General features: G+C 40.9%; 3 protein-coding genes and 1 long non-coding RNA gene across 6 annotated transcripts in view; 2 read left to right on the top strand and 2 right to left on the bottom strand.

The window, feature by feature from the left end:
• LOC137595111 (uncharacterized) overlaps positions 1-7,058 on the top strand; it is a 29,968-nt gene extending 22,910 nt beyond the window's left edge. The window contains exons 3-5 of the long non-coding RNA XR_011035385.1: positions 4,631-4,685; positions 5,458-5,534; positions 6,648-7,058. This is a non-coding gene — a long non-coding RNA (uncharacterized lncRNA). The remainder of the gene's footprint in view (positions 1-4,630; positions 4,686-5,457; positions 5,535-6,647) is intronic.
• Positions 7,059-53,192: 46,134 nt separating this feature from the next.
• On the top strand, positions 53,193-101,864 carry col2a1b (collagen, type II, alpha 1b). Of its 3 annotated transcripts, none has more exons than XM_068316448.1 (54): positions 53,193-53,512; positions 56,800-57,009; positions 58,279-58,295; positions 58,615-58,647; positions 59,865-59,897; positions 60,132-60,185; positions 61,475-61,576; positions 62,165-62,242; positions 64,129-64,173; positions 65,092-65,145; positions 66,166-66,219; positions 66,626-66,679; positions 67,375-67,428; positions 67,520-67,573; positions 68,033-68,077; positions 68,196-68,249; positions 68,555-68,599; positions 68,786-68,839; positions 74,934-75,032; positions 75,324-75,368; positions 75,671-75,769; positions 76,008-76,061; positions 76,357-76,464; positions 76,841-76,894; positions 78,683-78,781; positions 80,050-80,103; positions 81,947-82,045; positions 82,341-82,394; positions 82,746-82,799; positions 83,157-83,210; positions 83,391-83,444; positions 84,205-84,249; positions 84,329-84,427; positions 88,884-88,991; positions 89,114-89,167; positions 89,371-89,424; positions 89,845-89,898; positions 90,321-90,374; positions 92,421-92,528; positions 92,900-92,953; positions 93,092-93,145; positions 93,801-93,962; positions 95,485-95,592; positions 96,488-96,595; positions 96,775-96,828; positions 96,948-97,055; positions 97,861-97,914; positions 98,132-98,239; positions 98,468-98,521; positions 98,671-98,778; positions 99,776-100,064; positions 100,201-100,388; positions 100,587-100,829; positions 101,054-101,864. In XM_068316448.1, exons 1-54 carry the CDS (start codon positions 53,422-53,424, stop codon positions 101,198-101,200), a joined length of 4,473 nt encoding a protein of 1,490 aa, XP_068172549.1. In that variant the 5' UTR covers positions 53,193-53,421; the 3' UTR covers positions 101,201-101,864. The 3 variants fall into 3 exon arrangements, with proteins under 3 accessions (XP_068172549.1, XP_068172552.1, XP_068172550.1); XM_068316449.1 differs by lacking the exon at positions 53,193-53,512 and adding an exon at positions 54,163-54,368; XM_068316451.1 differs by lacking the exon at positions 56,800-57,009.
• Positions 101,865-103,431: 1,567 nt separating this feature from the next.
• LOC137596033 (leucine-rich repeat-containing protein 3-like) lies at positions 103,432-108,259 on the bottom strand. Its single transcript, XM_068316452.1, has 2 exons — positions 108,050-108,259; positions 103,432-106,429 (listed from the first exon to the last, which is right to left on the bottom strand). The coding sequence occupies exon 2, from the start codon at positions 106,381-106,383 to the stop codon at positions 105,508-105,510; it is 876 nt and encodes a 291-aa protein (XP_068172553.1). The 5' UTR covers positions 106,384-106,429; positions 108,050-108,259; the 3' UTR covers positions 103,432-105,507.
• A 6,646-nt stretch (positions 108,260-114,905) lies between these two features.
• On the bottom strand, positions 114,906-141,699 carry myg1 (myg1 exonuclease). The gene is made up of 8 exons (XM_068316402.1): positions 141,605-141,699; positions 141,008-141,235; positions 138,995-139,107; positions 130,363-130,522; positions 129,158-129,307; positions 128,020-128,142; positions 127,119-127,300; positions 114,906-115,391 (listed from the first exon to the last, which is right to left on the bottom strand). The coding sequence occupies exons 1-8, from the start codon at positions 141,653-141,655 to the stop codon at positions 115,202-115,204; spliced, it is 1,197 nt and encodes a 398-aa protein (XP_068172503.1). The 5' UTR covers positions 141,656-141,699; the 3' UTR covers positions 114,906-115,201.
• Between the last annotated feature and the right edge of the window lie 2,480 nt (positions 141,700-144,179).

Genomic DNA, 144,179 nt, shown 5'->3' with positions numbered 1-144,179 from the left:
TCCTTTCATTTTAGTTTAGACTTTAATTCTTAACAGCGTATACTTGACACAATCTGAGAAAAGCCTTGGTTTATGTTAAGTTAACTCTTAGACAAAATCTGTTTATCATTTCCAAACCTGCGGCAGCTAAGAGCAGTAGACATGCTAATAAGGCTGTCTGGGAAAGCAGACAGGAGGATGTGGAGGTGGGAGGAGTGGGGGTGACCAAGGAAGGGGTTTGGTAATCGACGGGTCCAAACTTTAGAAAACATCTTGGCTTCCCAAGTAAAACTTTTGAATTCTTACCTTGTTCATGATGACAGAAAGAGGTGCAAGAAGCTATTTGACAATTCCAGAAACTCGTACCAAATGCAGTGAAGCTGCATTTGAGACAGCTGCTGCCACTGGTGTGTTTTGTTAGTAAGAACGGAGATACAGTGTGTAGTGGGCTATGGAGTAAAAATATTTATCAGACCATTGGGTTTTGGGTGATGGCTTATGTATGTTTGTGAACAATTTCGCAGAAAGATTTACACACAGAAGCGATCAACATAACAGCCGTACACAACAGTTGTAAAGATGTCAAGATGTAATCTACAATGGATGCTAGCTGTATAGTCCACCTAAACTTATTAAGTGAACAACTAAACAGGTCTAAAGTAGATAAAACTAGAAAAGTGAACTGATAAGATGGGCAGTAAAGCAAAAGGTGACTTCTTCCAGTCTGTACGTGAAGACTCAGGAGAAGAAAATGATAGAGGATGAGGTTGAGGGTCAGGGGAAATATTCAGATGTAGCAGATTATAGGGTGCTGTAGTAATGAAGTTTACGTATTAATTGAAGTTAGCAATCTGAATTAGATTCTTTATACTTTAGGTTCCCTCGACTTACTCTTTTACCGTTATAAGGATTATAATTTTCACTCTGCTAGTGGCTTCAGAGTGTGTGTTTTAATACCCGTCACATCTCAGTCATTCAGGTCATGGTTATCCAAAAGCTGTTGAGTCGATCCACTGGACGTTAGGAAAGTTCTTGAAGACGTTTCGTCTCTCATGCAAGAGACTTCTTCAGTTCCTGAAGAAGAGAAGAAGTGAAGAAGTGAAGAAGTGAAGAAGTCTCTTGGATGAGAGACGAAACGTCTTCAAGAACTTTAACGTCCAGTGGATCGACTCAACAGCTTTTGGATACCCTTCACATCATTGTTATCCTGTTTTGGTTTACTCTTTGGTTTTACAGTTGTTTTTTTCTAAACAATATAATCATCTGTACGGCATTGGTTACGCACCTAACAACAAATAAGCTAGCCATTGGTGAACATAGATTTGTATTTAGGAACCCAAGTGCTGCATGTATCAGTCAGGAGCTGGTGGAAACCAAACAGAATTTGCATATTATACAGTATTTACCTTCGTACAGAAACCAAACTCCAAATTATGTTTCCCACAATAGCAATCCTAGAATTTGGCAGGGCCCCAGGAAAAAAAAAACATTCCGGCCTTGTTTGTCCTTTTTTTTTTTTTTTTCAGGAAGTGTCAGGAGGCATTCAAATTAACCATATCCAGCTGTCATAGCGAAAAGGGGCCCCACATAAGCCTGTTTTGGGGCACTGAGCAACCACTGCATAACGTCTTCATGGAACATCTAAGGAGCTTAAGTTGTCGTTGCAAACCAATATGAGTACCTTGCCCCCTTTCCCAAGACAATCAAGTCCCCCTCATTTTTGAAAGCATACAAATAAATTTGCCGAGCTAACTGCTTGCCAAATAACACTTAGCTATACTCAAACTGTTGTACAACCATAACATTGACCACAGATTGGTAGTATGAGTAACAGTTTCATTTTGCTGGTTATCAGCAAAATGAAACTAGGGTGCATTTGAGATATGAAAAAAAAAAGTACATCAGATTAATGCTCAATCTAGGGTCCTTAAGAAATCAATAAAAGATTTAGCATGAAATAATTCTTATAAAAGTCACACATCTGACAAAACTATTGTTGCAACAATGTCAGATTGTTTCTTACTGTGTCAACAGGAGCAGGACAGATCCATCATGTGAAAACAAAAGATGTTGATGGACTGCAATGTACTGCCAAAAATACAATCAATGTACACTACAGAATGGTTTACAAGCATGATAGGGGAATAAATATTGCACCAGGGTGTATCACAACTTTCTTAGCCTTTGGTAATATCAAAGGATTTCTCGTCAAGGAAAATTGCAGTAATTTTGCCCCCAGCTACGGGATCCTGCGAAGTGTGTAATTACACATTTAAATTGTAAAACATGTTAGAAGAAACAACATTCTTCCTTGGCACGTTGAAACATGGTTGGAAATACGAAAAACAGGACCCTGAAGATAATAAACAATCCTGATAAGAAGTATTAAATATTGTTGGCAGGCAGCATCAACATACACTGTAAATCTGAAGTTTCCTTTACTGCTGAAAGACATTTTGGGTTGAATGTGATGAGTGAGAAAGGTACACAATCAGATTAACATGACTTATAATTATCTCTACAGAATGAGACTCTTTTTATTTGCTTTGCAGGTAAATCCCAAGAAGAACAAGCATTTTCATTACTATTATTTTGTATATGTCAGAAATCATCTCTGCTAGAACGACGTAAATGGTTTAGTCTGGCATTATGTTAAACACAACAGTAGATTCCATGAACAAACATCTGAATAGGTTTAACATTAACCAATTCATTAATTAATGTAAATTTATCAATTAATATACATTACAAACCCAGTATTCAAAGCAGTATTTAGTTTCTGTAAACCCTTAGCTATGAGGATTTGAAAGTATTAAGTAAAGATGTTAATTGTGAAGAACTGTTCTTTAAAATATAAATGTCCTTTCATGTAATTTTTTAAAGTGTCTAGTTTTGCATTGTCAACGTGACACAGTATTTGCACACTGAGTCTGTAATTTTCTTCCCCAAGGTTTGCAGTTGCTTTATTTCCAGAGAGTGGGATGACAGCAGATTCAAAAAGATTCAAATGGAGAACTGAAAGACTGAAAGATTGTTAGAGAGACAGACAAAGAGAGGGAGAGAGAGAGGAAGAGAGATAACCATATGACCCACATGACCTGACACTACTTTCCTAAAAGCCAGGAGGAGTGTAAGTGCAGGTCACTTATATATGCAATTATCCTACTTTAAGCGATAATTGCATACCTTTGTGCAATGAGGGGGCAAACTAAGTTTTGGCATGAAACTTGGAATATGTGCATACACACATACAAAGATGAACACTACAGTTTGCAAGTGGGCACCTCTAGTAAATACATGGCTGGGTGACATTCATAGACTTGTAAATCCAATAACCTGGAAAGACTTTACACAGACAGAAGAGTGAGAAAAAGAACTGGGCACCCAGACAGAAAAACATTAGTGGCGAAAATGTAGCTGAAGGCACTGAAAAGAAAGGAGGGGTAGGTGAGAAAGCCTTTTGAAGGATAGAGTTAGACAGTAATCCCTTGGTCGGAGGCTCAGCTACCGACTGTTTCAGATTCTGTCTGGGAAGGCAGCCTGTAAAGTCTGCTCGAAACTCAGAGACAAAAAGAAGCCTTAGCAATGCCAGTGGAAAAGATGCTCATTTATGCAGCAAAGGTTTGATTATGAGTATTCTGATGGACGAGATATGAAATTTCATCATAGGGGAGCTTATCATGTGTGCTTGATGAAGCACAATAAAAGAAGACCACATTTAAGCCCTTCACATGTGCACAATTATTAGCTTGTCCGCTATTAAACCCCAAATAAAATAGCCCACACAACACTTGACTGAGCAACACACACTGCATTAAACTACATGAATATCTGCTCTGGGTGAAAAGTTTCCTGAGGTTAGTTTTCCACTCCCTTTTATGAGTGCTTTGTTCTGGCATCTCTGAGAACCTGTCAGGGCTCATTTAGCCAAGAGGTGTCACCTCAGCACACATTGCATTTTTCAAAAACAAATCGGGCTATGTTAATGAAGCAGTTTGTTCGACTTTGGAAAGTCCACACCTCTTTTTTATTTTCACCTTCTTCATTTTTTTTTATTTTTTTACATTTGCACTGTGGCGGAAAATTGTCAGATCTCAATGACAAGAATGCAAATTGCTCACAGATATCCTCCTGCCCCCACATTAGAAACAGGTCAGCTGTCTGAACTGTGCTCAGCTGGTAACACAGATGAAGCAATTCAAAATTTTACCCTGACCTACTTTCATAATGGTCGCAGCAATGAATTTTATATTGTACTATCGAGTATGACATTGACCTAGTTTTCCAAAGGTGAACTTCATCATCACATTTTTGTGCCTCTGGCTTCCTGGAAATGTTGCTCTTTGTCTTGTGATTATATCTCATCAGGTCAGAGATGTGTACCTAAAAAGGTATAAAAGTGAAAATTTTACCTTCATCTGGTTTTTCAAGGTCAAGATTGTGATCTAATCTTCATCCCCTGGCCTCCCTGAGTATATTTGCTTGTTGTTTCATCTTTCTATCTTATCCGGTTCCTGTGATATGTGCAAAAAATTTACAAAAGTTGAAATTTGACCTTGACCTAGTTTTCTCAAGGTCAAGAGCATCATCTCATTTTCATCCCCTTTGCCGCCTGAGTGATGTGCTTTTTCTTTCATCTTTCTATCTGCAGTGAAGATATTTGGTGGACGGACGGACGAACACACAAACACTGATAATGATAACAGGTGGTTTCCTTTGCTCAATTTTCTTATTACTTTTAGACTGACATGTCTTTTGCAGAATTATATTATAAATAAAAGACTATCAACTTCCTCAACTGACAACAATCTTTATCTTTGATAGCATGTAAGTACAATATATTTAACATTTTTGTTTTTACATTTGGTAACAAAGTACCACTAATGAAGCCCTGTCTCCAAGATATGTTTAAATACAACTGTTGATACATAGTGTAGGGTTTGTTTAAACAAAAGTGTGCTATTTCCATATATTTTTCCATTTCCAAAGTTTTGTTGCTTCCTAAAACTAGCCAGAGACTGGAGCCTGAACCATAGACTTTGATGTTTAGAGTCCTTCACCTGATGTAGTGTTAGACTATACAACACTCTAGATTTGTATTATTAACAGATTTTGCATAACTTTCCATTAAAGATGTCATAAATGATAAACTGACTGAAAATTATATGGAGAAGGATTGGACAGCCTAAAAAGTAAATGAAGTGAAGAAAAAGAGAGAAATGAGAAGTTGGGAGGAAATACAAGAAAAGTATATTGAAAATAGTTTGAGGGTGTGAAGAGGAAAATAAAATACTATTTGTAAAGAAGAGAAACTGAAAAGATAAAATAATTCCTGTACCTTCCAGACACTATCCATTAGACATTACATTTTCCAAGTGGCTTGTAATGTATTGTGGATGTGTGCATCTTCTTATATGATTGTTCCAAAAGTTCCATTCTGCCCTTGTTTCAATTGAAACATTCCTTCTTTTCTCCCAGTGCAATTCGTCAGGAGAAGAGACATGTGGAAGCCAAAAGGAAATAGTTCATGCTGTCATGCATCCAAACCTACTGCAGTAAGTCTGTATTCATTCATTCCTTTACTTTCATACCGCCGCTGTATCCGTCGTAGCGGGTCACGGGGAGCTGGAGCCTATCCCAGCAGGCATAGGGCGTGAGGCGGGGGACACTCCGGGCACGACGCCAGTGCACCGCGGAGCCACGTACAAAGACATACAAACACGCACACACACATTCACTCCTACAGGCAATTTGGCACCGGCCAATCAACCTGAAGTGCATGCTTTTGGAGGTGGGAGGAAGCCAGAGAACCCGGAGAGAACCCACGCGGACACGGGGAGAGAATGCAAACTCCGCACAGAGCGGGACCTGAACCCAGACCCGCCGTGTTGTGAGGCAACAGCGCTAACCACTGCACCACAGTGCCGCCCAGTCTCTTTTTATTCTAAGAAAAAATGACATTGACTGCGCAGGGGACATTGCTATGCAGAAAAGCATATAGCACCATGTTTCCCATACATTCTGTCTACTTTCCCATTCATCTTTCTGCTGTGTGTTCTACCTGAGGATCAGAACACGCTTGACTAATCTAATCTGAAACAGACTGGACTGGGTGTCGGCAACCTGCGGCTCTTTAGCACCTCCCTTGCGGCTCCCTGGAGATTAATCACAAAAGAAAAAATAATCCTCAAAAGAAAAAAATAGATATTCTACTCATAGCTAAAAATCTTTGCAAACAAAACTTATTGTTGTAACTTCCCTACCTTCTGTTACATTATCAACGTTATTGTGATGTTTACAAATTTAGTCAGGCACCTTTTAGGACAGCTCAGGTGCACCGTGGGGTCCTAGACAATGTTTTCGTGTATGTGCCGCGAGTTAGCGATAGAGCGAGTTTCCAACATGATTTACGGAGACTGTTTTCCTGTACAAAACCGAGACGTTGACAAAGTTAAGTTCTGTGACGCTGCAAGTCACTGATTAAATGCCAGAAATCTGAACTGTTCCCTGTATGGCGCCTGCTCTCTGACTGGAGTTACCGCTGTGGATAAGGTGGTTAGAACACACAAAGCGCAGTCCCCCCTAGTCATATTCAGTACTTGTAAAAATTAATATAGACTCAAGAAAGAATATGTAGTTTTATTCTTTTTTGAATATGACTACATTAGGCCTACAGATCAACATTCTGTCAATGAAGGATTGCGTCATAGCCTGCGACGCACATTGCAGCGCGACAATTTGCCAGGCGGGTGGCTGTTGTAAACAAACCAGCGGACGTGTGATGGACCATGGATCCCAAAGGAAAAAAGAAAACGATATCTGATGAGAACAGAGGATTCAAGAAAGAATGGACCCGGGAGATAATAAAATGTTGAAAGCCATTAACAGACTGTGTTGTAAATTCCATTTTGTTACGTTACCATGTTTATTTTTAGTCATGCACCTTTTAAGACAGCTCAGATGAGCCGTTGGGTCCAAGACAATGTTTTTGTGGATGTGTAGTGAGTTAGCAATAGGGGGGGTTACCAATATCATTTACGAAGGCTGTTTTCCCATACAAAAACCGAGTTGTTTTGTAATACTGCAAGTTATTAATTAAATACCAGAAATCTGAACTGTTTCCTGTGTGGCACCTGCTCTCTGACTAGAGTTACCGATGTGGCTAAGGTGGTTCCAACAAATACAGTCCCACTGACTATATCAACAATAGATGGTGATTACACTAAGGATTCATTCATTAAAAAAACGAGAAAAAAAACAGTGATAATACAAAAAATTAAAGACATGTTCCTCTCCTCAGACTGTGAAGGCAAGAACACATAACATCACCAATTAGCAAATCAAGGACATTAATTCAACTCTAGCATTATCAATTAAACGTCGTATGATGTGATCGACATACAGCGCTGTTGTGCAGGTGCTTAAACTCTGATGAGCCGCAAGAAGAAACGATCAAATTAATAGCACCGCTTATTTAAAACACATCACCCTGGGCTTGCGCTAGCCGTTCGCCACTTCGCCATAGGCAAAGTAAATTCCAGATTGGCTACAAGGTTTTCAGACTGTGTAGCCACAGTGGCGTTCTTATTTTTACGGAAAAAAGGCTAAAACTTACAACTTTTTCGCTTGCGAACGGCGCTAGCGCCGCTATTTCTGCTAGCGAACGGCGCTAGCGCCTGTACTTCCACTAGCGAGCGGCGCTAGCGAAAATAGCTCCGCTATTTCCGTATGCCGACGGAATTTAGCCGAAACATGCCGACGGAAATAGCCGAAGTGACCCGAACGCTCCCGATCATTAAATATGCACTCGGGTCATGACCTCCTTTCGTCCAATGAAAAACAAAAATATTGTTTTTTTACAAGGTGAACCCGCGAATTGGTGTACGACAAGGCGAGGACGATCGATCAAAAGAATCCGTTGTTTTATAGTAGAGTTTGTGTTAAAGTCCTCATTAATAAACAAATGGTGAATGCTGAGAGGGGGGAGGAGTGGTGACAGACCGATCAGAAGGTAAATGAAAGATATTATCAATACTTGTTTGTAGTCTTAGACTTGTGTTCCCTCTGACCGGCAGGAATAACCAGAGATGCATGTAAATGTGTATTCACCTCGCTTGCTATTTTTGATGCCTTTTTAAATTGAAATGAAAAATCATGTTATTGAATTTAAAAAAATAAAATAAAATAAACTATGGCATACCGATGGTGTTGGTGGTGGTCAAAGTTAAAATGTCATCTAGTCTAAGTAAAACTTACAAGTAAACATTGAGTAATATTTTGTATGACTGTATTGTCACATAGTAAATGGAAGTTTCAATTGTTGAATCTCACATTCACACCTGCATAAAGTAGGTGTGAACACCTACCGCTTCTCCTTGGCTTTTAACATCTAGATAGACACTGGATTTTATTTTGTCTTATCTTATTTTATTCATTTCATTTCATTTTCATATGACCACCGCTATGTCCGCCACAGCGGGTCACGGGGAGCTGGAGCCTATCCCAGTGGCATAGGGCGTGAGGCAGGGGACACTCCGGGCACGACGCCAGTGCACCGCGGAGCCACACACAAAGACATACAACCACTCACACACACACTCACTCCTACGGGCAATTTGGGACCAGCCAATCAACCTGAAGCACATGCTTTTGGAGGTGGGAGGAAGCCGGAGAACCCGGAGAGAACCCACGCAGACACGGGGAGAGCATGCGAACTCCGCACAGAGCGGGACTCAAACCCGGGTCCGCCGTGTTGTGAGGCGGCAGTGCTACCCACTGCGCCACTGTGCCGCCCATCTTATTTTATCTTATTTTTTTATTGTTCTGATTATATGCTTTTGTTTTTATCCATATTTTATGTTTTTAATTTATTAATTTTACTTATAATATTTGAGCCATTTTGTCTTTTATCAGTAATGTTTGTTTATTCGCCTGTGCAGCACTTTGGTCGACTGCGGTTGTGGTAAAGTGCTCAACAAATAAAGATTGGATTGGATTGGAGAGAGTTCAGCTTGAACTGTTGACTTTAGTATATTTTTGTAGGTAAACTGAACAGAAGATTTTGCCCTCAGAATGCAGGAAAAAAAAAACATTTTCGAAATAACTTCCCGGGGGAGGCCCCCCGGACCCCCCGCGATGAGTGTTGGTCGTCCGCCCGTGCGCCACTGTCTTGGACACAGAGTGTGGCTTTTTGTGGCTTGCTCAATTCTTTTACACTGAGCCACAGTGGCTTAGTCATACTAGCTCCTAGTACAAGCCCAGTCACCTAAACATGCTCAATAAAAGTTTCCAAGAGTGGAAACACTGTTTCGTCACTGGAGCTCAAGCTGACTATATTTGTCAGGGATTTACAGTGAGGCTCTCTTACTTCCCCTCCCTGAAAGAGTCCATCACCATCACACACTGAATGGGGATTATTTTGGAGCGATCGTTGATATGCAAGCAGATTTAAGGAGTTCATCAATGCAACAAAACATCATCACACTTATATATTTGAATAAGCTAACTTGAAAGTCTCACGGTGACACACTGTCACCAACTCCACCCACTACCTGTCAATCAAACGCCCAACCAATCATGGCACCTCTGCCAGAAGGAATCACGTGAACGCAGCAACGAATTCTTAGTGAAACTCCGACTGAAAGAGAGGAAAGGGTTGTGTCACAAAAAGAGCCAATGAAAGTAGGGTATACAAAAAGTATGGCCGTATACACAATGAGTGCGTCTTATATTTGTGACGTCCGTCCGTTTGTGAACAGCAGGGGGTGAAAACTTTTCTAAATGTTGTCGTACTATCGTCAAAAAAATGGGCAAAACTCAACTGAAAAGAATGAAATCACAGCTTTACTTTGCACGTTATTAAGTTTCCTTCCAGTCTTACTTATGTACGCAATCAACAACCAATCTATGGCCAAAACAACAAAGAAACATCATCAGACTGTCCAGTTGTGTTTGTGCTGCAGACTCCTCCAATGAAGACGAGCTGCATCCCTACTGTGATCTCAATTAGTAATGATGATTTTGAAAAGTCTCTCCACCAGATTACAGCCTCAACGGAGTTCAGGGTGGCATTGGCACTGTAAAGGATGTAATGCTGGTTTTGGTTCCTGGTGTCCAACACTTGTAACAGGATGTTTCCAACTCTGGAAAGTTACATCATCAAAACCTTCAACTTTTATTCTTCAAATAAAATGTAGAAATCACTGTTCAAGTAGTATAGTAATCTAGAAGGAATATGCGCTAGCATACATGACATCACGTGCCAAAAAAGAGTACTACAGATGCAGTATTTGCATTGAGGATGTTGATAGAGAAGTACAGAAAAGGCCAAACACAAATGTAGCCACAAGAGTACACAAGCCAGTGTCTTATTGTGCCGGTCCCAAGCACAATAAGAGGGTTGCTTCAGGAAGAGGCCCGGGTTAACAATGACCGCCATCGGTGCTTTTGACCTACAGGTGCTGGTGGAAATTGGACTACTGTTCGTCAATGAGAGGAGGAAAGTGTGATCGTAGGAAGAGAGAGAAGAGGAACAGGACCGTGAGTAGGGACGTTGAATGTTGGTAGTATAACAGGAAAAGGTAGAGAGTTGGTTGACATGATGCAGAGAAGGAAGGTAGACATACTGTGTCTCCAGGAGACCAGGTGGAAAGGTAGCAAGGCTAGAAGTTTAGGAACAGGGTTCAAGTTGTTCTATCATGGTGTAGATAGGAAGAAAAATGGAGTTGGAGAAATCTTGAAGGAGGAGTTTGTTAGGATTGTCCTGGAGGTAAAAAGAGTGTCAGATAGAGTGATGAGTCTGAAGCTAGAAATAGAAGGCGTGATGTTCAATGTTGTTAGTGGTATGCTCCACAGGTAGGATGTGAGCTGGAGGAGAAGGAGAAATCCTGGTCGGACTTTGATGAAGTAACGCAGAGCATACCTAGAAGTGAGAGAGCTGTCATTGGAGCAGACTTCAATGGACATGTTGGTACAGGAAACAGAGGTGATGATGAGGTGATGGGCAGGTTTGGAATCCAGGAGAGGAACGCAGAAGGACAGATGACTTTACAAAAAGGATGGAAATGGCTATAGTGAATACTTTCTGTTTGAATGAGAGGGACCCAAGTGGAAGAGTGAGATCAAGAAGGTGGAGGATTTTAACAGTCCAGTGCAATGGAGAGTGTGGAAAAGAGGTGAAGAAGCGTGTACAGGCAGGATGGAATGGGTGGAGAAAAGTGTCAGGTGTGATTTGTGATAGAACAGTTTCAGCTAAAATGACAGGGAAGGTGTACAAATCTGTGGTGAGACCAGTAATGTTGTTTGGTCTAGAGCAGTGGTTTTTAACCTGGGTTTGATCGAACCCTAGGGGTTCCGTGAATCGGTGTCAGGGGTTTGGCAGAGATGGAGGTCAAGAAAAAACATACACCGAACATACACGAGTCACTGTATACGTTTGACACAGCGTGTCAATTCGTGATGACATCACTGGTTGCAGGTAATCACGCTACATTGTTAGCCTACCTGTGCTACATGGGATTTTGCGGACTCAGTAGTCGATTTATGCCTGTCATGATGGTACATCATCTGATTGCTTTCTTAATATTTTAATTCATAGTAACTATGTTGAGTACATCAGAGGGACAGCACATGTTAGAGGTTTTGGAGATAAAGTCAGAGACGCCAGACTGAGATAGTTTGGACATCTCCAGAGGAGAGATAGTGAATATATTGGTAGAAGGATGCTGAGTTATGAACTGCCAGGCAGGAGGCCTCGAGGAAGACCAAAGAGGAGGTTTATGGATGTAATGAAAGAGGACATGAAGATAGTTGGTGTGAGAGAAGAAGATGCAGAAGACAGGGTTAGATGGAGGATCGATGCACTGTGGCGACCCCTGAAGGGAAAAGCCGAAAGGAGAAGAAGAAGACATAGAACAAGAAAATGATGAAAATAAAAAAGAATAAAAACTAATCCCAAAACAAATCAAGTATTATTCAGGAATCAATGAAGTGAAAACATAAACATGAATAAACACACTGATATTTTTCTTTCCATCAAAATAAACAGGACATTTTTCTGATGGAATTACATTCATACTCTTTGTTGTAGAGATGTCTGCAAATTATGATTGTTTTCTGTTGCTGTCATACCTCACAGCCTCAACGGTTGCTATCACGACTTTAAAGTTTCATTAGAATAATCTCTGTCAGTGCAGCAGTGCGCAATGTTCTATGTTCAACTATTCACAGAGAGGTCCATAAACTGAGGCTAAAAGCGCTTTCCCTGTTTATCTCTACCTCCCCGTACTCAAATTACAACATTTCTTTCTTCGTAACTACAAGTGTAATACCGTACAATGATGTCTGTGTGTATTGTGTGCCCAGAAGATACCTACAAAGAGGTTCAAACTTGCACTATGTATAATTATCATGTACATTATATACTGTTCATACGTATCACTGCTTACGTACTTCTGGTTAGATGCAGTTTGCATTTTCTTGCTTTGTATCTGTGATATATGCAATGACAACTAGAACCAGGGCAGTCACAGACTGCAACAGCCCTACTTGCAACAACCTGACAACATAAAAAAACACATAATAAAATACAGGTACAGGTTATTTTGAGTTAAATCATTTTCAATTATTCATTTAAAGAAATTCATGAAAAATGGGAGTTCGCCCAACCAGTCTACATGTGTTTTGTGGACTTGAAGAAGGCGTTCGACCATGTTCCTCGGGGGGTTTTGTGGGGGGTGCTTCGGGATTATGGGGTACCGAACCCCTTGATAAGGGCTGTTCGGTCCCTGTACGACCGATGTAAGAGTTTGGTCCACATTGCCGGCAGTAAGTCAGATTCGTTTCCATGAGGGTTGGACTCCGCCAAGGCTGCCCTTTGTCACTGATTCTGTTCATAACTTTTATGGACAGAATTTCTAGGCGCAGCCAAGGTGTTGAGGGTGTCCGGTTTGGTGGCCTCAGTATTGCGTCTCTGCTTTTTGCAGAGGACGTGGTGCTGTTGGCTTCATCAAGCTGTGATCTCCAACTCTCACTGGAGTGGTTGGGATGAGAATCAGCACCTCCAAATCTGAGACCATGGTCCTCAGTTGGAAAAGGGTTGAGTGCCCTCTCCAGGTTGGAGTTCCAAGTATCTCGGGGTCTCGTTCACGAGTGAGGGTACAATGGAACGGGAGATCGACAGGCAGATTGGTGCAGCGTCTGCAGTGATGCGGACTCTGTATCGGTCCGTCGTGGTGAAGAAGGAGCTGAGCCGAAAGGCAAAGCTCTCAATTTACTGGTCGATCTGCCCTCACCTATGGTCACGAGCTGTGGGTCATGACCGAAAGAACGAGATCCTGGATACAAGCGGCCGAAATGGGTTTCCTCTGCAGGTTGTCCGGGCTCTCCCTTAGAGATAGGGTGAGGAGTTCGGTCATCCGGGAGGGACTCAGAGTCGAGCCGCTGCTCCTCCGCATCGAGAGGAGCCAGATGAGGTGGCTCAGGCATCTGGTCAGGATGCCTCCTGGACGCCTCCCTGGTGAGGTGTTCCGGGCACGTCCTACCGGGAGGAGGCCCCGGGGACGACCCAGGACACGCTGGAGAGACTATGTCCCCCGGCTGGCCTGGGAACGCCTTGGGATTCTCCCGGAGGAGCTGGACGAAGTGGCTAGGGAGAGGGAAGTCTGGGCTTCCCTGCTTAAGCTGCTGCCCCCGCATCCCGACCCCGGATAAGCGGAAGAGAATGGATGGATGGATGGACAATAGAATTAAAAACATATTATCATATTAAAATACCTACGTATCTTTCCAAATGCTCGTGATTTGTGATTTGTTTTGAATTCAGATTAGTTGTCATGAACGTAGCGCAGGGAGGCAGGACTCAAGTGCACGACACTGAGTGGTAAAATCAGAAAACAAGGTTTATTCCAGGCAAGGTTCGGTATACAGGTAAGGCAGTATCCAGGCAGAAGTATCCAAGGCAGGACGTGAAAAGGCAAGGTTAAAAAACAAGCAAGGTTCAAACACGAAAAGTTATGACAAGAACTATGATGAAAGGCTGGGACGTGATCAATGAACTACAACGAACTGGCGACGAGACAAGACACAAAGGGGAAATATATGCAGGACTAATGGGGGGTGTTTGGACACAGGTGCGGGAAACACAATCAGGGATCAGGTGCACACAGGGGGGGCAAGGCAGACAGGAGCCTGGAACAGAGACAGGGGAGAGTGATCACAGAGACAAGACATGAAACATAGAGAAGCTAATAAAACACTTAACGGGATTCTGACATTACTTTATGTTAAACTTTTGCTCCTTATAATTTAATCCTTGAGGAGAAGAATAAGAAAACACTTTAAAGAACTCTTGACCAGTTTTTAAGCCCATCCAACAACATTAAGAGTCAGTGGTTGTTTTTGGTGATTTACTGTATCGTACTGTAGCATGTAGCTGCCCTGTAAAGTGAAGGAAGAGGAGGTGGAGGAGGGAGGAATTATTGTAGGTCAAAGGCAGAGTTGTCATCAGAGATATGGTTGCCACTACTACTATCATCACTAGCCTTTGCTCTATGATCCATGATAAACAGTAAAGTATCTAAGTTACGAAGCCTTACGCTCTGAGTTGCTCACTGAGACAACAACAACGAGAAGAAGATGGGGAGGTGAGTGTTGGAGATGCACGACAGCTGCCCCCACAGGAGTTGTGGCAGATAGCAGCACTGCAGGACCATAGTCAGATATGGAGGCGTACATTTGTTCATATTTCCGCATGTTCATAAGTCGTTTGTTTGTTTGTTTGTTTGTTTGTTTGTTTGTTTGTTTTAATTAATCATCGGTTCTAATATCGTTGATTAATTGGTATGCTTGTCAGTGGTACAATCATTTTCATCAAATCATTCTGCTACAATTTTGTGGCCACTTGGAGGCAGTGCAGCAACCTCTTAACAATGTACAGTACGTAGAGCAATCATTTATACCCATAGGATTCCACAGCAGTTCATTCAGTTATTCATCTCAAAGTTTTTCTTCCCTGTCTTTGAAGATGTCATCATGCTCTCAGTAAGTGCTCCGCTTGTCACCTGACAATGACAAAACCACGATTAAAATTGTAATGAATGAACCTTGAAACAAATAAGGGTATGTCTGGGCACTGTTTAATGCTGTCTGTGTAGTATTGCATTGGTGAAATAAAAGTTTGCATTTGGAAAAATTAATGTTAACTATTTAATGTCGGGCAATGGTACAGTTGCTATCCACTACAGAGTACCTAACACTTCAGCATTTGCTTGAATATTCTAACGCTTTTTGAGGGGTTCCCTCCGAGTTCTCTAATTTCTTTTCACCAACAAAAAAATACAGGTGAATTGTTGACTCTAGACTCATTTTAGGTAGGAATGTTACTGGGATTGGTTGTTTTCTTTCTATGTAGCCCTATGATGAACTGGCAACTATGCAACTCCACAAAGGACAAAGGCTACAGAAAATGAATGAGTGTAATGTATTCAGCACAATTTTGTTATCGTCTTAATAACCCCAGGATTTCACACATTGACTTCATCTCAAACATTTTAACATATTTATACTACAGTAGTATATAAACATAAAAACATACATATACACAAAGACAACACACACATCACTATCAGCGTATCATCAGCCAAGGCCATCAACTTTCTCCAGCAGTGATAGCAACACTAGAACAGACAGTAGCAACTTCCCCCCAGGAAACAGGATGTCCAAACTCTCTGCACACTCAGATCCCTAAGAAAAATAAAGTACAAAATCACAATGGGGCAATCGGAAGCCTAAGGGCCACCCAAATTTCAGTTAGCCTTTTGATCATCCATTCTTTCATGTCTATGTCTTTTCAGAGGCACAAATGGTTCAAAGTTAAATAGAATTTTTACAAAGTTTGTAATAAGAGGAATTGATAAAGAATAATATGCAAAATTATGTTTGTAATTAGTCAAATTTGTTCTGTTTCTCATTCTTAATTATGCCCATCGTTCATTTCATGTATGAAGATGTGTAATTCATTATGATTAATGCCATTAAATCTCAAGCAGTATTGCATGACAATTGTCCATACTTATGTTGGGAACTTTTACTCCAAGTTGTTTGGATTACAAATCATTTTTCGACTGTCTTCTTTACTGTTTTAACTTTACACCAAATGATTGAGGCAGACAGTGATAAACCCCTTGACTGTCATTCAAACAAGAGAGCTTGTTTGAAGTTGAAACTCATATTTCCATATCCATCATATAAAAATATGTGACAATCAATACGCAGTGTTCTTTCACCCACAACTGAAAGCTAAAATGTGACTGTGGTCATGGAATGCATACATAAAGATAGGAAGTAGTTTTTAATTATGTGTATCAATAAATATAATATTTATATGGCTCACCACTACATTATAGTATGATATTAACCTTTTAAGGAATCCTCGTTTCCTTCTTACAGAAACGTTTATGCTACTTGGCAGAAATTGTGGAACTTGATTTAATTAGAAGTGACTTATTTATTATTTTATACTTTATTCAGTGGATGCTTGTCTATATTGTATGACTGTGTTGGCAGGTGTAAGTGAAGTACAGTTATGATAGCAAAACATTGACTGGACCTAAAATCAACAAATGATCCTCCTGCCCTCCAAGGCCATATGATTTCCTCTGCCCATGAACTCCATGAGTACGCCTACCTTTGATAAACAAAACTGTATACACATAAAATTATAATGTATTTCTACCATATGCGCTCTTTCTTTTTTAATTTTTCTCTAAGCATAGCAGGAAATAAAGGGCAGGACTGTTGGAGTGTTCATCCATACAAGGTGCTCCCTGCTACTGGACCAATTCTGTCCAAAGAGGAAAAGTAGAGTTTCTGTTTGTGTCATCCATACGTGAACTTGAATAAACTCTTCACCAAAACATCATATGATTCATGAGGCTCAAGCAGACACTCAAATATTTAGATGAACTAAACTTTAGTGCAGGATTTTTAAACCAGGTTAAAAATCATCCGTAATGTAACTAAAGCTTTTATTCCCAGGGATATTTAAAATTGTTTTATTTATTCATTTATTTAATTTATGTTATTTCTGTCATTACCAAAATTTGGGATCTTATAACATCTTCTTGTTGGATAGTGAAAATCGGACAGACATTCATAACACCCAAAAAGGGAGTCCTGATAATGATGGAGTTTTCTTCAGATATCTGAAACCATGAGTTTTGAGGAGACTGGCAGGTGGCTGTTTGTTGATTTCATACCTGATAAAAATTATGAAGTTCTTACAATCATATTTCAAATAAAAGAATGACAGCCATTTATATCCTTGATGGTTCGGCAAAAAATGGGAATATTTACATGAAATCCCTAACCCTAACACATTTTGCCCAACAGACCAAATTTTTTTCTTTGGGAGACGAGCAACCATACTGTAGCACAAACTATTGTGTTTAGCTCAGAGTGCATGTAAAAGAAATGTTCTGTCTTTACAACACATATGTCAAAGTCAAGACCCGCGGGCAAGTTCTGGCCCGTAGCAAATTATTTATGGCCCGTAATTACTATTAGGACTGGCCCTAAGGCCACTTCAGCCCGCTGGTGTTTTGCACGCACCGAAACTACATTCCCACAATGCAACGGTAGCGGAAGTCACTGCAGCCCAGCCATGTCTGCGTAGGTTCTCTCCGTGTTCTTTGGCTTCCCCCCACCTCAAAAAACACACGCTTCAGGTTAATTGACCGGTCCCAAATTGAATGAGTGTGTGCGTCTGTGTCTCTGTGTAGCTCCACCTTGCACTGGCATCGTGCCCAGAGTTTCCCCTGCCTCACACCCTAAGCCAGCTGGGATAGGCTCCAGCTCCAATGCGACCCGCGACAGTGGATGGGAGCGGTCATTACAATGGTTGGATGGATGTTTATCAGCAGTCAGACCGGAGGTTGCATTTAGCTACCCCCCTCCTCAAAACTGGCTAAAAGGAAGGTGGACACTGACAGCAGGGGGTTTCAAGCCAGATGGGAGTCGGAGTGTAAAAGGTGCACCTGTGTGTCTTCTGCTGAGTTTGCCCGTTTCATCCCCGACACAATGCCCCAGCTGAAAATCTAAGCTGCTCTGACGCTCTGTTGAGCAGCACAGACCTGTGTGAACAACTGTTCTCTCTGATGAAGCCGAACAAAACATCACACAGGAGCCGTCTGAATGATAAACACCTTCACTCAATCCTGAGGATTTCCTCAGCTCAGAGCCTGACCCTGAACATTCATGAACTTATATGACAGATTAGAGACCATCAAATATCAGGGTCAGCCTCAAACAAGTGAGCATCACAGAACAGTAACGTATTTTCAGTTTTAAATTCAGTTAAATGTTTACATTTGTTTCTACAAGACGTGATGTCCTTTTACCGCTACAGTGGAGCACAGAAGAAGGGAGATAGCATAGCTCCAAACGAAGGGAGGTTAACGAGGAAAACCGCTGGTTAACAATGAGTGGAGAGAGGCGCGCGGAACGGAGATGGATGGACCGTCTCTGTCGCTCCGTCACTGCCTTGCTACCAAGAAAAAAAGTTCATTTGGAGCCTTGCCATGAGAAAGAATACAACTGTTTAGATTTTTTTCATCTTACTATTTGAAAGCAGTGATTGGTAGAATCGCAGAGCAGCACAATAATTATTTACAATGTTTTAATTTTTTGCAAATAATGCATTCCTATTGTGCATGCACAATATTATTATTGTGCATACAATAATGCACGCACAATAATGTATGGCGGAATTGATCTTCCTATTCCTCCAACCAGACATGTACAGGTACAATATGTCAAAAAGTTCAATGGTTTTCATCTCCAAATATATGTCAGGCAAAACTGTTTTCAGAAAACATAATAAAGACAGTGCCTTGGCCTACTAGGTTGGCAGTGACTCATGTGAGAGACTTTAAATCAGCTTTTGAGCTGGTCATGCCTAATTCAATATCATGCTAGAAAGGACTAATCTAGACGGTAGGAAGTGGAAGGAGCTGGACAAAACACATTTAGATGCATATTTGGAGCTCCTCGTCCTGGCTGGGGTCCATAAGTAAAAGGACAAATCAACAGCCAGCCTGTTGGATGCAGACAGGCAGGGAGGAGATTGAGCCACAGTGGAGGAGATCCAGGAGATTATTGCAACTAGTGTGTGTGTGTGTGTGTGTGTGTGTGTGTGTGTGTGTGTGTGTGTGTGTGTGTGTGTGTGTGTGTGTGTGTGTGTGTGTGTGTGTGTGTGTGTGTGTGTGTGATCCTGAGAGCAGTGTGTTTGTCTTGTGATCAGCAAAAAGACACCTTAGTTAAGGAATCATGGCCGTCTTGTTTCTCGATTACTTCTGTGGGAAAAGGGAAGAAGAAGAGGTGCCACATCTGCAGGCTATTTGACGTGAAGACAAGCATGACCTGCGTGAAATGTGCCAAATTCATTTACACAAAACACAGTGTGGTGACATGTCACTCATGGGCTTTGTAGATGAACAGACAGCAGACAGACTTACACACATACACACAGATACACACAAACACACCTTTATATCTGCTATTGCTTGTTAGGTTTTTTTTTTCACTCGCGGTTCATAAACAGTGCATATATGCAAAACAAAATCTAACTGTTTTGTTTCAATGGTAGATGTTCAATGTAATCCTGGTGTGTTATATGTTAGTATTTCAAAAGTAAAAATATGGTGAAACAATAAGAAAAGTTGTATTTTTCATGGAAAACGAGTGAATTATCCTAACAGAACCATTACCTGAGACAGGTAAGGAAGAACATGGCACTAAAAGTTGATTGAATAGTTAGTAATCGAGTTAGTAATAACATCTAAACAATACTCGTAGGAGTTTTTTGGTTTAGGAAAACTTTGGGGTAAACATGCACTGGGTCAAACCGACCCGCAACATCAATGTTGTGTGTAACAGATGAACAGAAGGAGGGTTAACTGACTAAAAAGTAAAGTGTTTATCAAAAGACACTTCCTGAATTAACATGATTCAAAAACAGAAGCACTCTGAGGCTGTAATAGAGCCACAATTTGGTGTGTTTCTTTGTTACCCCATGAATGTCTCTGTTGATTTCATTAACTTAAGAGCATTGACAATATTGACAAAAAATGTCAAAAGTTAATGAAAAATAAATGAAAATTTGATGACACCGATAACAGTCATTGATTTTATGCAGTAAGACAAAAAAATTAAAAACTCAGATGTCTCAAATCATTCCACATCAGTTCTACCTAAGAGGCTTTGTAGCAACATTGTTGGTCAGAAGGGTCACTGTGGCTGACCCCTGTTTGTGAGAGGGCCATAGGTATCCAGGGTTATTTCTCAGGGAGGCACGATGGATGTGAAGAGAGGTTTGAGGGAGACAAACAGAAATAATGGTCAGTTTGTTTGGGATTCTTGAGAGAAGATAGCAGTTCACATATCCTTTCTAATGGGAACCAGCTGACTGCTAATAAGGCCACTGCCAGGCTTGGACTATTTGCTTTTGTTGTGGACCTAAAGAGAAGGGGGTTACTGTTTATTGTCCTTCATTCTCTCAAGCCCCTCAAAAGGAGGCTCGAGGAAAATTATACAGGGTTCAGTTTACTTTACTGGACATTATCAGGGTTTTCCCAGAGTGAGAGATTCGCTGATGCACCATAAAGTGAACAAATCCTCCAGATGTGCTGACTAACCAGCAGTGGTCTACTTGACAAACTTGTAACTGGGTTCTGAAACCGGTTTTAGCCAGATCTGACAGTCTCATCAGAAACGCAAAGCGCGGTGGTCTTCATATGTTTATTACTCAAAAAAGAGAACATATAATCAACAGAGCGTAAGTCCAAGTCAGTCAAACACCATATCTGTGTCTCCCGTTAAAGCAGTGCTTCTCATTTATTTTCTGTTATGTCTCCCTAGGAAGAAGAAAACAATATGTGCCCCCCCCCCCACTATCCGCCACAACTATAAATAATATCAATTGTCTAAAAAATTGTTTTATGTACACCGCTGCATAAAATTGTATCCTTATTAACAATAAAAAAAGAAGAAATATAGCTCAACTTATAACAAACAATAATATCATTAACATTATTTTTTAGTCAATAACAGAAAAGATTTTAAGTGCACCAATTTGCCTGAAATAAAAAAAAACCTTGTTAAACTGTAAACATTTTTGACCAACTTATTGTATTATTTGATACTGAAAAATGAAATTAAATAAAATTAATAAATAATAACATTCAAATTCAGTTCAGCAAAATTAACTGAGGAGCACAACATATAAAAAGCCTTAACCTAAAAACAAAAATGATTGAGACAATGTGTGCTGATTTCTCTTTCTTTTTTTATCAAAATTAGGAAGTCAGGATTAACGGCTACAATGAACACGTTTAGGTAGTGCACAGCTGTTCAGAGTGAGGTTTGAAGCATAATACTGAACTCTCAAATTCTGCTCAATGTTTCAGCTCCTCTGCTATGGTAGGGGTTTTTTTGCAATGAGCAATTTGGTACGCCACCCTATATGATGCTAACAAGGTTTGCTGGTTTACTGAAGTAGAATTCACAAATTGTGATGATTTTTGGCAATATTTGGCACATTTTCGCTGGAAAAACCCCAGTGGCTTATCAGCGTGATTGGGGTGTAATGTCTTTAAATGGCGCCTTACTTTATTTGACTTCATGCTGTCCGCTGCCGGCATAAACACACCGGTCTGTAGTCAAAGTGAAGCCCAGCGCTACAGACGCTTCGTCATATTTCCTTGTCTTAGCTTTCGGGTGACCTGCTTTTCTCTCAGTATCTTCATCTCGCCTGCCTTTCTTTTCATCCCTGTTTAAAATAAATTCATGTTGACTCTTGAGGGTTTGGTTATGGCACCTCATATCGCCTAACCCTACGAAGTGGAGCTAATATACTCCCTGTGCACACTATGGCAATGAGAGCCCCACTGCTAGGTACTGTAGTGTATATGCAATTACACTTTATTCTAGAACAGCAAAAATTGTTCCCCAGGGTCACACTCGCCTCCCTGACATCACACTGTGACCCCCTGTAGGGGGGCGCACCTCGATTCTGGAAGCACTGCGTTAAAGGGAGTTATTCTATTTGCTTTAGGAGCTTCTGTTGTTTCTTTCTTTGCTTTTCCTGCTAATATTACATTGACCCTTCAAATGCTTGCAAGATATTGCTGCTGTCTACGTGCCTCTCCTCGATGGGTGGGGAACAAGTATAGAAGACAGGAAATCCAAAGGCCTGGAAATCCCACTCCCACTTCAGCAACTAAACTGCTAATTCTACCTGGCCTATCTGCCATGCCTCTCAGTTAGGAAGCATCGCTGTTCACGAATCATGAATTCACCGACCGTTGTGCAAACTTGACAGACGACAACTAGAAAGAAGACGCAATTAACAAGACAACTCCTATAAAGAAATGGATTTGTAGGTGGTGGTCACAGACAATTCCCTTCTTTGTGTAATTTCTGATTGACCCTCAGCTAGTTTACCTTTTTCCAGTGCCCTGGCCACTAGTGGGATCATGAGGAGGTATCATCAGCCATCAAAATTTGCTCAGGTAATGCAAATACTTCCTGATGGACATTGAAACAACACACCACAGACTGTCCAGGTTAGACTTTTTAACTAATTATGAATAAATCTTTAAAATATCTGTGTTAATGTGAACATTTCTACCTAATTCATGTCACATATATAATTGCTGATGCAGTACCAACTGTTTACGTATGAAGGGGATCATTTAAGTTATTGTAACTTTACTGTACTGGAGGTTGTAAATATGGGTGTGGAGTAGTCATAAATTCTGCTATTTGCATCAGAACAAGTATGAGCTTACAATTAGCAGACTAATATTCTAATTCCGGGGAGGATAGAATACGTTTATATTTGTGCTTTGTAGGCTGTGTCTCCCTGTATGAATTATGAGATACGTCTATGTCTGTGTCTGGTTTCCTCTGCCAGAAAGTTTTTGCTGCTCATCCAAAATCAACAGAGTGAGTACTCATTTTCTGCAGGGAGGAAATAGATAAATAAGAGTTTGTTGTCACTGTCAAGCTCCATGTCTTTTTACACCAAAGAAACTAGCCTGTTTTGTGTTGGCTGGGCTTCTGTTCCGCCATATAGCACGTCAACAGTTCTTTTGTAAACTACTTAATTTTGGGAAAAAATTCAAATTTCTGTGTCTGTTGAACAACAAATATTTATTGAACTTTACTTTAAAGAAACATCTCCTGGATGCACTGGGACGCATCTTCAGTGATGTATCCTGAGGTCATTGGGTGTTTCAGGTCTCGCAACATCAGACACCCTCCCCCAGGTGACCCAGCTGGGGTTGATCATGCCCCGACTTGCGTCCCAGTAGAAACCCACAGATCTGCTCTTTTGAGCCACAGCCACCTCGTGGCTTTCTTTGCAGCTTCGCTAGCGGATTTTAATGGCCCTCTTCTTGGCCGCCCCTGTCACACCCAAACGGCCTAGGACTTTGCAGAGAGAACATCCTGCAAAGCCTCTACAGCCAACTTCTATTGGCTCGTAGAATGTCCTCCAGCCCCTGCCCCTGCACTCCTCCACCAGTTCCTGATATTTGGCACGTTTCCTTTCGTTGGCTTCCTCAATGCGATCTTCCCAGGGCACAGTCAGTTCCAGCATGATCAGGTGTTTTGAAGCCTCAGAGGTGATGAACATTTTCTCTAAATACCATATGTCATTTTCAAATTTTTAACTGGCTTCATCCAATGGCAGCATCACAAAGACTCAAAATGACATTGAACATTCCCATCAATTCCATTTTTTCAGATCAACTAAGTGTATGATAGTAAATGTACAGAAATTAGTCTCAAATTAGTAATATGTAATTCAAAGCAAGCATTTTCCCATTTTTCCGTTTGTCTATCTGATTTTTTTTTTGTTCTAGAAAAGACATTGATGATTCAGTTTTGTTTGTGTATGAAGGGTGAATATTTAACTTCGTTGAACCCTGAAAAAAACAAAGCTACATCACTGCTATGTCAAGCCTTGCCTTTCCATTACATGACAAATGTAACTCTAATGATGTTTATAATGGAAAATTAAATTACACTGCTTTTTATATATGAAAGAATAGTGCAGTTCACAAAATGCACAAGGAAGAAGAAGGACGGCAATAAAAAAAACCCTCATAATTGCCAAGAAAAGTTCTGTGTAGGAAGAGACGGCGTCAGAAGATGGCAAAAATAAATCTGCATAGAAGCACACACAAACAAATCAAAACCAGTGACGACAGAAGAATTTAACTTCAGAGCAATATGTTACTACAAAACACTGACCTCCATTCAGACAGTAGTTTGAGGGGTAACACAGCCAACTGAATTATTATAACTGAATGTCTCTGAGCTTTAAAATACAGTCAGTCTGTTTATTCCTATAAATTAATGAAGTGCAATATAATGGAACATGCTTTTGAAATAAACAACCAAATTGTAAGTGTAGAGAGATTAGTGGATGACTGTCATATCGATATACTGTAGCGGAAGCTACATTGGTTCAGTGCATCAGGTTGATTCATGTTAGTTATCATAAATGAAGTCCCTCATTCAGCATAAAACATCCATAGAAAGTTTGTGCAGTAACCGGCTCTTCTTTAACTTCACTCAAAGTCATTCTTGGAAAAAAAGGCACTTGATACTGATTTAAGAGCATCAACCACTTATATAAATTGGGACCTTGTTTTGCTTGACATTGAGATAGATCTGCTCTCTGTTTCTTGAAAAGCTTTCACTGTCTGTGTGTGGTGAATGCTTAACAATCTGGACTTTCACCTGCCCGGTTCAACCTCAACGACCAAAGAATTCCTCGAGGAGGACACATAGAGGACTCTGTGTAGAGCAGCAGGAAAATGTGCATGAGGTTGACTAGATATTCTCATAATGATTGATTGATTTTAATATTAAAAAACCATTGCATGTTCTCCCCGTGTCTGCATGGGTTCTCTTTGGGTTCTCCGGCTTCCACCCACCTCCAAAAAGATTTGTTTCAGGTTAATTGGCCGGTCCAAAACTGACCATAGGTATGAGTGTGTGCATGCGTGTTTGACTTACTCTGTGTGACTCCGAGGCACACTGGCGTCGAGTTTCCCCCGCCTCACGCCCTAAGCCAGCTGGGATAGGCTCCAGTTCCCCGTGACCGCGACAACGGATACAGCGGTTTGGAAGGTGGATGGGTGGATTAAAATCCTTTGGTACAGCAGCTATCATAGGGTCTTTAACATTTAATTAACAGTACCACAATAGTTTAATGAATTTAGCCTTTTCATGAAGTCTATCTTAAATATACCTGATTGCTGACCTTCAGACATGAACAGAGGCTCTCAGTCAGTGTGAGACTGTTTGGGTTGAAATCCCTGTAATTTTTATGACACCATACAATCTAAGAAGTAAAAATTAATTGTCCAAACTCGGAGAGCACAGTAAGTCATAGGGAGTTACAGTCTAATTGACAAACCTTTGCCACTCTGAGATTTAATAAGATATTAATACTGCTTTCATTCTCAGAAAACCCCCAAACTAATTGATGTATTTTTATATTTGCAGTCACATTACTGCTATTATAATGACTTTCCTCCTCAGGCTGTTTATTGTGAACTTTATAAGTGGTTCTTAAGCTTTGATGGGTATATCTTGCCTCAGAAGACTGAATTGCCAATAGTTTTTATAATAGATAAGGCAATGATATTGACAATGGAAGAAACCAATTAAAAAGAATAGTATCAGTCAAATAAAGGTTTATTTTGTTAACGTAAATTGTTTAATTTAACTTGATTGCACTCCTTATCTCCAGCTTCCACAGATTTCTCCACACGTTGTCAGCATGCAGGTCACATTTTTATACATTTGTCCTAAACCAAACACACAGTACAAAGGAATGATACAAGAAAAATATATTCATACATGATTAAAACAAGTCTGCAACAGCAAATGCCTTTACAAGGGTAACATGATAGCTGTCTGGATTGTAGTCAGAGGCTTTTACTTGACTGAATGATATTCTACATCTATGTGATGCACTGGAATCTAGGTGAAGTGGACAGAGTTGGTGCTGCCAATCCCTATACATTTTCTTCATGCGACATTTTCACCTACTGTCGGCATCTGTCCATGATGAGATTCTGGTCGTCTGTTCTACAAAAAAATGAAAGGACAGATGCAACAACTTCATGAAAAGACTAATGCATTGCAGCTTATGGCCTTCATCAAGATCATCATCAAACTCATTATAAACAACAATTAAATGGGTAAAAACAGGAATGAGTACATCAGAGGGACAGCACATGTTAGAGGTTTTGGAGATAAAGTCAGAGAGGCCAGACTAAGATGGTTTGGACATGTCCAGAGGAGAGATAGTGAATATATTGGTAGAAGGATGCTGAGTTTTGAACTGCCAGGCAGGAGGCCTAGAGGAAGACCAAAGAGGAGGTTTATGGATGTAATGAGGGAAGACATGAAGGTAGTTGGTGTGAGAAAAGAGGATTCAAAGGACAGGGCTAGATGGAGGCAATTGATTCGCTGTGGCGACCCCTGAAGGGAAAAGCCGAAAGGAAAAGAAGAAGAAGAAATGGGTAAAAACACCAAAGGCCAACTGTCATGAACATCTGCACACCCAGGTTTGTTAAGTGGTCTTACGGTTTCAGGACTTTCATTGTTGGAATGCTGACAAAGATGTATTATGGGGACAGTAACGTGCGGTGAGGTTCATGCCTGGTGAGGCACTATTTCATCGTAATCAGATTTACAAACAGTGTAACTTATTCACCATTTAATAAGCAACAGTGAGTGCGCTAACTTGAAAGTTTCAGAACAGAATTATTTACAGATACAAAATGTAAAAGACAAATAAGCACATTTGATTTTAAAAAACGTTATGTTGTACCTACATGTTTGCTTATATGTTACATTTACTTATTAATGAAGTCCGTGCGCAGCTCCTTCTGAACAAAAGCAGCGAATAAATTTTGAGTTGAGATGTGTAATCCTCCATTTTTTTAGTAAGGCAAGGCAAGCGAAAAACAAATGAATGGCTTCATTGACTTGCTGACTATAGATTGTAGTTTGCTGTCACTTCTTCTGCAGCCGAGGAACAAGAATCCTTGGACGAATCCCTGAATCACCAGCGCCACCTACCATGAGGCAGGAGAACTCCGTGCCTTTTCCCAGTTATTTCAGGACCGCTCAACTCAAGAAAGAAGTGACACACATACAGTTGTTGACAAAAAAAACACTGTACATTATATATATTAGCTAAATTGTGGAAATTTAGTTCATAGAGCAACAGTGTTTGAACATTTTAATAGCGACCTACAGAGATATAGCATTACGGGAACATCAGATTTTGTCCGTGAATTTGAGAAGTGCAGCAATGGAGACCTTGAGTTTGTGCAGTTGAGGCCTACCATCTGCATTTTGAAGTGACAAATCTAAAGCATCTATTTCAACAAGAAGATGTGTAAAAAGATACAATTAAAAACTTGATAAATGCTTTTTAAATATATGCATTTACAGACTATGCAACAATGGATGAGAGGGCAGTATAAATGACATGTGTGTGAATGGTGATTGCATCCTGTGTAAAGGTACATTTTAAAATAATTTTGAGATTTCCCAGTAGTTTGTTTTTACAGTCACACATTAGCTAGGTAACAAATGTGTGGTTAGGTTTAATTGACCAGTTACAGTACAAAAGGATGCTGTAACTAGGCAACTGTCTTTGAAAAAAATATCAAATCTTCCACGAAATATATCTATGAGTTAAGTCAAAGCCTCACACAGACAGGAAAGTTGAAACCCAACTTCTTCAGCTACTGGAGCATGTTAACTTTAGCATAGCATTTAACTTTAGCATAGCAGATTTATGATTAAAAAAGATTGTAATTGTCTTAACTTTTTACATCATATTTAGTCTCAAATTTGCCTAATAAGGAATGAACTGGCTACTACAGATGCCAATTTTGGCATTTTATCTGAGAATATGTATCCTTGTCAGTTAGGGTGATGTCAGATGTCAGGTTATTTCTAATAAATACTAACTAATTGATGCAGTTAACAGAATCACAATAGTTTTAGAAGTTGCATTTCAACTCATTAAATGAAGTATTTTGGATTTTGCTTGAGTTTAACATCTAAGAATAGCCCTCATTGTGTTGCAAGTTAATTCAAATGTCAAAAAAAACCAAACAAAGCCAAATTGTCATGGTAATGACGTGAGACCATAAAACTGTTGCACATTTAAGCGAGAGAATGCAGTTTTCTGACTGTAGCCAAGAAGGGTTCATTTCCTCCACTGGAACCAAGACTCTTGTCAAACAAATGCAGCACTACACTTATTTGTTTGGTGGAGCAAACAGGGCATTTAGGGTAAGCCATGTTCATCCAAGTCTTCAGAGTTTATGTAGTGTCAAAAAGTTCCTCTGCTCCAGAGCGGAGTTTACCTGTGGAAACATCATAAATAGAGTGACTTTAAAACCCTGTAATCCTGGCCCTCTCTAAAAAAAACAGAGCAGCTAGAGAGGGATTTTTTTAAACTGCCACAGTAAACCTGTAGTTGGATAGAGTTTCCAGGCTGAGGGAAAGAATCACTGTGGCTGGCACCTTAACTAACTCCATCGATTTCTTAACTTTCCCTCACTGTTCGGAACCAAAACATAGGAAGTGTATGTATGTAATGCCTCCACACACATGTTCCCACCCTTAACCCACTGCTCCCAATGAGGACAAATCAAAATGACCGAACTGAAACCTCATATGGGTTCAGCAGCTCTTCTTTGAGAAGAACATCACTATTAGAAAAGCATGTGGAAAATGTCTGGAAAAGCTTAAATGTCCACATATGAAATCAATGAAATTAACAGATATCACAATAAAAAGTCAAACGATACAAAAAGCTTTTGTCAGTCTGTTAATCATCCAGTACTATGGTAATCCTATATTGGTTACTGCAGAAAAAGTGACTTTTTTTTGCAGTCTTTAGAAAAATCAGACACTTTGCCCAACATCCTGTTCTGAAGTCTAGCAAGCTGAAACATAATCAGCCAAATTAGTAAAAATGTCTGACTGGACTTCACTGACCATTTAGTCAAGCAGGCTGTCTGTGCAGTGGGCGTAAAGAACAACATAACCAGGAAATAGTCTCCAGCTTGGCATTTTCTGCATCTGTGTATGACCAGAGAGCGCTCCACAATTCTACATTAGAAAGAACGGCATCAGAAGAAGTGGCCAACCCGGGTTTCACATTGTTAACAAATATTTAATTAATTAGTTCAAAATCTAAGCATCCTGACAGATTGGTCAATAGATTTTTTATATCTAAACCAGCTTCCAAAGTGTGAGGAACTCTGAATTTAATCCAGGATGGTTGTATGTGTAATATTCTTTTTCTTGTCTTTTACATCTTGAATAATGTTTTTTAAGAGACGTTTATCATAAAAGATAAAAGCTATTTTAAATAATTTGGTTCTTGCCTCTGACTGAACTGCATCATCATGTCAAAAACTCAGCCCCCCACCACCAATGCTCTTGTCTTTCATCTCCCTGGCCTCTTTTCATGTGACTTACAGGAAAGGCCTGAAATGACTGGCCACAGGTGAACACAGAAGCCATTCAACTCATGTCTGGAGTTATTTACTGGACTTCTGCCACTGGCCTATTAGAGCTCACTGGTCTACCATGCTAATCCACTGAGGGGGTCCATGCTGGAGCTTTGAAACATACACAAAAAGTGCTGAATAGATGTGACTGGATGCATAAATATTTAGCCATCCACTGATCTAATGATAGAGGGCAGGTTCAGATTGCCAGTTACAATTAAAGTTCTTTTTTTCTTCTGCTGTTAGGGAGTCTTACAAATGGGTCTGCACAGCTGTATATAATATGCCATAAAAATGAACAAAATTTTTTTGTAGACTTTTTACAGCAAAGTTATAAACTCAATTTACCAAAGGGAAAAGAAGGGGCTAAAAGAGAGAACATCTCTACATCAAGACTTCAATTTGGTGTGTGACTGAGTCCATTGTTGTGGAATAAGCCCATTACAAATATAATGATGCCAGTACTTCCCATTTTACGATTTTAGATACCCCAGAGTTTTTTGGCGAGAGTGTTTATTTCCTGAATCATTTTGTTTAGCTTACACTGTAATCAGCTTAGAGGATTGTTGCTCTTTCACTGAAGAGGTTGACACGCATTTCTGCCACAAGGAGGGCTTTTAATCTGAGACTTGGCCATGTCACACTGTACAGTACACTGAATATTTGTCCTACCTATGAATGCATGTTCCCTAGTTTAGCACACACACACACACACACACACACACACACACACACACACACACACACACACACACACACACACACACACACACACACACACACATACACAGTGTCCCATTTAGTGACTATGAATTGCTCTCTCACACACATATAGCTGTGTATATTTAACTACATAAGAATATGTCTCACTATATCCAGCCAGCCCTCACACACACCTCTTTGTGTAAGAGATTCATATCCACAGACACACATTATGAATAACTCCAACCACAAAAACAATATCACAGAAGTTGTTTTTTTTTTTCTTCTTTTTAACTCTTAATTTAAGAGTCATCACCACCAGGTGTTGAACATTACCTCTGACCTGTCCAGAACACTGGCGTTTTGTCCACTTATGTGGGTAGTCCCTCTCCGCTGGCCCAGTGACCTGTTTCCTGACTCCCCACACCACCTTAATCATGAGCTGAAGTGCTTCTCCCTTTGGCGGGAGGAAGACTGGACTACAGATACATGCAGGGATCAATCAAAGACCCAACCAACTCTTTCTGGTGACAGCAGAAGTGCAAAATTATTCATGTAGAAATAGTGACAAAATTTTCTCATTGAGCTGATTGTCATGCAAAGAATTTAAAAACATTTAATGCAGATGCTATGTATAGAATATCCATACCCCCACCCTATAAACACATCACCATTTCATCAGCGTCATTAGTCTAAGAAGAGTCATCAGCCACCACCACCAGTGCCTGGACTCCGATTTATCTCCTTATTGGGGCGAAAGTCCTTCAACCTCTCTGAAGAGTCTAAGCTACAAAATTCTGACAGACTAATCATCACATATCATCTGCAGTAATTCCTGACATATTATCTGTTGCAATAGACATGATGTGATCAAATTAATGGCTTAAGTAAAAAACAGCCTAAAAATGTATTTGTATGACCCGTATTACAAATGACCACTTGTTTTTCTTCATCCCTATCTAAAATGTAAGTCACATTTTTGGCCACAGTTTATTTTTCAGCAACCACATCTTACCCAATTTGTTCTTGCACCCCAACTGTCCAAAAACACTTAGCTGGTCAATCTAACGGACGTGTCCTCACCTCCTCTTAGACCCATGGAGCCTGCTCAGTGTGGAGGAGTCTGTAAACAAATTTGCCATCACCTCGCTCTCTCTCTCTCTCTCTCTCTCTCTCTCTCTCTCTCTCTCTCTCTCTCTCTCTCTCTCTCTCTCTCTCTCTCTCTCTCTCTCTCTCTCTCATCCTTCCTTAATCATCACTTTCAGCAATTCCATCATTCCTTCCATACTTACTCCTTGAAATCTATTTCCTCCTTCCTCAATCTGCATTTACCTCCTCCTAGACCTTCTTTCTCTCACTAGTTTACCTCTTTCCCTGAAATCAATGCTCTAATTCATGCTGTCAAATGTCTTTCACGGTGTTCATTTCCATCCACATCTTTATCTTCACCATCAGCGCCTACATCTTTTTTTCTGCTCTGGTATGCAGTTCTCTCCCTTTTCAAAGCTATATAACTCCTTATTCACACCTCATATTGTAATCAAACATCAACTACTGAAATAGTTTAATACTCCTAACAAAGTTCAAGCCTGTGTCCAGAAGATAGACACTGGTGGCCGTGATTCTTCAGTCAGTGCAACAAAGCAGAAGACTCTAGGACACAGCAAAACTGAAAAAATACCTCAGTAAATGTATAACTTAAACTTTACCCAAACTTCAACCATTTTAAAACAATCTAAATACATAAATAAAACAAATATTTAATTTCTGATTGTTTCTGTTTCATTTCATGCGAATGTTACAGCGTCTTCATAGTCATATATGAATTGTTCTCCCTTCAGGGGAGACAAGACTTCAGTTGATATTTACATCACATCTTTATCCTTAATGTGACATTATTGTTAGTAACTCTCTCTCCTTTTTCACATTTTTCCAACAATCCCACTTCATCCAAGCATAAAAATACAATATTTTGTAATTTTTGAGATCTTTGAGGATTTCTTTACCTTCTTTTTGCACATCATTCATTCATTCATTTTTCTCTAACCTGCTTCATCCACCATAGCTGGTTGTGGGGAGCTGGAGTCTATCCCAGCTGACTGAGGGCGTGAGGCGCAGCAAACTCCGTGCGTGACGCCAGAGCACCGCGGAGCCACACAGAGACAGACAACCACGCACACACACACTCACACCTACGGGCAATTTGGAACGATCAATTGACGTGAAGCGCATGTTTTTGGAGGTGGGAGGAAGCCAGAGAACCCGGAGAGAACCGACGTGGACACTGGGAGAACATGCAAACTCTGCACAGAGTAATATAAAATATAATATATATATATTTCATTTTATATCTAGTTGAGGACAAGCTAACACTTACCAAAGCACTTTTTATGTATTGCTGGTTCATTCAAACTCTTCTCTGTACTTATTACAGAATTCTGAGTGCTGCATTGAGTTAACTCTCATATAAATGCACTGGATTAAACTATATACTTCCCTTTAAAATACTGATGGTACGTAGCCAAGAAATTACGCTAATTATAAATAAACAGTCTTGTCCTTTACTCATTTTTTCACTCAGGACCTCCTGCCAGACTGCCTTATTTTCTTTTCCTCTCTGGTCAACCCCCTCCTCCCTTCAGCTCCTCCTTCGTCTCCAGTTCTTGTCATCTTATCCTCCCAAGATCTCTCCTACCACACCTTCCTCTACTTTCTGTTTCTCCATCCTATTTCCCTTTACAGACTTCATGTCTGCCTGAATGTGTTTTGAGCCTCAACCTAAACCAACCTCCATCTGTCCCCTGTGTTTATTATTACCAATAGTAATAACAATTCAACTCTAGTTTGAGAGGAGTCCAAGAAATATAACCTATAAGTAGGATTTAAAAGGGAGGCATGTAAGGCATTTGCTTATTCATACAAGATTTCTATCAGCTGCTTTTTTTAATCAGGTGAGGTGGTGACCAAAAAAAATATAATGTGTTCACATCGACCTCTTTCTTTCTCTGTTATTATTTGTGAATTTAATCTGGTCTTTGTTAATCCTGTAACAATCTGAATATCACCAATTTGCAAACTTTAAAATGTTCATTCATTCATTCATTCATTCATTCATTCATTCATTCATTCATTCATTCATTCATTCATTCATTCAAGTATAACAAACTGCCAAAAAAAGGACTAAACACCATCATCATCAGGCACTAAAGTTAATGATAACACATCATGTGTTCCTTCCTCATTATCATGTGTCTATTTTCTTTCTATGCACACCTTCCTTCCCTTTTATATTCCTCCATCTCTCCCCCAAATCCCCATGTCTCCTCCAAAGCCCGCCATATCTCAGCATTCCTCAGGTCCACCACACAGAGTCCCATTGTGTCAGTGGGTTAGGGAGGGAACACTCAGCTCAGCCTCTCACCGTGGGCTGTCTTTGGTCTCACCTTAGGAGACTACAAACGATACTGAGCAGTAATTTTTACTCCATCCCCCCTTCCCACCCACCCACAGACACACACACACACACACACACACACACACACACACACACACACACACACACACACACACACACACACACACACACACACACACACACACACACACACACACACTTGCCTCTCTGTCTTCATTTCCTCCCTCATTCCATCATCCTCCTCCATCTCTAATTCCACCATTCATTCCATGTTGTTCCGCTCACACGTCCTCTGCTTTTGGAAATCAGCCATCATCAACAGGCTTCACCTACTTTTTTGTTTATAACTGAGCTGCCCTTCTCAAAAAGGCTATTGATTAGACTCATTTCAAAGCAAAGAGCAAGCAGGCTCAGAGGAATAGAGGAAGGAAGGAGGGATGAAAGTGAGGCATAATTTTAGGGGAAATGCTCTCCTGTATAGAATACCTGTGGTCCCAGAGTGCAGAACTTCACCCTATCCTTCACACAAGCCAGACTGGTGGTTCTTTAAACAGCACAAAAGTGAAAATATCCAATTGAAAGAGGTTGATCCAGTTTCACCAGCTGGTTGCTAACTTAGTCCCCCTGTTATTCAGTGTTGTGTTTGTCTGTGGATGTCTGAAAGTCATAATTCTTGAAGACTACAGAATTCAATAAGTAATGACAGCTTTACTAAATTTCTTGTTCGATTCAGGCACATGCCTTGTTCAGAATACAGTACGTGTGCACACATGATGACAGTAAGACACTTAAAGATTTAAAACAAGCAGGCACCAGTGCATGAATATCAAAATGAAAAAGAATATTTTTAAAAAGAGAAAGCCTGGAGAGGAAGCCAAAAAATTTGAAAAATAAATAAAGAATACAGGTGAAATATGAAATACAAACCTGAATTTTGTTTGTTGTTGATTTTATCTCCTTTCATCATTTTTTTTCACAGAATATCAGGAACATTCTTTTAAGGCGACTCCAAGAAGAAAGAAAGAAATAAAGTCCACTTTATTAACCCCCAATTTGGGAAATTACTTTTTCATGTATTTTTGGGTTAGACACAGTGTTGTGTACAGGACCCTGAAACACAACCACAACACACTAGGGGCCTGTAAGCATGCAATTAGTCCACACAACAAAGACTACATGGGGAGGCAGAGTGACGGGCAGCGACTTTGGGGTGCGCCCCAATTGAGTTACTTGTATGGGGAACAACGCCTTGCTCTAGGGCGCCTCAGCAATGACCAGGAGGTGAGCTGACACCTCCCATTATCAGCTCACACTCCAGGTGGCTGGACGGGAGCAGAATCGAACCGCCAATCTCTGATCATAGGGTGCCTGCTCTACCACTGAGCCCCTGCTGCCCTTTATTTTTTTAAAGAAAGAAAGTCCACTTTATTAATTCCCAAAGGGGAAATTTCTTTCTCTAGACTGAAGGTCAATGAGTTTAATTGAACCAATTTGAGAGATTATCACGTGTGACCCAGAGACATAATGCTGTAATACTCTAAGAGTCCATAAGGCCAACAGTCTGAACAACATCGTTTTTTGTTGCTTCTAAAAAGCTTTATGCTCGAAGTATAAACCCAGAGCCACTTATACACTGTATCTATGAGTACAGAGTCAGGCCTATGACTGTTTCAGCCTACAAGTCAATTAAAAGGGACTGCAATCTTTAGTATACTGTAACACAACATAACAATTGACTCCCAAGTATCACAAGTGCACAGACAATGAAAAACTCTCACACTTTTCACTCAGTCAGAGTCTGAGGGTTTAGCATTCCTGAGAAGCTTATGCCGAAAAGAACGAGCAGCCAGTCAGAGGGATCTCCTCACGAGACAGAGAGCCATGTGGCCTCTTTTTGCCTGACAAGGTGTCAAAACTTCTGTTAAACTGAGGTGAGATAAACAATTGTAGTCACGACAAATGTCTCTGATTGGCTAATATATTTAAGGAAGGAAGGAAAAACCATAAAAAGCTGCTACTCCCGAATCTCTTTTGCTTTACAAAGTACCACCAAAACATCACAATAAGATGAGATCCAACAGAGAAACATTGTCGAGGGACGTCAGCTTTTTCTCAGAGCCACCATTATACTGACGACAAGAGGAGCCGCAGCTTACTGTAATGTACTGATAGGGGAAAATCCTTTCAGTATTTTGATGGCTATGTCCTCTTCTGCTATTTTACTGACTCGTTTTATTTTTTTCATTGCACCAGAACCTACTGGGAAACGGTGACGTACGATGAGGTACAGTACATGGCTGGTGTGGCACTGACTTCATCATTATTAGATTTACAAAAATATGAACCTGCAGTTTAGCTTATCCACCATTTTATTAGCAAAATCATGGATGATGAGATATAAATGACAGAACAACCTAATTAAACAGATAATATTCAGGGATCCTTCAACTTGAGGTATGGGCATTAAAAAAGTCCAAAACAGAAGAGTAACTCTGACCCCAAATGTGTAGCATTTTCTCCACTGGTTCAGTCTCCTCATCTAAATATTTCAGATATTCAGAAAATCTCAGACACATCTATCAACATCATTTTTTGGCTTGCATGCATTTCTGAGATGTAACATTGGAGAAAGAACTAAAAAACAAAGCTAGAAATCTAGTGGTTGTGTGAACGGTGAATCTTAGGAGGTGCTGCAGCCAAAATTTCTCAGTAGGGCTGACAGCATGATGTCAGCACAACTCTGTCAGAAACACAAAGTGTACAAAAGAACTGTACCACACTAGGCCCATAACAAGAGTCCTTTTCTAAGAGGGCATGAGGCCAAGCAAAGTGCTGAGGATCTCATTGGAGTGTGAGGAATGTACGTGTTTGGGAAAAGTCTGGTGTCTTGTATGTGTGAGTATGTGTCTTTGTGTGTGTCATTGCCTTCCGCTATGACTAAGCATAGATTTGTGTGTATGAGTTTGTACCATCCAAGAGTGTAGGTTAGCATGGGGTTCAATGATGCACCATCATGACAGTCCTGGCCTTTATTGATTCAGCTTGAGTGAGAGAATTGCTGTACAAGGAAAGAGCATCTAAAACTACTTCCTCCACTGATCCTTCAGTCCTTGTTTTGGTTTCAATGCCATCTTTATCAGCTTTGTGACAGCAGAGAAACTTCATGTCTTCACCCTGGACAAATCTTGTCTGGGGGAGGAGTAGAGGGGTAGATTCCAGGTATATGAAGAAGGAGAAGAGGAAGAAGAAGAAGTATACTTTATTGATCCTGCAAGGGGAAATTACATAGTCACTCAGGTTAGTGTTTTTAACAGTATACAGGCCCCTTGAACACAACACACAAGGGGGCCTGTAAGCATGCAGTTAATACATACACATCAAACTACACACATTGGAAGGCAGAGTGACGGGCAGTGGCTTCTGGAACGCGCCCCAATTGAGCAGCTTGTAAGGGGGAGGGCACCTTGCTCAAGAGCGCCTCAGTGGTGGCTGGGAGGTGGCACCGTCAGCTCACATTCCTGGTGACATCATGGCGGGAGCAGGATTCGATCCACTGATGGCTGGGGCAATCTGTCTACGAGGCAGCTGGTCTACCGCTGAGCCACTGCCCTTCAACAATTAGTCCAACAATTAGTCCGTTGTCCAACAATGATCCCACAATTAGTCCGTTGTTAAATCAATGAAACTTTGTGATCATTGCTAGTTGTTTTAACCTCATCAACCTCATCCTTCCCTTCGGGGATCAAATCAGTATACAAAAAAAAATCATTGTGCCACAAAAGGTCACACAAATGTGACAATCTTTCTATAAACACTATGTAATCTGACAAGAGCCTGTGGTACCTAAACAAAAACAGCCTGTTGGAAGATGCGTAAAAGTTACTTTTTATTCTTTGTCATTTCCAACGTGAGGTGTTGATGGCTAAATTGGAATGTTAAAGTCAAAAATGTAATAGCCGATAACGTAATAAAAGCCAGAAATGCAATTGACTTGCACTTTTTATATTTATAGACTGATAGTGTAAACACTGGCCAATACTGTAATAAAAGTCCAGAACTGATAATCTAAGAATTTATTATGTTACTATCTTATTGGCCTGGTAATTTTTTTTAATAAACTAACCTCACATTATTACATTATCAATTCAGGACTTTAATTTGGTTATCGGACTATTATATTTCAAAAAGGGCAAATGTGTTACATTATTGGCTGGCCTTACATTATTTTCTTCAACACGTCATCTTGGTAAGAGATGCAGGTCACATTAGAAAGTACAACATCCCTGTCACAAGTTTATTAAAAAAGATGTGAACGAACAGTATAATGTAAGATTATTACAGAGGGTGACATAAAGTATAATAATATAGAAAGCACTATCGTCAATTTTCTACACATTGACCTTTAAAAGCAAAACTACATTTTCTCGAAATTATGGTCCAACTTTGAATGTTCTCTAATGTTTGGGGGTTTTTTTAGATGTGAGTTTTTGTGTCTTTTTTTTTTTTGTCTTTCATTTTTTTGGTTTCTCTTCAGACCTGCAGGCAACTATGTGTTGGAGGCAGAGGTTTAGTGGTGTGATTCCAGATTAAAAGCAGGATGAGCTGAGGTTGGGAGATTTTATGCAGCTTTTTCAAGGGCATGACAACCCAGATCCACGGACCTGCTGAGCTTTGCTTCCCGGTCAGTGTAGGTTGGTTTATACTGTACATCAAAAGCCCAAGAGACAAAGCAGAGAAATAAATAGAAAAAGACGTAGGTTGAAGTGACACAGCACTCCCCGGGGAAAACATTTTGTTTACCAATTTTGAAAAGCATTCAGCCAATCCAGGGCAGCAATGCCAAAGATGTCTCACAAAGAGACAGAGAGAACCCACAACTCTTCTGTTTTTAATTAACACTCAAGGTTACCTTTTTTTTCTGTCTCTTTAATACAGTCCAGCTTGAGGAACCGGGAATCAGTTCATCTTTCCAGCACGCAGGCACAGCAGTGAATGTGTCTTTGTTTTTCAGAGAACTGTCCCTCTTTTTAAAATGTGGGTCTGTTTCTTTTGGACCAGCTCTCTCTCCTTTTCCCTCTTCCTCTCTCTTTCTCCCGCTCTCTCTTCCTCTCTCTTCCTCTCTCTCTGTCATTTTCTCTCTCTCTTTTAGATCCACCACAGATTGAAAGCTGTCATTCATCTACCAGTTTCATGTATTTTCTACAACAGCTTAAACAGGGAGGGAAAGTATGTTATATTTATCCTCTCTTCGCTTTCTTTTTCTCGCTGCTCCTTTTTCTCTCCCTCTCTTCACCTGATTGTACGTCAGTCCTGTCGGTATTTAGCCATGAGCTGCTATCGTGCATTCAGTGTGGAGTGTTCCATTTGCAAAGCAAAATTTACACCAAATACAAATGTATACAAATATATACACATATATACACAAAAATACACACACACACACACACACACACACACATATAATATATACATACATATATATATATATATATATATATATATATATATATACAGTGTGCCCTCGCATACTGTATGTATATGTGTGTGTGTGTGTGTGTGTGTGTGTGTGTGTGTGTGTGTGTGTGTGTGTGTGTGTGTGTGCGTGCGTGCGTGCGTGCGTGCGTGCGTGTGATGGATGGGTGGATGGATGGATGGATGGATGGATGGACGGACGGACGGACGGACGGACGGACGGACGGACGGACGGACGGACGGACAGACAGACAGACAGACAGACAGACAGACAGATAGATATTTAAGTCTTTCTTTTTAATTGAGGTATGCAAAGTTCCCCCAAGCTTAAAGTCTTTAGGTGAACTGGCCGTTGATGTTTGCTCCACCTTTACTGTAAAACGTGTAAAAGTCATCTATGAGAAATGTAATTACCGTATTTTAACAACATGTCAAAATATTCCATTTACAACCGCATTTTAGGCATTTCTTTGCTGAAATATTTCTGAATGACAGTCTTGCCAAATTAACTTGCACATGGCACATTTAACAGGACACTGAATGACTGGCATCAGCTGAACACACCCTCGTGAAAAGTAACTGCACAGATAAAATACAGACTCTTTGAAAAAACTTAATTGTACGTTTTCAGTCAAATGTCTGTCATCTGAAGGGTTGGCCTGCTTTAACCCCACTATTACCCCACTAGAAAGGAGTCTGTGATTGGTGGATTACCCGACCTACATACACTCTGCTGCATGAGCCTATTATCAAATTATACAAGAATACTTGCCTCTTTCAAAAGCTTGTGTAGTAGTGACTGCAGCTTTTTATAGGTATCCCTTTCAACTGAGGGCTGGTGAACATGCATGTGTGCGTGTGTGTGTGTGTATGTGTGTGTCTGTGTGTGTCCATGTTTTGTATTTCTGTGTCAAATCTGTCGCTTATGCTTGCTCTGGAGGGTTCAGTTGGGTTTCTGTCTGTTAAAGCGCTTTGAAATGTCTGCTGCCATGATTAAGCGCTATATAAATAAAACTTGATTGATTGATTGAAATCTTTCATTCATTTTTCTACTCTGAAGACAAATGATGTAAAAGTCAGAGTAATTAATTGATCTGATTCATCGCCTTATAATTATGACCAAATGTAGGTGTGGTCAGTTTAAGGCTGTATGATGTGATTTCCTGTCATCTGATGGTCACTTTATAGCATAAATTTGATATTTTTTTCTTCTTTTATCACCATGATTTTTGCTTCAGAAAGACACACATCAGTGTAGTGTATCATCTGATTGTGAAATATGATAGAGAAGCTCAATAAATACATGGGGAAAAGAAAAGGGGATGCAGACATCTTCCCTTCTCCTCCTCTACTGTGTTACCTGTGATGTCCTCTGTGCTGGAGCCAAATCCTCCTGTCTTCCACCATCAGGCAGTGGAGTGCAGCATCCTCGGGTCTACTTCCGCAGGTCTTGCTCCAAAGACAAGGGAGGGATTGGGTTTGGGTTTGGTTACACTGGGGGGGTTATTGAGCATAGGAATGTGGACTTGAGAAAGGAAGTGTGATCTGTTGCTGAGTTCAGCACACACTCTCGCTGGTGGAATTTCTGTTTCCACCTGGGGACTGGTGGACAATGAAGGTGCTCAAGAAAGAGAAGATGAAGCAGTAACAAGGGGTCCTGCTAAAAATGCCAATGTTCTGTAGTTACATTCTGATTTTCTGATCTCATTGACCATCAAACCACTTTGCAACACAAGCAGACATTCCCAGAGCACTTACATTAATAAAATCGTATAGGCAAAACGTAAAAAACCTGCCCATCACAGTAACCATTCACACAATAACTCATACACAAATGGAACAACTGTTTGACCATCCAGACTCCCGAGTACAAAGCTTCTTGCACTGTTCAAGTAAGATTTTAAAAAAAGTTACACTGGATTTAGCCACTTATTTTAATTTCATCTGATCATCCCAGATACCTCCAAGCACAAACTTTTAATTAATTTTTAGTGAGATCTTTATAATAGACAAACAAACTGAAAAATGATTTGGAGAGTTTCATTATTTTTCTACCCGTTACTTTAGTAGCCAATTCCACTGGAGTAGAAAGCTATAGGAGCTTTGAATAAAGTTACTGTTTTATCACTCTTATATTGTTCCTAGGATTTAATAGATGAACAAATGATCGAACAACAACAAACAAAGAAACGAATGAATGGATGAAGAGCATGTATGTCATTTATATACTGTATATACCAGTCACGTGCGGTCAGGGGAGGCAGGTGAGGCACGGCCTCATCGGCCATCATAAAAGAAAATAATGGAAAATGGAATAAATAAATTAAATGTTAATATTTATCTAGTGATGTGTATTATACACTTATTTTCCATTTAACATCACAAATTGTAGGTTCTTTTTACTCAAAATCGCTGAATTTTCACATTTACCGCTGCAATACGCAGCAGAGACCTGCGGTGAGGCACCAGCCAGCCGAGCCTCACCATGGATGGTGCAATAGCTCAGATAGCTGCGCTGGTAGCTATACAGTGAGACCGTAAAGCTATCTCTCTATATGTCGCTATTAAAATGTTCAAACACGTTTGCTCTATTGACTAAATTCCCGTAATTTAGCTAATGTATATAATGTACAGTGTTTTTTTGTCAACAGATGCATGTGTGTAACGTCTGTCTGTTAAAAGGCACTAGGTGAGGCACAATAATATGGATAGGGGGCGCTGGTGATCCCAGGGATTCGTCTTGGAACTCCTCAGCCAAAGAATAAGTGAATGCAGGCTACGATCTACATTAAGTCAAGTGCAGCAATTGTTTTTTTTCCGCTTGCCTGTTTAAATGGAGGATTAAATATTACAAACTGAAGGAAGATACGTACAATTTCTACACACAAGTTATTGATGCGTTTGTTCAGAGGGAGCGGCGCATGGACTTCATTTACAAGTAAACCTGACATATTAACAGGTAGGTAAGAACATTACATTTTTTAAATCAAGTATGCTTATTTGTGTGTTACAGCTTGTATGTGTAAATAATTCTGCAATGAGACTTTAACATAACCAACTCACTGTTGCTAATTAAATGTTGAATAAGCTACACTGTAGGTTCATATTTTTGTAAATCTGGTCACGTGATCATGAAGACATCGGTGCCTCACCAGCCATGAACCTCACCGCACGTCACTGATATATACATATTCCTGCTCATGGCCCCTTACTGCATGTCAAACGGCCATTCTTTCTTCTTAATTCCTCTCCTTGTCTAAAACTGTCCCACCTAGGAAGGAAAAAATGCCCCCCTCAGAAAAAGAGAATAAATAACTAGAACCAAGGCAAACAAGGGCTACGACATCCCGCAACACCCCTGAATCCAAAATTTTACCCCTACCTACTTGAATAGGTCAAAGATCAAAGCTAGTGCTCTGACCTACTTTCATAGAATACCTTTGATCTATGGTCTTACTCACACTGGCCTTCTCCCTCGTCTTTCTATCTCATCGGGTTCCTGAGTGTACAGAGGTTGAAATTTGACCTTGACCTAGCTTTCTCAAGGTCAAGGTCATCATTTCATTTTCAACCCCTTTGCTGCCCGAGTAATGTGCTTTTTGTTTCATCTTTCTATCTGTAACAGTTGCAACGGTAATTGGTGGACAAACAAACGGATGGACGGACGGACGGACGGACGGACGGACGGACGGACGAACACACGAACGCTGACAAATACAATACATCACCGCTTTGAAGCAGGATGTAATTAATTAAAATCTTATTTGATCTTCACAGTGCACAACAAAAACCGTCTCTGCTCAAATCTCTACGCCTTCAAGGTTTAAACACCTGATTTCATCTACAGGACCACAGAACTCCCACATAAAGGACTATTCATGTGCCTAACATGGACTGATTCGCTGCAGGAAATTAGCTCCATACGCACAGGGTGCAGAGATCCCACAATACAGTACCCCCTCTCATATATGGCCTGCAATGTTTTGACTCTGTCACAACCATCAATTATGGCACGAATGCCTACCACGATGGATTTTTGATGCACTAAATTGCGTTCCTTGTTTGGCCGTCATGCTGAAATGTCATCTGAACAAAGCACAACAGGGTTGGGAGGCTGGATTCACCTTTTTTAAATTTGTGTCACACTAATATAATTTTACAGTTTGATTTTAGGTACTCGCTTGCGGAATTTGGTTCTCAGAACAATCATGCATGTGTTTGACTCAGTACTCTATGGTAACACTTAAGTTGTTTGAACAGGAATTGAAAAAAAACTTTCCATCTGACTGTGGCAGCCTTTTTTGGGATGATACAGCAACACTCTTTAACGGTGGTGATTAAGGTCCTTCTAAAAAAATGTGTTGGTCGAAAAGCATTAGTGAGCCCAAAACATCCACCAGGGCAATAAATATGTTGCCAGATAACTAAAAAGCAAATCCATCACTCCGAGATGAGTCTGAATAGTTTGCAGGGCTGATTGTCACTTACTCCTCCTTTCTGTCTTGCCCTTAATTGTTTGTTTGGCTTTTATAACAGGAATTACACATCTTACTGCAGCTGTCATTGATTAGCGAGACAAGGAGGATCTGTGTCTTCATGGCACTCAGAAAGTGACACTGAAGAACTCAAGTGAGAAGCAGCATTTCAGGGAGAATTCAACAAAAAGTTGTGTGTACAGCTCTATACGGAATATAGTGGTATACTCCTTTTAGGATGTTTACTGAGGACATTTCTCTGCAGAAGGTAAATACAATAAAGACTTCAAGAAAAAAATTCCCTGCAGACAACACATGGATTATTCCGATATGGGTTATTACAGTTTTATGACTATTTTCTTCTTAATTTCTCTTGTAGGATTTCTTTTGAATACTTTCAATTGAATGTTGAGTATCAGTTTAAAAGTATGTCTCCCTTAAGTCAGGAAGAATAAACTTTTGCACACTTACATTGTGCTTTATTTCTTATATTATGTTATTATCTTATTTTCCTGAATCAAAATCTGGACTGTTAATTGTTGGAATCAGCAGGTCTCATCTATCCAATGGGACAGAGACACCTCATTGTGAGCCAGTCACCCTGCTGCTGTCTTTTCACAAATGATTTTCTCCCTTCCTTTAGTCCTAACAAGATGATATTTTAAAAAGTGTTTGGTTGGTTGGTTGTTTCATCAACAACCCAGCAAATCGTACCAACCTTCTAACCCTGCCACCATGGCATGCTTTATGAAGCCTTGCTCATACATGATTAACGTGCAGCAGGTTAGTTGAACATTAAATATCGAGCTGACATGTTTTCTCAGCATCACTTCAAAATGAAGTTATGATTACACCAACTGAACATTTGTTAACATAATTCAGATCCTTACGTTAGAATTGGAATTTGCATTTCTTTTTGTAATTAATCAGTCACTCAGTATCTATTTTTACTCATTTTTGTGTCTGTTGTAATTTTATTGTGTTGCTCTTATTGTTACCTTATTCTGCTCAGTGTATATAATTATATTTATATTTATATCTGTAACTCTTTGGAGTAACCTGGACAAAGAATTTCCCTCAAGATTATCTTGTCCTATGCTGCAGTTATGTTGTTATGGTGATTTTATAAGGGCACCCATCACCAGTGTACTAGGGTAGCATACAGCCTAAAATAATCCATTAAGAGGACGCTTTGCAGAATAATGTTTGTATGTTTTAAATTGAAATTACTGCTATACTTAATTCATGAACTGGGAAAGCGATAGATCTGACACATTTTTATTTTTATTTTAACAATTCTGAACTTTTACATCATAGTACTTAACCAGTCTGCCTATTTGGTTCTTCCAAGTAGTCAGTGGTCTGATTTGAACTTTTGTTGTTGGTATTTGTGATCACTCCTCCCCCAAAATATACCATGACTGATTATCAAAAGCAGCCACATCCGAACACAATGGATTTGTCGATAGCTCTAGCTTAATTATTCCTTATTAGCTGATGTTAATCGTTCTTCTCAGAAGTGCTTCAGCCCAACAACGATGGGTTTTCCAGCTCTGATTTGACAAAATATATTTGAGCTGCGGGGAAGGGTGAATGCAAAAATTGCTGAGTCGTGATGGTAACATTGTTTGTTTGAAATTGAATATTCAGCTCATAAATCTGTGTTCTGACTGGCTTGCAGTCTTGTCAAATCAGCTTTTTTTGAATACGTAAAATATTTGATGCCTATAAGTTTGTACATAAGAACACATATGAAACATGGCCAAAATGCTGTGTTCATTGATGAAAATTAGAAAATTTCTGATTTTTCAGCATGGTGGTTATTGTTGGCCCAATATTCCAATCCTGTATGTAAAAGAACTGAAAAATATTGAACCTTTTGGATGGAGCTGACTTATGAAAAATGACTAACAGGAAACCTGACAGATCTGCAGGGAGAGAAAAACTCCTAAGACTAAGAGGTGGGAACGCTGATCACACTGATAGACAATCCAGACACACTGAGGGAGAAAGAGCGAGAAAATGAGGAATGGTAGAGAAATTAATTTTATGAATGCTTAAGATAAAATATTCTCAGACATAAAAGTTAAATCCTCATCTTTATTCTTTCTCCTGAAACAGCCACTCATAGCTGAGGCGTGTCTCACGTCTGCCTAAGGTAGACCTAAGTAACAGTATGAGTTCTTTTCCTGTGAGAATGTTTGTCATTATTCTTAAGGTCATATATTACGTGATATCCGGCTTTAATGCTTCAAAAATACACTTTTAGAAATATGTGAAGCAGTTCAATAATGTGTATGCCAGCAGTCATGAATGCGCATGAAGTTTCCACTTCCCCCACCCTTTTCCCTCATCATCATCATGCCTCTCTCTCTCTCTCTCTCTCTCTCTCTCTCTCTCTCTCTCTCTCTCTCTCTCTCTCTCTCTCTCTCTCTCTCTCTCTCTCTCTCTCTCTCTCTCTCTCTCTCTCTCTCTCTCTCTCTTCTCTCTCTCCCCTCTCTCTTTCTGTCTCTCTCTCACTTGCTCAAAAACACATGGACCACTGAAACGAAACCCTTCCAGAGATTTGAACTATTTCAGAGCACCCTCCACCCCAACTCCTTGAAGAGATTTCCACAGATGTTGCCACATTCTAGTGCTTTCTTCTATTTTCCCTTCATTTTCTGACTCTGACTTTCAAACTCGTTCACACTGATCATATAGTCAATATCTTACAAAAAATATGCTGCTTATTTTTAACAGACACTGTTAATTGTCAAACCCCATGACGTAAGAAAAGGTTTAATCATTCCTTGGCCCACACTTTGGTGTCAACTGATGCTAATTCAACTTTGAGAGCTTTGTGCCAGACAGTCATTGACTTATGCAAACATAAATTGGGCTGTATTGTTGACCCAAAGCCAGACAGAGGGGTGTCTCTCAATCTAAATCATCAAGCACACAGTTTTGTCACACACACACTTTTGCATTCATATGCAAACACACTAATAATCGGATGAGAGAGACGCAAAGTGTAGCTTTTATCCCCTCATCTCCTTGGCAGTTAAATAATTCATTGTGCAACTCAGACCATTTCTGGCCATCTGTAGGAATCATGATAATTAGATCTTTAAAGAATTAGAGATAATCTCACATTTTTTGCTTCACACAAAAATCCTTGACAAAGCAGATTTTTGTTTTTTTAATATTGTGTGTACAACATGCAAACCCCAAACAAAGAGCGCAACCATCAGTTTCTACAAACATGATGGATGGATGGATGGATGGATGGATGGATGGATGGATGGATGGATGGATGGATGGATGGATGGATGGATGGATGGATGGACAGACTGTTTGATTTATGCTCATCTCATGACAAACTCAGTTTAGTGGATGAAGTTATTTAACCAAGCCAGAAAAATCAATCCAGCATTTTTAATCCTCCACTATATTGTCCAATACAGTGAAGAAATTAAAAATGAATCAAGAGTCATTCAAAATATGTATGAAAACGATCACACATGATGATCTGAATCCATCCTTAAAACAGGTTGTATCTGTGTAGATGAAACCTTGTTCTTCTGCACCACAGAGCCCCGGAGTTTCCAAAAATGGTTAAAAAGAATCAGCCAAACTGGTCGTGTGGATGTAAACAATTTTATTAATTGTGTACAGATTTTTATTTGTTAAATGTATTTGTTACTAAATTTAAAATAGAGAAAAGTATGTGCATATGTAATTCTGTAAGTGTCCAAAATTGGTTTTTATTTGTACATTAAACGAATTAGTTGACAATAGCAAGTATGTACAATACTCAAAATCTAGATAGCTAGGTAGACACATAGGTAGGTAGATAGGTAGGTAGGTAGGTAGGTAGGTAGGTAGGTAGGTAGGTAGGTAGGTAGGTAGGTAGGTAGGTAGGTATTTTATTGATCGCAAATTCACAGGTTAATGTGGTTTATAAGTGGCTGATATAATTAAATTTGCTGAAACTTAGGCGACCACTTACCCAAGTCAGCTGTTTGGGTAGTGAACCCTGACTTCATGTGGGCCAGCAGCTGAAGCCAGGCTGATGGCAGTGATGTTATTGTGCCTATAGTAGTGCCTTCTTTCATACAGTGATGTCACAGCTTTTGTTATTACAGTGGCCGTCTCACATGGCCTCAGTTAAACCTTTTCATACTGAATGCACCTCCCATCCTCTCCTCCTTCACCCGCCCCCCCCTCGCTCCTGCATTCCATCTCCCCCTCCACCCCACCCTGCCCCATATTACTTCTCTCTCTCTCCCATTTTTCATTTTTCTGCAATCCCCTTCAGTTTGCCCTTACACCCCGCTCTTTCTCTCACTCTTATTTTCTCCTATACTCTCTGATTGTCTTTCCAGACAACCTTCATTCCCAAACAGCTTCAAACCTGTATTAACAGCATTCTCATTTTTTTTCCTCTTTAAAGTGCAGTTCTTCAGTGTGAATTGTATAAGAGGTGGGTCAGATTGAACTTCCTGCAGCTGTAATTTGTCGACACATCTTTTTTTTTCTTCTAAAAGGTACTATAAATACCAACTACAAAGTAGTGGAAGAGAGAGTTGTCTTCATTTTAAAACTTTCAACATGAAAGAAAGTTGTTTAAAAAAATTAAGTACATTTTGGTAGGTTTGACATTTGATACCTCCATTGCCTCCCATGTTTATTTTCTCATCTTTTCTTATGCTTCCTGGGCTCTTTACTCTGAACTTCTCGCCATACCTTTATTATGAAGGTGAAATCAAAATCCAATATACAACAAATGTAATTGAGGCATGCAGGACTGAAACAAAGCAAAGTCTTGTCTTGACTACCCGCCGGCGAGTCTTAGACCATACTGTATCACAGACATGAAGATTACTATCACCAAATATCTAAATTACAGACACACAGGGTGTTGCTTCCTCTTCAAAGAGTTCTCTTCAAAGACGTTAGTGGGCAGCTTACACGTGTCAGCACAAAACCTATGCCAGGACACATATCCCAATCTACCATCAAGCATCATGCACACACTATCAAGAAATGTTCAATTGATTCATAAGTGTTGATGAATGTTTGAGTTCCTACCAGCGATAATAAGGAGCTACGGCTGATGTTAGATCTCCAGCCTGTAAATAGATAATTGGTGGTTGAACATCTTTGATGGGTTGTGCAGGGTTTATGGGCATGCCATGGGATCACAAAGGGAAGACTACATGACATGACTAAGATTATCTAACATGAACACATAAATGAAGAAAATACATTACATTTCAAGTTACACCGTTTTCATACAAGCTTGTAGGGATGGATTACCTGAAAAACAACGTGTTTAACTATTAAACAGTCACATCCATATGGTATCAATGAGAAAATAAAATAAAAAAGTAAGAACAAATATTACTCATTACTTGACTGTCATTCATTCAGTTTCATATCAGCTTATCCTGTTTAAGGTCATGGGTGAGCTGGAGCCTAGAGGGTCAGCAGCGGGATCACATGAAAGAGAAACAACCAGTCACACTCACATTCATGCCTGTGGGCAATTTAGAGTCACCAGTACTGCATGGCTATGAGGAGAATTTGGGGAAAAATGACAACTCTAGGCATAAGTAGAAATTCATAGTGCATTTGAACCCAGGACTTTGTGCTGTGAAGCACCATTGCTAATCACTGACCAAACATTCCACCCCACTGTTGACTCATATAAGTCAAATTACTCTTTGGCCTAAAACATTCTATTCTACCGCTCAAATTACATTGAAACTTGTATACGTCTACTTGCATGTTTTATGCAAGCAAGTGTTTATGACTATTCGGTGGTAAGTCATTACTCTGCGTGAACCTGGACTCAATAAATGTCAATAAATGTCTTATAAACAAGCTTGCAGTAAAGCTTGTCTGAATGGCCATAGCTCCCTCTGGATGACTAAGCGGTAGAAGATAAATGCTGCACAGTCAGGACACAGCAGCTGCTGTTGATTCCAATAAGGCCTGAGGACAAAGGTCAAAGCTCACAGGCCACAACCTGCAAGGGGTGAGGACCCTGGCTAAAGGATACAACCAAACCATCCCCTGCTACTTATATTTAGCTGATGATGTAGCTGCAGAGTGCAGGTGGTTCTTCAGGGCATCTCCATGAGGACTCATTCACTTGTTGTGATATATAACCATGGCCTCATGTGTCGGGGTAACAATGTGGAAATCTGTCATTCCTGCACAAACTGTGGCCTCAGTTCAGAGGTCTGATGGGAAGATCAAGGCTGTTTCTCATGTTCATGTGTTCCCTCCCAGAGAACAGGGGTGAACATAAAAACTGTTTCCATAACATGGTACTGGCTCTTCTCAACTCAACTCACTTTTGTTAGCAGGTGCTCTTCTGGAGGTCATTTTCATTAGCGGATAATACTGCCCTCGGTGTAACTAATGATCATAGCAACGCCACACAACATCTGCAGCACAGGCCTCATGTCTATCTCTGGTGACATGCTGCAATCATGGAGCAACATTATAATTCTGTGGAGTCATTTTTCTGGCCACTTGATGAATGTAAACTTAGAATTTGTTTTGCTTAAACAAAACATTTGGTCTATAATAAATATACTAGCGGGAACCCATGGAAACTCTACGATAAAATAATAATATCAGACTTCATACCAAACATATGGAAACAAATGTATTGGTATTATAAACCAAGCACACCCAATGTAGTCCAAAATCAATGTGGTGACGTAACGACTTTCTGTTGGCAAATCATGGATTGTACATGTATGTTAGCAGGTTAACTGGAGAAAGAACGCTAACTAATTGTGAGATTGGGAAAAGAGTTAACATTAAAGGAAAAGGCACCTGTTAAGAGAGAAATTGGAAAAGAAATTTTAGAGAAGTGATAGCTCTGTTAGCTGACTACATGAACAGAACTGTATGTAGTTACTTAAAGACCGTTATTGTCAGATGCCTGAGGAGCATTTTGTATACTACATAGATTGTCCCATTCCAAACGTAAACCATAGCTGACAGACTGTTGGTGCTAGCCAGCTAGCTTCAATCAGAATTCGTTGTCGTTCTCTGTGTAGTTCCTGCTGTTTGGAGTTTCTGCTCAAAACATGAAAATTTTTGGAACAGTTATGACACTGTAAAATTATGTTAACTGGGAAGTCCATGTATAGTTATTTCTTCTTCTAACATAGCAGCTGCCCTACGCCATATTGTTCATGTGATTCCTTTCTTGCAGATGCGCTGTGATTGGTTGGGCGCTTGATTGACAGGTAGTGGGTGGAGTTGGTGACAATTGTGACTGAGATTTTCAAGTGAGCTTATTCAAATATATCAGTGGGGATGGCTTAGTACATGTGAAATGTGTTGCCCTGCCAAATGCAAACTGTGTGTACTTGCCCTTTGGTGTTGGGCAGAGGATATGTGTGGTGAAAACAACCCTGTGGACTAGACAGTGAGCATAAAACATTAAATTAAGCACAGGGCGAATTCAATGTTGGCTCAAGCCACAGAATTGATGAATTGATGGAATCATTTGAAAGCTAATAAATATAACAATTCTTAAAAATATATTTGAAATTATTAAAATGGTCATTTTGCTCTCGCTCTTAAATCCTCAGTCCTTTAACAGAGTGTTGGGAGCTGAGCGTTTGTATCTTTGCTGCTCCTAGGGCGGCTCTCTTCTCGACGTGAATCCGCTGGAGCCAGTCCTCCAGTCTGGAGGTCACAGCCTCTGATGCTTATGTCACCACTGGAACCACTTGGACCTTCATCTTCCACATTTGCTGCAGCGGTTCTGTCCATCTGTTGGTACTTATCAACTTTGGTATAAACCCAGCAGGGTGGCCACATCCGTGATAACTGCCTTCTTCTGCTCCTTGTCAACCAGCTTATTGCAGCTCAGTTGTGGTCGAATCCCATCTCTGCTGGTGCTTAGGGCCACTTCTTGTGTTGCCATGGTCAGAGCCGTGGGTAGGATGTTTTTACACCAGCCACTTCTTGTGTGTGTGTGTTAATGATGCACCCAGAGGCTTGGTCACCCATGATATTTCCTCTTCATTCTCATCACCCTCAATCTTCTGCTGCCTGAAGAACTCTGTTATTAGTTTATTCATGATCTATTCCCAGGAGTGTGACTCCAACTCTCACTAATTCTCACCATTCTTTTTGTTTCTCATAGAGTCACTGTATGTGACTTTGAGTGAAACTCTCTGTATGTTATTAAAAACGTGCAAATCTTGATATCAGCACCAGCTTATTTTTCCACCTGGACAGCTCATGCCTGATAGGACATAAATATTGATGGCTTTGAGCATTCTACAGTTGTCCTCCCTGTAGTTCACTTCAGGCTTCTGCATATGATTAGTATGGACAGTATCATCTCAGTGTTTTCCACATCTAGGGGTTATTGATAATGATCATCTATGAACCATTAGGCACTCAATTTATTATCTACAAATCATTTAAATTGACATTCTGTTCAAATTTTTCTACTTTTCCAGAGCCAGCAGTGACGTCTTTCCTGTTTAATTAAGCCAACTTTCTTAAACCAAAACGTATCTCATTGACAATCAAACATCCCTAAGCAATAGGCTTACTCTACTTTTATATTAGTCTGTATCAGAAAATTTGCTTAAATATTCAGAAAATAATAGGAAAATAGACGCCAGTTAGGCTGCAAGGTGGTGCAGTGGGTAGCGCTGTCCCCGCACAGCACGGCTGTTGTGGGTTCGAGTCCCGCTCTGTGCGAAGTTTGCATGTTCTCCCCATGTCTGTGTGGGTTCTCTCTGGGTTCTCCGGCTTCCTCCCACCTCCAAAACCAAGCGCTTTAGGTAAATTGGCCGTTCCAAATTGACCGCAGAGCACTGGAGCCACGCCTGGAGTTTCCCCCGCCTCAGTCACGCACTAAACCAGTTGGAATAGGCTCCAGCTCCCCCCGCGACCCGCCACAGCAGACGAAGTGGTTCGGAAGATGGATGGATGGATGGATGGATGGATGGATGGATGGATGGATGCCATTTAATAAACATCAATTGGTCAATTAACTACTGCTGCTTGAACTCGAGTATTCAGAATATGATGAACTCATAAGGCTCAAAATCAATATTACCAAAGGAGAATCAGACGTTTTCTTACTAGTCCACACCTTGTTTATTAGAGTGACCACAGGTGCAGGAAATACCCCCCACCTGTTACTCAGCTTGACTATAACATTTAAGTTGAATTTATGGATCTTTGAGTGTCATCACACGTAATTACCTGTGTATGAATAGTACGTTATTGAGCTAAAAGAAACACTTTCAAGATCAAGATCTAAAAGATGTAAATGACTCTTTCAGTAAACTGGTGGTCTGAGAGGTGATTGCACCGGAATCTTAGCGGGGGGAGTTTTTTCGGGTTCAGGAGCAGCACGTGTAGAAAGGAGTGGTCTGAGACTGGGATAATGGAACCTGGAGACAGAATGGGAGGGAAACGGGGCTCAGATTTCAGGTTTACGGGGGGTAAGGGGCCGGACTGGGAATATACGAAGATTCATTGAAGGCATCGTGGACATAAAACTACAGCGTCTGGCCTGAAGCGGTCGGTGCTGAGTTTCTGCTGCGGGTCCGGGTCCTGGCGCTGGATTGATCGCTCCCATCCGTCTTTTGGGAGGAGTGAATTTCGAATGGTTTGTCTTTTGTAACCGGGGACACACACACTAAATACTGAGAGAAGCCTCCGCTTCCTTCGCACCCTTCGTTCTCCCTTGAGGGCCCTGCTTGTCTAATATTTAGACATGTTCAGCTTTATGGATTCCAGGACTCTATTGCTACTTGTAGCAGCCCAAGTCTGTCTATTAACCGTGGTGAGATGTCAGGAGGACGACCGTAAGTGTCAGCTTCATTTCTCTATAATGACGAGAATTTAAAGTTGTCATTTAGTGCTTACGGGGAGCAGGTGTCCTTAGTCAAATTACGCACAACCATAAACACAAAACCTAATCTGTGAATAGTTTAGTGTTTGTTTAGGGGTCTAAAATGATTGGATCGCTAATTCCTTTTACGCACAAAAAGTTATTGGCTTGTAATACTCTGTGGCATCAAAAAATAATGTTTGTTGATCGCTGTGGACCCTCTACCTTCCAACAGAGGTGACTTTGCTTTATATTAAAAGTGTGATCAAACTGAATAGAAAAGTTGTTGATGTGCGTAAAAGTGACGCAATGGATGGAGATGTAGCAAGTTTATCCAAAAATAATGCGCACAGAGCAGAGTCTCTTTATTTTCTTGCTCCTGTGGATTTATTTATTTTTATGTTAGTGACTTTATAGAGAGCATATTTATTATGTATTATAATTCTGTGACCTTTATGTTCTGCAGAAGTAAAAGATGAGATTCAGATTTTGACCCTTCACAGTGGTGCCTAGCGACCTACAGTCAAACTGCTGGACACCTGTGGGTGCTTTATGGGCCTTGACAGGTTCTTTTTTTTTTTTTTTTACTGCAGATTCACCCAATATAGAGGGGGATGGGATGGCCAGAAAGTGAAAGGTGGTTAAGCTCAAGGGCCTTCGGTGAAAAATGCTGACATTCCGTTGCTGTCAGAGGGCATCCAGACAAATCCTAGCTTGCTGAGGCAGAATGGTTGAATAATAACCAGTTTTGAAGGGATCCTTTCATATATTAATTCCACGAATGAAAACTCAATATTTCTCCATACTTGAAGATATTCTGACACCTATAGGTATGCAGTTTTGACTTTAGATCCACATATAATAGTGGGTTTGTTTATTCATCATCGTAATATCTTCAAGAGACATTTAAGATTGAAGGTGCACCAGCAGATTGAGGCCAGAAATTATGTTCCACATGATATCAGGGTTTCCATCTGCTTAAAGGATTACCAAGTAGCTGTGACAGTCAAAGACAGTCAGAGCCAAGGTGCAAGGGAGAGGTGACTGGAAAAATGAAAGACAGGGCCATTATTATTTTAATTCTAAGTTTACAAAAACAATTATATCTTTTCAAACAAAGAAAATGTGTTTTCAAGACTGAGGAAATGGAGGAATATCCAAAAGCCAAAGCAACAGCAGGTTTCAGGTTACTCTCTCAGAAAATAGACTCCTGGAAATAATGCGAGCCATTGTTTCTCCAGCATTTTTTCAGAGAGACACTGAAGTGGCAAAGAACTATTATGTTGACTTCAGAATAGCAAGATCAGTGGCCTTAAGTAAACTTAAGGTCCTTTCTATGACTCTTACTACTGATTGACTGTTTGTGTAGGTGAGGGGGTGGTCATGTTAATCAAACAGAGGTAGAGAAGGGATCAAGGGCAAGAAGGTACTAAATACATTGGGAGCAGAACTGACTCTACTCCCTTCCACCTGGGATCACTTTATAGTTTTAATTGTTCATTTTAGTCTCCTGGAAAAAAGCATGGCTGCCAATACTTGGGAGAGGAAACTCATAAATTACTCTCAGCGACAAAAAGCCAGCTTTGTATCTACTCTCCAGCACAGAGGAGCCCTTGTCCCAGAAAATAAAATTCCATATCAGGAGAGTTTTTCATATCTTGGCTAGGACAGGTGCAGCCCTCTGACTGTACATCAAGGCCTGTTAACCTAAATGTCAAAAGGTCCTACATGAATGCTAATGATTTTCTTTTCTTTGATGTGTCTAAATTGGCATCTGATAGAGCTATGGGCTCCAGATGGGTTTTAAAATGCCCCATGTTTGTACAAGGCAATAGTTTGTGAATTGCCCACTCTGTCCCCTTCCAGAAAGACCCCATTCATTGCTACTGAGGTCTCTTAGGTTGCCTAAACACAAGCAATGCTCTAAGGTAAATATAGCTACTGTACTTGCTCCCTCTCCTCTCTCACTCTAGCTGCTCTGTACTCTGAGGTCTTTCTTTTACCCCTTGGTTAGGGTTCAGTGGCTCCAATCTGAGCGTGTCTTTGAGTGGCTGTTTGGCCATCTGTTGACTTTTTAGCTGCCAGACTGTAAAATTTACTCATTTTCCAGTCTGGTAGGAATATGGTTGATTACTGAGTTCATTGTTACATTTTCTTCAGTACTACAATTTAGAACATGTACAGTACCTGTATTGACACATGCCCCTCCCTCATCACGTTCAGGTATGCACTCCACGCCAGAGATGCAATTTTTTAAAAAAATAATATTTTTTTATTTGCTGAATGCAAAGTCGGTCTGTTTCCCCTGCAGTAAATTAGGGTGTCTCCCACAATGTAGACTCGCCCTATATTTAACATGTCGAGGAATGTGGGCCTACTGTCTCTAACTGCTTAAGTCTATTGGTAGTTTCCTGCAGGTGTTTCTCAGCTTCACATAGATCCCATGATGCTACACTGACCCCTTGTGGCTATTTGCGAGATTGTATGCCTTTAAATCAATAACTGGATTGAGAGGTGCTTATCGATAAATGGTATCATCTCACAAGTATGTTTGTTTTTATGAGGTCCGTCATGTTGTAGTCCTTTTTTGTAGCTTACTAAGAGGCACACAGACATATTCAGGAGGAGAGGGGAATTTACCTGTAGCAGAGGTGCAGCAGTTTGATTGAAACCCTCCCAGTTAATGTGTTTACTGGAGGAACAACCGTTGCTGCCTCTCAAATGTAAGGATTTGTTGCTTGTTTTTGTCAAATTCAGTATGATGGTAACTTCAGTGTTTTTTACACTGTTCTTAAATAAAACAAGTTACTGAGTACATGATTACTCTGGTTGTGAGATATTAAGACAGACAGACAGACTTATCTATGTTTTGAGGCATTTTATTGACAAAATTCAAAATGAACTAATCAGAAACATAACAAGTAAAATGATCAGTGATGAAAATAGTTACAGTGCAAACAATGAAAGCTGTTGTTGCAGAAAGAGTTCAGATCCCATCTGTGCTGCTTGTTGCCCTTTACAAAGCTTTTAATGCTAAGAGGCTCAGTGAAATATCAGACTGAACCAACAACATCCAACAATTTTTGCATTAACATTTTATGTTGTGCTCTGTGTGTGCTTCCAGCATTAGTGGAAAAAAAGGATTTTGTTTGCATTCTGCATAAGTATATAAATGTTTTTTTTTAAATACCTGATGTATAATTTCCTTTTTTCCTTCTACCATGGTCCTACCTGTTTGTCTCACTATGACCTCACACACAGAGGACGGTGCTTTTAGCTGTATGCAGGATGGACAGCGCTATAGCGACAAGGACGTATGGAAGCCAGAGCCTTGTCGCATCTGTGTGTGTGACACTGGAACCGTCCTGTGTGATGAAATTGTCTGCGAGGAGCTAAGAGACTGTCCCAAACCTGAAATCCCTTTTGGAGAGTGTTGCCCCATCTGCGCCGCTGACCAGTCGCCATCCATTGGTTGTAATTTATTTATTTCACACCTCTCATAAATAAATTACTCTCAAAGATCATGTTGTTTATTTTGGGTAGAAAATAACAGCGTATTATTAATCAAAGGTTTGGCAGGAATGATTTATTGTGGGTAAAATCAGAACATTATTATCGAACAACCTTTGATTTTAATTTTGTTTTCTACCCCAAAATGAGCAAATGATAAGAAAAAAACAACAGTGGCACGTCTGACCAAATTTCAGTGAAATCCTACCTCAACGTCATTTTTCCATAGCTGGCTCACCTTGGCCCCATCCGCACTTGCTCATTCCCAGAGTAACGTGAAAACATGTGGGAGTCATTAAGGAAATACCTCAGTCAAGAAGGCACGTCCTAAATTTCTACTCTGATTTCTGCAGATCTGATGGCAAGAAAAACTGTCAAAATCTGTGAAGCCGTTCTCAGTATTTTAAACTGCCATCAGAGGAGACTCTGATAAACTAAGAGCATATTTGTGATCTTTGGAAACAAGCAAGTGTCACTCGAGGAGCTGAGCTGAAATCCAACGTGTCACTGTTAGCATTGCTTGCTTTTGAAATACAATACTTCATGAAATACTTAATCTTCCTTTCTTTGCTAAATGATGTGCTGAGTAAGCAGAATTTAAGACAGGCAGAATGTGCAAACCAGCTGCCAAATTACAATTGTTTTTTCCTTTTTTAGATTAGTAGATGTGTCCAAACTTAAAGCTATTAAACACTGTCAGCTACGTGAAGTTGGCACTGAAAATTTTTTATCAAATTACTTAAAAATCTGAATTTGCATATTTTAGACTACGTAACGAAGAAGAATGCCTCACATGTCTTTAGATCATAACATATCAGCTGACTTATAACATATAGAAACTCCAGATTTATCAACATATAGCTACTTACCACTGCTAATAATAATGCTATAAAATAGAGGCACAGCCTAGAAAGGAATGCCTAGTTACTGCATTCCAAATCTTTTGCTTCCTGTCACCCCTGTTTTGCCTGCAGCTGCTTTGCTTCTGCTTTGAGCTTTTAAGATGGTGAATCAGCCAACACTTTTTCAAACATGATGGGCTGTTTAGGTGTAAATGTGGTTTGGTGGTGGTCTTCAGTTTAATTCAGGAAAACTCAATCGTCAATCAGCGTACCGACTTTCTGCTTTTCTAGGGAATAGAGTGCAGTACAACCCTGGTGTTTTTTTTATGTGTTGTCCATTCTCTAACTGTTGCTTCTCCTCTCTCACCCCACTTGACCACATTAACAGGAACACCTGGAGCTAAGGTGAGATCCTGCAGGATATTAGCATGCTTTGTGTATTTGTTAAAGGAAGCTCTGCAGAACTTGTGATTAAATCTCCAGCCCAGACTGATAGCAGTGGTGCATGACCTACACTTTATGGATTTAGATGTGTCATGAAAGAGCTTGTCAGATGGATGGAAGCTGTTTCCTCTTTGACACAGTAATGGTTGTTTACTTGTCATCATATTCTCTTGAGGGCTGTAAAATATGATCAATACAAGACAGCTGAAGAAATAACATCAAATCATTTTGTTCTTTGAATCCTAATTGCTGTTTTTATGCATTATCTTTTCATCATCAGGGTCAGAAAGGTGAACCTGGAGACATTACTGATGTAAGTTGACAAACAGCACAAAAAAACCCCCAAATGCTGCTTTGCTGAAGTAAAAATGCAATTCTGTGATATGAAGATATTTCATTACAAGTAGAAGTCCTGAAGAGTAAAAACATGAACAGTGTTTTATCAACATCTTAAAGTACAGCAAGAAAAGTAGTGAGTACTAGAAATACTCTCCAAAATCTGATGTGGTACACTCTATGAGATATTTAACTATTTTATTGTTATTACTGATGCAATAATGTATAAATAGCATTTAACTGAGAATATTTTCTTCATTTACATACTACTGACAGTTTATTTCATGCCAGTGCAAAACTTTATAAAAGTCAACCATATGTACTTCATTTAAAAACTCAAACTAATTAAATAAACTTCAACAAAAGTATATTATATTACATTTGTGAATGTATAAAGTAATTATGATCAACAACCAGAATAACTCTAGAATGAGTACATCAGAGGGACAGCACTTGTGAGAGGATTTGGAGATAAAGCCAGAGAGGCCAGACTGAGATGGTTTGGACATGTCCAGAGGAGAGATAGTGAATATATTGGTAGAAGGATGCAGAGTTTTGAACTGCCAGGCAGGAGGCCTAGAGGAAGACCAAAGAGGAGGTTTATGGATGTAGTGAAAGAGGACATGAAGGTAGTTGGTGTGAGAGAAGAGGATGTAGAAGACAGGGTTAGATGGAGGCAACTGATTCGCTGTGGCGACCCCTGAAGGGAAAAAGCCAAAAGGAAAAAAAGAAGAAAAGAATAACTCTAGTCTAATGATGAATCGTGTCAGTCACAGACGGGTCGGATAAATTATACACTCATCAGGAAGCCAGATTAATGCCTCACCACAACCCTCACCCGGTTCGTTGTATAGGAGAGAAGGACAGACAGTGAAACTGTTGAACTGCACATGGAAATGTTTTATGTCTCTGAGGCTACACAAGTTCTTAGCAGGAAATAAGTTGCTGTTGTTTACAGTAAGTTTCACATGCTTTGCCTGAAGAGAGCAACGAATAAACTTGCTCTATTTGGAGAAAGATGTTTCCACCACCGTGAATGTAGAGCTAATCCCCACATGAACAAATACAAATGAATGTGTTTTAGTAGCCCTGAATTTAAATCGTTTGGTGCCATAGTGCTCTATATGACCTCAAGTATAACACCTTTTTAAGAAATGGCAGACTCAGAAGACGTGTTTTCTCTATTTCCTACAGGTTGTAGGACCAAGAGGACCAGCTGGCCCAATGGTATGCACCAATTTCTACAGTTTCATATTTCCCTTAATTTCTCTGCAGAAGCTTTTGTGTACAGAGAAAGGCAGTATTTAGAGTAAGCAGGTATTACATTTAATTGCCGCAAGCAGTGCCAGGAAATGGAAACTGATCTTGCATAACAGTAACAGCAGAGCTCCCAAACTCCAGCTGTTTCTTCTACAAAATCACCTGAAGGTACTGATTCCTTCACTGTCTGCTGTTCACCAGGGCCCACCAGGAGAGCAAGGACACCGTGGACCGAGAGGAGAGAAAGGGGAGAGGGTCAGTTTGTCATTTTCATTCCAAAATCTAGACAGACTTTCTTTTCTCTTGGGAAGTACAATGCATTAGGGGTAATTTGATAGGTTTAAGTGTTTGGGAAGATGGTGGATGGGATGTCTGCTATCTACATGATAGGGCTTCATCTCTAACTAGTCGTGTGTTGTTCTAATAGCGCTGTGTCGTCCGGGTTGTTTGACAGATGTGATTTATATTGGAATACGCTGCTTCTCAAACAGAAGCCTGTATTTAATGATTGCATGTAAAAACACTTGGATGTGATATTAACTACGGGCTAGGAGTCCAATTTGTGTTGTCATATTGTTCCTGCCGCACCATGTCGATGTTGGCTAGCAGAGGTTAAGCAGCCTTCAAGGTGTTCAGCACATTCTTTGCTCAGGATCTCCTTGAAGGGTAATTTGTCACTACATGCTCGCAGGTATGCCAGGTAGTGTGATTTATGCTGAATGCAGACTTTATGACCTCTTGAGAAAACAATTTGTATTTCTTTGTGATTCTAAAATTTGACTATGGTCTCTTATTGAGGTTTTTACCTCTAAAGTAGTAGTTTAATTGTGTAGGCCCTCAGTGCAGTTCGGAAACTATTCATTTGAGCATGAAACTAGTATGTGACAATTACAATTCAGCACTATGCCATCTGCCAGTGACTGTGTGATGATTTATCCAACGTGCAGCTGAGCTCAGACATTGGCCATAAGCCAGTCACTTGTCACAATTATTATTTAACGCTTCCCCCGAACAGAACATCAAAGTTTTATATGTGATTTTATAGCTAGTTAAAACATTAGGTGGTAGGGTAATTCTTAGTTAAATATCTGTCATCTATGTTTATGTTTCTACAAAAAAATGGGCATATTTGAGTCAAATGAGAAGAAATAATAGGTAAATATGTGTATATACTGTATATAGTAGGATATAAAAATCGTTGATGAATGGAAAGATATAAATACTTTATTCATTTGTAAATTAAATGTCAAAAGTCAGTAGTTTCAGCATCTCAGATCTGTTGGCTTTGGCAGCTTTCTGTGATACCAGCTGATATCCCCGTGTTGTTTTTCATCTGTTTTCTCTCATTGTATGAAGTGAATTATAAACAGATTTTTGCATTAAAGTTGTATCATCTTTCAGGTTACAAATAAGAATCGGATTGACCGATTGTTGTGATTCATGACATCCTCATTCAAACTTCTGGACATAGCGCTGGCTTTCATCCAAGTTAAAAAAAAAAGAAAGAAAAGAAAAAAGAAGTATATTGTATTGATTCATTTCAGGGAAGTGTTGGTCCCCGTGGCAGAGATGGTGAGCCTGGCACACCCGGAAACCCTGGCCCCCCTGGGCCCCCTGGACCTAATGGACCCCCAGGCCTTGGTGGGGTAAGTGCTTCATTACAAGAAGCGCTCACTGCAGACTTAAGAGCAGATAGATTGATCCCTGATGATGGCTGAGAACAGCTTCACTCAGACTACATGGAATAAGCAGAGAGATTCCAGAAGCACAAAAGACGTGGGAAAGGTTTGATGTTTTGGGAGGAGGAGGAGAGAAGACAACAGAGGGTAAATGCAGAGAGAGACAGAATAGATCGAATGCCTCTCATTCTTTGCAGGAGAAAGGGAGGGAGGAGGCCGATGGAGTGGAGGGGAGGAGGGAAGGCAGTATGACAGACGAAGGGAAAGGAAGCTTTTTTAGGGGGAAACAAGGAGACTCTTTGTGAAGGCGAAGGAGATGAAAACTGTTCACATGCCCTCTGTCTGCGTCAGGATTGGCATAATGAGCTCTGCAGCTGACAGCCTACTAAGAGCGCCTCTCCTGCCAAAATGACACAGCATCCTTCAAACTCTGCAGATTAAATTAAACCAAAATAAATGCTCTATTTTTATATCACCAAGAACAGACAGATCTCACTTTTAAAGCTCTCAAGTTTGTATTCATTAACGAAAAATATTTTTATTTTCTTTCACCAGAACTTTGCTGCTCAGATGGCTGGTGGTTTTGATGAGAAGGCTGGAGGTGCACAGATGGGTGTGATGCAAGGACCAATGGTGAGGGAACAATGATGAGACAAGCTTCCACGTCCATGGTTAATTTATTTTTTGCTTGTTTTTTGGTTTCATTTGGCTACTTATGAATCTGCTTGGACACTACACTCTTGGAGGGATCAAGACAGACTGTCTTTCCATCTGGAGGCCTGGGTTTAAAATATGTGCTGGCCCTCCTGAAGTGACTTTGAATGGATTTTGGAATCCTTCTCAATCCCAGTGCAATTTTTTTTTCTTGCATTTTTACTTTTATGGAGGATTACAATCAACCGCCAATACAGAAACCACAAGATGGATACATCTACATTGCCATTCACCCCCAGGAGGAGATACTGATGGAGGATTTAAAATCTTCCAAGATGGGAGGGAACAGATTCCAGCATGTTTTTCACTTTTTTAGTGATGGATTCTGGTGAAACAACAAATTAACAGTCAGCTCTCTGTTTTGGATTGTAATGGAAAATAAACACCTCACATGGAGTACAGACAATTCATTTCATAAATAGAGGAAACAGCCATTTATCTTGAACATACAGCCTTGAATAACCAAAGGTGCAGTTGGTTATCTGGCATCGCAGCTTCCATAAAGAGCGTACTGGGAGTCATTTTGGTTCAGCCTAGCAGTGCCTCAGCCCAGCAGAAGTTTCAGACACCAGGAGTGGGGGTGTGGGGCAAATGGAGCTGATCACTTCTCCACAGCTAGCAGTAGTCAATGTGGCCTCACTCCTACTGAGTGTCCTTCCACATGTCTCTTATAAAACCAGTGCCTTTCTTAAGCCAGCCCATATTCACTCTGGGTTTCACCAGACTGTTGGGGGAGAGAGCAGCGACAGAATCAGACTTGGCTAGTGTTTAATTACAAGCTTATGAGTCTTCATGTACCTTCTCAGTGCACCAAACACTCAACAACACTCCCACTCAGATCTAGGGAAACATTTAGAAAACACGTATACACTTGCCACAAACATATATTCAAACACCCTGAAGTCACAGAGCCCCATTTATGCATCTCTGCCTGTGGCGGTGAAGGCTCCTCACAACCACTGAAAGGAGACTTTCATTCGCCTCTGAGGACCGCTGTGTCCCGCTGCGACATTTTGTTTGGCTGCCATCCTGATTTTATGAACACAATCATCATGTTTATGTGATGGAAACTTCACACAATTGATGCACTTTTTTTACTTCATTGAAGGAGCGTTGATGAAATCAACTGGTAATGCAGTTCTTGCACGACTGATCTTCTTTACATGTGTGTTTATGAGATATAAAGGCCAACAGGGAGAAAAGTGACACAGATTTGGCTCATCACCCCTGTAGAATGTGATTTTCACTTCCTGAGCAGTGATGCATGAAGTTCAAGCAGAAATGCCTTTCTTGTGTGATGTTAGGTGCTCTCGCAGAGCAGATTAGGGTCCAGCCAAGGAGGATTTTGGTCTAAGGAATCTCACCTTCAGTGAGGAAACATTTTTCTACAACAGTTTAGTATTGATATTTCTCATCCAGTTTCAAGTTATTAAAAAAAAAAAAAAAAACTTACATAGAGTTTACCTTAGTGTGAACTCCTGAAACAAGTTGCAGTTGGTAAACTGAGCTAGGAAAAGAAGGGAGTTGAAGATGAAAAGAGAGGGACAGAGAACGTTGACTGTGGAATTTCAGAGGATTTATGGATTTTACAAGAAGCATTTTTTACCTTTAGGGGGAAGCAGGTCATTTTTAATTTCATAGCCGAATTCAAGTGCTCACAAAAATATTCCCTTCCCCTTAACACCCACACTCAGCACTGCATATATAGACCGTCTGTTTGCACCAGACTGTTACTTGTGTTGGTGACGTTTATACGGATGTGGCTGTTGTTTATAAGCCTGTTGTTGTGTTTTTTCTTCCCATAGGGCCCCATGGGTCCCCGAGGACCACCTGGCCCCACTGGGTCACCTGTAAGTACCAGCTCTATGCCCTAGACAGCAGCACAAGCTGTGTGAAATGTAACAAATGTAATGTGCTCAGTGCTGTGTGTTTGTAAGCCACATAGTCTACTTCCCCAAAAGGTATATAATGACAAATAATGACCCCTGCATGACCGGTGACTTTGATAACAGGGCCAGAATACCACAGCCTGTCAGGGATCAGCGTTTGTACAGGCCTGGCGGCCATGGTGACTGTTTCCGGGATACGCCTGTCACCCAGCTGCAGGCTCAGGGGCTTTTTCTACACCTGTCAGTTTACCGCTCACAGAGCCTGTGGGTTTACACCTCCACAAACACACCCTGCCTCTCATCAGAGGCAGAGCTCCACCTGTAACCCATTTCCTCCTCCCGGATTCCGATTGAAGCTGTTAGGTTGGAGGAGAAACCGGTTGACTTGCTTCAACTTGATGGTTTAAAGCAATCCTCATCTAGTGGAACATATTTTATCCTCTGACACTTTTTACTGCTTTTAGACAGGATTCAAACAGGCTTAGAGTCATAACATATTTCACAGAGGTAGTTTTGCAATAACTGTGTTGGTAAAATTGTATTTAATACAGATGCTGGTTTATATGTTATTGATTCTGTTCATAGAATATATTTTAATTATGTATTTATTTAGATCATTAACCACCGAAACATGACACATATTTATTATATAAAAATCAATATGTGTAGAATTGTGGCCACAATGTAAATCACAGCAGATGATGAAAACATGAAAAAGCAAAGATCTGATTTTCCGATTTTGCTTCATTTAAATTGTCTGTCATTGTTTTGTTTTGTTTTAAATCCGTAGCAGTTTTTAACTTAACGTCCTCTCAGAGGCTGCATATAAAGCAAAAGTTTCTCTCTTGTTTAACAACCTCTCCTCTTTCTCCATCCCAGGGCCCACAAGGTTTCCAAGGCAACCCAGGAGAGGCTGGAGAGCCTGGACAGTCTGTAAGTATCCCACAGAGTCCTCCACGAGTCTTTTCTCCTCACCTACTTGCTTCAAAGTCTGTAGACCTCATCATCTTAATCTTTTTCAACTGGATGCCCTCCCTTTTTTTTGTTCTACTCAACATGTACAACCAGACTGGATAACAGTTACTGGAGACACAATATATTTGCTTCTTTCAACTTCATGAGGAAACCTAAGCCCCTGCGAGCCTCGCTGGGTCCGCTATAGTCCCATAAAGTTCTTCAACACTTTCTTAGCTATCGTTGCTCTCCATTAACTTCTATGTCCAGTTCTATTTGAGCAGCCACCCTGTCAGTTTTAACATTTTCAACCCTATTTGGTTTATGTTGTGTTAAAGCCTAGTGTCAACGATACTGAACTAACTGGGACTCTGTAGGCACCACTTTTGTTCTTCTCTCAGAATTATTTTGTCTTTATTTAACCACCTCGACATTCCATGCTGTTCCTGTTTGGGTGTTTATAGTTGTCCATTATAAATTTCTGACCAGACTCCATTTTAATTTCTTGCTGCCCCCTCTCAGCCTGTTCTTCACCCTTACTTCCCCCTCCTGTGGTTTCCAACCTGACTCTGGAGGCTTCCAGAAATTGTCCATCATGCCCTGTCATTTCCCAGCCGATAGAAAATGCAGGGTCTCACCTCTGCTGTGTTAATCTGTTCCTGTGGAGGGTCTGAGGTGCCCCCACTTGTCAAAATGTTCCAGTGCATCGTTATGTCAGATTAAAATCACGCCTCCTTCCAGAAAATAACTTGACAGTTGTAGAGGGGTCACGATGGTGGCCAAGAATTTGTCAAGACTGAAGATAATTTTAGCCTTTTAAATCCCAATCAGTCAAAGACAGCGTTCTCCATCAGGGCATGAAATGATCAGCAGGATATCAGTAATGAGCTAATGAAACAAGATGTTCTGTCTTTATTGTGTCTGGTTTGGAAACTGTCTGTGGTACCATCCTGAATAGAAACTGTGTTTGACCTTTGCTTGTTTCCTCTTTATTAACAGGGCCCCATGGGCCCCCGTGGCCCTCTTGGAGCACCTGGAAAACCTGGAGATGATGTAAGTGTCTGTAATAACATAATAATGTTCTGAACACAATTCCAGTAAGCAAAGTACGACATAAAATGAGGCTTAGGCAACTTTCCTTACATTAATTACATACTCTGTTTGTATTCTGCAAACTCACCGTCCCTGCTGCCTTTGACCTGAAAAATACAGAAGGGCATTTAAGTATGTGTTCAACTTTCTGTACTGCGAGAATTATAATAGCTCATGTGTAATTCTGATGTTTGGCCACACGATGGCAGCCGACATGATATACAGTAGTGCAATATGTCCACTACTACTGCTTGCGTTCACATCAACTACATTGAGTACAGAGTACAGTAGATCACATTCAATGTAGTGTTAAATAAAAGCACGAGTTTAGCTTTAACTTCAGTCTGCTGCTCTCTGCTTGCTCTAGGGAGAGGCTGGCAAACCAGGCAAGTCGGGTGAGCGTGGACCGTCTGGGCCTCAGGTGAGATTCTTCTGAATGGGCTTTAGACTGAAAGTTTTTCTATTGTTAGTCTCTGCTGCTTCCAGCAGCCGCCCTGGTAATAGACTGTTAGAAAAGGACTTCTAACAAACTTCTAAAACAATTTGTTTCGTATCATACTCATCAGATAGCATTTGAATGCCCTTGCATGTATAGTGAATATTAGTGATGAATTGAATTGAATTGAATTGAATAGAATTGAATTGAATTGAACTGTGACGCTGTCACTTCAGAGTAACTATTTCTGCATTTACTTAAACTCCTCTCTCCCCTTCTCCGCTTAAACTAATTAAACACTTAAACTGATCAAGCACTAAGTCATCATAGATTACAGTGTAGACTGTCTCTAGATTTTAACTTTTTATATACTTAACATCTGTAAATTACCTTTGTTTTGTTGTGTTGCTGTCATTCTGTGTTATTCTACATGTACTGTGCTCTGGAAGAGAATTTTCCGTTTGGTAAAATACAGTCTAAGCCTTTAAATATGTTGGATAAAGTTGTTGATAATCAAGAACCCTAGCTTTTTCTGAAGATCCCGTTAGAGCCAAAAACAAGTGCACAACCTTTTTTTCAATGTTGGAGCAAAACTCTGTAAGCTCTGTCCCACTGATTCCAGCCAAGTGCCACAGAGTATTATATAAACCCTCTGCATCGTCTGTCCTTTTGCATCATAGGGAGCGCGTGGATTCCCTGGAACTCCAGGCCTGCCTGGCATCAAGGGACACAGAGTGAGTTTTGTCTGTTTCTATGAATTTCAGACTGTTGTTTTTCTTTATTTATGATCACATTTGTGACTGTCTCTCTGCTCTTTCTTGACAGGGTTATCCAGGCTTGGATGGTCTAAAGGGAGAGACTGGAGCCCTGGGTGCTAAGGTAGGATTGGAATTCCCATTAATCTGTGAACTATACCTTAAATATGAGGATAACTCGCTCCCACCAGCCATCCTTGGAGTGTGAGCTGACAGTGGGAGGTGTCAGCACTACCTCCCTGTCACTGCCAAGGCGCCCTTGAGCAAGGCGCTATCCCCCCTACAGGCTGCTCATTTGGGGTACATCCTGAAGTCGCGACCCTTCACTTCACCCTTCACTGCTTGTTTGTACTAATCGCATGCCTAGTGTATTGTGCTTAGTTCAGCGGCCTGTACACAACATTGTATTGTATACATTGTCAGACACATATATTCATATAGAGTATAAAGATAATTTCCCCGTTGGGGATAATAAAGCTGACTTTCTTTCTTCTTCTATCTTCTGAATTCATTACTTTCACTTAACAAAAGTGAGTAAAAAGACTGTTGTGCTGCATCAACAAAGCAAATGTTTCCTCTATAGGGTGAAGCTGGTTCCCCTGGAGAAAATGGCACTCCTGGACCGATGGTGTGTAATGCATGACATCACAGCAACAACATGTGAAAACAAAAATATTTGCACAAATATTAAGACACTACCGATTGCTGATTATAAGGGTTGCTTCTCCTCTCCTACATGCACACAGGGACCTCGTGGTTTGCCTGGTGAGAGAGGCCGCCCTGGATCCAGTGGCGCTGCTGTGAGTGTCATCGTTCTATCTGTAATCTATAATAATTTGACATCAGATTTTCAACAGGTGGATTGGATGCTTTAAAAGAGGAAGGAGCATAACCATAACAGTGATCTATATTTATTGACAGGTGTTTCTTTTAATGCACAAACCAGAAGTGCTACCTGTTAATTATACTTCTGTTATTCAGAGACATGAACCTCAATATGTTTTTTTTATCCAATATCAAGTGTAAATCTCGTTACATCTTATTTGTAGACAATACAATTAAGTCAAATTGCCCATGTGGTGATATTGTGTTATTGATTATTCAGGGAGCACGTGGAAATGATGGTTTGCCTGGTCCCGCTGGTCCTCCTGTGAGTATTGCTTCTCTGTCGCTTTAGATTCATTGCCATCGTTAGCTGCAACTAAGGAATCCAGTCGATGAAAGCCATCATCACTCTTCCACACAAAACCCCATCTACAGTATGATGGTAGCATCTCCAGCTGGATGTGTCAGTGATTAACAGCAGAGCTGACAGCCTGATCTTTCCTCTCTACAGGGCCCAGTTGGTCCCTCTGGAGCTCCAGGCTTCCCTGGCTCTCCTGGTTCAAAGGTAAGTCACGAATTGCATAAATTCTCTAGAACTGGTGCTCCTCTGCATCTCCTCCTTCTTTGTTTTTGTTTTGTCGATGAGAATCATACAATAAAATATCCAGGACAACTGAGGATCCGCCTCACATCATTTGAACATTTTTGTTATCTAACAAGTAAAACAAATTAGATGTATTACAGGTGCAAAAATGTGTTTTTTTTAATATATTCTTTGTACTTAGAATATTACTTTTTAAAAAATTAAATCAAGAAAATGGAAGCACAGAGCTAAGGGAGGATTTAGTTGAGGCAAGTTGAAATGCTTGAGTGAAATACGAGAAGGCTGCACTACACTGAGAAATACTTTAAGCCTCCATCTGTGTGGAAAATTATGGAGAAGGGAGGTTTTAAAAGTGTCGCTCTCTCTCTCTCTCACTTTGTCTTTCTTTCTGTTTTCTTCTTGTCGCTCTCTGCCTTGCATCTGATTTATCCTCCCTTCATGGCAGACAAGCCCGGCTCTGTGCCGGCCAATGAGGTCCTGGATAGTTTTGGAAATCCTTTAAGAGATTAAACTGTAGTACTTCACAAAATCCAGGAGTTTTCTGTGAAATAGCGAAAGCAGATGACTTAAGTTTGTCTGTTTTTATGCATTGTATCATGTATCAGCTTACTTACATTAATACTTTTGTGTTTGTGTTTGACTGTACAGTCAGTATTTTTGGAAGTGCCCCATGGTGATGAATATTAAGCATATTACTATTACAATAGTAATATTACTACTATATTATTACTATTACTATTACATATTACTACATATTTGTGCTATAGTAGCGCCATTAGCGCTTTGGAGATGCTCTTTACCTGTATGTACGTGACTCAAAGAGAATAACACAATTAGAAAAAACAACGATTATAACCTCAGCTATCCTCAGCAAAATAAACTGTGTTCCCATGGTGAAAATATCTAAAGAGACAGCTTCTACCCAGTTCCTGTTGAGTCTCAGCGTTGAATTATTTAGCAGCAGCCAAGATATTGCCTCTAAAATGCTGGGAATATTTTCCATAACTTTAAAATAATAGCAGATGTTGCGCACTTTGTCCCATTTTTCATCTGAGTTTCAGGGCCAGAAAACTATCAGCTTCAACAGCAAGCATGACCAAAAGAAAACCTCAAGGCACACACTATTATGTCATGTGATTGAGTCTGAAGAGTTTACAAAGCTGCAGAAAGAAAAGGAATTTCATTCAGCAAATTGTCAAAGATCATTTCAAACCACCGGTGTGTTAAAAGTGTCTGGCTAGCGTCCACAGTTTTTCTGAATGGCGGTCCAAGCTCTATTTTATTACCAAACCAGATTGTCTGTAAATTATAATGCTTGGGATAAACATAATACTTTGGATTAGACACTTTATAACAGCAGTGAAGCTTATTATGATCATTCCTTGCCACAAAGGAAGTAAGGAGAGGGATAAAGGAGTGTAGTCTGTCCATCTGTCCATTTTTTTTTCCAAAGCATAACTCAAAAAATCTTCAATATTCTTCAGCAAAACTTTCTATGCACAGTAACCAAGTACTCAAGTGGTGCCTTTTGATGTTTGGGATCTTTGTTTTACTTCCATAAAGGCTCATTGGAGGTATTTGTCTCAGATGAGGATTTCAGGGGCAGAACACATCTCTTATGTACCAGACATGAGCCTTGTGATATTTTTTAGCTTGCCTGTATTTAAATTACTATTAACTTCAGTTTTGAAAGATCAGAACTTCATGCTTGTTTAATATTTAATACAGAGAAACACAGCCCCAGTGGCTAGCATTTACAGTAAGAAGGTTCTGGATGTGTTTCCTTTCTGTGCACCTGGAAGTGAGCATGTTCCCCCTGTGTTTACGTGGGTTCTCTCTGGGTTCTCTGGCTTCCTCCCACCTCCAAAAACATGCACCATAGGTGAATTGGTCTTTGCAAAGTTGTCCGTAGATGTGAGAGTGAATGGTTTTCTGAATTGTGTGTTGGCTTCTCATCCGGGGTGTACCCCACCTGCTGGGATAGGAACATTCATGACCAACTTGTCAGATAAGTGCCTGAAGACAAGATGATTACATCTCATCTTCAATAAGATGAATTAATGAACGAACAAACAAACCTGTGAAAAAAATCACAAAGTTTTTTTTTCTGATCGTATAAAAACTAGTAATCAGTATAATGTGAACAGCTCTAATGTAAAAATTGGTGTTTACCCCTGGAGACCCACCACCCGCAGGGCAGATTGATAGGTTGGGTTCGCTGCCATATGGGTGGCAGTGACGATAGGGGTCACGACGGACCAGACCCAGGTGGCAGAAGCTGGCTTTGGGGACGTGGAATGTCTCCTCATTGATGGGGAAGGAGCCGAAGCATATGTTGGAGGTGGAGCAATACCAGTTGGATGTGGTGGGGCTTACTTCCATGCACAGCCTTGGTTCTTGAACCAAACTCTTGGATGTGAGTTGGACCTTTTTTTACTGTGGAGTTGCATCAAGATGAGGCCCAGGGTGGGTGTTGGTATACTCACAAGCCCCCAGCTGAGCGCCGCTGTGTTGTAGTTTACCCCAGTGGACGAGAGGGTTGCCTCCCTACGCCTCAAAGCTGCAGGAGGGAAAACTCTGACATTTGTTTGTTCGTATGTGCCGAATAACAGCTCGGAGTATTTGGCCTTCTTGGGGTCCCTAAATGAGGTCTTTCACGGGATCCCACGGGAACTCTATTGTTCTTTTGGGGGACTTCAATGCACACGTCGGCAATGATGGAGACACCTGTTGTTGGACTGAGCAGTGTTATGTTGTTGGACTTCTGTTCCATGTTCGAACACAAGGATGCTCATAAGTGTACCTGGTACCCGAGCACCCTAGGTCTGAGGTCAATGATCAATCTCGTGATCATATCATCTAACCTTCGACCGTATGTTTGGACACTCGGGTGAAGTGAGGGGCAGAGCTGTCAACTGATCACCACCTGGTGGTGTGTTGGATCCGTTGGCAGGGGAAACCTTTGGATAGACCTGGTAAGCCCAAACAAATAGTGCGGCTGAACTGGGAATGTCGGGAGGAGGACTGTCCGCGAGGCCTTCAATTCACATTTTCGAAGGAGCTTCTCGTGCATCCCTGTGAAGGCTGGGGACATCGAACCTGAATGGTCGATGTTCAAAGCTTCAGTTGCCGAAGCTGCAGCTGAGAACTGTAGTCTCAAGGTCTTGGGTGCCTCAAGGGGTGGTAACCCTCGAACACCATGGTGGACCCCGGTGGTCAGGGAAGCCGTCCGACTGAAGAAGGAGGCTTTCAGGGGCATGTTGTCCCTGGGGACTCCTGAAGCAGTTGCAGGGTTCTAACAGGCCAGAAGGACTGCAGCCTCGGTTGTGATGGAGGCAAAACAGAGGGTATGGGAGGAGTTCTGAGAGGCCATCTAGAAGGACTTTCGGACGGCACAAAAGTTGTTCTGGAGGACTGTCCGACATCTCAGAAGGGGAAAGCGGGGGACAATCCAAGCTGTATATGGCAAGGATGGGACACTGTTGACATCAGGGGCGGCAGCGGCTCAGCGGGTGGTAGAGCGGGTCGTCCTATGATTTAAGATCGGTGGTTCGATTCCTGCTACCGCCCCCCCAAAAATAGGTGTCAGCTCATCTCCGGAGCACTGCCAAGGCACCCTTGAGCAAGGTGCTGTCCCCTTTACAAATTGCTCATTTGAGGCGCACCAAGAAGGAGCTGCCTGCCACTCTACCTCCCCTGCATGCCTACAGGCCCCCTTGTGTGTGTGTGTGATACAGGGGCCTGTACTCACAAATATATATGTATGCATGCGTTTGAATCAGTAGCTAGAGTGTGCGTTCTTAATTTCCCTTCGGGGATCAAACCAGTATATAAAAAAAACAAAAACAAAAAATCAACTGAGGAGGTTGTCGGTCGGTGGAAGGAACACTTTGAGGAACTCCTGAATCCAATTACCCCAACTGACACGTCCTCTGTTGCAGAGGCAGAGCTGGAGGATGTTGGGATATTCGAATCAATCTCTCTGGGTGAAGGTTTCGAGGTAGTTAACCACCTTACGGTGGCAAAGCCCCGGGTGTTGATGAGATTCGCCTGGAAATGCTGAAAGCTCTGGGTGTTGACGGTCTGTCATGGCTGACACGCACTGTCCCACACAAAAGTGTCCCACACATAGTCTGGGACAGTGCCAAAGTGGCAGACTAGGTTGGAGGTTTCTATTTTCAAAAAGGGGGACCAGAGGGTGTGTGCCAACTATAGGGCATCACACTTCTCAGCCTCCCTGGGAAGGTTTACTCCTAGGCGCTGGAAAGGAGGGTCCGGCCGATTGTCGAACCTCGGATTGAGGAGGAACAATGTGGGTTCCGTCCTGGTCGTGGAACAACGAACCAGCTCTATACTCTCAAAGGGATCTGAGAGGGGCCTTGGGACTATGTCCATCCTGTTTACTTGTGTTTTGTGGACTTGGAGAAGGAGTATGATCGGGTCCCTGGGTACTTACTGTGGGAGGTACTCCGGAAGTATTGGGTGAGGGGGCCTCTCCTTAGGGCCATCCAGTCTCGGTATTCCCATAGTAAGAGCTGCGTTCGGGTTCTTGGCAGTAAGTCGGACTTGTTCCGAGTGGCTGTTCACCAGGGATGCACTTTATCACCAATTTTGTTTGTGATTTTCATGGATAGGATATTGAGGCGTAGTCGTGGTGAGGAGGGTTTTCAGTTTGTTGGGCAGGATTGCATCGCTGCTTTTTGCAGATGATGTGGTTCTATTTGTGTCATCGGCCTGTGACCTACAGCGCTCACTGGCCCGGTTTGCAGCCAAGTGTGAAGCGGCAGGGATGAGAATCAGCACCTTTAAATCTGAGGACATGGTCCTTAGCAGGAAGCCTTCTCCGAGTGGGGGATAAGGTCCTTCCTCAAGTGAATGAGTTTAAATATCTCGGGGTCCTGTTCACGAGTGAGGGAACAATGGAGCGGGAGATTGGACAGAGAATTGGGTCAGTTGGAGCAGTAATGCAGTCGCTTTATGCTCCCTCTTTGTGGCAACAAAGCTCCCTCTTTGTTGCCACAAAGAGGGAGCTAAGCCAAGAGGCAAAGGTCTCCATCTACCGTTCAATCTTCGTTCCCACCCTCACCTATGGTCATGAGCGATGGGTCATGACCGAAAGAACGAGATTGCGGATACAAGCAGCGGAAATGGGCTTTCTCAGGCGGATAGCTGGTGTCTACCTTAGAGATAAGCTGAGAAACACTGCTGTTCGCGAGGGGCTCAGAGTAGAGTCGCTGCTCCTTTGCATCGTAAGGAGTCAGCTGAGGAGGTTTGGGCATCTGGCGCGGGTGCCTCCGATATGCCTCCCTAGGGAGGTGTTCCTGGCATATCCAGCTAGGAGGAGACCTCAGGGCAGACCCAGGACCAGGTGGAGGGATTGTATTTCAACGCTTGCCTGGGAACGCCTTGGGATCCCCCAGTCAGAGCTGGTAGATGTGGCCGGGGAAAGGGAAGTTTGGGGCTCCCTGTTGAAGATGCTGCCCCAGCGAACCGACTCCGAACAAGTTGTGGAAAATGGATGGATGAATGGATCTTTGCTCCCTGATCGCCTACATCCTGTGTAATTGCCCTGTGAAAGCTAACTTAGATGAAACTGTGTTTTTTGTGTGTAGCTGAGTGTAACTGTTATTTAACATATGGGATTCGTGCACAATGAACCACTTCTTCCTTCTGTCAGTCATTTGTTGCTTCATCCAGATTTAGTGTTAGACTCCATTCATTTGTCAGAGATAAGTTAATTTCTGTTGTACTTCACTTATATTTCAGATTGTGGATGTTAGGGTTAGACTGCATTAGATTATAAAATAAAACTACAAGCATTTTGTGTTACGGACTAACTTTCACAGCTAATGGTGCTAAGGACTAAAGTTTCTATTTTTAGATGCACTTTTTTAAGTTAAAAATGCCCACTGTATTTCTTTTTTGTGTTTGTGAACATACTGAGTATTACTCATTCATAATTAATTATCTATTCTTTGTTTATGATAGTATTTGCTAAAAAGTTAGTAGATTCTTTTTCAGTTCACCTGTCTTCTCCAACCTGTGTTTTTAACAGGGAGAAGCTGGTCCCACTGGTGCTCGTGGACCTGAGGGGGCTCAGGGGCCCCGAGGAGAATCTGGCACTCCCGGATCACCTGGACCTTCTGGTGCCTCTGTGAGTAAAATTGTTAAGAAGACCATTTTATAGTGAAACATGGCAGTGTATATGAACTGATGATGTGACGTACAGTACTCTAAAGGACTGCAGTGATTTTGTTTTCAACAACAGGTTTTAATATAACCAATATCACTGACTTTAAGTATTTTCTGTAAAATATACTTTTAATGGCCCTCAGAGAAGTGAGATACGGGTTTTCAGTGATGAATACAGTTTGAGATCAATCATTCAAGAAGACCCAATCAGAACCATCATTATTGCTGTGCTCTCACTTTGTGTCCGCTGCAGGGAAACCCTGGTACTGATGGCATCCCTGGAGCAAAAGGGTCATCTGTAAGTATTAACTGTCATGGTGTCCATATTTTATTACCATTTTTCTACTTTGCTTTAATGTAAACTTTACTCCACGTTTGGTTGCAGAGCTGTTCTAGCAAACAGTTTGTGCTGGATCTCAAAATTATAACTGATTAAATATGAGAACCTGAACATGGTGAACTCAAACACCCATTGAGCTCTTTGATGCAGCTTGAAAGCTTATGATGAGATGGTGTCCTTAAAGGAAATTGATGTAACCTAGTGAAACAGCATCAATTCAAATGATGACCATCGGACTGACTGCCCTTCCCTCTCTGTAGGGTGGTCCTGGGATTGCTGGTGCTCCTGGTTTCCCTGGACCTCGCGGTCCTCCTGGTCCTCAGGGAGCAACTGGACCTCTTGGGCCCAAAGGAACATCTGTATGTGCACTCTGTATAAAGCCTTAATAACCGTTCCGTTCCATTTAATAACGTAGTAGAGAAAAAATAAACTGCTATTTACATTGTCTCTCTCGCTGTCTTTCTCCCTGTCTTTCTCCCTCTGTCTTTCTGTCTCTGGTGTTTTCTCTCTCGCCCTCTTTCTCTCTCTCTTTCTCTGTTTTTCTCTTTGTTTGTTTCATCTGTCTGTCTGTCTGTCTTGCTTTCATTTAATGTTCAGGGAGACCCAGGTATTGCAGGCTTCAAGGGAGAGACTGGACCCAAAGGAGAAATTGTGAGTGCATTATTTCCATTCATTTGTCCCTGCATCTCTTTCTGTACAGCCACTCATCTACCATTGACGGTTAAAAAAAAACCCCCACAGTTAATTAGTTTTATAATAAAATATGAAGTAAGTTTGAAGCCAATGAATTGCAACTTCAGTATAAATGATCTGAAAGGATCCCATATATTTGAGGATTTCTAATGCAGGATGAGAAGTCATGATCATGTTATTCTTTTATGGTTTGGTATGGTAGTCATTTTCGGCTCCTGTAATAATATGGTCCTGTTATGGATGTGATCTCCAGGGACCACATGGTCTTCAGGGACTTCCTGGCCCACAAGGAGAAGAAGGAAAGAGAGGACCCCGGGGGGAGCCTGGTGCTGCTGGACCACTTGGACCTCCAGGAGAGAGAGTGAGTCACATCTGACTTCTTAAGAAAATGTTCCACAACAAGATTTTCCTCCTGCGTTTCACAAAAACAAAATGTGGTCAAATATATTTCTTTCAGATCTCTTTAATGCCCACTATTAACGACAACTAATTCACACATAAATGTTGCGACTGCTGAACTAGTGATGATCATGTTTTTATGTCTGTTACACATTTGTATGCAACATCAGAGTAAAACTGGTTTTACTTTTCAAATTTTAATCAAATGAAATTTTAATCAGCTTGTACTTTTATTTGACACCACCAGGGGCCTGTTTACTGAGCAGAATGTGATTCCAGTGTTTAGATGTGGTCGTTATAGTCACAACATTGACTTTGCTCTCATTTTTCTTCTTTAGGGAGCCCCTGGTAACAGAGGATTCCCAGGTCAAGATGGTCTGGCTGGTCCTAAGGCGAGTATCGCAGTCAATAATTATTACAGCTCTTATTGAACGACTTTGGTCTCACTAATAATGACAATAATCAATATACTACCAGCTCCAACGGAGAAATTCAGGCCGCGAACCTGGCTCGGTACTGATTGGTCTGTGGATCAATCAGTACCGGGCCATACAGAAAGAATACAGAAATACATTATTTCCATTTTATTTATTATCTGATTCTTTTTAACTTTTTAATTTTTTTGTACTATTATGATCCCCTGAGGGAAATTAAGACGGCACACTCTAGTATTTTTTGTCAATCAAACACATGCTTATATATGTTTATATTAGTGTGTACAGGCCACTCCAATACACATAAATACACGTACAGGGTGCCTGTACACATGCAGAGGGAGGTAGAGTGGCGGGCAGCTCCTTCTTGATGCGCCACAAATGAGCAACTTGTAAAGGGGATGGCGCCTTGCTCAAGAGCGCCTCAGCAGTGCTCTGGGAGTGAGCTGACAACTCCCACTGTCAATTCACACTCCGGGTGTATTTGAGTGGAAGCAGGAATCAAACTGCCGATTTTGGAACATTGGACGACCCGCCCTACCGCCTGCTCTACCACTGAGCCACTGCCGCCCCAGTTCTGAACAATGTTTTTTTTTGCAAAGTTACCGGCTTCACTCCTCCTCATTTATCTATGAGTCACTCTTTACGCTTATCAAGATGCTTGCCTCTGTCGCATGACTATCTTCTTAAAAGGACCGCTCCGGACGCTAACACAGAATACATTACCGCTAAATTGAAAATGTCAAGCTAGCTTTTACAAACAAAAAAAAAACATCTTTGAAAGGTTTCTTTGCGCAGGGTAAAGGGGCCATTGAGGAGACAGAAAAAGGACCTACGATTTCAAAGTAAAAGAAAGCTGTAAAATACCATTTTTTATGGTGGTTGCATAATTTTATTTAGTTGTTTTTATCCGCCACGCCTTAAAGGCCGGTCCATGAAGATATTGTCTTAGATTAAACCGGTTGAGGACCACTGGTCTAGAGCCCAAATGATCACACATTATACATCAGTTTTTTTTAGTTCCCTTTAAGTGTAACATGAGTCCCATAATACAGAGCAAGTTCCATATAACTAGAATATCTGTGGACATAACCATAGGCTGCATTTGAGTTACAGATTTATCTAATGATTAGGAATTAATAAAAGACACAAACCATTAGTCACACACTAAACAGATAATGCAAGGAGATAATTTTGGGAACTGATTTCACTCATTGTTTTTCTTTTTTAGTCAGTCATGTTCATCTCTGAAGAATCATTATTCTTCTCATTAAGTCGTAATAAATCTTAAATGAAATAAAGAGGACATGGTAAGATGAGACATGAAATAATCACAGAGCCTCGTCTTACTGAGCTCACATCCACAGCTTTACTGACGCGTTGATGAAGAACATGATATGCTTCCAGTGAAGAACAAACTCTTAAGGCATTCATGTGACCGGCTTCACTGTTCCTGTAACTCTGGTATGTGACCTTAAGATGGCAGCAGAGTTCATGAGCCCATGATCCACTGGTGACCTACATGTCCTCCATCAGTAAAGCCAGCATGTCATTTACCATTATCTCCCCTGAACAGTTTCATTTGTCATCAAATGAACTTGTCACTATTGAATCTTCTCGTCTCCAGCAGGTCGATGAAACTCTTTCAAACTGTGAAAAGGGAAACTTATTGCCTATGGGGTTTGAGAATTGAATTAGTGATTTACAGAGTGACCAACTCTAATTATGTTCTATCTCCTAACACAGGGAGCCCCTGGTGAGCGTGGAATTGCCGGTGCCAGCGGTCCCAAAGGTGCCAACGGTGACCCTGGCCGCCCTGGAGAGTCTGGTCTGCCTGGTGCCAGAGTAAGAGATTTTCTTTGAATGTTAATGACTTGCAGAAATGTGATGTAAAAAATTAGAAATAAGTAAGTAATAACTATAAATGGCATGTATTTACCTAGGTACGAAGGTCATATGATTCCACCCTGGAACTAAAAATTCAGTTATATTTAACTACTTAATATTTGATTGAGGATCTTTATAGCTCCCAGTCGTTGTATTTTAATTCACATCCACCTAAAACATTGCTGTTAAAGACTAAATTAAGAAAATAACTTAATCTGCTTCTTGATTGTGTGTTAATTCTTAGATAATAAAAGTGTTTTCACAGGGTTAACTTAATTAGCTTCCAGTTGATTAGTTTGTACCACTTCTATGAAGTGATGAGACTCTGAAGAGTTACACAGATTTGAATCATCACATGTTCTGAGTTTTGGGCTCTCGTCCCATTTGATAGTCACAGCCATGGACCATAAGTCTCAAGCAATGATATGAAGCGAGCTTCATTTGATTTGTTACGAGCTCTTTTTACTCGTGTGTTTTAATTTGAAGTCTTCAGCAGTTGTTGATGCTGCTTCAAGTCACAGTTTATCAGATTTAGGGGCTGGTCACATGACACCAGAAAACCCTCACCAACAGAACAATTATTTATGATGAAGCTCTCCTGACATGCACTGTTTCATTCTGAAGGTACAAGTTAACTTTTAAACCCAAGTGAATTGCTTTAATTACAAAATTATAGCACTGTGACTTAATTAACCCATTTATGCACACACCCTCACGTCCTACATTTCAAAGGTGTTTTTGAAGTGTTCTCCATTATCACTGCCATAGAGCAACTCCTTCTGGAGGCTCAAATTGGCTTCTTACAGCTCTTGTTCACATACTGGAATACTCCTCCAATATTGTAAATGTAAACACACTTGATGCGAAATATACTAAAGGTGCTGCAATCCCAGGTGAGGTTACCCAGAGACTTGACAAAATGACAGCCACTGTGCTTACACGTTGTGTGCCACCTCTCGTCAGGGAAGGTGCGAACCTTTCTGTGTGAAGTCAGAGGAATGATCTCTCAATTCATAGTGATTTCTCTGGAAAGCAATAGTCGTATCCGAGTGTTCTCACATTTATTTTAGTCACTGGCACATTAAACACTTCCTTTTTTTTTCTAACACTGGGCTATTCAGAGGTGTAAATTGTCTGTCACAGTCCCCATATGTTGCCACCTTTCTTAATCACACATATGGATGTCTGATGACTCATCTGGATTTTGTCTTTGTATTCTTTCACAGGGCCTGACTGGACGCCCTGGCGATGCAGGTCCTCAAGGCAAAGTTGGGCCATCTGTATGTGAAATTTATTTCTTATTGTTTATTTCTTATTATTTTGTTCACTGTGTAAATGCATGATTGTAATTATACACCCTGTATCCTCATTCAACGTGAGCAGCTGTATGCTGTTTTTTTTAAAATATGAAACATACTGGGCAGGGCTTTGAACCAGAATTTTTTTGTCAAATGGTTGGTTCCGAACAGAAACAGAATTATAACATTTTCTGGTTTTTACGTTCCACCCATGAACTGACGTTCGTGAACTGGTTAGAAAAAACTATATAGTTACCGATCCGGTTAATAACTTTCCTTTTAAATATAAATAGGTAGGTAGCTTTAAGACTTTTAAATTGAAAATTAAATAAATTAGTTTACATGCTGTAGATTTGTCCTGACAGTAAACAGAACGGCACTGATCCAGTTACTGAACAGAGGATGGAGAATCAGAGGGAGACAGAGAGGTTGTGGCAGCTGATGATGCAGCAGAGGTTGTGTATGTCAGAGCTCACCAGGGAGCGAACACGTGAAGCTCTGAACGAAGCATCTTGTGATCGATCGTGAACAGAAAGAAAACACAGATAAATGTCTGGAGCGTCGGAGGAAGTTCACCGGAGGAGATTAATTACTACAAAACACTGGCTGTACGGGTATACGGTGTACTGAAAACGACTGGCAGCCAGTGAGTTAATGTCTAAATCAAACATTTTTTAAAGATTGACAGACTGCAGTGTTTACCTGTTATGAATATAATTGAGATTTGGAGACTGCCTTTTTCCTGACTGCTGGTGATATGACTCAACTTCGCTCCACTCTCATTGAGTGAATGACAAGGGAAACATGAGGTCAGATATTTTTTTCAAGAACGAAAAAAAATGGTATTACCATTACTATTATTACTATTATTTTCTGTTCCGATTCTGTTCCGGAACATTAAAAAATATGAAGTTTTTGGTTTTGGTTTTGTTCCTGGCAAAATACCAAAAGTTTCCAGTTTTCGTTTTCGCTCCATGAACCGGTTCAAAGCGCTGATGCTGGGGGATTTATAATTCTAAATGTGCTCTCGTCACATAATGATTCATGAGTAGGTTTCATCAAATAGGATTGCAGGAGGTTTATCCATCTGCACTGGTGTTTGTGTTTCAAACAGGCTCTACATGTCTGGGTTTTTCCTGTTATTCACACTATTGCTATTTTCTCAAATTCACTTGGGATTGAATTTATCGAAAGACTGCTATTGTTAAGGACATCTCTTAATCCATTGAGTTCAGTCGAATCCATTAATTAAATGTCAGGTCCAAAATCTGTACATCAGGTGCTCTGCTTCATTTAATCAACTCTTCTTTTGGCAAATGTTAAACACTTTGACATAAAATGCATCATTGCACTGTGAAAAGGGTTTTGTTATCTGTGTTTGATGGTCACGGACATTTTTTTAGGAATATGTTTCAATGACTGATTAAGCAGTTGTTTCAGTTGTTTTGAATGAGTGGCTGAAGGATTGACACGTGATCAGACTGATGATCGTGGATTATTTATTTTCCTGAAAATAGGATTTTATTTGTGCAGGAGCTAAGAAAAGACAAAAAAAAGTCAACAAGCTGACTAATTCTTGCATATCCTTGGACGTTTCTCTTCTCGACCAAAATCCAAACCTCAAGACTACGTTTTGACCTCTTCTATGTTCTCCATTCATTTCAGTTTGATTAAGCATTTTCCATTCCAGTTAAAAGTTTTGTCCCTCTATCAGACCCATGTTTTTATAACTGCTGGTCATGTTTGAAAAATCACCACATGACCGCTTATACTGTGTATTGATGAGATCATTAATGTTGACTCTTCTTCATCTTCATTTGACCAGGGAGCCCCTGGTGAGGATGGTCGTCCAGGCCCCCCCGGCCCACAGGGAGCCCGTGGACAGCCTGGTGTCATGGGATTCCCAGGACCAAAAGGAGCAACTGTGAGCATTTTTTTCTACAAAATTTAGCATGAATGGGCTGACCTGTTTTGATATAATATAGAGCTTAATCAAAAGTGTATAAGTTGATTTAAACAGCTTTGGATAACCATGGCCTGGATAATTAAGAATCTACACACAGCTTCATCAAAGAATTCTTGTTTTGTCATCTTTTCTTTGTTTTATTTGTATTTTCTATAAAGGGGGTGAAATGAGCTCTCATAGCCAGGACAGATTGAAGAAGAAGGACACAGAACAGGGTCTAACTGCTGCGTTCTGTTTGTTTCCTTGTTGTTAGGGTGAACACGGAAAGTCTGGTGAGAAAGGACTGGGTGGAGCTCCTGGTCTGAGAGTGAGTTATTTCATCTTGTCTGCCTTTTTAACAATATTTCTCGCCTCATCCAGGTGAATCTTACATTCTCTTACATTTGAAAATACAATAGTCACGTAGTTTTTATTTTCTGACATTTAAAGTTCTCTACTTAACTGCAAAGATCTCCTCAATGTGTTAAGTCGGGACTTAACACATTGTTGGTTTTTATTTTAGCTTTCAACATGAGCACAAAGCTCAGTTATAATTAACAGTTGTTGATCCACATTGTAACATCACCTTTGTCTCAACTGTTCATGGTTATCTATTCGTCTGTCTCACTCCTATTTGTCTTCCCATCTCCTACTCCCCCCGCTCCCTTTTTCTCCTCAGGGTTTGCCTGGCAAAGATGGAGAAACTGGAGCCGCTGGACCCCCTGGCCCTGCCGTATGTACCCTTATCTTTCCAATCCCACCACCTGTAGCTTCACCACGATAACATATTCCTCTTTTTTCTGTTGCTTAAAAGCAAACTCCAGTATCTCAATCCCCCAGATTACCAAGCAGATAGCTTTACCTTCAAGATCAGAAAAAAAAATTCCTTTACACAAATGTCAGGACATTTTTGTTGGCCCAGATGACTGCAGCTTGTTTCCTTGTGCCACAATGCAATGCACTTATGTTGTTCTATGAGACATACAGTATATACTGTAAGTGGCAAGTTTCACAAAAGCTTCCAACATTTTAAAAGTCAATGACATGGTTTCTAATAGAATGGAATTGTAATGATAAAATGTCTGTTTAGGGTCCTGCTGGAGAAAGAGGAGAGCAAGGACAGCCTGGTCCTTCAGGTTTCCAGGTGAGTCCATCCCTTCAAAACTTTACTTTAAAATGTATGTTTCAGTTTCTGTATAAACGCAGCCATTCCACGAATTTGAGATCTAATGTACACGGATAGATTGTGGATTTTATATTTCATTACTGATGCGTTGCTTTTTTCCTGAAATCTTTTTATTCATTTATTTATTGATTTATTCAGGGTCTTCCAGGACCTCCTGGCCCCCCTGGAGAGGGAGGCAAGCCTGGAGATCAGGTGTGTGTTCCCCTCTTTTATGAAATATAATTTCATAAAAGAAGTCACAGAAACTAGTAGGAATAACTTTGAGAGAAAAATATCCTGAAAAAATGTTTTCTTGATAACTTCACAATAGTCATAGTCATAATCAACTTTATTGTCAAATGTACCATACAGTATATACACGACATACAGCACAGATGAAATTACAGTTCTCTCAGACCCGCAGGCAATAAAAAAACACGAAAGAACCGCCCTAGTGGGTTAGAGAGGAGCCGCTGCGTGTGCACGCGCCGCCATCCTGTCCTATCTCAAATAGGTTTGTTGCGGTGAAATCCAACAGAACCCAACAGAACCCAGATAGGCAAGATACAGCTGCTCCTGTATTTGCACCATTAACAGCATTATTATTTTTCATTGTAATGTTATCCTGGCATTGCGGTTACCCTTTTTTGAAGGTTGAACAGAAGTAAATAGATTATTTTTTGCTCCACCATCTCAAAATGTCAAAGATTTCAATTAAGATATGTTATCCAAACGTGAACAATGATCTGTGTTCCTGCCGTGCTTTGAATTTATGAAAACGTGTGGTGCTAAAATAATCATTCAGCTCATTTCTGTCTTGGCTGTTATTACCCAGGTATGGGTTCCATTTAATAAATGTTTCTGTCCTTTTTATATCTGTAAATATAGAATAGTCTAAAGGCTGCTCCTGTAACTTGATTGAAACTACCAGTGAGATGCTACTTGTATTTTACGCCTTGTGTTCTCTGTTCAGGGGGTTCCTGGAGAGGGAGGAGCTGCTGGAGCCACTGGACCCAGAGTAAGTGTTCTGTGTTCGCTTTCTCAGTTTGACTGACTGACTGTCAAAAATGTCACTGATGGCTCTTGTGTCTCTATAGGGAGAGCGTGGTTTCCCAGGAGAGAGAGGAGCTGCTGGTACTCAAGGTCTGCAGGGACCACGAGGTCTGCCGGGAACACCTGGAACTGATGGACCCAAGGTTATTCCAACATTCCTGATTATTATCTCACCACTGACAAAAATTCTTCTATCCCTTGAGTATGTCAATAGAAATTTTGTCCATTTGGCCAAAATTTTTGTCTGGATCTGTCCAATATATTCTTTTTGTCAGTGCATTTTGATTAGAAACTCTCTACATGACAAGTGTGGAATGTATTTTTTTTCTAATATATCAATAGAACACTGAAAAAAAAATCCGTCTTGAAATCATATATGACAGAAATGTTAACCCTCAAAAAAGACAATAGTGTTTTTCTGCTGTGTCAGCCTAAGTCTCTTAAATAAGTTCAACCCTGCTCAAAATTACCAAATATCTTTTTGAAATTTTTAACCTTTTAAATAGCAGTTATGTTACCTATGGAGGGACTTTTTAAAACTTGTATATGACAAAGATTAAGCAAAGTAATGACTTTAATGCAAAAGATTTCTAGTTTACTACCTTTATAAGTCATTTGAGGAGAAAAAATATCTCATAAAGTCACATGAACAATTTTTTTTGAAACATCAGAATCCTTGAAAGTATGATCGTACAATCTGTTAGGGTTTCATTTTTCCGCTTAAATCAACCAATAGTATTTGCATTATGTAGTTTTTGACAGTTTAGGTTAACTTAACTTAAGTTGATCGAGAAATTTAACCCAAAAAAGAAGGGATGCACTCATAGACACACACACACACACACACACACACACACACACACACACACACACACACACACACACACACACACACACACACACACACAGACACACACAGTCATCCATCGTTATTCACCAAATATTTATTTTACTATTTACGGTCATTTAAACATTCATGATCCCTCCCCATATTGATATTAAACCACCTTATATCTGTATTACCTTTTCCCACACTGGTATAGACTGTCTAAAACACTTTTGTATTAAAGAAAAGTTACAGGAGAAACCCTCAGTTGGAACGCAGTGCTCACACAGATGCTGTCAACCAATAGCATGCGTGTACACATGTCACATGACTACCTGCTAAAAATCCGCAATGCAGTGAAGCCTCGCATCTTGAAGCGTGAATAAGTGAGGGATTACTGTATACACATGTGTGTGTGGGGTGTGTGTGTGTGTGTGTGTAAAATCAGCACATTAATATGGTTATAAACTTTAACAATTTGTGACAAACTTAAATAATTACCCTATCCCCTATCCCCCCCAAATGTAGCGTCATTTCCTGTGAATTACTAACAAGCCGTCTTTTTGCAGGACTCAAGAAAACTTTAAAATTGGACTTGTCACAACAACCAGTTGACAAATGTGAACAGCAGTTACTGTATTGTTTGAAAGGCTCATATGTCTAAAATATTGAGAAACCACTGGCCTAGAGGTGAGGGCACCAACCATGACCTGAAAATACTCTGTTCTGAGTCCTGTGTTGAATATCTATCACCCCTCTATAAACACAAAGCATTATTTATACTTTAAAGGAATAGAAAGAGTAATTTTCTTTTCTGAAATTTTAAATGAAGAAAAGAAATAAATACATATTTGAACATATATGGACATATATGCCTCATGTTACAAACAGTTGTATCTTACATTAACATACATGCAGTCAAACTCTACAGACATTTACATGTAAATACTGTACAAATACAAAAAAAATACTTGTAATATTTTGAAGAAAATTTTTTAAACTTTTTATTTTAGTACACATACTTTGTAAAGAGAAGACCTTCAAGCAAAATAGCTCACCTCCCATTACAGAAAACTGTATAAATTAAGGATTTCATTTTTAACATTATATGAATTTATTTAGCACATTCCATTACTAAATTTAAGAAATTCCTACAATGTAAGCATTTGACAGAGAACCCTACACCTCTAAACAACCGGTACCTTAGCGTATTTCAAATCAGTCCACAGTAGACAGTCACTGGCTTATCAGCCATCAACAAAATCAACTGCTTTCTGAATGCAGGAAGAGCTCAGAGCAGCTTCACTTGATACTTTTGGTTTGTTATCTGTTCAGATTTTAATCCCACTTCATAGATTTTCCTTCGCTTGAGGTCAGACAGGACTGGGTAGAGAGGATGGGGATTAGTGAGCTCAGAGTGAGATGGTGATGCAGGAGTGAAGAGCAGACAATTTGTGGAAGGTAAAGCTCAATCTGAGCTGGATGCCAGAGGATTTCTGTTATATCACCCCCTTCAGTAAATACACAGTTTGAATGTATTTGCAGCCGAAGTCGAAGTTGTTTGAGCCCCTTGCTTACAGCTTAATGACTGCAGATATGCAGCAGCTGTGCTGTTGGAGGCTACATCCGAAAGCGTTGCTGATAAGCCGCACAGCTTTTGACCAAGATTGGCCTGCTGGAGCCACTTACAGAAACAAAGTCTCCCTCCATTTGTGTTGTGTTGATGTGTGGAATAGAAAGCTTCGATGAATCTTCTAATCAAAATACAGGATTACGTTTGGCCCGTATTCTGAAGAAGCAAATTGAACCTAAAATCTGTACTGCACTATTTGGGTTGACAAAGTCGGTCAGAAATTTTTAATCCAGTAAATGAACAACCTGTCAGGGAAAGGATATCAAAACGATGGGTCCCAAAGTGTTACTGAGTTGCAGTCCTCGGTGTGTTTTAAAAATGATCTGAAGCAAAGCAACACAATCTTCATTAAGATCCTGAACTGTGAATAAAATGATGTTTAGATACGTGTACCTGCTTCTGGCACAGTGTTCAGTGGTAATGAAACTAGCGGAAATTCCATGATAAAACAATAATATCAGACTTTATACCAAACATATGAAAACAAATGTATTGGTATTATAAACCAACTACACCCAACGTAGTCAAAAATCAACATGGTGACGTAACGACTTTGTTTTGGCAAATCACAGATTGCGCTGGGTGGGCATTGGGAAGCCGTAGATGAATGTCAGCAGGCTAACTGGAGAAAGAAAGATAACTAATAGTGAGATTGAGAATGGAGCTAACGTTAAAGGAAAAGGCACCTGTCAAAAGAGCAGGTGGAAAAGAAATTTTAGAGAAGTGATAGTTCTGTTAGCTGACTACATGAACACAACTGTATGTAGTTACTTAAAGATCGTTTTCGTCAGATGCCCGAGGAACATTTTGGATACTACATCGATTGTCCCATTCCAAACGGAAACCATAGCTGGACAGTTTGTGTCGTTCCTGCTGTTTGGACTTTCTGCTCAAAAACATGAAAATTGTTGGAACAGTTATGACACTCTAAAATTATGTTAACTGGGAAGTCCATGTATAGTTACCGATGGGCAGATGAAGCCCCATGAAGCATTGAAGCTTTTCATCCCAATTGGTTCACTGCGGTACAAAGCTTCGTGAGGCTTCATGTGCTCTAGTACGACATCTACTGGGTGCTAAAATATCAGTCAGCATTTTGAAGTGTGTGGTATTTTGCAGAAAGTAATAATTTGGACATGATGAAAATGAAAATACAGTAAACGTGTACGGTGAGGGGAGGGTGGTTGGGGTATGGACCGTGATTGTGCTTTTGTAACGTTGAGGTATAGCCAGTGATTACCCTTAAGTCATATCATTGGATTTTATTTAAAAACAACATTTTTGTCCACTGTGGCAGGTCTAAGATGATTTTTTTGGGATAATATTTCCCCTGCTTTACAAAACACCGGCCTTATATCGCTGTCAAAACTCGCAGCACAAACTGAACCACTACCTGAATCAGGCCATTTCCACACGTAGCCGCCCAAGTGCGTTGATCAACACGTTTATAAGCAGAACAACTCTGAGAACGGGACCGGGACGTGTGGAAATTCACGCCGTTCCTGTTGGAGGACGACCTCCATCACAGAGTTTCCCCACCAGCAGGCAGAGCATCCTGGTCTGACCCAGAACTGGTGTTGGCGAGGAACGTGAATGAATGATAAATGAATGAATGAATGAATAAATAAATATATAAACTTTATGACAGACGAACAAATAACTGTTAAGCATATTTATCAACGCGTCTTTGATGTGTAGCTGTTATACGTCAGAAAATAGCCGGTTTTAACTCCGTCCATTCTGTGTGTGCATGTAGACACACACACACTAATGTCACAGCGGTCTTCATCGCATGGAGACAGCCCCGGATAGAAAAGTTTCGGTTACACTGTAACCGAAAAAACAACTTCACTTTGTCCAGCGTTTTTGTCCGTGATATCTGTGTTGTCGTGTGAACGAAAGGTGTAACCGCAACAAAAAGCCTCGCTGCCTGATGCCTTACGCCATATTGTTCACGTAATTCCTCCTGGCAGATGCGCCGTGATTGGTTAGGCGCGTGATTGACAGGTAATGGATGGAGTTAAAAACCGTGACAGCGTGAGGTTTTCAAGTGAGCTTATTCAAATATATATAGGTGGGGAGATACCTTTTCGTTTGCTGTCTCTGCATAAAATATTGATTAATTCCTGCTCCATGACAGGGAGCCATTGGACCTGCTGGTTCTGGTGGAGCTCAAGGACCCCCAGGCCTGCAGGGAATGCCAGGAGAAAGAGGGTCTGCTGGCATTCCAGGTCCCAAAGGAGACAGAGTAAGTCCCAATCACAGCAAAGTGATTCATTCCTGTTTATTTTAAATGCAAGGTTGTGTACACTTTATTGTAAGTTTTTGTACCTCAGCAACATCAGCTAACTTTGTTTTTTATCGTGGTAGGGTGACATTGGAGAGAAAGGACCTGAGGGTGCTTCTGGAAAAGATGGTGCTCGCGTGAGTGACTGTCATTCATTTTATTATTCATGAGCAGAAGTTTTCAGTGTTGAAAACGGCAGATTCATGTCATTGAATTCCAAATGTTCAATGCATGAAGTCTTTTATTCAAATCTTCTGTCATTACAAACATTTTTCTTTTTGGCAGTTGTTAATTCAAGCTTTTCTGCACCTTAACACTTGTTTGCTGTAAACTGCCGTAGGGTCTCACTGGTCCCATTGGTCCTCCTGGTCCCGCTGGTCCCAATGGTGACAAGGTGAGTTTTTTTAATCAATTATATCCATTATTTATCTCATCTTATTATTGGCACCTTCAGTTAATTCTGAAATATTGACTTTGTAGACACTTTCATGGAATTGAATTAAAAATGACTTGTGGCCTGACTTCTTGGTTGTTGTTTAGATTTTTATTTTGTTTGTTCGTTTGTTCATTTGTACATAGTTTTGAAAACATATTCAGCTTTTCTTGTCTTCACATGCAACAGATGCCATTATTCTTCGTTTAAGTATATATATATATATATATATATATATATATATATATATATATATATATATATATATATATATATATATATATATATATATATATATATATATATATATATATATATATATGTATGTATGTATGTATGTATGTATATATATGCGTTCCTGATGGGTCTGTTTTCTTACAGGGTGAATCTGGTCCTGCTGGTCCTTCTGGAGCTGCTGGTACTCGTGGTGCTCCTGTAAGAATCACAGTTTCTCTACTATCATCCACACAAAGAAAATGATAAATATTATTTATTAATATGGTACAGTTACAGTCTTATAGTAAATTGTAATTAACATCCAGTTATGTTGAAGTAAGATTTTTAGAAGAATGTATTTATATTTGCTGAGAGCCAGTTAATTGATAACAAGATTACTGCAGTCGCTTAATCTTGTTCCGGTGGGTCCTGTTGGGTTTCTCTGTTTGTTAAAGTGCTTTGAAATGTCTGCTGATATGATTAAGCACTGTACAATTAAATATTGATTGATTGATGTTGAAGATTATCAGGATTTTTGCCATTCATGTTCAGTCCAGATTTTAGAGGCTCATCCAGTTTTTAGGACTTCTTCCTTCTTTTCAGTCACTTTTGTTGTCTTTCTTTCTTCCTTCCTCTCTCAGGGGGACAGGGGTGAGACTGGACCTCCTGGGCCTGCTGGATTTGCTGGACCCCCTGTGAGTAACACTAAAAGTATATGGGTTTTATTCAATGCAATGATGAACTTCCAGTATTGGGAATAAAATAAATATATATATATAATGTGAATGATTCGGTTAAGGTTATCTAAGATATTCATATATTTAAATCTCATTAGTATAAATGAATGAGATTTAAATTTATATGTGTGTGTGTATGTATATATATATATATATATATATATATATATATATATATATATATATATATATATATATATATATATATATATATATATTATAGGTGTGCGTGAGTGTGTGTGTGTGTGTGTGTGTGACATTTAAATATATTAATAACTTAGATAAACTTAAGCTAATCATCCTAATAATAACCAAATTGATTATTGATTGTACAAACTTTATATTGCAATCATGTAAAAGCATGAGGATATTACATATCTTAGGCCTCTAAAAACACTTTTAAACAATTATATCTGTGTCTTTTCACCTCAGTGTATTATCACATTATTATTATTATTTTTATTATTATTATTATTATTATTACTATTATTATTATTATTAGTAGTAGTAGTAGTGAGGAAAAACAAATTGTGAAAGACGAGAAAAAATGTTTTTAAGTCTAATTGTTTGACGGTAACTAGCACCTGGTGCTATTTACTTACACAAGTGGCATTTAAACAATAATAGTAAATGATAAAATGTAATGTGAATGTTCCACCAGCAGACAAAAGAGTGAAGAGAGAGCTGTTGTTTGTCTGCATCTATGTAATGTTTGCTAACATCGACCATCTGCACAAAACACACCAAGAACAGTCTCAGCTTACACTGGGCATGAGTCTGTTTATTTACAGTTGTATAAGAGGGAGATTATGTCAGCTGCTGTTTAAATTGTCTTTATTTATATGTTCGCACCAGGGCTTTGAACCAGAGTTTTTTGGCAATCAGTTCTTTCCGAACAGACACAGTATTATAACGTTTTCAGTTTTACATTCCACCCAAGAATTGATGTTCCTGAACCTGTTAGAACAAAAAAATAAAGTTCTCGAACTGGTTAATAACGTTCCATGTAAATATAAATAGGTAGGTAGCTTTAGGCAATTCATTTTTGCAATTAAAGCAATTAGTTTACATACTGTAGATCTGTCCCTGCAGTAAATAGTACAACAGCAAGTAAAGAGGATGGAGAATCAGGATGGAGAATCAGAGGGGGACGGAGAAGTTGCGGCAGCTTATGATGCAACTAAGTCTGCGTGTGTCAGAGTGTCAGAGGTCGAAGTCCGATAAATGTCCGGAGCGCCAGAGGAGGAAGTCCACCGGGGGAGATTAATTACTACATAGCACTGGCAGTATGGGGACACACTGCAATGAAAATGACTGGCAGTCAATGAGTTAATGTCTAAATCAAACTTTTTTTTTAAGATTGACAGACTGCAGTGTTTATCTGTTATGAATATTGGGAGACTGTTTTTCCTTGACTGATGTGCATCAACTTCTCTCCGCTGTCATCACGCGTTAAGTGATAACAGGAAGGGAAACATGAGGTCAGATATTTTTTTCAAGAACGAAAACAAAACGGTATTAACCGGTTTAGAATTATTTTCTGTTCCGATTCTGTTCTGAAACATTAAAACATGTAAAGTTTTTGGTTTCGTTTTCTTTCGTGGCAAAATACCAAAAGTTTCCTGTTTCCGTTTTTGTCCATGAACCCCTTCAAAAGCCCTGGTTTGTACCTGAGACTGAAGCCTTTTCTTTACCAATCTGCTGTGTAGATAGGTAAAGAAAAGGGTTCCTGATGTTTTCATATTCATCTTTCATATTATTAGCTACTTTGGTGTAATAGTATTTTTGCTTGGCGTTCTCTCTGCCTAGTACATTTTTTTGTTACAGATTGAGTAGTTCTTTCTTAAAACTTGACCGTTACATGAGAAATCAGTGAAATTGTACTCTGAATTTATCAAATTAAAATAAATATGTATGGATTCAAGACATACAGTATCCTTCATTTTTTCTAATGTAAGCATCTTTTTTTATATTCACTCACTCAGTTGTTTCTGTTCACTTCAGGGTGCTGATGGTCAGCCAGGAATCAAGGGAGAGCAAGGAGAAGGTGGACAGAAAGGTGATGCTGGTGCCCCTGGACCCCAAGGACCATCTGGTGCCCCCGGGCCAGCAGTGAGTTTTACTCCACGCTTTTTATATCATTACTAACTAAACAGCACATTTCCTGTATTTGCATACGCCCTACATGATGATGGTTTTCTTTTTTTAAGTTTCATTGTCAGCCAAGCGGAGTTTACACAACAGCAAGATAAACACTGATTGAGAGACTTTTTATGAGAAAAGAATAATGTTATATTTGCATAAGTCATCTTACATTCCAACAATTGTGAGTTAATCAGAATGAAAACTGGTCACAGATTGTGTCACACCAGGCAGAATAGAAAAAAAAAATCCCACAACCTGTCTAAACTAATTTAAAAATGTTGCATGTCAGGTCTAATGTAAACGTCAGACAGTAATGTACAACTTGTGTCCCAATCCAGGGCCCCACAGGTGTTTCTGGACCTAAAGGTGCCCGCGGTGCTCAGGGACCATCCGTAAGTCCAATTTTGAAATAATTATAATTCAGATGTGGTTATATTCTTATCTTACAGAAGCACAATTAGTTTTATTTTGTTTGTTTGCTTGTTTGTTTTTTTGATTATTTTTGATTATTTTTACTCTTTCTGTGTCAGGGCGCCACTGGTTTCCCTGGTGCTGCTGGCCGTGTTGGACCCCCTGGTCCCAATGTAGGTTCACAATGACTTTATTCTTTGTGCAAGTTCAGAACTACACAATGCATAATAGATGTAGGGCACTGATGCTTTTAGGGTTATGATTAGTTGTACTTATGAAACTCTTATTTTTAAAAGGTTGCCATATTTTGCTGTAATTTGTAGAAGTTACAAAACAAAATATAACCTTCATAAAATACTGTATGGGTATACCAAATATGAAATGTTGTGGGAAAGAAGAACAATGGGCAGAACCAGGTGCAGCACAACAGATAGAGCAATGGTCTCTACAAAACACTGGACTTATTGTTGCTGCCTCCTAATACTTTTTTAATTTTCCTTCCCTCAAACATTTCATGTTTTTTAACACACCACCAGACCAGAGTGTCTGAGTTCTGGTAGTTTGTTTAGAATATTTATTTGACTAAATAGCTACCGGAGGATGATTCTATGAATCTGTTAATATGTGTGTTTAAATATGGACTCCTGGGGAACAAGGTATATACATGTTTATGTTTATGATATTGCTGAGTATATAATATTTATTCTTGTGTGTGTGTGTGTGTGTGTGTGTGTGTGTGTGTGTGTGTGTGTGTGTGTGTGTGTGTGTGTGTGTGTGTGTGTGTGTGTGTGTGTGTGTGTGTGTGTGTGTGTGTATGTACACTTACAGGGTAATCCTGGACCTGCTGGTCCTGCCGGTGCTCCGGGTAAAGATGGACCAAAGGGTGTGAGAGGAGACGGTGGCCCCCCAGGCAGACAGGGTGATGCTGGACTCCGTGGAGCTGCTGGGGCTTCTGGAGAGAAGGGAGATGCTGGAGAGGATGGTCCTCCGGTGAGTCTGCAACTCTTTACCCATACTCCTCTATAAAACACTCCCAAACACAAATCTGGGCTTTTGTTTAATGTGTCACTTACTGACCTTGTGACACTTGAAATACCACGCTAATCCCTTTAGCACCAACATATTCTCTTCTCTCAAGCCTCCAAAATTCTGTGAATGTCATCAGGAGCACAGTTGTTCAAATATCAAGAGAAAATAATATTAAATTGCTTTGTTTTCTCAACTTTTACATTACTCTGTCAATTCGAAGAGCCAATTTCATCAGTAATGGAAGCCACTGAGCCCACTCTCCATTAAAACACTGAGCTGTCAGTGTCCATCACTGACTGTAGAAACCTGTGATGGCGCATGGCTGCTCGGTGACTGATGAGAGGACCCAGGCTCTTATTTTGCCTGCCTTCAGCTGTTCACACACACACACACACCCCCATCACACATGATGTCAAATCCATGTCGAGATAATAACACACCACAGATGATTGCATGCTCTGACATGAGCATAACAACCCATTCCACCAGAGATTACATGTATCAAATCTTAAACACACATCAACACATCAGCGTCTCAGTCAGCTGATCGCTGTGCCCCAGCTGCCACACAGTCAGGTGTTTATCGGGACACAGGTCCAGCGAGCCCTGGCTGTTGCATGTCAGGTCTAGATGGCGGGTGAACTAGACCATAGAGGTGATGAGAAATTGATGTTGTTCTGTGTAACACAAATTGGTTGTTATAAAAGTCCCATGTAGAACAAAGAACTGAGAAAAGAATTTCTAGAAAAGAAGCAAAACAGGGGATGTCAAACATGACCCCACGGACTGTTTTTCAGCTTCGAAATGAAAAGTTGCAATACATTCACGACACAAAACCATTTGAATTTTTTTTTTTTCATATACTGGAAGAATTTTCAGCATAAAAAACAGATCTCCTCTCACTCTCTGCATCTGTCACAAACTACTTGCTTCTGGCTTTGACTGTTGCACACAGGGGTACTGCATTTGACACAACAGTCAGCGGGTCATGGGGCCGCTGAAGTCGGCCCCCGGGTGGAGAGCTGGCTGACACCAGGTGTGGTGATTGGAAAGTTCCAGCAGTAGTGAATAATGGACAACAGGTGTCTGAGTGGGACAGGAAAAGTGGCTGAAAAGTAAAGTTTCATACAAAAATTCATTAAAACTATTTGGGCATCATATGTGACACCACTCGTGGAAGAGTGGGGTAGTGATAATAAAACTTTAATTTCTTGAAAATAATTCATTACATTTTAAAAACGAAAGTGGCCTCATGTCACAGACACATTTTATGAGGAATACCTAGAAAATGACTATATTACAAGCTTTTATTTTGAAGCTGCTGAAGAAAAACAACCAATGGAGTTATGTCTGACCCCACATGTTGATCTAAGGGTTAAAAACACATTTGGATGTGGAATAAACACAAACTCAAGCACTGATTCTGGGTCAGTTGAAAATAGAAGCTAAAGGATGATCTTTTCCATCTCTTCCTTCCTCCCAGGGTCCTCCTGGTCCTTCAGGCCCTCAGGGTTTGGGTGGTCAACGTGGGATTGTCGGTCTGCCTGGACAGCGTGGTGAGAGGGGCTTCCCTGGTCTGCCTGGACCCTCTGTAAGTAACATGCTTTTTCATATCATCTGACAATTTAATGTAATGTACTATGATATAGTCCAATAATCATGTTTATTTTTATCATCAATAAAGATGTGTACAACAAATTCAATACAAATATACACTAGTAACAACAATTATCAGTCAATATAATATTGACCACACATCCTGTATTCATCTAACTCTGCTTCCCATACTAATTTAAAGGTGTCAGCCTGCCACAATATCAGTATTGTCACACTCATTTTCTATTTGTTTAAATCTCCTTGTTCCACCTGGTTTTCCATCCTTCCTTTAAATCCACTGATTGTTGTGTAACCTCTCCTGTTTAATGGAGGTAGATTTGTGCCGTTGTTTTACACCTGGGGTTGATGCCTTTTGATTCCATGTTGGTCTCAACATCTTATTAGCTTCCACCATTCACATCAACTCCATCCGCTGATCAGTTGTGTAAAGCAGTGACGAAATTTCCAATTTATTCTGAATAATATTTCTGAAGAAAAAATAAAAGAGTAGAGAAACAGGAAGGGGTGGGGTCAAGTAAGCACTTGTGAGTCTTTGTGTATGTGTGTGGTTGGGGATAATTAAGACGTTAAGAAATCTTTCAGGAATTAAATTTCTAATTTTTTTATTAATTCATTCATGCCAACATATTTCCAAGCAATTTCACTGAAGCATTTTCTCACTTCTCATGTGTTGGTCTTGCCGCTGAACAATCTGGTGTAAATACACAAGACATTATCATTCTGATGTTTCGTACACGTCAGGTGGTGTAACTCATCCTGATCACTGGGATATTCAAATCAATTCAAAACTACAGAACAGTGAATGAATATAACTCTGGTGAATGACATGATCAGGTTCAGCTCTGACACCTATTCTTGCTTCTCCTCAGGGTGAGCCTGGAAAGCAGGGTAGTCCTGGTGGCAGTGGAGACCGTGGACCCCCCGGACCTGTTGGACCACCTGGACTCACTGGACCTGCAGGAGAGCCTGGCAGAGAGGTGTGTGTGCGTGTGTGTGTGCATGTATCACATTCACATACCCGAGGTGGTATAATTGTTGTTCACACACCTTTGCATTTTGTTTTTGTGCTGTTTTTGCTGCAGAATGGCTCATTATGCAACTACTCACTATTGAATTGGAAGTTATTAATACTTCATGTTGTTCTGTCACGTGACAGGGAAACCCTGGATCCGATGGACCTCCTGGTAGAGATGGTTCTACAGGAATCAAGGTGACCTAAACAGATACAATACGTAGCAAAGTTAACGGTAGTGATCCAGTCAAAGACATCAATCACACATCCATTTTGAAATGCGCGACCTTTCTGTGCTTGTGCCCTTTGTGCTGTAGGGTGATCGTGGTAACACTGGTCCTGCTGGTGCTCCCGGTGCTCCAGGGGCTCCTGGTGCTCCTGGTCCAGTTGGTCCCACAGGCAAACAGGGAGACAGAGGAGAGTCTGTGAGTAGTGTCCCCCAATACAAAACCTGATGTAGCGTCTTTCTAATGCAGGTTCTTCATGGGGTTGAAGATTGTGTGTCCCCGTTAAGTTTAGGGCAGGCTCCACATTTAAAGGCTGCATTGACCTGCTTAACCAGCATAAAGCCTGACTGAAGTGTTTGTTCTACACAAATTCACTTGTAGTTGAAGTGAAATATTCGTATCTATGATCCTCATCAACATGATAGTGAGTCAGCAAATTTTAATAAAGATGTGACTCACTTTTAACCTTAATTAGGCATCAAATTCACTTCATTGCACAATCATCTCATTCCAAAAGACCATATTTTGAAAAGCTATATTCTTTAGTTAAAATAATTTTGATGTAAATAATGGCCCAATTAAAGTACAGATTTATCAAAGACAAGAGTGTGTGTGTGCGTGCGTGCGTGCGTGCGTGCGTGCGTGTGTGTGCATGGTTGTCTGTCTTTGTGTGTAGCTCCGCGGTGCACTGTCGTCACACCCGGAGTTTCCCCCGCCTCACGCGCTATGACAGCTGGGATAGGCTCCAGCTGCCCACAAGCGGATGAAGCAGACGGAAAATGAATGAATGAACTTATCAAAGACACATAATATACTAGCATACAACATGTTAACAGTCAATTTGTAAAAGAAATGAGCATAAAAAAATTGTTAGAAACCAAGCACTATTAAATGAACTAATATTATTAATATAGACTGTTACTATATATATATATACAGTATGTAATCAGTCATTTAAGTTTCTATGTCACCATCATGACCTTCTTTCATTTTTCTTTCACAGGGAGCACAAGGACCTGCTGGACCTTCAGGACCTGCTGGAGCCAGGGGAATGCCTGTATGATGCCTTAATATTGAGACTCACCGTTTTGTTGTTGTACAGAAGTTGAATTTAACCTTGAAATTCCTAGTATCATTAATGCAGACAAATAGTGAAATGTTAGGAGGTTGTTTTCCAAATTAAAAAATATTCCTCACAAAAAAATCCTTGTCTGTATGCATAAACATGATTAACAAATCTGGTTCTGATCAGGCTATTGTTCATCTGACCTCAGGGACCTCAAGGACCCCGTGGAGACAAGGGTGAGGGTGGAGAATCTGGTGAGAGAGGACAGAAGGGACACAGAGGCTTCACTGGTCTGCAGGGTCTGCCTGGACCTCCAGTAAGTTTCCATACTGAATCAATGTGCATTACCTGTCGTGCACAGAAATTATGATGAAACAATAGAATCTTGTGTATAATAATGCACTAATAAAAAAAATCAAGCCATACTGTAAGAGTTAGGATCATAAAACTAATCAGAACTATTATATTGCATTCTGTGTGGTCATGAAAATGTAACATTTGACTTTGCAGAGAACATCATGTATGAATGTAATAATGTGTTCAGGGTCAAGCTGGAGACCAGGGTGCTACTGGACCTTCTGGACCTTCTGGACAAAGAGTGAGTCCTGATGTTACCAAGTTACTCCATTATAGCAGTAATCTGGATTATTCCTCTGAATTTAAAGACAAATGGAATATGTTTGTTTACGTCGTTGTATTTGGTTTTTGACATCAGCAATCAGTGTTTCCTTCTGTCCTTGTATACAGGGTCCACCTGGACCTGTTGGCCCGGCTGGAAAGGATGGAGGAAACGGTTTGCCAGGACCCATTGGACCCCCTGGGCCCCGCGGTCGCAGTGGAGAGACTGGCCCCTCAGTGAGTAACCGTGATAGGTTGTTGTCCTTCAAAAGAGAAACTACTCTGATATTATTCTGGGTTAAAAATACCTTTAAAAAAGAAAATGTGATTCAAATGCTTTTGTAACATACTAAATTCAAGTATTGTGTACAATATTTTTAGCCAGTTTAATATACTGTATATAGTAACACAAACAGTGTTGTCCCCTAGTTCATGTATGTTACCGTCCATGTAATATGTCCCACATGTTATTATGTCTTTTTTTTCCTAACTGCATTCTGCGCTTCATATTTAAAACTACAGCAAAAATACAAGAAAATCCGAAAAATAAACCACAAGCAAAGTAGCCCAAACTGATTTGATGGAAAATGTTGGAAACTATGAAATGAAGGTTTTTCTATTAATATCATTCTTCCTTGTTGTTTTAAGTCAGACTTGTATCAGCAAAATCAATTTTACAAGTGTTTACAAGTGGAGCAGCAAAATATATTTTTTTCTGTTCTCTTGAGGCCACGATGTAATTCTGGATGCTTTAGCAGCAGCAGTCACAGTTTTGCTTGGTTTGAATCTTAAACAGTATTTTCTTCAAAGCGTATTGAAAGAAAAATGTTCCACTAATTTTTTGTATGACACAAATTGCTTTGTTGAAACATTTTGGTAATATTTTGATATCTAATAATAGCTAATGGAGGTCATATTAGAAAATAATATAGGGTATTCATTCGTTACTATTATTTCACACATTAGGGAAAGTTTTCATTATATTTAACAACAACATATTTGTCAAAATTTACTTAGAAGCTTCAACATTCTCTGTTTCTGGGCAATAAAGGTTGTTATAAAGGCTAAGTTCCTCATTAAATAAATAAATTTTGCAATTAATTTTTAAATGGTGATAAAACAAAAAGAGGAGGGACAGGTTACTTTAAAGATCACAACTAAAAAAGACATGATCAGAACAAGGAATCTGAGATATAGTAATAATAATCTTGCAATTTTTCTTCCTTTCCCTTAGGGTCCCCCTGGAAACCCAGGACCCCCTGGTCCTCCTGGTCCCCCCGGTCCTGGCATTGACATGTCTGCTTTCGCTGGTCTCGGTCAGACTGAAAAGGGCCCTGATCCCCTCAGGTACATGAGGGCCGACCAGGCTTCTGGTAACCTCCGTCAACATGATGCTGAGGTCGATGCCACACTCAAGAGTCTCAACAACCAGATTGAGAACATCCGCAGCCCGGAGGGATCCAAGAAGAACCCGGCTCGCACCTGCAGAGACCTGAAGCTTTGTCATCCCGACTGGAAGAGCGGTGAGTGACGTTTAATGAGTGAGTCCTCAAGACGAGAAGTTTCCGTACAATATTTTTATCATTATACAGTAAAAGCTATCAACTTATTATGTCACCAGAGATGAGACATAAAATGCTAAACCTTTTTTCCCTGCAGGAGAGTACTGGATTGATCCCAATCAGGGCTGCACTGTTGATGCAATCAAGGTCTTCTGCAACATGGAGACAGGGGAGTCCTGCGTCCGTGCTAAGCCTTCCAGCATCCCTCGCAAGAACTGGTGGTCCAGCAAGAGCAAGGACCTCAAACATGTCTGGTTTGGAGAGACAATGAATGGAGGACTCCATGTAAGCAGCACCCTGGTTTTTATTTATCAGATGAGCTAAAACACACACTCCTCTGTCTTCTATTAATGCTGTAATAAAACAGAGAGTGACAGACACATTATGCTATGGCATTTACACATAATGGCTTGATTTCTACATTTTCGTTGTTGTTTGTTGTTAATATTAATGCTTCTTGTCACTTTATCGTCCTCTGTGCAGTTCAGCTACGGTGATGACACCCTGGCACCAAACACTGCATCCATTCAGATGACCTTCCTGAGGCTGCTGTCCACTGAGGCTTCTCAAAACCTCACCTACCACTGTAAGAACAGCGTGGCCTACATGGATGCCTCAACAGGGAACCTGAAGAAGGCCGTGATCCTGCAGGGATCCAACGATGTAGAAATCAGAGCCGAGGGCAACAGTCGCTTCACTTACAGCGTGATAGAGGACGGCTGCACGGTAAGACTGGACAGAGTCAAGATGGACGTACAACATTTCAGTTAAACATGCATGCCACGAATCTTAGAACATTGTAAGAAATATGAGGGATGTTAAAACTGTTATAGAAAGAATCTGACTCTCTCTACTATTCACTGAACTCACCAAGAAATTTACATTTTCTGCAATTACAGAGCAAGTCATAGGTCATTTAACAGCCATTGTGTCTCTCTTCCCTCATGCAGAAACACACGGGACAGTGGGGCAAGACAATGATTGAGTACAGATCACAGAAGACCTCTCGTCTGCCCATTGTGGACATTGCCCCCATGGATATTGGTGGTGCAAATCAGGAGTTTGGAGTTGAAGTTGGTTCGGTCTGCTTCTTGTAAGGAACGAGGGATCGAAAAGAGAAAGAAGTGGAGATTTGACAAAATAAAATGAAATGAAAGAGGTGCACACTTTAGATCATAGAGGAGAGAGAAAGAGTGAAAAATAAATATCGAGACACTTTTTTAAATGGGACTTTTTTTCTAAGTAAAAGTGCGTAGGATAACTGCACTGATTGGCACCACATCTGTGAATCATCCAGCATTGCATCCAGACAACCGCCCCTATGGACAGTCGGCATTTACCAAAAGCCCCACTTCCCACCACTGAACAGCAATCCAGCTACCCCACCCCATAAACAGGAAGGAGGAAGTATGAGGAGAGGGCAGGAACATACCAGGGAACAAAAGAGAGAAAGATGTGTTGGTGTTATTTATTTATTGTTTAAGTTTGGGTCCCAGGTGTGATAGGACGGAGTTTTTGCTAAGTATTAAAAATCCCACTTACACATTATTTAAAAGAAACCTGATCTATCAGCTTCCTCTCTTACTTCCTCTTTTGTAATCACCCCATCACTCATGTACCATATCCACTACAGCATATATGTCTTTGAAACCAAAAAATCTAGCTTCATAGAAAGTGCAGGTTTTCCTATTTCTACCACCAGTGTGTATCAAAACGTTACTGTGTATTATAATAAAGATCAATGGTGCTATTGTTGTAAAACAGTCTATTTTTTAAAAATCAGGTACTCACAAGCAGTGACTTATATATATATATATATATATATATATATATATATATATACACAGTATATATATATGTGTGTGTGTATGTATGTACGTATATATGTATATATATATATATATATATATATATATATATATATATATATACACACAGTATATATATATGTGTGTGTGTATGTATGTACGTATATATGTATATGTATATATAACTGTGGAGTGTGTATACACAAACATATATATAGACAGTTTCTTAGAGTATCTCACCCGGGGACTTCAGGGTGATAAATGTGCCTGCCTCACCCCACCTTCCTGCTTCTCCCCCATCCACCCCACCTCCCCATATGTAAACAACTGTGACCATGAGCCACGACGAATTTATACCATCAAGGAATATTTAATTTGGAATTAAACCCTGATTTAGTTTTTATATTCTAAAGCTACCTCACACTAAAAAATATCCTCCAAAATTTAGGCTAAGCCCATTTACTCCCTGATTCTTTGTGTATGAATTCCCATATTTTAATTATCTGTCTGACCGTTGGTCATGAAACCCCAGTCTGCTGTCCCCCACTCCTACCCCACCCCATTTGCTGTTACCTTTGACGGCTCCACCTCTCTCAACTTCCTCCCATCATTCCCCTCTTGCAGGATGTGTCCTCTGCGTCGGCTTACACACTTCACTCACACACACACACAGTAGAACAGATTCGGGTGTGGTCTGCTTGTTCTACAGCCAGCGCAGGGACCTCATTTTGTGTGAGGTTGTGTATATTTTTTATTATTAATAATAGTACTATTATTAATAATAATAGAATTATATTATAATGGTCATGACTTGTTTTTGTTACGTTTTAATTAATGTAAATTGGAAATAAAATACGATAACAAGTGAAAGGCTTTGCTTTTTATTTCAATCCTGTTTTGTTCTCCCTCATGCTAAAATATCTGGGGTAGTGGCTTTGACTCATCCCCCAAAGAAATTTCCTACATGAAGTCACACCAAACATGTCACTGTTCCCGGTTCCCACTGTGTGATAGTGCAAGCGATATATTTCCAGGGGGAGAAACACATCAGATTTCAAGAAAAAGCAGTGGAGAAATGGATGACTGCCGTGTCATTCTGATTGAGTTTGATGACTTGTGGAATAAAAAAACTAATAAAACTTGAAAAGGGAGGTGGTAGCAAACAAATTACATGGGTTAAAATGGTTTTAAAATGATTACCTTTGGTTAAATCACAGAACAACAGATCGCAGAAATGCTGCCAAGTATGATCAGTTTTTTGTGTGGATTTACAATGTTTTTCGATATAGTTTCATTCTTGTACTTTTCATTTTTGTGCTTTTTTCGAATGACAGGAGCAAATAAATGTTGGAATATTTGTATGAATAAAGTAAAACGGTGTTCTTGCATTCCTATGTATATTATTTTTATATTATTTAATAACAATGATAATAATAAGAATTATAATGACAAAGCACTTACAGAAAAACTTGCTTCTTGAGTTTTGAATTATCTGCATCCCTGGACCATAATGACCCAAAAGGTAATTACAGACAGTATTGACACTCAGGACACTGAACTCTGGCACAAAATTGAATGACAAGTGATGAACACATAACATTCATGAAATATGTTGCTACATCAACAGTGCTATACATTTATACACAGACAATGAGCCTGTCGAATATCTCTCCCTTTAGCCTGTGCTCTACCAACAAAGTTCTTTCGTGGACCAGCTGCCAACCGCAGTCATCCAGTTTAACTTCTTCTAGTTCTTACTCACAGAATGTCTTCCTCTTGAATAACGATACAGGATTTCACTATAATTTACACACAACACACATACAGTATATTCAGCAGGATACACAGAGAAGTGTTCCACTTAAGGTGTTATGGTAACTTCATATAACCACGTAACCTTTGAATCCATATGTTTGTGCTGGCATGACACTGAGTTATGTTGTTTTACATCAATTTTAGAGTTGTACAAAGGTTTAAATGTGTGTCTGAGTAGAGCAAAAATTACTTGATCTGATTTAGAGTTTGTATTTTCCTCATTTCTAAGGTGTCTTGAACACAGCACTAATGCTAGGGGATTACGTGCTAAGGTTACCACAATGACAACATGCTATAGCATTGTCCTATTACAGTTGTATGTTGGGTATGTGTCAAAAATAATTTCCAAAGAAATACTATTACAATACACAGTACGTAGGATAACATTGATGTTTGTACCAAATTTAATCACAATCCTTCAGGTGATAACTAGAGCTATACTGGTAGCACGGCTAAATCCATATTATTGAACCTGAAGTTTTCCACCAAATTAGTTTGTTATCCCTTAAAGTAAATATATTTTGAATGACCAATAGTTTGCAAGAATATGACATTAAAAGAAACTGAGGAAAGATTAACCTAATTATCTGTAGAAGTAAATGTTGTCTGCCGTAACATCCAGTCAACAAACGCTCATTTGCATCCTGAGCACCAGGCTATAAAAACTGATTCTGCCCATTACACACAGACGCTTTAAGACCTTCTATTTAGTGAAGAATTACAAATACTCACAAACATGATACACCCATTCTTAACAGAATTATGCTCTCCAGCTACTTCTGCATTCAATATGATTACAATTAATTCCAATTAAATTTAAAACATGTCTGTTGATGTCAAGGAGTAGAATATCAATTAAACTGTTTTTGAATATTCTAATAATGCTTTAAAAGATCTCAGTAATGATACAGCCAATATAGAACAATATGGGAGAATCATACACAGTATTTGTATGGAGCAATCAGTGGAAGGCAGATTGAAAAGCACTCAAAACATTAATTCAAGCTTAATCAACCTTCCCTCAAGATAAGATCTATAGTAATCAAATTTATATCATAATAAACTATATAAATAAACTCCAGGAATTTAGAGTATTCCTGGAACAGTCGGGAATAACCGTCGGTAGCTGTCCAGATATGTTCGAGGTGTTTGTTTGCTGCTGCTTGGGTATGAAATATGTCACCTCCAACTCAAACGATTTTCTGAGAGTGAATGTAATCCAGCGGGTTTTGTGATTGTGTATGGGGAAAGGCTTTGAATTGCATCCATGCAATATCAGTGTTGTCAAAGTAAAAGCCATAACAATGAAAAGGAACACCACGGACGCGCACACACACACACACATCATGAACACTCTAGCTGATTAAATCTCAAGGGTCAGTTGGTCAAACTCTTCTAATTAGAGCTTAAGGAAAGACAAAAGACGACAGCATGAGGTTTGATGGGACAAGAAAAAGAAAGGAAATAGATGGAAAAGTGGCTTTCAGGGTCCTAAAGTTTGTAAAATATAAACAATCATTCTTTTTCCATTATTTTATTCTACAGTATAGTCTTATTTTCAGTTTGGACTCTGTATATAATGAGTAAACCAACAAAAACATTAGTTTCTAAAAGAAGAAAAAGAAAAAGAAAAACAGGAAGAAATAAAATGTATAATAATATACAGAAACATGTTGGGGGTTGCAGCAGAAAGGTCGCAAAAATATTCATTGTTATGCACACCATCCTATAATCGCCTCACATGTACTCCATAAAGATTTTTATCAGCTTCTCTCAGTATTTCAGAACCCAGTACTCAGAGTATCTGTCTCTGTGGGAGTCTTGTGTGGGCTTGGCAAGCTCTTCAGGTATTCCAAATGGCGTCGGGCCTCGGCCTGGTTTTGTCTCACATAATACACTACATACACAATGACCATAAAGAACCATATAAACATTGTCACCAGCATTGCCACATCAGTGGTTTTTCTCTGCATGCTGCAGAAGTTCACCCCAGAATCCAACAACTTCACCAGGGGTTGTCCTGCGTGCTCACCCTGTGACCCCGGGTCATCCCACCTGCTCCCCTCGCCCACTCCCCGCACAGAACTCTCACAGATGATCCCATTTACTGTCTCGGGCTCCAGGTTAAGAGTCTCCATCAGCTCCTGAAGAATGCAGTCGCAGTGCCAGGGGTTGTGGTAGAGCCGTGTCTTTGCACGAGTTGAGCCAAACTCCTCCCTGCTGGCCTGCCTTAGCTGATTATGGGAAAGGTCCAGCAGGCGTAGCTCGGGCCCCAAATGCCGCAGGGCCCCCGAGGCCAGCGAGTCAATGCGGTTGTGGGACAGGTCAAGATCCTGTAGGTGGACGAGATCTTTGAAGGCACTCTCTGGAATGTTACGGATGTAGTTGCGTTCCAGGTGGAGCGAGACAGTTTCTGGTGGGATCCCCTCTGGGATCTCCCGCAACCCGGCATCGGAACACTGAACTGTGGCTGTGTCCCAGGCACAGTGGCAGCTCTCTGGGCACTGGGAGGAAGTTTGGCCCCACAGGTCGGCAAACAAGAGCAAGAGGCACAGCCACGAACAAAGATTGGCTCCTTTACCTCCCCATCTTCCTCTGCTGGTACATCTGTCCTCACACCAGCCAGTGCACATCGCCTCACCATAGTCCCCTGACATACAACAGGTCCCAGTCAGACACCACTCACGATCACACCAGGGGAACCTGAATGAGTGAGAGAAAAAAAAGGTGTTTAAAAGATGACTTACCCTTTGTCTGCCTTCCTGCTCACCCTTTAAATGTGATCAAACAGTGTCAGAGGTGAGCCGTGAGGTTGTTAGGAGGTGGAGGAGCAGGACACAAAAAGTCATAGGGTAAAGACAGGATAACGAAATGGGTTTGGGCTATTTAATCTGGTAAAATCTGCATGGAGAGACGCTGAAATGCAAAAGCACCAAAGCAAAAGGAAAACACGTTCTGTGAAAAAAAACAACAACAAAAAAAACATCCCTTGGTATTCACTACAGCAACTGTAGCTAAATTAATACAGGCTGAAAAATCATCCATTTTTGTAATAAAAGGAAATTAATCATAATACATGATGAGCCACGGTCCTCTCACTGTTTTCCCCCAGATCAAATTCACGACCAAAGAAGCAAAGCATCAAATTACGGTCATCATTGCATGTTAATCCAATTGATTCCCTTTATTTTTCTCTCATAAAGTCATGGCCCCTTTATCATAATCCATAAGTATCAGAGGTGGAAGGTTGCATTGTAGGGCTGGAGGTTCGACGGGGGTGTGATCAATACCCCAAGTATTGCCTGCTGCACTATTAACAGCATGAACATCAATCCTACCTGCATGTGTCCCACCTTGTCAATAACTGACAGGACTAGAAAAATACACACCTGAGGTGTTCACATCCGCACACCACTGCTGCATTACAGGACATTTTTTTCACTGGAGAATACCAATGTGTGTGTTTGTGGAATTCATTTAGAGCCACTTAGACCTCATCTACTTGTGTGTGTGTGTGACTTTTTATCTGTGCTCCTCTGAAAACGGTGTGTGTTTGTCTGGACAATCTAATCAGTTTCCAGAACATTCTGATTCAGGATGATGCCTTTGTTCCAAAACAGAAAGAAAAAGACACAGAATGTGATTAGAGGACCCCCCCCCTCCCACACACACACACACACACACACACACACAACTCCATCTGACACTGTCCTGGGTTCAGTTGATTAGGCCAATACTGACTACCTTGATGGACAGACAGCTCACTGATGTCCGTGACCCAGAGTGGAGGTGAGCGTGGAGTTTTCCACTCCATTACACGACCAGCCGTGAACGTATGCTGCTGAATGTAGATGCATGCAAATCCCCAATTAACAAAAATAACCATCTGCTGCATGCTTATGAATGGAAATTAAAATACAGATGGCTTTCTGATTACAGTTGATGGATTCGGTTTCCACTTAGATTAAATTAAAAAATTGCAGAAACCACAGCGTGGTGTTTCATCACGATAAGTTGCGTGGAAGTCGTGAAATTTAAGGGGAAAATAAAATCTAGACGATGAAATAATAGAATCTGAGTGAATCAATCAACTCCACATTTGGAAGGTAACACAAGGATGCTTTTTTTCCCCCTTCCTCATAATAAAAACGCGTCATTATTTGTAACTTTTAGTTGTGAGAGGAGTTTAAAAGAAGCTTTCTCTACCTTAGATTTAATTAAAAGATGACCACAACGTGGAACAACAACGGATACAACACAACTCACAATTAGTCACGTTATTATTTCAGAAGTAAATGGCTGTCAAATTTACGCACGGCTTACCTGTCAAATGGTTTCTTGTGAACTTTGATGTCTGGACGGCAGATTCTTTCGTTCTTCTTTTTAAAAATCAGTTTGCAGGTTTTCCTCGGGTTTCCCCCGGCAGCATGTTGAACATCATCAGCGCCTTCCTCTCCAGTGAGAACACACGGGTGGGAAAATTACACGAGTGACGCCCGGAGTTGGTGCGTGTGGTTTGTATCCTGCGGTCGGTTTCAGTCCAACCAAGATATAATGATGACCCCCCCCGCCCCCATCACCATCCCCATCCCCATCCCCGCCCCCATCCCCATCACCACCCCCATCCCCATCCCCACCTCCGCCCCCATCCCCATCCCCGCCCTCCCTCTGTGCGCGCGTGTGCAACAAAGTCAAACACGGGCGGTGGGAGGTGTGCCACTCCTCCCGCTCCCACCCCATAGATGGCATCAAGACACCCCCTCCATGTGAGGTATTAAATCAGTTTCCTTTAAGTTATAATTAGATTCTGAAAATAATTTCTTCCTGCAAAGTATGATTGAGTCACACTCAAGAGAAACACAGGTGGATAAAGTTAAAATAGGATCTCAAAGCGATGTAGACGAGACAGTCAGAGACTGCAACATCCCGCCACACCCCTGAATTCAACATTTTACCCTGACCTAGACATTTTTGTGCCTCTGGCTTCTGAAAAAGTTGCTTTTCGTTTTGTGATTAAACAAAACAAATCGGGTTTCAGACACATGTCTGAAACCCGATTATATCTCATCGGGTTTCAAACATGTGTACCTAAAGAGGTACAGTGCGCTGTTGTTCCTCGCAGTTAATGAGTTCGAGGTACCACACGCTATTAATGAATTCCACGATAGAGCAACGTACTATTTATCTCATTATTTACGGTAATTTAAATGTTTATGAACCCTCCCCATACCGATATTAAACCACCTTCTATCTGTTTTACCTTTTCCTACACTCTTATCGACTGTTTAAAGCACCTTTGTGTCTCACAGATGTCCGAGACTCACAGAACGTAGCACACTTCAGCCAATAGAATGCATTTACGTGACTGCTTTCCAAAAATCCATGAGTACAACAGGTGAAATTTGACCTTGACCTAGTTTTCTCAAAGTCAAGGTCATCATCTTATTTACATTCCCTTTGCTGCCCGAGTAATGTGCTTTTTGTTTAATGTTTCTATCTGCAACAGTTGTGAAGATATTTGGTGGACAATAGATATAGTACCTAAGGCACCGATGAGAGTCTGTGGAGTTTAAGTGAGTGATGGCCTCCTTCTAGAGGTAAGATCTTAAGATCCAAGCCCGACCTGGCCCAAACGTTTTTAATAAATATATATTTATGTATTATGTATCTCAAACGATCTATGGATATTAAACTAAGGAATACCCTTATAAAATAAATTATTTAGGTAAAACAGAGGCGCTGTATTAGAAACATCCATCTACAATACCTGCTCAGTTCCCTCCGTGCGTCAGCTGTATCTTCTCCTGTCACTTGCCTCTACTGAAAGTAGAGGTAAGATCTTACCTCTACTGAAAGTAGAGGTAAGATCTTAAGCCCGAATCCAAGCCCGACCCGGCCCGGCTCAAAATGTCAATAATTACGTTCAGGTCGGGTCGGGCTTTGATACCCTCTGGCTCGGGCCGGGTTGGGCTTTAATACCCGTGGGCTCGTTTCGGGTCGGGCTGGATTTTTTAGGCCCGATCTTACCTCTACCTCCTTCAGGATGTCAAGTGGGCGCTCTCTTTCACTGATGTTTCGCTGATTGACCCACAACACCTCCAGATGATTCAGCAGTGATTCCCAGCATCCTAGGTTCACTCTCTAGATGCCATCAGCTCACTTGAAGGCCCAGGTCGGATCCTTTCTTTTCATCGACAGCCACTGGCTCCCCTTCTTGGCAGCCTTAAAGAGGTCGTTGACTCCCTGCCTGTGGGCCTTCCCTCGCACTCCCATCTCTCTGAGTAGCCTGAATGTTGAGGTGGCTACAAATCCTCTGCAGTCTACCTCCACTGGGCGTAGCATCGCTTTCCAGCCTTGTTGTTGTGCATCCACAGCAAGGTCAGCATACCTCAGCTTCTTCCGCTCATAAGCCTCCTCCACTGCACCCTCCCAAGGTACCGTGAGCTCTATGATGTAGACAAGCTTGAGCGAGGTTGACCACAGAACAAGGTCCGGACGCAGGTTGGTGGATGCTATCTCAGGCGGGAAGCAGAGTTTTTTGTCCTGGTCTGCCAGCAGCTTCCAGTCTCATGCTTTGCCCAGCTGTGCAACATCAGTTCTTATGGTGGCGTTCCTGGCCTGTCCATCTTGGATGGTGTTGGGTGCCAACGGGACAGGGGAGGAAGGGCATTCACAGCTATGTGTTGACCCTCCAGCACCACTGAAAGACACCTTTGCTCCTGGTTGTGCCACCAGATGTATCGGCCCTGGGTGAGGCTGGTCCTACATCCCACCAAGATATGTCTCAATGTTCTCGGACTTGGGCTAGAGGTTGTGAGGGACTGAGCCAAAGGCATTCGCGGGGTCCAGGAATACCAAAAGGAGATCTTTTCCCTCCTTCTTGGCAACCTTTATGATGCCAGATGACACTAGCATGTTCCACACACCCTGAGAAGCCTGAGATGCCTACTTTCTGGATTGACGTGTTAATCATGTTGTTTCCTTGCAGGTATACTGCCAGCCAATGAGCAACCACACTGAAGAAGATTTTTCCTTCAACATTTAAAAGGCTGATCTAGCAGAACTGGCCAATCTCAGAACCGTCCTTTTCGTTGGGGATAAGGATCCCTCCAGATCTCCGCCATGACGTTGGTATCTCCTTCTTTTACCACACAACTTTCATCAGTTTTCAAAGGAATTGTAGGACATCTGGTGTGTTTTTGTATAGCCTATAAGGGACTCCATTGGGGCCTGGAGCTGATGTGTTCCTTGCTCCACACACAGTTTTGTCCACTTTGCTCCACTTAGGTGGACCGACTTCTAGCTCATACTTTGGTGGACTGAGTGGTGGCATGTCAGATGGGAGTGCAACCTCTTCCTGGTGTCGGTCATCTGTACAATACTGTCTCAGATGTTCTTCCAAGTTGGCCTTTGACACTTAGAGACTTCCACTCTTCTTTGTGAAAAGACTTTTCACAAATTTGAACGGGTCTTTGTAGAAGCTTGTTCTTGCTTGCTCCTTCCTCCTACGTTTCTTCATGAGGTTTTCAGCTCTCCTCAGTGTTGCAAGCCTGTTCTGGGTCTCTTCCTGGAGCAGGTTTATTCCTTTCTCCTCCTCTGTAGCCTTCTGCGATTGCTTTTTCAGCTGCCTCCTTTCTTTGACTAGGTGGTCCATTTCTATCTACCATCTGGACTTGATGGGACTTGATGGAGTAGACCGCTTACCTTCAGCCACTGTGAATGCGCTGCTCCATAGACATAGATTAGGTTTCCCATTCCCTCTAACTTCTTCACGATGGTGCCTTTCATCCCTTTTTAAGATGTTGAAGTGTTGACCTCCTTCCACAGCGACCTCTCGCAGGATTTTGTCCAGTTGACTAATGGTCTTCCCCCCAGTATCTTCTTCTCTGCTGTTGGACGTGATGCGTTGGATTCAGGTTGCTGTCCTACGCCTTGTTCTTTAATTAATCACTCCTATTGTTTCCAGTTTTAGAGTATTGAAGGTCAAGTGGAAACATCCCTCATCTGTCACTGTAGAAAAACCTCAAAATGTGGATACAACATAATCTGCAACAAGTGTAAAGATTTCTTTCAACACACAGCCAATTAGGTTTCCACATGCATACAAATGCACGTATGAATTTATAAACAGATGAGAGGTCAAACAACCTTGAGACCCATCCACTACCAGTGCTGCTAATTTCCATATAAATAGTTTGATTATGTAGTCTCCACTCAAACACACACTGTGACACAAACAGCACCTGTAGATGGAAAGTGTTACTTGTGGAGGTTCACTTTTGCGTCGAGAACCCTGCTTTCTCTTTTTTTTAGAAAGAATATCTGCCGATCTACAGATAATTCCTCGGGGGGAAAGTATTCAGTGACAGTTGTGATGGACACTCATTTCCCTGTCTCCCCAGCCTGTTCTGTTCCCAACTACCGGCTGCAAAATATGACAACTCCACACTTGACATATAATACAGAATGCTGCAAGTGTAATGAAGTTTTTCCTTACAGCTGTTTGTTAATATTTTGCACACGATGATTGATTATCTCCATAGTGGCACAACTCTGAGTTACACACAGGAAGAAAATTGCAGCTTTTTAGATATTATAAGGTGGAAAATGAGAAAACACAAGAGAAAAATATATTCCACGCTGTTTTTTCAGGAACTGAGCTTTGACTGAATGGCATGATGGTGTGTGAGGGTTCAGCCGGCAGCCAGAAAAAAATAGAAGTAAAAAAGAACTGATTTGAAGAAAGTTGCTGTGCGGTGACTAGTCGGGATGTTCTCCAGGGAACATTCTGAAAGATTTACATGATTAGAATGTTTGTTGATGACATTGTGAACTCAACTGTAAAAGTGAATCCTAGTCAAGTTTCACTAAAAAAACCTCATTCATCCATTCATCCATCCATCCATTTTCTGCCACTGTATCCGCCGTAGCGGGTCACGGGGAGCTGGAGCCTATCCCAGCTGGCATAGGGCGTGAGGCAGGGGACTACACACAAAGACAGACAAACACACACACACACACACACACTCTCTCTCTCCTACGGGCAATTTGGGACTAGCCAATCAACCTGAAGCGCATGTTTTTTGGAGGTGGGAGGAAGCCAGAGAACCCGGAGAGAACCCACGCATACACAGGGAGAACATGCAAACTCCGCACAGAGCGGGACTCAAACCCGGAACCACCGTGTTGTGAGGCAACAGCGCTACCCACTGCGCCACCGTGCAATTTTGCAAATTGATAAAAACAGTTGAAAGTATCTGAGTTTGTAAGACAGAGTGCATGCATGGTTTATTATCTGTGTCATGACAAGAAGAATGAGGACCATGAAATACATGTCCTGGCTGCATGGTGAATACGGCTGATGGAATGGTGGAGAGACGCACACACAAAAGCAGCAGAGCATTTCTTATACCTATCCTGTCATTCTCGTGGGATTGAATCCACTAAAAACAGGTCAGGCGGGGGCAGGTGTTCTGCTGAGGCTCTCAGTACCCATTTTTCCACAGTGTGGCCAACTGGGACTTACCAGGGCTGGAGATGTCTAAAAGTGCTTACAACCAGGCCTCAGCACAGGTCTGGTTTGTTGCTGTGTTGTTAGAAACCACACCGCACATGGAAAATCATCTGTGCTGACAAAACAAATTATTAAAAATGCTGCTTTGTAGGTACTTAGCTGACAGGAGAGGACATAGTGCTGGCAAGTGCATCAGGTCCTGCAGGAGGAAAAACAAGATCATTGGCTTAAAACAGAAAAAGTCAGGGAAAAGCTTTTGAGAACACCTTAAATGGCAAAATAGTCATCTAATGATTTCCAGCAAACATGCAAGCACACCTGATCATGAATAAGCCTAAATCTGTGCATGCAGGAGTAAAGTAGAAGCTGGAAACTCGAATCAATACATATTAAACTACAAGTGATATTTTTTCTACCCTCACTTTGATGTTCCTTTCAAAGTGATTGCAATTAGATCACGGCGGTGAGCGGGCATGTCTCCTCCTTCAGTGGGGTATACACTGGAAAAAGAGGATCATCTCCTGTATCTCCCAAAACAGCTTAATGCCGGTTGGCAGAGATTACAGCATGAACCATGTGACTGTAAAAGGCAGTCACAAATGTGTATGGATTAGATTGAGAGGTTGGCGAAGGTCCAGGGCAAAAGAGCCGAGCAATAATACTAAAATGCGTGTTTGTCTGTGTGTGTGTGTGTGTGTGTGTGTGTGTGTGTGTGTGTGTGTGTGTGTCAGAGGAGTGCAAAATTATATGCAAGTGAAAGTGTACCTTACTGAGGCTATTAAAAACAGCAGTGCTCGCTCAGCTAAACGGGAAACAATAAATCAGCAGTTTACACTTGAGACTTTATACAGTAAAGGTTAGCTGTATCATTCTGACAGTGTTTTCTGTGAAAACTAACTTAAAGAGAATAAATGTGTTTTAGAGGAGGATTCTCTAAGAACATTAAAATGTCTGTTACAATTGAAAGAGAGACAAAAAAGCCAACGGGTGACAAACAAGATGATAAAATGTGCTTAGCACTGAGGAACTAACAGTCTGCAGCAGTGAACCCGATCAATGATAAATGAGAGAAGACAAGCCAACATTAGCATCTGTATGTAACAGCATATGAAATATTTCTCTGCTGTGGAGTAAACAAAACAAAAAAAAGCATGCCGGCATGCCGATGGAACTGCTCTACGTTACTTAGGATGGAGAGAAGCAAAAGGGCCGCCGTGTGTACGAGGAATAACAGGCAGAAAAAGGAGGAAGAAATTCTGAGGCATTAATGAGAAAATTCAAAACACATCCCCCAAATTTATTAGAGGAAATTGACTGTGCAGCTCATCCAACTGCCAGTAACCTTGTCATGACACTGGCTGCTATAAAGAGCTCCTCTTTGTGGTGTTTGAAAATTAAATTTATCAGAATTAATCAAGGCTTCATTATTAATGCTTTGATGTTAGAACCAGGTGGAAGTAGCCCATCTCTCTTTGAAGTGCTACATTCAATGTCAGCACACTGGGAATTAAAGGATGAACCAATGTCCGGTGTCTACAAACGATGACCCTTGAATGGTAAGATTGGTTTTCACAGGGTTTGAAGATGCTGATGGGTCAGATTGTCTACATCAGATTTCTATGACAGAACAAAAATAAAGAAATATGAGCCATATTTTTGATATTTTTTTTATAATTCAAAAACAGAAAAATATTCATAGGAACAGGCAGAGGACAAAAAGCCAAATATGAGCCAACATGATTAAGACTGGGTCTGTGTTGGAATACACTGTAGGAATACAGGGATCTGGTCCAATATTATCTGGTTGTTATTTCCATACAGTCTCCATTCAGAAAAAAACATTAACCCTGTCTGAAATTAACAAAACTGCAGGCTAGCACACTAACATTTCATTCCTTGTTCTAACCCTCTTTAAAAGCTGAACCCCAGAACAAAATGCTTTTCCTGGGTATCCTCTCCCTTCAGCTGCTTCCATTTGTAGGTGACTGAGCAGCAGCTTGCAGGGTCCTCCTTGCCATCTCCAGGGCTCCTTCCTGAGTCTGATTTCCGCCAATAAAGCCTCCAGCGTGGACAAAGATGCAGCCCTTGATCCCGCTGAGCTCTGATAGGGCTTCATCGCGAACGCCGCACCACTTTTCTAGCAAGGACAGCCTAGTACAGGGAGACAGAAGGGAAAGTTGGCTGGTGGCAGATGGACACCACGTGGTCAGTTGCTCACTTCCTGTTGACACATTGCTTCTTGCAGAACACATTGTGCCGTACATGGCTGCGTGACCAGAAAAACAACAATTGCTTTGACCAGCTCCGGACTGAAGAAAAATGTCAACAAAATATTAAACTCACTGTAAGCTCGAACAATTAGACAAAGTACAATAAAGTATGCAGCTTCTAAAATGTCAATATATGTCTTATATGATAAACTGAGTAATATTAGAGCTGCTTATGGGGCTCATGTCGACTTGGGCTGTGTTTTAATTGCACTCCTTCAGTCAATAGCAAAAAAATAGTGATAATGAAAACAGCAAATACTTTCAGCGCTAACATGTGAATCAAACCATGATATTGTAGTTGATCCTATTTATGTCAGGACTGCAATGTGTTTCACACATGGCACCACAACAATCCACCGTAGTCATCAGACCAATAAAAGTCTGTCTCATTCTCCTCCAGTGCTGTGGAAAATCACAGATTGGCGCAGTAGTTGAGGAGGCCACACAATGAGTCAACCGGCAAGTGTTCAACATGAGGAGAAGATTGGCTGTCGGAGGGTTTACGATCTAACATCGACAGAGTGTCTCTGATTCGTGATTCGCAGTCTGAAAATTCATAAAAATGCAAAGCAGCTCATTCACCCCTTTGCTGGATTGAGCGCACACCTCTGTCCATTATGTCAGACAAAGCACTAGTTCTCTTTCGGGTGTGCTCCCTTGATAGAGGTTACCATCTCTATTATTTGAGACTGCTCTTGTCTTTATATGGTTTTATATATTTAAATATTAGATTTCTCTCAGAATTTGCTTAAATTGTAGTTCATCATTACATTGCTCACCTCTAACCCCTCCAACGCTTATGATACAGACTTTAAAAACCTAAAAACCTGATTAAATCCACTCACAACTTCATATTTAATTTTTTTAAAAATGTGACGTTAACTTCCAGCTCAACATTGTCTTTTTCACAGGACTGGTAAGTTACACAACTCAGGAGTCTAATTTGGAAGACATGAAGAGACGCAGTTATCAAGCACAACTGCAATTTTGAATCAGGATAGGGTTTTGACTTGTCTTCTGTTGGAAGGGCATCATTTCTAGACGCATTTCCTTCAGAATATAAGCCATTCTCCAAAACCATCGGAGTCAGAGGATGATGTGCTTCACAAGCTCATTAGTGACCCATAAGAGCCAATAATTCACCGAAGCTCATCGTCCTTCTTCGGGTCTGCTCTCCATGCCATTACCTCAGGTCTACACAATCGTATACTTATTAAAGCTGTCATACAACAACATGGGGAGGGAAGCACGGCAAACCCATAATCCCTGTTAAATGAATCAGACAATCGATAGCTCCACAGTATGGCTGGAAAACCAGCTCAGTGGGAAAGGTCAACGGGGCTGGTAATGAGGGAAGGAGTAGGAGGAGGATGACTTGTTGTTGTGACAGGCCAGGAAGCTCTGATTCTCAAGATGACCCGTCTAAAAATAAGCCAGCAATTAGCAAATTAACGAGATAGATACTGGGAATTACGCTTCATTAGAAGAAAAAAAGATTTCTCAGGATTAGACATGCAGAGATAACAGGTCATTAAAACACAAAATAAATCAACAGCATGTGTTTAGGGTTACAGCACAGAACTTCCACCTTCTGTTCAGTTTTCGTTTGCAAGACAACAAGAGATATCCTTCCTGCAGCGGCCGTGAATCCTCCTGCACTGCACATTTTAGACTTCACAATATTTTTCCATTTCAACACAACGTTGGTGGTTTAGACAACTGATATGAACAGAGGGCTGAGGAGGGGAAAAAAACCTTCCAATATAATATTGTTGTTTTTTAATTTCATTGTACTAATTTAGTCTCACTGCAATTTTAATCTGACATTTTGACCTCATCAAGTCACATTTAACTGCAATTCTGTTACAATTATGTCGCTGATTAGATGTACACATTTAAATAATGGACAAATTATCTGAATGCATTTTTAAGTAAAATATGAATTTTTAACTTCAGTTTGTAATGATGTTATTGTTTGCTGCTTTTCCTCCACTCATATCATAATCAATTGGATATTTTTTGGATTACTTGCCAGACACCTGATGATGTTACACAAAGCTGAACATTTTGATGTTTTTTTTTTCCACATCTCTTTTTTGATCGGTAAAAATAAACAATTACATTTTAAACAATGATCATAAGTTGTGGTCATAATGCAGAGACACAGGAGATGCCTGTGTCAGCAGCCAGTGTGGTTCAGAAACAGGAAAGTATATTCTCTGGTTCAGCTCTCACTGCAGGCGACAGGCTGTATAGGATTATCCTACACAGTCCATCTCCACAGAAGAATCGCTTCCACTGCTCTCTTCCGTCTCCTGTCTCACATTTCCTTAGTAATGCAATGCTGATAAAAATAGAACGGTTTTCCCACAGGTGCAGTAGCAGGGACACAGGTGATAACAACACCCCTTCGCAGAATTGGCACATACCCACTGTGAGGAAGCAGGCCACCCAGAGCAATAACCATCTGTAGTTGTGTTTTTGTAATCCAACTGACAAGCCATTGTTCCCATGCAGCACTAAACCTCATGTTTACATTACATTAAATCTTTGAAGCGCTCCACAACTACACACCAATTCCTGACTTCTTAGTTGAAAGCAGTGCCACCTGATGAGATTCTGCAGTAGGCTGGGAAAAAAGGTCTACAGGAGGGATGAGGTGACAGGTGTGAAAGGTTAGTGAGGGAGACGGGGCAGAGGATGGACGACGGGGGAGAAACAGGATTAATGTGGAAAAAAAACAAGAATGAGAGAAAAGGTAAAGAAATAGTAGCAGATTACTAAAAGGCAGAGACAGAAATATATAAAATAGGAGAATGAGGGGGACATACATGAAGAAAAGAAACACTAATGGGAGAGCCAAGAGGAAAGGGACCTCATCGAAAGTGTGAAAATAGAGCAGTCACTGGTAGCGTCAGAAGTGAATCAAAAAGCTATTCCCTTTCTGTGGCTGGACAGCCCACGGTGCATCATCAATAACGTGTCAAAGCCAAGATAGCAGCAGAAAGACAGATGTTGCCAAGGGAGTCGAGCCTTAGAGACCATCTGCAGCGGCTGTGACATCGAAAGCCAAAATGAGATGTCACATGTGTGACCAGCTGGCTTTAAATGGAGTCTAATCAAAAATCTATATTACAATCAGTATAATGTATGGAAACTATCTCATCAATGGAGAAGATCGGGCCAGAGAGATCACAGAAATAATGACTCTAAATTGTGGTTGGTAATTAGTGGCCATTATTTATCAGCATAAACACTGTATTTGTGGAATGTGAGTTGTGAATTAACAAAGAATGTTTTTGTAAATTTTAAATCAGTAATTAGGTCATTTAATTACAGTATATCCGACTGGCATCTACATCATAATTTACTCTTTTCTTCATTTGCTGTAATAAAACTGCAAATCACTTCTGCTCAACAAGCTTTTAACCCAAAAATAGGGCAGCTACAGGAAATTAGACAGATATTTCCTCTTGTCTTACAATCACAGGTGTAAGTGTCACATCTGTGTAATCAAGTGAACAGTTCAAGTGATCAGGGCTACGGTTTGGTGTTGTAGTACTCGGGAAATGGGCAGGTGAGATTTTATCTAACCAAATCCATTAAAATCCTTTTATCAAATCTTCCATATTTATAGTAATTGCCAAAATAATGAAAACTGTAGAACGTTAAATCACCTTTAGCTGGCTGATAAAACAGAAGAAGTAAAGACACAGTTTATTTGTGTTTCTGTTTGTTTTTTTAATTTCTAATCCGTGGTCACACCCTGGAACTGTGATCAAATTCTGTTAAAGGTCCCATATTATGCTTTTTTAATTGATGTCATTCAGCTGCCAGATGTCCAGCTACACTGTTTTTGAAATGTCTTGCCCTAAAGGGATCCGTGACCCTCAATATCTTTCATTGAATATTGATAAATTCTGTTCCGCTCTCAAAAGGTCTGTTTTAATGGGGAGTAGCTTTCAGCTCCCTATCTCCACCCCTCCCCCCTCTGAGCCTTCCCTCAGGGATACGGGATACGGGATAAAATAATGACACATACAACAATAAAAAGTGACAAATATAGCCCCCACCCCAGCCCCCATTCACACACACACACACACACACACACACACACACACACACACACACACACACACACACACACACACACACACACACACACACACACACACACACACACACACACACACACACACACACACACACACACACACACACACACACCTGACTGAAGCAGCAATAACTAGTTAGCCAAATGCTATCTGTGTGAGGAACTTTCAGTGTGTAGCTTTGAGGTAGGACATTACCACACAATGATACTGTAGCCTGAACAAACTCCCCCTCAGGGATTGCCATGCCCTTGGGCATGTCAACCAATGAATATCATCAATCACTCTGTCGAATCACAGAGCGGATTTGTGACATCACAAATACCACTCAAGCAAAATCCGATCGTTTTGATTCGGTCCGGGCCATCAATTCCTCAAACTCCAAATATCTGGAGTCTCACCAGTTTTGTACACCTTTCATTTTAGCTAAAACTTTCCTACCACACATCACACTTTTCTCCACCCGTTCCATCCTGCCTTTACATGCGTCATCACCTCTTTTCCGTACTCTCGATTGCTCTGGACTGTTGACTTAAAATCCTCCACTTTCTTGATCTTTTCTCCCTGTAACCTCACTCTTCCACCTGGGTCCCTTGTATTCACACACACATGTACTCTGTCTTACTCCGGCTAACCTTCATTCCTCTCCTTTCCAGGACAACCTCCACCTCTCAAGTCTCTCCTCCATCTCTCACTAGAGATCACAATGTCATCTGCAAACATCATAGTCCATGGAGAGTCCTGACTAACCTCGTCTGTCAGCCTGTCCATCACCATAGCGAATAAGAAGGGGCTCAGAGTTGATCCCTGATGCAGTCCCACCTCCACCTTAAACTCCTCTGTCACAGCACACCTCACCACTGTCTTACAGTCTTCATACATGTCCTGCACCACTCTAACATACTTCTTTGCCACTCCAGACTTCCTCATGCAATACCACAGTTATTCTCTGGGCACACTGTCATAAACTTTCTCCAGATCTACAAAATCACAATGCAGCTCCCTCTGGCCTTCTCTGTACTTCTCTATCAACATCCTCAAAGCACATAGTGCATCTGTAGTATTTTCTGCACTATAAGACACACTGGATTATAAAGCGCACCGGATTATAAGGCGCATATAATAACAAAAATTAAAATAGATTTTAAAAAATAGTGGCTGTAGTTGCGCTATCCGTCCACTAGCCAGAGCATTCATGACTGTGAGTACCTTTAATCAGCTGTAAACGTCCCTATTGTTATTTCAATGAAGCCATTCTAAAAAACCTGACATTAAAACTGGTTAAATTCATTACGAGTACACTCAGTTGGAACACGGCGGATTATTTCCTGATCTGAAGGTCGAAGCAGATAGTTAAGGTCCCACGTTCGTCTTTGTTTATTAATTAAATATTGTTTCAATCAATCGGTAGTCCAGTCGGAGGTGAGGTGCAGCTATTTGCTGCTTTGTGTCCTAAACAATTTTTTAACTAGTTTTTAAGGTCAGGCTGCTAATTTACTGGCAAATGTGATGCTGTTTTACTCCTAGAACTAACTTTAACGACAGAGTCTCACCGCCGTGAATCTCACAGCACGTCGCTGCAGACAGAATACACAAACCCAAATGCACCCCTCCGGCGCCCGCCCAGAGCTATCAACTACATTTGCAAATCAGTGCAGCACGCCAAGCACCTTTTTCTAGCAGTGACTCTGTTCTTGAAATTTCAGAAAAGGCTGGAAGTTCAGCTTTGAGGGTCTTTCATTCGCCTTTACGTAAGTTTCTCTGTGTGTTTCCGCAAACTAATAGAATGGACCGTCAGTAGATTACAGATTACAGCACAATTGCATTTTTTAGATCAATTAAGTTTAAAGTGGGTTATTCCGGGTGCTACAGTGGTTGGGAAATATTGAGATCAGTCAGTCAGTCAAACTTTATTAATAGAGTTGTTGAAAATTCCTTATGTTTTGCTACATTATCGTAGCCGGTCACCGGGGCTCTGCCCTGCTGTCAGACCATCAGGTCAGTGAGCGATGCCACTTCGGTGACGCCCCTTGACTACCATTGTTAGGGGGCATAGGCCCGAATACCTTGTGAGGGTGCCCCTGGTGGCGGGGTGCGGCATGACTGCCGGCCAGACTGCCGGCTTTTTTTCAGCAAACTTGTTTTTAACCAATACTAATATTAATCCATATATAAGGCGCATCGGATTATGAGGTGCACTACGGGATTATGAGAAAATTATAGGCTTTTAGGTGCGCCTTATAGTGCGGAAAATACTCTACTCTGTTTTGGCATGACACCATACTGGTGCTCACAAACGCTCACTTCTGCCCTTGGTCTAGCAGGGCTCGAAAGTAACTTTTTTTCTTGGTAGCACTGGTGCTCCCAAATTTAGCAGTTAGTAGCACCAGCAAAGACTTTAGGAGCACCTACCCAAAAGCAAGGCAGTGACGGCGCGATAGAGACCGCTCCGCCCATCTCCATTCCGCGCGCCTCTCTCCCTCGCCCAGGAGAGCAGCCGCAGTTGCGTTCTCATTGTTTCCTGGCAGGACCGCAGGAGCGCGGTCTCACAAAAAAGGGCACACCAGATTTTTTCCCCTAGTCGCACTGGTGCTCCCAAATATATTTAATAGTTGCACTGATAAAAATTTGGGCGCATATGCGACCAAAATGGGCGCAATTTCAAAATGGGCGCAATTTCAAGCCCTGTCTAGCTTCAATTACTCTTTCCCATAAGTTCATTGTATGGTTCACCAGCTTTATTCCTCTGTAGTTGCCACAACTCTGCACACCTCCGTTGTTCTTAAAAATGGGCACCAGCACACTTCTTCATTCCTCAGGCATCTTCTCACCATCTAAGATTCTGTTGAACAACCCAGTCAGAAACTCTACCACCACCTCTCCTAGACACTTCCATACCTCCACAGGTATATCATCAGGACCGACTGTCTTTCCACTCTTCATCCTCTTCAATGGTCTCCTCACTTCATCCTGACTAATCTTTGCTAATTCCTGGTCCACAACAGCCACCACTTCTAGTATTTGTTCTCTCTCACTTTCCTCATTCATCAACTCTTCAAATTACTCTATTTTCCCATTACACTACTGGCACCTGTCAATATGTCATCATAAGCCCCTTGTTTGGCCTTTGCTACCCCTACCTTACGCTGCATCTCCCTATACTCTTGTCTACTCTCCTCAGTCCTCTCAGTGTCCCACTTCTTCTTAGCAAACCTCTTTCTCTTTATACACTCCTGTACCTCCTCATTCCACCACCAAGTCTGCTTATCTACTTTCTTTCCAGATGACACACCAAGTACTCTCCTACCTGTCTCCCTGATCACATTAGCTGTAATTGTCCAGTTATCTGGAACCACCTCCTGACCACCAAGAGCCTGTCTTAACTCCTTCCTAAAAGTCATGCAACACTCTTCCTTTTTCAGCTTCCACCATTTCGTCCTCTGCTCTGCCTTTGCCCTCTTCATCTTCCTCACTACCAGAGTCATCCTACGCACCACCATCCTATGCTGTTTGGTTACACTCTCGCCTACCACTACTTTGCAGTCACTGATCTCTTTCAGATGACACCATCTACACAAGATGTAGTCTACCTGTGTGCTCTTAACTCCACTCTTATAGGTAACTCTATGTTCCTGCCTCTTCTGGAAGAAAGTATTCACTATAGCCATGACCATCCTTTTGCAAAGTCAACCACCATCTGTCCTTTGGAATTCCTCACCGGGATAACCAAACCTTCCAATCAGCTCCTCATCACCTCTGTTTGATTCACCAACATGTCCATTGAAGTCTGCACCAATGACAACTCTCTCACTTTATCAAAGTCCAACCAGAATTTCTTTTACTCCGCCAGCTTACATCCTACCTGTGCAGCATACCTACTAACAACATTGAACATTACACCTTCGATTTCTAGCTTTAGACTCATCACTATCTGACACTCCAGGACATTCATAACAAAATCCTCCTTCAAAATAACTCCGACTCCATTTCTTTTCCCATCTACGCCATGATAACAACTTGAACCCTACTCCTAAACTTCTAACCTTGCTACCTTTCCACCTGGTCTCCTGGCCACACAGTATGTCTCCCTTCCTCCTCTGCATCATGTCAACCAGCTCTCTACCTTTTCTTGTCATAGTTCCAACATTCAACGTCCCTATTCTCAGTCCTATACTCTTGGCGTTCCTCTTCTCTCTCTTTCAGCAAACACACTTTCCTCCTCTCCTTATTCGACCAACAGTAGTCCAATTTCCATTGGCACCCTGTAGGTGAACAGTATCGATGGCAGTCGTTGTTCACCCGGGCCTCGACCGATCCGGTATGGAAGTCATATATCTGATTCGAATGTTTGATTTGGCAAATGCTTTACGTCGGATGCCCTTCCTGACACGACCCTCTGCATATAAAATCCAAATACAACATAACAAACTGCAGTGTGTAACAGATTAAACTGAAAATGTGTTTTGTACAATAAACCTGAGGTACATTTTCCTGGCCATACGTCATACTGGTGGTATACTGGGATTTACGGCAGCAGTCAAGCAGCAGACCAATTACAGGACTCCAGTGGGGATGCTGATGACGTTATTAGAGAAACTCTGCCTGTCAGAGCACTGGAGGCTCCTCAGGTAAACAATTCCCCTTCAGTGGTGACAAATCCAAACTTGAAAAGTGTTAATCATCTGACTAACTCACACATCAGCTCTTGTTGTTTCTGTCATTATGCACTTACAAAACAAGAAGAGCAATGTGATTTCATGAGAATGGATGAGGGAGAGTTAGGAAAAAATGTATGCGTCTAAATGTATCTAAAGGTGTTGAAAAAAATAATAAAACCAAAAAACATAATGTAAAAGATCAGTTATAGCTGTAGATCGTGATTAAATTATATCATTTGATCATTTGATCTTTTGTACAGGAAAATTGATTGATTCATTGATCATTTGTATTCATTTGTATCATTTCATTTGTATCATTTGTATCATTTGTATTCATTGATCATTTGTAATTCATTGATCATTTGTACAGGAGTACAGGGAGATGCAGCGTAAGGTGAAGGTAGAGGTAGCAAAGGCCAAACAAGAAGCTTATGATGACTTGTATGCTAGGTTGGACAGTAAGGAGGGAGAGACTGATCTATACCGGTTGGCAAGACAGAGAGACAGAGATGGGAAGGACGTGCAGCAGGTTAGGGTGATTAAGGATAGGGATGGAAGTCTATTGACAGGTGCCAGTAGTGTGATGGGAAGATGGAAAGAGTACTTTGAAGAGTTGATGAACGTGGAAAATGAGAGAGAACAAAGACTAGAAGAGGTGACTGTTGTGGACCAGGATGTAGCAAAGATTAGTCAGGATGAAGTGAGGAGGGCATTGAAGAGGATGAAGAGTGGAAAGGCACTCGGTCCTGATGATATACCTGTAGAGGTATGGAAGTGTCTAGGAGAGGTGGCAGTAGGGTTTCTGACTGGGTTGTTCAACAGGATCTTAGATAGTGAGACGATGCCTGAGGAATGGAGAGTAGTGTGCTGGTGCCCATTTTTAAGAACAAGGGAGATGTGCAGAGTTGTGGCAACTACAGAGGAATAAAGCTGATGAGCCATACAATGAAGTTATGGGAGAGAGTAGTGGAAGCTAGACTAAGGGCAGAAGTGAGCATTTGTGAGCAGCAGTATGGTTTCATGCCAAAAAAGAGTACCACAGATGCAGTATTTGCTCTGAGGATGTTGATAGAGAAGTACAGAGAAGGCCAGAGGGAGCTGCATTGTGTTTTTGTAGATCTAGAGAAAGCTTATGACAGGGTGCCCAGAGAGGAACTGTGGTATTGTATGAGGAAGTCTGGAGTGGCAGAGAAGTATGTTAGAGCAGTGCAGGACATGTATGAGGACTGTAAGACAGTGGTGAGGTGTGCTGTAGGTGTGACAGAGGAGTTCAAGGTGGAGGTGGGACTGCATCAGGGATCAGCTCTGAGCCCTTCTTGTTCGCTATGGTGATGGACAGGCTGACAGACGAGGTTAGACAGGAATCACCATGGACTATGATGTTTGCAGATGACATTGTGATCTGCGGTGAGAGCAGGGAACAGGTGGAGGAGAAGCTAGAGAGGTGGAGGTTTGTCCTGGAAAGGAGAGGAATGAAGGTTAGCCGCAGTAAGACAGAGTACATGTGTGTGAATGAGAGGGACCCAAGTGGAAGAGTGAGGCTACAGGGAGAAGAGATCAAGAAGGTGGAGGATTTTAAGTACTGAGGGTCAACAGTCCAGAGCATTGGAGAGTGTGGAAAAGAGGTGAAGAAGCGTGTCCAGGCAGGATGGAACGGGTGGAGGAAAGTGTCAGGTGTGATGTGTGATAGAAGAGTTTCAGCTAAAATTAAAGGAAAGGTGTACAAAACTGTGGTGAGACCAGCGATGTTGTTTGGTCTAGAGACAGTGTCACTGAAGAAAAGACAGGAGAAAGAGCTGGAGGTAGCAGAGATGAAGATGCTGAGGTTCTCTCTGGGAGTGACCAGGAAGGATAGGATCAGGAATGAGTACATCAGAGGGACAGCACATGTTAGAGGTTTTGGAGATAAAGTCAGAGAGGCCAGACTGAGATGGTTTGGACATGTCCAGAGGAGAGATAGTGAGTATATTGGTAGAAGGATGCTGAGTTTTGAACCGCCAGGCAGGAGACCTAGAGGAAGACCAAAGAGGAGGTTTATGGATGTAATGAGGGAAGACATGAAGATAGTTGGTGTGAGTGAAGAGGATTCAAAGGACAGGGCTAGATGGAGGAAATTGATTCGCTGTGGCGACCCCTGAAGGGAAAAGCCGAAAGGAAAAGAAGAAGAAGATCATTTGATCTTAAGTTCTCAGAGAAATTGATTTTGGTCTCAAATCACTGATATCAGGCCTTGGTTCTTATGCCACCATTAAAACATTGAACCATTGATCTTTTCAGAGCTATTATTTAAAAATCAAACAAGACTACAATGAACTAGATATATAACTTAGAATTGGCCCTTTGGGGCTCTCGCAGTCTGTAGATAATGGTGATTTTCAACACAAAAATCTTTTGAAAAGTAGATGTAAATAAAAAATATCTGAGCCAGTATGATTGCAACCTGCATTTGAAACACAGGTTTTCATTAAGGACCATCTCCAGTGTCTCTGCTGGGGAGTGTTTACATCCTCTCAATTCCTCAGACAGCTATATGGAAACAAAATCTCTACCTCGCCTAAAGGATCATCCTTATTCTACAAGCAAGTATTTTTATAGGAGAAGGTGAATCCTTTCATCGGACAACACGTCAATAGTTGTCAAATGGTCTGCTGAGCATTTAAAGCTTATCTGAGCTCATTACCAGGACTCATCTCAACTCAATGTGTCCACAGGGAGGTTCACGACCTGCGCCTGTCACTACGCTGAAATTCTCCGCTTGAGTCCTATGCTAAATCATGCATGGGACTCCCTCCATGTAACCATTAGTTACTTCCATAGCTAAAGATAAGACTGTTCTACCTGTTCTGGAAGGTGTTGAGCCCAGCAGGGACACACTGGACCCTCCACTTTCCATTCTGGTCAGCATAAAGGACAAACTTAATGGGCTTCTCCACCTGAAGCTCCTTCTCCAGGGCAAACAGGTGCTCCTTCCAGGGGCAGCCACCCTGGGAGAACAGCACTACCTCCCCGCTGGGATCCACCTGCAACACGAGGAGAATCAGAATCTCATAAACATGACAAATGACTGGAGACTTTCAGAAACAGATCTGCTTGTCGCTTTCCATTTCTTGAAGCACAAGAATAAAGGAAAAAGAATAGTCCGCTAACTGCGTGAACTATTTTCAGTTTTTATAATTAAGTTTATTAACACCAGAACAAACGTCACTGCTTGTCAGTGAAAACACAATTTTCTACAGCCATTTTTTTTAAAAAGTACCTGAAAAATGTATCATTCTCTAGCGTAAACAACAACATTCTACTTGAATGAAGACAAAAGGCATCACGAAACTCATTCCTCCATGTCAAACAGTAAAACAGAACCAAAACTGAAATAATGTGAAAAAAAAAAAAATTAAATAAAGAAATCCCATCATGTTAAATTGTGGAAAAGAAGGAAAGAAAATGAAATAAAACCTTTATTTAATTTTTATGCATGTAAAATATATTTTCCAGTGAAACACATTTATCATTATAACATTCTGTGTCAATGACACTTTAGAACGATTAGCCTTTGAATGTATTTTCAGTGCTTCATGCAAAAAAACATTGGCTCCACAATAAACTAACATTTAAATGTTGATCAAATTGATTTGCTTTTTTTATTTTTTTTACAAGCTACAGATTTGTTTTTCAGTACCCAAGAGCTAAGTTACAAAAAGCTGACAAATTACAATACACCTTTGATTGGACAGCTGTATACCTGATGCCGCCCCTTCAGAGCCTCCTCTACCACGGCTCGAGCCGGCAGCCAGGAGGTCTGGTAGAAGTCCAGCCGGTCCAAGAACTCATCTCCTACCATCTTCATAGCCTTTCTGAAACCCTCCTAGTGAAACCATGTGTACATTTAGAAGTTACTGTCAGATGCAGAGTAAGAACTGAATATTGCTTTCCAATAATGGAGTTAAGATGTGAATTTGATGAAACACATCTCTTGAACCCCTGCTTAAATATCATTGTAGTCCTTGCTCAGTGAAGTCCCTGTTTGTCATCATGGATCAAACTGACGTTGAACAGTTGTGGATGAAAGTAACCAACTCATTTAGGTTCTTCAGTAATGATCACAGTTTCTCTTCAGAGTTCACCAGTTTGGTCTGCCCTCAAGTAGTAAGCTAAACTTTATTCACTAGAAATCTGTGTGACCTCTTGGAGCGTTGGCTCACAGTGTGTTAGTGGGGATGATTATAATCATGTTAACTAAAAAGTGAAAAATCAAATAGTCACTGCATTGGAAAAGCCTCACCATGGAAAGAAAACTTTGCTGGCACTGTTGAGATTTTACCCATGTGAGTCTATATAATACAGGTGCTGCCCTCCCTGCAGGTATTCCCTTGTGTGCTTACGGTGACTGCACAGCCCTGTGATAACGTGTATCCGACTTTGTCACGCTGTGATTCAGGGCATCCTGATGCGCTCTGCATCTAAAAGAACCTGATATATCCATTTGTTTACCTGCAAATTCAAATGTTCTCCAACAACCTTCTTCTGAAAAGTACAGGTATGTTACTTAAATCTTTTGATGCTATTAAATTCGACTTTTTGATTTTGTTTCAGGGAAGATTTACTGGACACAATCATTTCCTCACAGCTATCCTGAACCTTACTCCTGAAATAAAAAGTAAAAATCAACTCCAAGCCAAATACATACAACCTTCATTTTTTAGGTTTTCATAATGTCTCAGTCAATGTAATGCAATTTAAGTCTAAAAACAAAAGCTTTTATTTTAATGATCTAATATGATAAATATGAATCAACAAATAACTGAATATGGTAAAAGAAAATCCTGCATCAGCACACTCCCTCTGTCGTGTCAGTATGTATCCACACTCACGGCCCCCACCTCTGTGTCTTGACTCTTGCTGTTCCAGCACGGGTTCAGGTGGGCGACACGTGCACTCAGCGTGGTGGTGATGGAGTAACGGGCCTCCCCATCACACTGTGAAATGCCATTGTCTACAGCATCCACTTCCTCCACAAAGTTCTCGTACAGCTTCGAGGAGTTAAGAGACACATGTGACAACAGAGGTACAGAACCAGCATTACAGGAATCACCACTTTTAAGAATTGTGAGAAAAAAAAGCCATTAAATCACGTTACACTTATAAAAACAGGGACAATACAGAGATCAGTGTATTGGGATTACATTATCCAGATTGAGGTCTGTTCAGTCATATTGTGTGGGTAGTAACTGAAGACTTAAGTGGATGTTTGGGCCATTTAATGAAAAGGAAAAGTTAAATTGTGTCCATTTTACAGTTTATTTACAAAAGTCCAAGAAGAGCTGGAAGATGAGTGGAGATGTAGACAAATTTAGCACAGAGAAGTCAACTCCACAGTCCAACAGAAGGTCAATCACCAAACAGTTGACATTTTATAAGCGTGTCATAAATAGAACAGAGTTTAGGTGCAAAAGTGGAGGTTCAGAATATCTAAATTGGAGGAAGAGACATGCAACATGAACATAAAAAAAAAGCCCCAGCCATCAGTAATAAGATTATGTGGGGCTTTAAGCAAACTGACACATCAATAGGCCAATGTTAATAAGAGTTAATGGCTGTAATATTAACGAAAACTGATTAACATGCTTGGATATTGAAACTGTTCTGTGTGCCAAGGCCTCCTGGCCCGGCTGTCTGAGATGCCTTAAATCTAACAGCAGTGTTCTCACGTTGGATCTGGCAGAGGAACACCCCCATCTCTCTCCTTTTATTCCTAACCATATCCTGTTGCCAACTGTCTGATAGAAGCTAAACGCCAATAAAAAAAAGTAATAAGGGTTTCCACAGAAAGTGGTGGCATATTTATAACCATCAGTGTGGAAATAAGTCTTCTTTAATTCCAACGTAATTAGTTTTACCAAAGTAATTGACGTGCTGGATTTTCTCTTCAGATCTCAGTAAGCCTTTCGGTTCTCTATCTTCAAACTTCATAAAATATACTGTGTTTAGGTTCGGTTCAGTGGTGACAGTGATGTCTTTGATGCAATTGACTCGGGGGAAATCCTCTACTGCTGCTCTATACAGTACATGGCTTTTCATCTCTCACCTTGCCAAACAGCACGTCCAGCAGCTTGTCGCTCTCCTCCAGCTGCGTCAACTGGGCCAACAGCTGACGACCAAAGTGCAGGTAGACCAGGCCGGCCGAGCTGAGCTTGGTCACCCAAGGCTTATCTGGACACAGGCTGTGGAAACTCTCTACAAAGGTCCTGAACAGAGGGACAGGTATTCTGTTAGCTGACTGCTAGCGAAACACAAATAATTCAATGATATCAGAGTAGGTATGCCAAACACAAATTCTCCAGAATTTAAACAAGGGCTCACACTGGATGGGAGAGGTGCAATCAGCACATATATCTGATTGATAAGATCAGAAATGAGCTACTTGGAGTAACAGCCAAGGTGAGATGTTTTGGAGACAAAGTTAGAGAGAGCAAACTTCTATGGATTGGACACGTCCAGACAAGAGATGGTGAGTATATTGGTTAAAGGTTGATGAGGATGGAGCTACCACGCAAGAGGAAGACGAAAGAGAAGGTGGATGAATGCAGTGAGGAAGACATGAGGGATGCAGAAGATAGGCTGATATGGAGAAAGATGACGAGCTGTGGTGACCCCCAACGGACACGCCGAAAGGAAAAGAAAAATTAATCAAATAAAAGATTGAATTTGTTCTTTATTTGAATTGATCAAAAATATTAATGCAAAAATCTTCAGATTGTTCTTTTCTTAGCTTCTTGTGTAGACACACGCATGAACAGACGCACACACACAAGCACGCACACAAACACCTGTTAATATAATTTAATATCTATTTTGTAATGTAAGTGGAGTATCTGAATTGATACTTAAATGATGTTAAACCGGTTAGCTGATTTATTACCTATTATATTATTATCACATGATCAATGGATAAACGTATCCATTACTGCCTCAGTGTTACATCTGGATATAGAAGATATCTCAATCTGTAAGCTAAGAAAGAATAATCAACAACTAAAGCAAATTAAGCCCTGAATGAATCAGAGGAGTCCTGCGAAGTAAAGGGAATGGTAATCAGCTTCTGCTACTGGTCAAAGCAAACATGCACATCATGTTCTCAAGCAGATGACATTCATGGCTCAGAACCAAAGCATAGGGTTTGAGGATGTAACATTGCGTTCTCTAAAAAGCGCACTATTCACATTAACATAATATAGAGTAAATGTGCTCTTCAACAAATGTATGCTGCACATGGCTGGCTGTGTGTCAGACATCAATTAAAGGGCCTTGAATCTATAAATATTCCTTTCAGCTCCCGAGAGTGAACTGCATGGACAGAAGAGGGAAAGCATGTTGGATTTTAAAGAAAAGCCACCGGAGGTCCCTCCACAACCACGTGTTGAAATGGGTCGACTCCAGCCCACAGTCCCCGCTGGTCATCTAATGAGGATGCAAGTGTGGCAGCACAACAGAAGCCATCACGAGTGACATGCTAGAGAGGCAGGGGGTGGTCACTGCCATTAAAGGGCTAATTGGCCACACTGAAGTACTTATATGCTGATTACAAGTAGGCTGTTATGAGTCGAAAATGGTTACATCCCAGGAAACTGCACTTGGGATGGATTTAGTGTGACAAGCATCATCCATCCATCTTCTTCTGCTTATCCGGGGTCAGGTCGCGGGGGCAGCAACTTAAGCAGGGAAGCCCAGACTTCCCTTTCCTTAGCCACTTCATCCAGCTCCTCCGGGAGAATCCCAAGGCGTTCCCAGGCCAGCCGGGAGATATAGTCTCTCCAGCGTGTCCTGGGTCGTCCCCGGGGCCTCCTCCCCATAGGACGTGCCCGGAACACCTCACCAGGGAAGCGTCCAGGAGGCATCCTAACCAGATGCCCGAGCCACCTCATCTGGTTCCGCTCGATGCGAAGGAGCAGCAGCTCAACTCTGAGTCCCTCCCGGATGACCGAACTTCTCACCCTATCTCTAAGGGAGAGCCCGGACACCCTGCGGAGGAAACTCATTTCGGCCGCTTGTATCCGGGATCTCGTTCTTTCGGTCACGACCCACAGCTCGTGACCATAGGTGAGGGCGGGAACGTAGATCGATTGGTAATATTTTATTGCATATATTTTCTGAATAAAACCGAATATAATCCAATTCAATGTGTTTACCCTTGCTTGCTATATTGTAGCTATATACTATAGGAAATTGTTTTGTGATTGTTGGTCCTTGCAGGGTTTAGTAAAGCAATAAGAGGTTTGGATAACATGTTCATGCATGTATATTTAATATAAATAAATACTGTATATACCTATGTGTTCATGTGAGTGAGTTACATAGAATGATTATTGTCACTGGAAAAAAACTAGGTCTATGTTGTGAGATAAAAGTAATCACAGCATCACCACCGGCTTCATTCTCACATCTGGCTCAGTAACGCCTCCTCATTGATGACGTGTTGTTACTGTACGTCAGGTGCTGGGAACAAGGCAAACATGCCTTCACCTGCAAATTAAAAATGATACATGTTCTGTTTATTTTCTCCTGTGTGAGCAACATAGCCTGAAAATAAGTTTCGTAGAAATTAAAATCTACTTTTTTAAGCTTCAGTCTGTGTTAAAAGATTGAATATCCTCCCTAAAAACCTGGCAGTTTCTCATATTTAAAGTTATCTTAAATGTTAAACAAACAAAAAAAATATGACCACAATTTTGTCATTCGGCTTCAAATTAAGAGAATGTTTTTCTAGAACACTTCTGTTCTCTAATCTCTGATCTAATAAAGAAGTTGGAGCTAACGGAATGTTAGTTTAGCATACAGTGAAGATAATATGGATCAGTACGTCTCTTTAGTCTGCTGCCACACTACCTGCTGACTCCAGCTTCCTATTAAATGGACATTAAGTGGTTCTTAATGATTGATCTTCACATCCATCTCCTGACAGAAAAGCAATTAAGTGTATTTTCATAAATACTGAAACACTTCTTTGAAGGCCTCATGTCATGCTCTTAATGTTATACATTTGTATTGCTGTCGGCTTCACCTCTGCACCGTCACAGCTGGAAAAAATGCTACTGAATGAGGAACTTCTCTCAGTGCCCCAGCCCAGTCTGATCCATTCCGACCATCTTGCCCCCATCTGCACATGTGAGTGACAGGCGCATTCTTTCGCGCCCCATGACAGCGTCGTGGCAGCCTCTCTGCCTCGTGAACGTACAGCAGGGGAGCGCTCAACTGAAGGAGTGATAATTATCACTAACCACCTGCCAGGAAGAGAGCCCTGACGTATTTGTATCACCGTGGTCATAAGAACTATGGATGATTATCATGGAGGCATTTAACTGACATCTGGAACTGGCTCATTACACAATGTGAACATACTTCGAATGAAAACATTCATCCAGGAGGAACTCAGGCAGAAAGCAACACGACTGAACCTTTGTGATTTGGCAACTTAGGGTTCTAAAATATTTTCAATCATTTTCTTTCTAGAGAATGAAAACACACTATTATACTGTTGAAATTGACTTCCTGTCCACAAAAACAGAACAAATAGCAAACAGTAACACATATCACCACACAATTACAAAAAAATAAAACACCATACTGATTTAGTTAGGTTTCAGACGGATTTGTCTTCAATGTTACTGAATTACATCCTGAAGCCATTGGTGAAATACTGCTTTTCTTGGATAACAGTCAAACTGACAAGCATAAAATTCTCAGGATCACCAGCCGTTGGTGTATTTCATGACAGAAAGACAAAGATTGGGGAGACACAGCTATTACATTATCTACCTGCGCCCTCTTGCTGGAAGTAATTTATGATTTATAATTTATAGTGCTGGTCCAGTATTACTGCAATAACCAACAAACAAACAAAAAAACAACAGGATTAAAATCAAAACAAGCATAAATTACTCATTTTTCAGTAAAGAGTTATTTCCTCTAAAACCCTCATCAGGGTCCACACCCACCCAAATTGCTTTTTAAACTTCTGAAAGTAAGGTGGTGTTCATGGGGCTGCACCTAACACTTATCAGTAAGATGGGCTTGATTACTGTAATTGTTTTGTCTCTGAAAAGTCAGATATAACTGATTACTATCTTAATAGGTTACAATCAAATTTCCATTGATTGACTAAATTCCTAACAGAACGCTCGTGTCAGTTCCAGCTGACAGACATGTATCCCCTTAACTTTATACTGACTAAAAGTGCAGAACTAATTCATTAGATTTGTTGTGGCCGCCGACTAAATGACCTTATTTACCAGCACATCTAAAAGGAAATGAGCCTTTACTAAAAATAAAAACTACCTGAGTATCTCTGTAGCTGTGGCCAGTCCATTATAAGAGAGATCTGCTGTGTTGTCCTTTGATGATTAGATAGTTTCCCATCACTAGAAATAATATACGGTGCCCAATTACTTTGCTTAAATGGAAATTATCTGAAGAAAAAAACAGAAATAATTGGATTTATGGAAATAATATAACATTACATTTTTTGTTCACTGTCCACCATTGTTCACTGCTCATTCACAGTCAAATATAAAGGGTCACTGACAGTGGAAACAATCACACATTTCACAAAATTGCTTTATAATAATACTTAGTAATAACTTCTCATTAATGTAGCCGCAAGTCGGAGTGTCTTATTGTGCTGGATAAATACACAGGGTTGTGTCAAGAAAGGCATCTGACGTAAAACCTTTGCCAAATCAAACATGCGAATCAAATATATGATTTCCATACTGGATCACTCGAGGCCCGGATTAACAATGACCGCCATCGGTGCTGTTCACCTACAGGGTGCCAGTGGAAATTGGACTACTGTTGGTCAAAGAAGAAGAGAAGGAAAGTGTGTCTGTAGAGAGAAGAGAAACACAAAGAGTATAGGACTGAGAGTAGGGACGTTGAATGTCAGAACTATGAAAGGAAAAGGTAGAGATTTGGCTGACATGATGCAGAGGAGGAAGGTAGACATACTGTGTGTCAAGGAGACCAGGTGGAAAGGTAGCAAGGCCAGAAGTTTAGGAGCAGGGTTCAAGTTGTTCTATCATGGTGTAGATAGGAAGAAAAATGGAGTAGGAGTTATCGTGAAGGAGGAGTTTATTAGGAATGTCCTGGAGGTAAAAAGAGTGTCAGATAGAGTGATGAGTCTGAAGCAGACGACACGACTGTAGTGGGTCTCATCAACAACAACGATGAGACAGCCTACAGAAATGAGGTGGGCCTCCTGGCTAAGTGGTGCAAGGACAACAATCTCCATCTGAATGTGGAGAAGACGAAGAAGATTGTTGTGGACTTCAGGAGAACACGCACTCAGCATGCTCCACTAACAATCAACGGTGCTGCAGTGGAAAGGGTCAGCAGCACCAAGTACCTGGGTGTGCACATCTCTGGGGACCTGTCCTGGGACCGCAACACCACATCGCTGGCCAAAAAAGCCCAACCACGCCTCTACTTCCTCCACAAACTGAGGAGAGCAACAGCCCCACCCCCCATCATGCTCACCTTCTACAGAGGCACCATCGAGAGCATCTTGACCAGCTGCATCACTGTGTGGTACAGCGCCTACACCGTTTCCTGCCGTAAAACCCTGCAGCGCATCGTGAGAGCAGCTGAAAAGATCACTGGTGTCTCTCTCCCTTCCCTCACAGACATTTACAACACCTGCCTCACCCGCAAAGCCATCAGCAATTTTAGGTGATCCCACCCACCCCTCTCACAGCCTTTTCAACCTGCTGCCATCAGGTAGGAGACTGCAGAGTCTGCGGGCCAGAACCAGCAGGCTCAAGGACAGTTTCTCTCACCAGGCGGTCAGGAGGCTCAACTCCCTCCCTGCTCTGCCCCCAGCCATAGCCTTGAACTCTACCCTCACACCGTCCTGCCCTCCCCCCAGCACCTGACTACCTATCTCTCTCTCCCCCCATCAACTCAGGGACTGCGCACACGTCACTTCCCCTATGGGATAAAGAGTGTAGAGATGTTTACCGTCTCTTGTGTTTCGTCTAATACTTCGTGCTGTACTATCTAATGTACTGTCTGTGTTGCCCTGTGTTGCCCTGCCTGTGTTGTCCTTCCTGTGTTGTACTGTCTGTGTTGTACTGCCTGTTGTACTGTCTGTCTACTGTGGGTCAGAGAGGACTGCAATTTCATTTGTGTTGTATGTCGTGCATATTTGGTACATTTGACAATAAAGCTGACTTTGACTAAAAAGCAGTGGGGCACTGAGAGGACTGAGGAGAGTAGACAGGAGTACAGGGAGATGCAGCGTAAGGTGAAAGCAGAGGTAACAAAGACCAAACTAGGGGCTTATGATGACTTGTATGCTAGGTTGGACAGTAAGGAGGGACACTGATCTCTGCAGGTTGTAAAGACAAAGAGACAGAGATGGGAAGGAAGTGCAGCAAGTTAGGGTGATTAAGAATAGGGATGGAAGTGTCTTGACATGTGCCAGTAGTGTGATGGGAAGATGGAAAGAGTACTTTGAAGAGTTGATCAATGAGGAAAATAAGAAAGAACAAAGATTAGAAGAGGTGACTGTTGTGGACCAGGATGTAGCAAAGATTAGTCAGGAGGAAGTGAGGAGGGCATTGAAGAGGATGAAGAGTGGAAAGGCACTCGGTCCTGATGATATACCTGTAGAGGTTTGGAAGTGTCTAGGAGAGGTGGCAGTAGAGTTTCTGACTGGGTTGTTCAACAGGGTCTTAGATAGTGAGAAGATGCCTGAGGAATGGAGGAGAAGTGTGCTGGTGCCCATTTTTAAGAACATGGGAGATGTGCAGAGTTGTGGCAACTATAGACGAGTAAAGCTGATGAGCCATACAATGAAGTTATGGGAAAGAGTAGCTGAAGCTAGACTAAGGGCAGAAGTGAGCATTTGTGAGCAGCAGTGTGGTTTCATGCCAAGAAAGAGTACTACAGATGCAGTATTTGCTTTAAGAATGTTGATAGAGAAGTACAGAGAAGGCCAGAGGGAGCTGCATTGCGTTTTTATAAATCTGGAAAAAGCTTATGACAGTGTGCCCATACAGGAACTGTGGTATTGTATGAGGAAGTCTGGAGTGGCAGAGAAGTATGTTAGAGAGGTAGAACATGTATGAGGACTGTAAGACAGTGGTGAGGTGTGTTGTAGGTGTGACAGAGGAGTTCAAGGTGGAGGTGGGACTGCATCTGGGATCAGCTCTGAGCTCTCAGCTCTGAAGTGTGTGTGAATGAGAGGGACCCAAGTGGAAGAGTGAGGTTACAGGGAGAAGAGATCAAGAAGGTGGAGGACTTTAAGTACTTAGGGTCAACAGTCTAGAGCAATGGAGAGTGGAAAAAAGGTGAAGAAGCGTGTAGAGGCAGGATGGAACAGGTGGAGAGAAGTGTCACGTGTGATAGAAGAGTTTCATCTAAAATGAAAGGAAAGGTGTACAAAACTGTGGTGAGGCAGCGTCACTGAAGAAAAGAAGGGAGACAGAGCTGGAGGTAGCAGGGATGAAGATGCTGAGGTTCTCTTTGGGAGTGACCAGGAAGGATAGGATCAGGAATGAGTACATCAGAGGGACAGCATAGATTAGAGGTTTTGGAGATAAGGTCAGAGAGGCCAGACTGAGATGGTTTGGACATGTCCAGAGGAGAGGAAGTGAAAACAGTGCGCCTTGTGACTTCACTTCATTGTGGATTTTTCGGTCGGCAGTCATATGATGCCTTAGACGCATTCTATTGGCTGACGGCATCCGGAAGCGCGCTTATGCCGTCAGTCTCAGACTTTCGTGAGTCACAAAAGTGCTTTAAACAGTCTATCGGAGTGTGGGAAAAGGTAATATAGATAGAAGGTGGTTTAAAATCAGTATGGTGAGGGTAGGGTGGGGAGGGGAGGGGAGGGTTGGGGCGGCAGTGGCTCAGCGGTAGAGCAGACGACTTGAAGACAGATCGCCCAGCCATCAGGGGTTCAAATCCCGCTCCCGCCAGAAAATCTCCGGAGTGTGAGCTGACGGTGGGAGGTGTTAGCTCACCTCCAGGCCACTGCCGAGGCGCCCTTGAGCAAGGCGCCGTCCCCCCTACAAGATGCTCATTGGGGCGCGATTTCCTCACACGACCCGTCACTCTGCCTCCCCTGTATCTCTATATGTGTCTGAAACCAATGTGTACCACATGTATGTACTTCAGTGAAGTGTAAAGAGAATTTCCCCAAGAGGGATCAATAAAGTGTGGATTATTATTATTATTATTATTATTATTATTCATAAACGTTTAAATTACCGTAAATAATAAGATAAGTAGATTGCAATCTCGATCGCGGATTCCTCAATCGCGTGTGGTTCCTGGAACACACTGACCGCAAACACCGAGGGCGCACTGTATATTGGTAGAAGGATGCTGAGTTTTGAACTGCCAGGCAGGAGGCCTAGAGGATGACCAAAGAGGAGGTTTATGGATGTAGTGAAAGAGGATATGAAGGTGGTTGGTGTGAGAGAAGAGGATGCAGAAGACAGGGTTAGATGGAGGCAACCGATCCGCTGTGGCGATCCCTGAAAGGAAAAGCCGAAAGGAAAAGAATAACTTCTCATAGACTTAACATCATTTTACAATAACTGAATTAAAATCAAGTGAATGGTAATAAATGACAAAGTATTGCAGAATGTCAACCAATGACTTGAAAGAAAAAACTGATTATGTATGATCTCTGCAGAAACTTAGAACCAAACCTGTACCTCTGATGATGGTCATATCGATGCCTCTTTGGGTCAAACTCTCCTCCCACATCTACAACAATATCACACTCCGCCAGCTCTGCTGGGTCCCTGGTCCGAATGATCTCAGCATCCTGTACAATGAACAAAAAGCTTTGTGAATCTGTAATCATTTGTCTTCATGCACACAACAGATTATCAGAACAGAAAAGACATTTGGTATTTATGTGTATGCCTTAGAGGGCTTTTCTCAAACTTTTCAGTGCAAGTGCATTTAACATGAAACAAATTCTACCATGATTGTTTATTACACTATGGAGATTCTTCTTTCCCTTTGGGCTTTTCCCTTCAGGGGTCGCCACAGTGAATCAGTTGCCTCCATCTAACCCTCTCTTCTGCATCCTCTTCTCTCACACCAACTACCTTCATGTCCTCTTTCACTACATCCATAAACCTCCTCTTTGGTCTTCCTCGAGGCCTCCTGCCTGGCAGTTCAAAACTCAGCTTGCTTCTACCAATATATTTACTATCTCTCCTCTGGACATGTCCAAACCATCTCAGTCTGGCCTCTCTGACTTTATCTCCAAAACCTCCAACATGTCCTGTCCCTCTGATGTACTCATTCCTGATCCTATCCATCCTGGTCACTCCCAAAGAGAACTTCAGCATCTTCATCTCTGCTACCTCCAGCTCTGTCTCATGTCTTTTCCTCAGTGACTGTCTCTAGACCAAACAACATCGTTGGTCTCACCACAGTTTTGTACACCTTTCCTTTCATTTTAGCTGAAACTCTTCTATCACACATCACACCTGACACTTTCCTCCACCCGTACCATCTGCCTGTACACGCTTCACCTCTTTTCCACACTCTCCATTGCTCTGGACTGTTGACCTTAAGTATTTAAAATCCTCCACCTTCTTGACCTCTTCTCCCTGTAACCTCACTCTTCCACTTGGGTCCCTCTCATTCACACACATGTACCTTTACTGCGGCTAACCTTCATTCCTCTCCTTTCCAGGACATTATTTATTACAATACGGATGTAGCCCTGATTACATGTAGTCCTCTCATGTTTGTGGTTCAATTTAGGAAGACATTACTCTTTTTGAAAACTGGTGTAACATCTCCCTATTTCTTTGCAGGACAAGTTTGTGATCATTCTCAGCGTACACAGACTGGCCAGGCCTCACTGGCTTTTACAAGTAGTCTTCAGATTTGAAATACATTTATTACAGAAATCTGTCTGTGAATGACATCCTCAACCATGTCACCAAACAAATGTGATATGACAGATGTTGGGCTACTGGAGTTCAGGCCTGACTACTGAAGGTCCCCACCCTCAAGTCCTGAGGAATATCCCTGATGTTTGTTGAGTGAGTGATGATGTTAACATCCTCCACAGACTCAACAGCAACTCCTCAGCTCAACTCATGGTGAAGACCAGGCTGCCACCATGAAACAGAATGACATCATCTGGAAGCATCAGTTCAGGAGGTTTACTACAGCAATCAACGATGGACAGGGGGACACTAGTTATTTATTTTTAGAAATGTTGTAAACTGCAGCTGAAACTTAAGGTGTTAAGGTTTGGGTTGTCTTTTTTGATATGTATCTTTGTTTAGTTACTGACTGAATGAACATAGTTATTAACAGTTATCAGTGGAAAAAATAAGTTAAATGTTTTCATAAGACACAAACTATACTAGCAGATACGCAAATAAACATAATGATATCCTTTAAATCCGTTAGCATTTATCTGGTCTAGGTATTTAATTTACTACACACTATTGCGTTTCTCTGTACAACAGTACCCCCTTCTGGATTGCACCTGAGTAACTTGACTATAAAATTAGATCCTAGCATTAAGTAAAAACAGTTACTGCGAACTTAAAGAACAAATGAAACACGATTTACCAATGTTGTTTAATGACGGGGCACCAACAAAGACTGTATTATAACAGGCGCAGTTCAGGGTAAACAGATGACAACCATTATGCATCCCTTCAAGACAACACCGCAGGCCCTGAACTCACCTTGTATTCGGGAAGCTGACGGAGAAAAAAACAAGCGAGAACTTCATCACAATGAAACGTTCCGTTGTGGGTCCCGATCTTTTTCACGGTCATGTTGTCAGTGCAGGGTCTCTTCGGTTCACTAGACATGTATCTTCGTTGTTTACGAGTGAAGTCAACAAAGAATGAAGACTTGTAAGATTGTGAATGTAACAGTCGCGACGCAGTGGTCAGTTGTCTTACACTTATTCATTCATTTTCCAACCCGCTTAATCCGCTAACGCAGGTCGCGGGGTAGCCAGTGCCTATCCTGGCAGTCTCAGGGCGTGAGGCGGGGGACACTCCGGGCACGACGCCAGTGTACCGCGGAGCCACATAGAAACAAACAAACAACCAGTCACACACACACACACTCCTATGGTCAATTGGGGACCGGCCAATCAACCTGAAGCGCATGCTTTTGGAGGTGGGAGGAAGCCGGAGAACCCGGAGAGAACCCACACAGACACGGGGAGAGCATGCGAACTCCGCACAGAGCGGGACTCGAACCCGGGTCCGCCGTGTTGTGAGGCAGCAGCGCTAACCACTGCGCCACCGTGCCGCCACTCTTACACTTATATGTTCTGTAATTTGTGTTAAATTAATTGTGGTCAATAATCCGCGCCACATTCAAGCACGCTTTCACTTACACCGCGCCTGCGGAGGACGGATTTATCTGCCGGACCGGATATGGTACGTCTGGTTTGTCAATCGGACAAACCGGAACAAGTTCGTTCTTCTTTTCTAGTTTTGTTTTTTTTATTTAAATAATTATATTTTCGAACACATATTTGTGATATTAACATAATACATTAATACATTTTGATTAGAAAATAATACAAATACAAAGGACCTCAATCTGGAAATGTTATCTATGAAAATGATTCCTGTGACCAAAACTCAAGTTGTACTAGCATGCGAACGGCAGAGGGCACTGAAAGGCAATGAAATACTTCATTTGATTAGAACAATACTACAGTACTTTACACATTTTATGTACTTTACTTTACCAACAATAGACAATTACGACACGGAGAAATTAGATAGCATGTATAAAACACACAATTTCAGAAAGCATAGATGTTGTTTTTTTTAGAATTCAGATTCTATAATTTTTGACAGCTTTTTTGTTCTTGTCATGTTTTGAGCAGGTGTCATGTCGTCTCAGTTCTCTGTTCAATAAAAAAGCCGAATTGAACAGTTATACTTGTGGCCGTGGAATTTGCAAATTCATGAAGGTCCATGAAAAGCAAAGCCTAGCATTAGATCAAAAACAATATTTTGAGCATTACGACCATGTGTCATATGTAGTTTTGCATGTTAAATACCCTGTAAAGTTTTGTCCTGGTGCTGCTGCTGTTGTTATTATTGTTGCTGTTAACTATGTAATAGTTACATACTACTAAGTACTAACAGGTAAATACTACTTTTATTGTTACAATGTGGTGAAATGTGTTGCATGTGATTCCAGTGACCGCTGCCTCCAAGTCTCGTTCTCGCGGTACCCCTCAGGATTTATGGGCCGGGTAATTAACCAGATGGGACCCCCGACAGGCTGAAAAAGACATCACGTCTTGAGGGTCTTCTTATTTCTCGCGTGGAAATCGGCTCTTTCTTTACTGGACATCGACCAAACTTTGGAAACCAGAACCACGTGTCAGTTCATTCAACATTACGGGGCCTTACAGTGGTAGGTGCGCTTTTTTACTACTATTATTATTTGCTGAACCTTATTCTAACAGGAACGATACGTCCTCGATCCGATGCTGGCCGTCCTCTCAGTATGATCGTGTCCGCACATTTTACAAGTAACTCACAAATAAAACGTTTTAGAAATACCAGAAATTTTTTTTTTCAACTTTTTGTAAGTTGAAGTTTTGACGCTAAACAGAATTGACTTTTAAAAAAACACACACTATACAGACAGCAGTGGTTGTGCTGTAGTGTGGATTGGTGACCATCAGGTGGCGCTGCAGGTGAGTCGTTATGCCTCTCGTTCTGAATGACCAGAAGGTTGACGGTTCTTCATTTCAGCTTAATGAAATCGATAAACATTGATTTAAGTGGGGGCTTCCATTTTCAGGGGAGGGCAAAGTGTAAAATTTCTCTTGACAAAGACTTTCTACATGATGTAGTCATAGCCGGACATTACCAGTGATTGGCTCAAAACACTTCAAGTATTTAAAAAAAAACCTTTAGGATTTTGTGTCTGAGATCATAGTGTTTAGTGTTTAAGCCTTAGTAGCTCAAATTTAGCACTATGGTGAGAAAGATTGCTGACATAACACCTGTTATTGTGAAATAGAGATAAACATTGTTTTAATTGTGAACCAGAATGATGGACACAGATCCATTTTATCTCTGTTTGCTCTGAAATGGTTTACATTGGTCAATAAAAATGTGTTTTTTTTCACATTATTGTGATTGAAAAATTCAAACCATCATAAAACAAACCCAGTTCAAATATTTTCAATTTCCAAATCCTCCAATTCTTCTTTTCCCACATTCACAAATCCAGTGGGGAGTTGTGCTATTGGTGCTTTTGAGCTTATCATCAGCACCATGGACAGCGAAACAATGAGCCTCACCGAGGATGAACAGGAGACGCTTCTTTCAGGCCGGCTAATTGTTTTTTCTGGAAAGATGATATTTTTCACTCCTCATTTACATCATCTTATTGTAAATGTTTAATCTCTTCCATCTCAAATTGTTTGTTTGTTTTTTACACATAAGTGCCCTCTTTACATCAGCTGCATTAATGACTCTTAAATCTCTTAATATGTGATCCAGTCAAGTAGGTAATGAGCATATCTCTATAATGGATGGATTGTATTCATCCAGAATACAAATTTGGGAAACAATGCAACCACCTCATTATTCTGAATATATTAAGCAAATTAGGGAAATCTCATCTTTATTAAGGTGGATTTTCTTTAGTTTATTTACTTATTAATAAATGTGATAATCTCTGATATGTTTTCAGGGTCACGGTTGTAAATGTCATTCGAATAAAATAATATGAACGTAGAGAAGAGACAAAAAACTTTTGGATTGGAATCTTCATAACTCATGTCCATCCTTTAACATATGAGGAGGGGGCTCACAAACCACCGTTAGTAGCAGTATTGTCAGAGACAGATAAAATCTAAACAGA

The sequence above is a fragment of the Antennarius striatus genome, chromosome 5 (assembly GCF_040054535.1).
Source record: "Antennarius striatus isolate MH-2024 chromosome 5, ASM4005453v1, whole genome shotgun sequence".
NCBI lineage: Eukaryota > Metazoa > Chordata > Actinopteri > Lophiiformes > Antennariidae > Antennarius > Antennarius striatus.
Note: the sequence above shows the minus strand (reverse complement) of the source record. Positions and strands in the feature narration are given on the sequence as shown.

Coding starts and splice junctions, on each gene's coding strand:
- myg1 (XM_068316402.1), bottom strand. CDS start 141,655: ATGTGGCGCGGATTATTGACCACAATTAATTTAACACAAATTACAGAA. Junction 141,236..141,604: donor TAACACAAATTACAGAACAT/ATAAGTGTAAGA, acceptor GAAAATGAATGA/ATAAGTGTAAGACAACTGAC. Junction 129,308..130,362: donor TGGACGTGCTGTTTGGCAAG/GTGAGAGATGAA, acceptor AACTCCTCGAAG/CTGTACGAGAACTTTGTGGA.
- LOC137596033 (XM_068316452.1), bottom strand. CDS start 106,383: ATGTCAGGGGACTATGGTGAGGCGATGTGCACTGGCTGGTGTGAGGAC.
- col2a1b (XM_068316448.1), top strand. CDS start 53,422: ATGTTCAGCTTTATGGATTCCAGGACTCTATTGCTACTTGTAGCAGCC. Junction 65,146..66,165: donor CTGGAGAGCCTGGACAGTCT/GTAAGTATCCCA, acceptor CTTTATTAACAG/GGCCCCATGGGCCCCCGTGG. Junction 93,963..95,484: donor CTGGAGAGGATGGTCCTCCG/GTGAGTCTGCAA, acceptor CCTTCCTCCCAG/GGTCCTCCTGGTCCTTCAGG.